Consider the following 144,179-nt stretch of genomic DNA (forward strand, 5'->3'; position numbering starts at 1 on the left):
ATAGAATTCCGTATACGCTAGTGTATCCTTTCAGTGATACAGTGTTTACGTTGCCTGCCCATGCAGTAGATTGAGCTATCAATTTTGTTTGTTTTGACCACTCCAAAAAAAAAAAAAAGGAGAGTGCCCAAAACAAAGACATTTGTCCAGCACAAGGTGATTAATGCACTGAGAAAAGACTAGGTGAGTTGTATTGAGTAGAGTTGAGAGCCATGACTCCACCACTTCAACAAGGTGTAGATATCAGGTTACTCCAACTGACCTGTACAATTGGAGCTATAATAAGTCCCCTCCTGTCACAAGAGAAATAGAGTCATGCCCTATACTCTGTCACAGCCAGAACAGTTGGTATGGCGATTTTTATAAACAGCCATAGTTCAAGGGACGTAGTTTACCTGTTTTTGGGTATCAGTCAAGAATGACAGTTAGACCACAAACTACCGTGTTGGAAACTGTTGTTCAGTCATTGTCTCCTCTTTGCTTTCCTAATAATGGGGGACAAGCAGTTTTGATCTGCTAGTTTCCCCCGGACAAATGATGATGATAGAGTTGTGGGAGATATATACAGATAGTTTTGTTGTCTCCACCAAAAATCACAACACATTACAAATTTCATAACGGTGACCTACTGTACTATACTTTATGAGTGTATGTTGTTTCATATGGTTAGCGCTAACCGTATCTTAGCACCTCCCTACATAGCAGTGTAGTCAGATTCCCCAGAATCAAGGTCGCGTCACGGTTTGATAGACAGACCGCACGGAAAACCAATGCGCGTCCTCCCGTGACCCAACACCAAAAATCCTACCCTAGCCAAATGCTTTGAGGGGGGACTCTTAATTTTGTGTACATTCCAAGCAAGCTATACTAAACAACTTTTGTCTATTCCAAAAGGTCATGCCATGAGACATATGGGCCATGTTTTTGTGTGAGGCGCACAATGCACCCTCTCCATGGGACGCCATGGAAAGAAACCGGTCCTGTCCATGACGCATGACTGGTAGTCATAGCAACCAACGTGAGGTTGACGCTTGTAGTATATTTTCACACAGATGTGACGTTACCGCCCCATGATGGCTATCTAACTAAGACACACCTTTGGGTCAGTTAATGATGTGCTTAGTCTTTAAACTCATGTAAGCCACTGCGGCTGAACTGACCATGATCATTGGTGTTGGTTAAACAATTCCTAGTACCTTTTGGTTTATGCAAGTCTATAAGTCTCCCGGACGGAACTTATAAGTGTTGGAATTGTGTGATATATTTTTGGGCACTGCCTAAAAAAAATAAATAATAATCAATAACTTATGTGGTCTGCTATATTTTGTGCTTGTAAGGCGGGCATATGGTTTGCACGCGTGGTATGAGAACGCACACTTCGAACGTGTAAGAAACCACCCCATACAAACCAATATAGTGGTCACCCAAAACCCATAGGTGTTAATAAGTTAACTGCTTGATTCAACTTCAGGCCCATGCGGTGTTAAAAGGTCTTTCTTTCTTCTTTAGAACGACACAATAAGTTTGGACTGTTGTAAAAGGCTCTCGGCTAATGGAAGGGTTTTTTTTTAATTGCCTGCTCTCCAAGGGAATTTTGCAGACTGATCACGCTTATTCTGTGGTTTCATAATTGATTGAAACACGTTGTAATCCCTATACACCCAAGGTCGTAACACGGCCCATTGACGCCAAAACAGTGTTTCCCACTTTCCTCACAGCGTGAAGGTGGCATTGCTTTTCCAGCCACTTTCTGGCTATCTGTCCCAAAACGCAGCTGTAAGATGTACATTTTGTCTATATTGTTTGCCCCTGGCTGCTTAATCAAAGCTGCTAAGCTGACCATGGTGTTAGTTTAAAACACATGTTTTCTACCTGTTCCTGACTGACAGGGCGAAGGCCACAGTGTGTTTAATCTGAGTGTCTCCCGAACGAAGGGATTGAAACCGAATCTAACAGACAATCTAGTTTAAATAGTACCTCTGCTGCTTGTATAATTTTGATACTGGACTATGATGTGGTGGGAACAGTTTTGAACATTACCTATCATTATTATTATAATCCATTGAATGAAAACATTCAATCAGGTAATACCATGGACCCTGACTATAAATTGAATTTAAGACATTTGTGAATGTCTATTAATGTACTATTTCCGCATGTTGTATAATCCAACCAAATTTATCGTTGACTAAAGTTAATACAAATTTATGTGTACAAAAATACATTTTAAGCAGGATAGAAGTCTATTCTCCTGTTTATTTGTTGTAATCCTAAATGAACAACATCCTTATTGTATACTATATATTATACTTTACCACATATTTATGGTTGGGCTTCCAATTTGAGAATACAATTATGTCAGTCCTAAACAAATTGTCAAAGAATGATCCGGCCAGGATTCATATACGTGCATTCGATTTGTTGGACTTTACATAATTTGATTACAACATTATAGTCAACTATGGTATCTTGGCTTGAGCCAGTATGAATCCTCTATTGTTAGTCAAGTTGAACAATTTATGGAATCCAATTCATACCTTCCCATATGCATCTGTTAATGCAACTGTTCAGTATCAATATTATTCAGATTAGGCGCTGTACGATGATACTGATGACCTATGCTAAGGCTAACAGGTTTAATCAAAGTGTTACTATGTCCAATTAAGATTGAACCCATGCATTAGTGCTATATATACTTTTTTTTTCTTTGTAGCTCCTGTCAATAAAGCTCTTCTCCTTATTGGTCATAAGCTTAATGAATGGTTGAAGCTCAGAATAAATTAAGCACATTTGACATTTTCCACGTGGCATCTTAAGCCCGTGCCATTTGCTATTAGTAACTTAAAATGTGGGCCCTCAGGGGACCCACCACGTCTACACAGACACCCTGACCACTGGTACTCTGTTTCCCGCCCATGTAGTCTACTTAGTGGCTCGCTATGCTAAGCCACTTCACAGACCCCACCCTTTAGGTGATACAAAACTTGGCAATTTCAGGTGTGACATTATAATGCGGCGCTGATAAATCACTCCGTCAGGCCTCCGTGACTCATCAACTCCGCATCAAGGGGGTCAGTCATAAACAATGATATCACCCTAAGATTGCCAACTGTTGACCAAGTCTGTTAGACACAATTCAGGGACAGCAGTGCTGAATGCTGTCACAAGGTGCTCATCTCTGCCTATCTAATGATAGCTTAAGGGACCCCCAGGGTGACCCTAAGACCACGTGTAAGTTGTTTTCTAACTAAACCTATTTGACAATGGACCAAGGCTCAACAGCCATGACAGCATGGTGCCCAAATAGACATATTGACTTTAGGTAACTAATTAGAGGTCGCCATGTTTGTAGTTCTTTACTGTAGTATGGTTGCAGTTAACACACTGAAACAAAATCTCCGATCTCTCCCTAAACGAGTGACAATGTGCTATATAAGTCACAGCTACTTAGTGCCCGTGCCCAGCTAGGCCATTGGTTAAGACAAACCTGACAAAGGTTGCTGAAACCATAACTTAAGACACCAGTGTCTAAATTAAACCATCGCCACATCACTGTTAGTGCTACTCGGGCAGAAATAGCTGAAGGCATGTGTTGATTCAGAAACTGACACGAATCGGATCGGAAACTAACAACATCCTTTAGACATTCAGAGAAGACCACCCTTGCATGGCAAGTCAAGTGTTAGGACTCATTCAATGACTTCAATAATGCTTCGAAGGTTTCTTTTGTTTTGTTTATTTGTTTTGCTTGTCTGTTTTTCTACATAGATCCAAGACAAATGCCAATAGGGTATTAAAAACCAAAACTCTCTCCCACACATATTAGGAATGGGATAAGAGCCGTTATGTTTTTGATGGTTTTAGTTTTATTTTCTTTCAAAGAAAAAAACTCATTGAAGTAGGCCCACTTTCACAAAAGCCACTCTGACTGCATGCTACCCCCTGCCCGTTTTCCATAAAAGTCAGGGAAGGTCATTTAGTCCTCTAGTGTAGAAGTTGATAGGCGTAGACATCTGTTTTGCTTCATCCTTCCACTACAAGGTTAATGTTTCTCTCAGAGGCAACACCATAGACACGAGTACTATGCATGCCCCTTTATATGTGTCCCCCCTAGTATGATGTACCATTATCATGGCCCCACACAAAGAGCAGCCTGTACTCTGAATAAGGAAAGTAGAAAGGTATACAATAGATATTAGGTATAGGTATAGACCCCTAAATTCTAGACATCCTCTTGCTTTTCACCTCTGTGCTTCTCAACCTTGGTATGTGTGACTTTATGTGTGAAGTGTTGCCATAATGACATGTACAGATGATTACGGATCACAGAGGCCGGAAGATCTCTGGGCCGCGTCCCATATTGGGTTTTTGCCCTGCTGCTTTTTCTTTTTCTTTGTCTTCATAGACTGATGAATCCTTGATGATATCACAGATCCAGCAACCATGATGATGGATTTCGGCAGTGATCACAGCAATATCAGACCATCCCAGAATTGGACTTATGCAGAAGGGTGCATGTTTGGATGCTGAAGAGATGTATCGGGCTCCCGCCCCCACACGCTGACACAGCATAAAGACTAGAAGCAAGGCTCAGGACCCCTGTTGACCTCTGATCACAGTGACCGGTTTCACCCCAGCGGTCCCCGGAACACTGAGCCCCCACAGGGCCGTAGAGATAAGGAAGGAATGTCAGCCAGATCTCCTGTTACCAGTCTACTAAAGCTCTCTCCTTCTGCCTCCAGCTTCCCCACTCCTTGGACGTAAATGGGAGGGAGGCCTGTGTTATTCATGACATACAGGAAATGGATGTAAGAGACAGCCATGCCATCTCACACACACCCACACTCTCTCTCTCCCTCTCCTCCCCACTAGGACAATGGGACAAAGACATTGTGAAAATACTATTTCCTTAACCAAATGCCAACAAGCCTAGCCCCAGTTGGGTGAAGAAAGGAACCATTGCATATGTTGTGTGTGTCATCTAGAAATGGGTAATAGAACCCATATCATCATATGTGCTGTGACTTGTCCTCTAACCTTTTATTTTGTGTTATCGAAGGTCGTGACGTCAACGTTTTGTTTCGTCTGAGCTTGATAACAAAGGGGTGTTCTGTAGTAGTATCGGCCAAGGTATGGACATAAGAAAGCTAATTAAAATGATTTTCGGTTGTCATAACCAAATGGACCCCTTGGCTCATCTTCTCCCACCCCCCCCCTTTTCATCCAGAGGGAACACAGATTCCCTGAGGATACAACAGGCTTTGAGATAAGGAGAGACCTTTATTGCTCACTTGAATGTCTGCAAAGACACACTTCCTAGTTGGTTCTCTCTCTCCCTCGCTCTCTGTCCTGAACCTTCAAGATAAGGATGTAACCTGCAACTTTTATGACCTGGAAGAATGTCTTGGCAAGCGCTCACAATATCATACACACAGACCCACGGAACACACAAGTATCAGTGAGCAAAAGAAATGTGAATAAACTGATTACGTGTTATGTTCTGTGACGTTAAAATATATATAATTATTGTCCTGTATTGTGACCACAACAATAATATGTACTTTGGTGTTTTAAAGGGATGCTTTCCTTGTTAATTACACTTTGATGCTTATCCTGCTTTCTATTTGACGTAAAGCCTTCACGTCTAGTACCTAGACAATTCTAAATTCATCGTGATTTCCAATATCCGGCCGAATGTAGTAGTAGAAGGTCCCCAAGAAAGTTAGCAGAGAAATGTAGTTTTCATACTGTAATAAGGGAAGTGGCCACCCGCACAGCTGCCTCTAACACGCCCCCCCAATGGGCCAAGAAGGATGGAGACTCCTCCTTCTAACTATAAGAAGCACTGGTCAGCCAGTTCTCACTCTCTTCCTGCTTCTCATCTCTGCTACTCCTCAACCCAGCCTGACTTGATCCCAAAGGCCCAGGGGGGGGGGAGAAAGGGTGAGGGCCGCAGCGCCCGGACACTCTGGCTCTCCCACCACCCCTGGCAGACATTGACCGCTCACTGGACTCTGGAAAAAAGACTGTCACAAAAGGACTCCCAGGTCGTATGACTCTGAACATGACATTATGGCAAATAATTGACGATAGGCTGTGTGTATGTGTCGGTCTCTTTCTTCCTAAAGGGCCCCATGATAGGTCAGTTTTCCAGGCAGCGTGGTAGTTAATTTCTGTTCAATTCTTTCCTCTCCCACACGATATCCTATGTTACACTTTATCTACTAAACTTAAGCCCTCATTTCAGTGGGTGAACTAATACTTTGCTTTTGGTTCTAAGTTATCTAACTGGTCCTCTAGTTGACATATATTGATGGAGAAGGTGTTACATACCGGCCTCTCTCAAAATATGATCTACAATAGGTCTAAGTCATGACCTTTGATGACAGCACCAGCCTGTCATTAAACGTTGAATGAAAGAACACATAGATCACTTAGTTATGACGTACAAGGAAATGCATTGGCATTTTGGATCAATTTTGTGTAGTTATTTACCTTAATAAATTTGGAGACTACGGTTATTAAGAAGGCGTGTGTCATTTCTTATTTCTCTGTTTACAGTAATACTATTGGGATATTTATTGCAAGTCTGACAAGAATTCACGTTACTATTACAGTGACGTAAGTTTCAATATATTATATATATTGTAATAATTCATAAATGATATTTATATGATTTATGGATTATTACGTCCTGTACCATGCTGAAGTTACGACCAGTAAGTAGGCATATTTGCTACACCCCCTACTCCCCTACCTTCCTACCTACTTCCTGGGCGTGGCCAGGAATAAAGTGGATAGAGAATAATATTACAGGTGTAATATTGAGGGATATGAGGTATGAGGGAAGATATGATTCTTTGAGCATGTTAAAATGTCTGATTCATCTAAACATACGTTTTGTCTGTTGTTGAAAAAGAGAGACAACAAGAGAAACAGCAACAGGAACTGATGTGCAGGATCTTACAGGATCCGGAAAACCAAGTCAAGAAGATGATGGAAATGGAGAGGGAACTGGAAGAGAAAGACCAATTACTTAAGAAAAGAGAGTGTGAACTGGAGAAGGTCAACCAGAAACAGATATTGAGGGAGAAGACGCTAAAAGAGAAACAACAACAACTGGACTTTTTTGATAAAGTAGTGAAAGAAATAAAAAAACAACTGAAGGAAAATAATGAAAAACTGACAGAAAAAGACAAACAACTGAGGCAGAAAGATAAGAAGCTGAGGATAAGGGACAAGAAAATGGTTGCTGCTGTCATTACTGAAAATGCACAGTTTGGTGAGAATTAAATGATTAAAAACCTATTTTCTCTATATGATTGTTCTGTGTATGGCTCATCAAAATATTTCTGTCATTGCAGCTCAGCAGATCTGTGATCTGAAGACTGAATTAGAGAAACTGAGGACTGCATCAGACCAAAACACTGGTCAGTAAGCATAAATATATGTTATCTGTGCTGTGGACATTAGTAAGTTAGTAGCACGTAAATACTTGTATTATCTTTTAGAGAGCGGTGCATAATCTGGGTGGAATATCTTGTGCACCCAGATTGGGGTGGGAGGTGATTCCGATTCTTCTGGGAGTTATCCCTAGAGCCATGTAACCTGAATAATGGCATCAGTAGAATATTGCTGTGTTCCACACGGCAGATCATTTGATAGTAACAATCTGAGGATGAGAGCGAGCCTAGCTGAGACTTTTGTCATGGAAAATTATACTAATGCAGAGTGAAGGAATAAGGTAAAGTTATACAATTATAAGAAGATCATCACAGCAGAGCCCACCAGGCCAGGAATTGCTGGACAAAAATAACTGCCAAGTACTCCTCTCTCCTTCTTTCCCAAGAACACTGTACTAAGTTCTCAGAGACTTCTTTATAGTCTTCCTCACGTGGCTTATAGCCACTTTCTCATATGAACACTGGAAAATGTCCGGGGAATCTGGTCGGACATTGTCCGGTGTTGGCCGTTTACACATGTAGCATGCAACAGGAGAATGTCCATTTCAGATGTGTTCACACATTAAGGTAAATACTCCTTTTGATAAAGTGAGGGGCAGGCTCTGGTTAGTAGACGCACACATTAGTACTCTCACGGGTATGCCCGTGCATGTCCATCCATGCATGTGCGGGCGCACGTGCAGCTCACAACTAGTGGAGCGGCGCACCACCGCGCCCCACCTCCAGTACACACCTGACCAAGGATCTATTTCTTAACACGCTTACAATAGAAATGTGTTACTAGTGTTTAAAAATAGGTATTGTTGTTTAATTATTTGTGACTAGTGCCTTAACAGCACAACGTGACTTTTCCTCTAATTTGTTAGGTTGTTCATCATTGACCCAGGAGGGGCAAGGTGGGTCAACATCCTCTGTCCCCCCTGATGAGAAACTGAAGACAGAGGTAAAAGAATATTACCTGTATATCCATAAAAGACAAAGACTGGGACAATGGACATACTGTATTGACCAATCTAAGTGATTTACAAATGATAAATAATTGGTAAATAATTTGATAAACATTTAGTAGCTGAGCTGGTGAATTGATTGCTGTTCTCTGCTAAGTTCTACACAAAACCTTCAGAGCATCCATTTTGAATGCAAATATAAAATGAATTCTGGCTTTATTGTATAAAAAAGTAATAGAGCTAAGAGTTCTTTCATCTCTCCAATATGTTTCCCACATCTTCCAATGGATATTTTATTTTGTGACTGACTAACTCTCAAGTCCATGCACATAATAATAGACAATCCAATAGCCCCCCCCCCTCCTCCTCTGGAAATGTTTGATGCCTCAGTCTCAGTGAAAAATGGATGGAAGAGGGCCATGAGTTTACATCTTAAATCCTGCTTAATCAATGTATCTTACTTAGGCCTATGAACCATACTGGTATATTGTTTTTTTTAGCGGCGATCTATACCTACCTTTAGGTATAGAGCGGATCCTGCTCTATACCTGACTTTGTCCGTGTTCACCGTCAACGTTCTGATTGGTCAGACCCGTCAACAAAGTGATTTGTCAAGCTTCACGTGATACATGGCTATAAACACATTATAAACACATATCGATGACAAAATGTATCAAAGGCGCCGCTACCTTCACACAGGGTGTGATTTCTTTTATTAAAAAAAGCTATTACATGTTGGTGCTTCTTACTGTACATCTTGGTGAGTGGTCCTACATTTTTGTTGTTGTTCCAAGCTGATATCAAGTTGATATCAAGCCCTGTCTTACGACTGGCTGAATCCAAAATATGGAATTATCCCAGTTATTGTGTCTGTTTTGGGATGATGAACAAGTTTGTCAAAAGTTTAATAATTGTGCCTCATCATTCATAGGTGCTGTCTGTAAATAGCTTATCAGAGGAAGAGGAGGAAGAGGAGGATGAGGATTCTGGTGAGAGCAAAACAAATGTATGCCTGAACAAACTGGAATGCATCAGCATCATGGCCACTTTCACATGATATCATTTGGCATCATTTTGACTCATGTTGCTGCTCATAATCAACCCCTGGCCATGAAGTTGAGCTTTTCAGTGGGAAACATACTGTACTGTACACACTAGTTTGTCTAATATCACCAATTTATTGTATGTGTAACAATTGTTTTGTCCCCCCCAGATGAGGTGTACTTAAGATCATGCTGTGAAAAATGTAAACATGTCCAGCAGGTCAGTTTGCCAGCAGCAGATACTCTTCTTCTTGATGTATGTATGGCTTTTGATGATTATAACGTATATCCTGTGTTTGTTTGCTTGTTAGAGCTACGGCAATGAGAGGATCGTTCCTGAGAAGCTCTCCCGAGGTCGCTTGCAGTGAGTCTGGACATCACCACCATCCATAGATACAGTATGTTCTGGTTTAAATCTGTTCTTACTCCTTATTGATACGTTTTTGATTGTGTGTGTGTGTGTGTGTGTGTGTGTGTGTGTGTGTGTGTGTGTGTGTGTGTGTGTGTGTGTGTGTGTGTGTGTGTGTGTGTGACATTGCGTGTGCGTGTGTACTTTAGGGCTCAGCTGGAAGGAGAGGGGGTATATGAGTGTGCGTTCACAGGCCTGATAATTGAGTCGATGGAGCCAGTTCTGGTGCGTTATTCCATCTTGTCCTGGTCCAAGTTCTGCAATTTCCTCCCGTACCCCTGGAGGATTGCTGGCCCCATATTCAACATGCAGACAGTTGACAAGGATGCATCTTCTGCACTGAAGTCCATCCAGCTCCCCCACTCCCTGTGCCTGGCTTGTGAGAAAATACATAGTCTATTTTCTGCTTCTTGGTTACAATGCATGTTGTCTTGTTGCCTCTACTAATGACATTGTATTTGGTGTCCTACACATCACTGGCAAGCATCCCGTCATTGAGAGAGTCAAGTACTCAGGCAGCCATCTAAAGTGGCCAGTGTCCTCCCTGTCACCTGTTGCTTCCATCGTCATGACGACAGAGGCCAGAAAGCCAGAAGATACCCATGGAGCGGTACTGGTCTACGAGGATCTGTGCAGTAGTGACAACAGTCACATGTTCCGCATCTACCTTACCGTCAACAACTCATCGTATATTAAGGTGAGAAGGGAACCAAGATGGAGACAGAAACATTGCATACCGTAATTGCTTCCAGTTTCCATCGGGTGGCCATAGCTGAGTGGGTAAACAGAAGTGGACTATGTGTCGGAAGTGTCCCTGAGCATGACAATTAACCCCTGTCTGTTCCCCGAGTGCTATACTAGCGCTCACTGCCCCTAATAAATAGGATGGGTAAATGGTGTGTGTACAAATTTCTCATATAGGCCTATGTACAAACATACCCGAAAGGAGTGGGGACCAAATTATTTATAGTTTAGCATTGGGCCATAAATAACAGAGTATGGTGTAATGATAATGATGATCATCATAACAAAGTCTTCATCATAATCATTATAATATTTACGTGCAAAGGAGCTCACCTGAAAATTAACGTAATTATTGTTAATAATGTCAATAATTCGTAACCCAGGTTATTATTTTATACATTCTCTCGGTATCTAATGTCTAAGGCTTTATGGTGTTGTAGTTATAGAATTGACTTAACTTATTTGCTACAACCTACTGCATAAAGGGCTAAAATGTTATCCTTCCTACTCTAGCATCTAGTTGTACACAAACATTAAATTGGCATTTCCAGAAACAGATTAGTACTACCAGCTTCTCATGGCGTTGCTGCTTCAGGACATATTTACCGCTCTCACCGATCTGAGCGCTTTCTCTGCTCTGTCCCAGTCACTCTACTGTATGTATTAACTGCTGTGCTATGTCACCTTATTTTGACTAATACTTTAGTACTTTGGTATTCAGTTTTGAGTATTGATAAGTTTAACCTGACAGGCTTGGAGGATCTGACTGTTCTTTTTGTTTCGTTTTTTGCCTTCCCTACTTTCCTGCCTCTTCTCGTCCCTCCTTTTCTTTTGTCCACCACCTTGTTCATCTGTTGTTCTTGTGTGTGGCAGGACGTATTCATGGAGTTGCGCAACTCAGGGAGGCGTTACAGTAGAGTTGAGAAGAATCCCACCTGTACACTGGTAGAGATGAAGTACCATCTCATGAGTGAGCAAAGAGGGGAAATTGAACCTGAGGTGTGTACATTCAGTTTACCATTATGCATGTTAAAAGTTGTAAATGTGTAGCCAATAACATGTATGTGTATATGTATTTATAATGAATTTGTGAGACAAGTTGATTATTCATATTATATGTCTGTGCAGGACTTGAAATTCACCATGGCAGAAACTATGTTGAAAGGCTACTTTGAAGCATTCTATGAGGTGCAGCAGCCACCTCCCTTCAGATTGCATCTTAAAGCAAGTGGTACTGAAGATACTGCATGGTCTGCAACCATTCGAAAGGGTACCTATGTACAGAGTCACCCGTCTACTTGAATTTGAAGTGTTTATTTGTGCTTGATCATACGTTTGTAACTTTGCAGTGTATTTCTGAATGATGATGCCTATGTTTTTTGCTCATGTCAGGTGACTTGGTGGGCAGGACAAAGAAAAGGCTAATCAAATGGAATATGTGTAAGCATGATTAATTACATTTTCTTTGTGTTGATATAAGCATTATAGAACCAGACAGTAATTTATATCTCTCTTACAGCCAGAAAGTGGCGAATCCTCAGTAAGAGTTGTTCCTTCCATGAGCCAGGTGATTTTCTTTTTCCTTAACCACTTTCAACCTAGCATCCCTTTGACCATTTTTCATAAACTTTCAAATAGTAAAATAGCAAAAATAGTAGACTTACAAGCTCACATTGCAACACTTTTAGATTGGATAGTTTCACTATTTGTCACACGACAAAGTATATACTGGTTAATTATGAAAAATATATTATGTATGATATAATTTCATTTATTGATTAATTTGAGATAACTACAACCTTTAAAACAAGACCAGTCCATGGTCTTGTTTTAAGGGTGCAAATGTCCACATTGTTAAGGTGCTGCAATTGTTGTGATGATTGACTGGTGAAGACACTCGTTGGACCAAAGAATGCTGGCAAAAGATAGCATAGAAATAATTTCCAAGCAGCTCATTTACAAACATAATTTAATCACACATAAGTACACTAAGGTTCAATGTGTTTGCACATACAATACCGCTGGTAGAGGCATTATTGGCAGTACAATTCATGTACTCCCAATATATTAATTATGTTAAAATATGCATGCAATTTTAAAAGGCTCAATTCCGTCTGTTGGTCAGTGTCAGTCAGTCAGTGAGTCAGTCTATTAACCAGAGGCCTGTTCCTCAAAAGAGAATTAAAGCTTAAGCCTGGCTTTAACACCTATCCTGGCTTAATTTAGCCAGGATTAGGGCTGAATCGGTTCCTCAAAAGCTGAATTAGCTTGAAGATTAGTTTAGCCAGTTCACCCGAGCTAAGTTTAGCCATGAGCCGATTCCTCAAAAGAGAATTGAAGCAATCCTACCTTAGTTACCATGGCAATTTAGCTGTGAAGTTAGGAATAAACGAGGCTTATATGGACCCGACTTTGTCAAGTCTGGATTTGGCTTAAGTCCAGGCTTAGTTAATTCACCTTTTGAGGAACAGGCCCCAGGTGGTCTCTCTGTTAGTCAGTTAGCCTGTCAGTCATTTAGTCGGTCAGTTTATGTCATTCAGACAGTTTAATGTTGGATATTAATTGTAACTGAAAACAAGACATACTTTTACCTCCAGAGTACCATGCAGGCAGTGGCCCGAGTCAGCTAAACATGCCAATGATGATGACATCATCACAGGAAGTGGAAAAGTTTAAGACCATGCGGTCAGAGTTCATTAAGCGAGTGACGGAGCCTGTGCTCAATCGTCTGATGGACAACCTGTTGGACGAGAATGTTCTCAACGATGAAGAGATGACCTCTATCAGATCGGAGAAGTACAGGGAAGAGAAAGCACGCCATTTCATCGACATGGTGAAGAAGAAAGGGAACAAAGGATGTTCAAAGACAATTGTCGGACTTTATCAAGAGGATCCCACCCTTTATGAAGAGCTGGGTTTGAGCAAACCTTGATTCGTCCTTAAATAGAACTCTGTGTTGCTGAGGATCCTAATGTTTTATCATGATGAGAAATGTGATCGTCAGGATCTCAAATCTATTGGTCAGGTATAACATATGGCATTCTTCAGATTTCAAATAATAATGTACATCAGTTCAGACACATTTTTGACAAGACCCACTCATAAGGTGACCTTCTTGTGAATGAATACATTCTGTGTTTGTTGATTTTTTATTTGTTGGCTCTTTATTTTTTATATACATATATATTTATTTATTTTTACAACTGAAGCGCTGTACCATTGTTTTATTGTTCACAGATTTTGATAAAACATGCTTATGATTGACGGTGATTAGCTTTTCTTTCTTTCTTTTTTTCTTTCTTTCTTTCATTCATTCTTTCTTTCAGCTTGTTGGTTAACTTAGAGATGCATTGATTTATGGTTAGGCCATACAAAATTTGATTGAAAACATATTCCTGGTTTAATACAGTTAGGCGAGCGGAAAACAAGACTAACAAGTCTAAAATCCCTGCTAGCACTCTTGAGAGGCCGTGCTGTTCCTTACACCAAGTCTCACATGGTCAACCGTCCTTACATTATAAATTCCAGCAACACAGGGTATGAATCACACGTCATCATGTCCTGGTTCAGCCAGAGAAAAGGTTAGGTAAACTACTACAGATTTAATTTACATATATACTCTCTGGATTCATGAGATCAAGATGGATTTTTCAAATTCCATTCCGATTGGCTACGTTAAGTACGTTTGGTAGATAGGAAAAACACAACATTATGCATGCAAAATACATCCTACCCAAATTGGAATCACATGTTGAAAGAGCTTCTATAGAATGTATCAAAACCTCTGGCCATAGGGGTGCCATAAATGCATTCCACCAAGCGGGTACGATCTGGACTATTTGAGGGAAAATTTTACCAATGTGTATTACTTTTCTGAATAGCCCACAACATTAAGGACATATTTAAATTGCAAAAGAACATATTTTCCCATTGCAGGCATTAAATCCATATTTGTATATACAATTATATATTAATGATTAATCATTTATGAATGTATTAAAAACAAAACATGACCAGCAATAAAGCACATATACATCTTTATGTGAATAGCATAATGTATATGGATACAAAATAAAATAATTAGTAGTCATATCTCAAGTCCTCTTTCATCGAGGGCCATGGGGGACAAATTGGTGTCTACTGAAAAAAAGCAAGATCATTTCTGATTCGAAGATTAAGGTAAAAAGCCTTTAAAAATAGATTCTTGTGACCCAAAAGGAATGACTCAATGTTGCCTTTTCATGGTGTTGACTCTACACAGTAGACAGTTTATGAACTGAGCTTATAAGCCTGCAGAGGGCGATGATACCTCATTTAACCACCGTAGCCTAGGGTAGGCTACGTAAGTGCACCATGCTGTCTTTACATCTAATTAATAGTACAGACTTTCGGTGGTAGGGGGCATTTGGGAGGGGAATGGGATGCATTCTCCTATACGTCTTCTCTTCTACAGGCCAAGACACAGAGAGACAGAAACAGTAAATAGATAGATAAATAGTTAACATAATATTCACTATTTTCGAGGGACAAAAGAAAGTAAGAAAGACAGACAGACAGACAGACACCTGAGTTGCTGTATTGATTGTTTCTTTCTACAACCTACAATCTCCACTGAGGTAAGGACAGAACTACTTGTACTGCTAAGACTAATATTGATATATTAGCCTACTACTATTGCTACTCGAGTTATGACTGCTTTTACACAATGTTCCCTTTTGTCAATGATTAAAAGCTCTTTTAATGTGACTTCTATTGAATTTGACCCTTAATTCTATTGTATCAAATTTGACGTTTTTTCAAGTTATGTGGGTCAACATTACTGTAGGGTGCTTTTTGGTGTCCTGTTAATAAATCAAAAAACTGGGTCATTTTATCATCTACTCAGGCTTTTGTGAGCCCCCCAGACAGTTTTTAAGTTGCTTGATTCAGTATTTAGATATTTGATAATATGAATTTTATCAGACACGCCCCCTTCCTATACAAACCCATTATAACTTCAAACTCCATTTTTAGACGCATCACCTCCTAATACGCGAGGGGGCCGTGTTTTTTCAATTACTTTTTTTTAATTTTTTATTTTTTATTGTATTTAATTATTTTCATTTTCAAAAAAATATATAAAAAATGTATCGTTATTGTTATCGAAAAAACACACCCTGACCCTTTACTTGGAGCAAGGTTAATTCTGAGCCTTAAATCACATTTACTTGGAGCAAGGTTAAGTGAGCCTTACAAATCACATCTTTACTTGGAGCAAGGTTAAGTGTGAGCCTTATAAATCACACACATTCCGTTTAAAACATACTGTCCCTTCATTTGTTTTTTTGTAAAATAATTAGATGGATAGAGATGGAGCCTTTGAGCCAACCAGCCAAAATGGGACGGAATTGAATGTTCTTTCGATTTTAACAGAGCCTCATGGACATAGAGCAAAAAGATGTCCAAAGGGTACAGAACCTTGCAAGATCTTGTGTAAACTATTTACACAGCAAGGTTAAATGTGAGCCTTACAAATCACACACATTTCGTTTAACTATTTAGGGCGGGAACACCTATTTGTAACTATACCTTTTTTTAATTTTTGAATAAATATTTGAAGTTTTTCAGAAAACTTAGGTCAGGATTTAGACTTATAGCTCAGGATTTAGAAGGCACTATTAGAATCGGCCTCAGGTCTAAATGGGTTAAAACATTCTCTCCCTGAATTTGTTTTTATTTGTAAAAGAATGACATGCCTTTTGTGTGAATACAAACAAGCACAACTTTGATAGATTTGCGTCACATTGGACAGCATCTGTTAAAATTTTTAAACTGTTAAATCGTCATGCCCATGCACATATGTAACCTGCCCTTGTTCGTTTAAGACCTGGAATGCCCTTAAGAGTCATTTGTCCACAAGCCACCCTCAACTTGCCACTGAAAAGGCTGAACTGACAACTTTTACATGCCTTTTGTGTGCATACAAACAAAGCACAACTTTGAAAGACTATTGGCACCACATTGGACAGCATAGCTGCAAACTTTTGAAACGGTTGAATGTATTTTTCAAGGGTGCCCATATAAGACAAATATTTATGGAGCCTTCAAGACTCATAAGTCCAGAAAACACAAGGCATCTTCTATAAATGATTTAATTTAGAGCCTGGCATTGCTCAGAGTTTAAGGCCAGAACGTAGTCATCCCTCTCAAGATTCAAGCAATGAATTGCAGGAGAATATTTCAGATGATGAGTCAAGTGCTTCTGTCCAAAATGTTGAAGATGTGTCCTGTTCTATAGTGTAAATTTGCCTCAGTTTTATTTAACCCATTTAGACCTGAGGCCGATTCTAAAAACGGCTTCTAAATTATTATAATATTTTTAAGTTTTCTGAAAAACTTCAAACATTACAACAAATGTATGTTGCTATATACTGTACATACAACAAATGTATGTTGATATATACTGTATATAGCAACAGGAACCCCAAAAGGAGTTCCCGTCCTGAAAGGGTATAGTTACAAATAGGGGTTCCCACCCCAAAATGGGTTAAGTTGGAGCATGATTTTCTTGTCTCTGGTGTGGCTGTTGATGACTTCTTGCAGGAGCTACAGTATTTGTTGGGTTCAGTCCAGTTTACAAGCTTTTTTCCCCCCAATATTTTCTGAGACTGCCATTTCATTGATCTTGTATATTGCTGATTTAGTAGAGCCTTACGTATACTGTTAGACTGACTGGTTTACTGACTGTTTACTGTTACAGACTGATAGGATTACTGACTGACTGATTGTGAGACAGACTGGGTTAGACTAATATAGCCTTAAGGCTTTGCTATTTTTAAGGAAGAGGTAACACTCCATTGGCAGCTAGCAAATGGCAAAGATGTGTTCAAAATGGTCCGCCAGTCATGTTATTGGCAGGCAATTTGTGAATGTGTAAAATACCTTTGCCTGGACTTCATGACAATTGTGAATGTTTTCCTTGAAATTTGTTTTTAATATCACTGCAGATATTGTATGTTAAATGTTCCACATGACTGTTACAGACATGTGGATTTTGGTTTTTGCATTGTTGTCTTAATCTGGCACTGTATAAGACTTTGCCCTAGCAAATGTACTGTTGCCATGTTTAGGGCTAATGTTTTACCGTAGCACTTTTGCCTCGAAAAATGTATGCATCTCTTTGCCTCTCTCTCTCTCTCTCTCTCTTCATCTCACCCTGTCTCTCTGACTGCCTCTACCTCACTTCTTTGTGTGCAAGCGTTATTTTATTGGATCTGAGATTTGTTGGGTGTGCCAGACTCAGAAGTGAATGTATATCGTGCACATGCAAGTGGCACTTTGTTAAAATGATTCCGATTTTTTGTATTCATGGTATTTGTTCTCAGGAAGACGCCATAATAAATGTTGAATATAAATTTGTCTCTTCGTAATTTCAAGTGTATTTTTCAACTTGTAGTAAAGTATACAGTTTACTTGTAACAGGTTGACGCAAACGCATTAGTTTTTGTTAAAGAGAAAAGAATACTTTGTTTTATACATCATTTTGCTTTGTAGTTACTTAAGATATAAGCTTAAATAAAAGCGAAAATACAAGTTCATTCAAAGAGAATTCATGATTTGGTTCAAATTTAAAATATTCATTGGTTGTAAGAAGTTTCTTAACTTATGGTAACTTAAGATATAGATATAACCTTAAACAAAAGTGAAAGAATGCATGTAAAGAGAGTACATTGCTTTAAGTAAAAATTGTGATTTAATTATAATAAGAAATATTCATTGGTTGTAATAACTTATCTAATTTAAAGTAAGTGAATATATTTGCTTTGGAGAAGGGTAATTTTCAAGTTGAGAAAAACTCAAATAATAACTTGTATTGTAACAAGTTGAAGCATTTTTTTTACTTTGATCCAAAGTCTCAATTTTTACTGTGTACCTGTTGTCACTTCTTCCTCTGTTTGTAGCCTACCAGGGAGCAACCATGGCAACTTCACAGTCAGTCAACATCAAAACTATTCTGGTTGAGCTGGGAGACGAAGACTTCAAATTGTTCAAGTTTCATCTTTCTGAAGATGAACGGATCCCTAAGCGGATCCTCTATCCCCAGCTGGAGAAACTTGACAGGCTGGACACCAGTGCTAAGATAAATCAGACCTACGGCGCTGACAGTCTGAAGTACATGATGGGGGTTCTGGAGGAGATAGAAAGGAATGATCTAGTGGAGAAATTTTCACATGCTGTGTCAACACCCACCAAAAGAAAAGGTAGATCAACAGAAGTTAAACATGGGTACATGTATGCACATTTTGTAAGATCCATATACTGTATAAAAAAATGAAGCCTTCTTAAGTCAATGAATATTGCAGTTGTATTACAATGATTATTTGCCCCTAACTACTGTACATAAATGCAGAGCATATTTTTTATGAAACTTTGCAGTATGGTAGAGGGTCCTGCCAAAAAGTGTAAAATGTGAAGGGGGGGATGTTTTTTGAGGGGGGGGGGGGGTCAATTACTTTTTCATTTATTGAATTTTTTCCAAAGAGTTATAAAAAATGTATCAAAAAAGCAATTGAAAAAACACGGCCCCTCCAGATTGCAGTCACCACAACCAAGGACGGACAGGTGTTTTCAATTAATCTATCATGGTTAAAATGGCGTTTGAAGTTACAATGGGTTTATATAGGAAGGGGGCGTGTCTGATAAAATGAATGTCAAATATCTAAATACTGAATTAAGCAACATAAAAACTGAGGGGTTCACTAAAGGCAGAGTAGACTTTAAAATGACCCCAAACATGTTTGAAAGTGAAATATCCCTTTAACCACTCAGCAATCGGTGCCCTTGAAAATGTGAACTTTGAACAGGCACATGTCATGCCTCGTTTGACCTGCAACCATGAAACTTGCTTACAGATAATGGCCCTCATTTATCGATGGAGCGTAAAAAACGGCTTATATTTTTCCATAAATTCGGCCGTACACCAACGTCGAAGCGATCCTATACAGCCAATCCTAGCGTACATTTGTTCGGAGCATTGATAAATCTCATGTCTGAAAACAACTCGTCGCGATGCGACCCGTTGTGAGCTTGTAGATATGCTGTGCTTTCAAATAGCCAATGCAGCCAGATCTGCAAGCTTAACCGAATGACTGTTAAAGCGGTTTGTTTAAATGAGTTTATAAATGTTATCTTTTCACAGGGATTATTTATTAGTGTGATATACATTTTGGAGTGGATACATGTGTCCAGATGCCTGTCAGACGGTGAGACAATGCTGCTCCGCAGGTCTACAATTGAACAAACGGGTGTAGCCAAAGTCTACAACTGGACGTAAAAAAAAAATCACACCCTGTGTGAAGGAAGCGGTGCCTTCGGGGCGGGGCTTAACTCATTTCAGTTCGTCCCTATTGGTGGTCTGAGTCCACTTACCAAATTTGTACTTGGTAGCATGCTGCAAACTGGAATAATGGCTGTTTAAAGCCCAGCCAATGGGCAGACAGAGGGGGCGGGGCTTAAGTAATTACAGTTAGTCCCTATTGGTGGTTTTAGTCCATGTCCAAAATTTGTACTCCGTAGCATGCTGCGAACTTGAGTTATGGCTGTTTAAAGGCCAGCCAATGGGAAGACAGAGGGGGCGGGGCTTGAGCAATTCATGCTCGGCCCGTATTGGTGGTCTAAGTCCACATACCAAATTTGGACTTGGTGGCATGCTGCAAACTGGAGTTATAGCTGTTTAAAATCCCGTGCTCATCCCGTGCTCATACGGGCGGACGTCCCTGGGGGTCCCTGGACCCCTCTTTGATAACCGGTGGCACGTGTGGCAAATGAGAGTTGAGATGGCATAGGCAATCTCCAAGTCTGTGTGTGTGTGTGTGTGTGTGTGTGTGTGTGTGTGTGTGTGTGTGTGTGTGTGCGTGTGTGCGTGTGTTTGTATGTGTTGCTTCTTTGCCGTGCTCATCCCGGGCTCATACGGACACCCGGACACACAGACGGACACACAGACACACAGACACACAGACACCGAGTCAAAGCCACGTATAGAGCGGTTGGCACCGCTAAAAATGAAGTGAGCCAATGAATATTGTAATGGAGAGGGTGTAGCTCAGTGCTTAATTTGTAAATGATTAGGTGCCGGAGCTCATGAATCTGACTAAAAGTCATGCCCTCTCATCAAGTTGTAAACATTGACAACTACTTTGACATGAGGCCTTCTGCAACTAACGTAGTGAGCGTAGGAGTCAGATCACTCAGCTCACGGGCGCAACCATTTTTCTAACAGCAAATTAAAGTATTTAATTTGTGATGATTTACAAACTTGGTTTCATTTCATCCATGGTCCTTTTCCATTGCAGAAAGGGACATTGAGGGGAAAATATGAAAGTTCAATTAATTATAAATATCCTAAAATAAAAATATTGTATTGTATTGTATATGTATTTGATAAGACGGCACACCCTCTTGATTTCCCAGAGTGCAGCAATCAGGTTCCGGAGCCGAGCTCCGGCACAAATTAAGCCCTGGTGTAGCTTCATAAAAATGCAAATACTTACAAATGCTTTCACGTGACACCACACAATGGTGTATGCTGGCCCTCCATTATTGGCCCATTAAAACAATATGGGCGCTAGAGAGCACATTTATTGTGGTCATTTTATTTCTTAGTTTTCTTCAGCAGTTTTTGGCAGTTAAAACATCACTTTTCATCTTGGCAGAATGGTAGAGGGGCATGCCACATGGGAAAAATAATTATCGTACACTGATTGGCCAAAGGGGGACGCAATAGCAATAGATTGAAGAATGTTTAAATTGAAAATTCTCAAAGTCATGCCCCGTTTGACGTACTGGCATGAAATTAAACCATGCACTGGAATGAATTTTGCCCACTATAGCTTTAATGACATTGATTGTGACACTGTGGGCCTTATTTTGCATGTCTTAAAGTAATACTAGGTAACTTTTTCAACAAAACTAAAGTTAAATTGTATATCTTTTGTGAGTGGCAAATGTTTCGCAACACCCACTCCATGAATTTCACCCCCAAAGTCTTTTCTATTATAATTTCTATTGAAAAGGTGGCTCGGTGAGCCTTTCCCGCGAAAATGACGTCATCCGTCCGGAAAACGGAAACGGAAATGCACCGGTTTCCTGTTTGGCCAAGAACTACCGCACCGGTTTCCTGTTTGCGCAGGAACTACCACGCTAATAACAAAAAGGAATCTGTTTTTAAGAGATGTAGGATTTGAAGATCAAAAAACAACAGAAAAAGAAAACACAGCTCACGGTAACTAAAGCTCCACTGGCTAAGAGAAACGATCCACAGATAGTATAAAACAATTAAAAGAACGCTTTTTGAAACGCTTCCGTCTTCCGGTGAATTCTGGGTAATGGAGGAATAAACGAACGGCCTGACCTGCATTGTATTACTTTAAGTACCAGGTGACTTAACTTAAGACCTGGAGGGTAATTTTGCCACACCACTGCCAGCGAGTTTCGAGTGTTTTCACTCACCTTTGAGAAATCATAGAATATTTATCTCCAGCATGATCGATCCCCTGATCGCTTTAAAAGACGTATCCGAGTCTCGTAGAATCGGGGGGGTGAGCGAGCCGCCACGATCATCCATTCCATAGTTGTGGCCAGTTGAATGTAGGCTGTTTTCGCCAAAAAGCAACAGACGGGCTGTTTGTTTTGCGATCACGTACCCGCTGATCCTCTCCTTCGCTGGGAGCCAAACGGTGACCCATAGGTGAGCGGACAGCGCCATCTAGTGGAAAACCACAGAAAAAACAAAATCTTGTCATTCTCGTCATTGGGAATGTGGGCCATTGCAAAATATGACTGGCAGCCAAACAGTTAAGACACGCAAAATAGGATCCTGTAAATTCACACACACACACACACACACACACACACACACACACACACACACACACACACACACACACACACACACACACACACACACACACACACACACACACACACACAGACAGACAGACAGACAGACAGACAGACACGCGCGCAATACAGACTGTGTATCAGAACACAATATAGGTTTTATAGTTTTTTACTCAATCATTACTGATAATGATTTTTTTGTATTCCAGAGAAGAAAGAAGAAAGAAGAAAGAAGAATCATCGTAAATTCTGTGGTACAACCCCTTCCTCCAGCAATCCTGTTCCAACCCGCCGCCCCAATCCTTCCAAGGTGCACCATGGCTTAATCTGTGAAGGCTGTGAGGAAAGTATCATCGGGATCAGGTTTAAGTGTACACTGTGTCCTGACTATGACCTGTGCTCTGACTGTCAGTCCACTGGGCGTCATAAGAAACATCCTCTGCTGACCATCCAGGACCCAGCACAGGTCAGAATTTATCCTCCTTCATTTGAAAACTATACTGGTCGAAACTCTAATTACCCACCTCAGGGAATGTAGAAAAGGAGAGAATATTGAAAATAAAAACCATTGTGACAGCATGCGGTCAACAAGCTTCATATTCCTAGAGTGGTCAAAATGTAACATGTTTGAGAAACATCTGCATCTTCATTTGGCCTGAACCGGAAATAAGCTGTCTTGCGCTACTATTTTGAGCCATGGCTTAATATAATTTGCCTACAAGCTGCATTAGCCTAGAGAGCTAGCAGACTGGCTAACAACAACACACGTTACGTTGTGTTGCAGACAACACTAAACACGGTAAATTATATGAACAATACAAACACAAATGATAAACGCAAGTCATTAAATAAATAAAAAGTGACGAGAAAGTACTTTAATTGACGGGATTAAATGGGCTTAATTCAATGTATTGCGGATGGACCGGAAGGAAAGCCACGGGTCGATGCCACAACCGGATGTGGGAGAAGCAGAAATGGAGAATAAATTAGCTCTCTAGCTAAAAACTAAAAACAACTTCAGAATGAAGCAGTCAATTATAAGTAAAAGGTTGAACCTACAACTGCCTCTCCTATTAACTCTTTGACTGCCAGAAATAAAACATAATTTTGCCATGCCACTGCCAGTGATTTTCGAGTGTTTTCACTCACCTCAAAAAACTCAGTGAAATTTGTTTTTGTGTTCTATCCTTTTGTTATTTCCATAGAAAAAAAGGAAAGGGAAGAAGAAGAGGGGGGGAGGGGGAAGAGAGATCAATCAAAGAACACAAACAAATTATATAGGTTATGTCTGTGTCTGAGTCATAGGTCATAGGTCCAATTGCAGAGAAGAAAACTGCCGTATAGAATGACATATAAACCTAATGTATGTTACAATACATGTTTTAGGCCCTATTTGAACTGTCCATACATCGGACTGCAACTTTATTTATGGATACTAGGGTACCTTTGGGCACCGGCCTAGTCAGGGTTCTTCTAACATTGGCTACGTTGTACTTCATTATGTTTACATTTCATGTCACAAAAGAGGGTATAAAGGTAAATGCAAAGGCAAAAAATTGCCTTTGCATTTACCTTTGTTGTAACCTCTATCGACTATACAGCACAAATGTAACGCTTTGCACAAATGTCATGGGAAGCCCTGCGAAGTCTCCACAATAAGCCAAGCAGAGGGTCTGGTCTGTTTGGCCTATATCAGGATGCCCTGCTGATCAGTCAAGCTGAGTCAACGCCTTCAGGAAGCCCAGAATCTTTGTCTCCGCCTCAGACCAGCTGCTTCAAGCTGCTCAGCATCAGGCCTGTAATTTCGTCATTTTAGGGGCAAGGCTACTTGGTGTTGACAGTTTTTTGAGGGCACAAAGGCCAAATGCCAGGGCAGGAAGGCCATTAAATAAAACAATGATTTTTAAATCCACGGACATTTATGAATTTAACTTAAGGATGATTTCATTTTAATATAGTACAAGAATACTTTAACTACTGTAGCTGTGAAATATAACCCATTTATTTCACAAAATAATGTGTTGGCAAATTACCAATATTTGTACAAAGTCATAGCTTATTGGTCTCAATATTTGTCACATTCAGCCCTGGATTTAGGGGTCATATTAATCACATTAGATTCACATTTTATGTAATTTCCCCACAAGTTATTTTCATTCGAATTAAATGTGATTGAACTTGCACTAATAATGACTTGAGTAGATTCTTCACTATTTAGAATATAGTATATAGTATATCTTAATTATTCATAATTATAGCTTGTAGATTGGCTATTTTCACCATTTTAAATTGTTTTTAAACAACAAACAAATTTAAATAATGTATGTTTTTAAATAATATTTATTTTAAAAAGAACAGTTTTTCCACCCGTGACAATATATGGCCTATACATGGTTCTGCATGAGTATATGAGTCAGTTTTAGCAGATGTCATTCTAATTGACTACTATGACTGCCTATGAATTTCATGGTCTTGTGGGGACCTGCCCTGTTGCGCAGCAGCACAACAGGTGAATGCAAGGAACTTAAACGAAAACAATGTCAAACTGTCACATTCTAGCCAGAGGTCATCAACATGTCCGTACACAGACAAACGTGTCCGTGGCAAGACATGTCTATGTCCGTGGCTTTCCCAAACCAGACCACAGAGGTGATTGATGACCTTAGGTGCCAAGTAATGGCTGTCCTCCTTGGAGGAAAGTCTTGAGATTCCAACAACAATGCAATAACACTTTGAGTAAGAAGGTTGTCTCACCCTCGTCTTGTAACGCCTGAATGTCTGAACTGAATCTGCTACCAAATTACACTGTCTTACTGTCAGTACACCTTGGTAAAACAGAATCCATTCTTTGTTTCTCCAAACATTCCCTTAGTAATGTAAATGCAAATGATTTCAAGGTCAGAGTTGACGATATTGTAATCTCAATCAAAGAAGAGGTTACCTATTTGTGCTGTATTCTTGATAACAAACTGACAGGTGAGAAAATGCCATCAAAAGTGATCAAGAAAGTCAACCTCTTGGTTCTCCAACATGTCAATGTCACTAAAAACTAGGCAAAAACAAACTGATTTGACTACTTCTTGGCCTAAAGCCCATGATCCACCTAATTCCAACACACTTTGCTTGTCTGGGATGGCTCAGGGTAGAAGACCGGGTTAAGCAATACAAAATGGGATTGGTATTTATTCTATTTAAGTCAAAAGGGCACTGCCCTCAATACCCTTGCACCTGACTAACTACTACTTCACCAAAGTGAGTGACACAGCCACAATACTAGAGGGCGCAACAATCTGGTACTACCCAAGTATAGAACGAACATGGGAAAATTCTCATTCTACGACTCTACCACCAAAATGTGGAATGCCCTGACACTAGGGTTTAACACCGGGATTCCCGGGATACGGGAATCCCGAAGTTATTTACCGTCCCGGGAACTGACTTCGGTTCCCGGGATCCCGTTGGTTGTTTTTTTCTTGTTAGAAATTACTACTAATTAGTAGTAAGGCCTATCTACAGCGCGGAGGAATTACTATTATAATTAGCCAAGTTACTTGCTGCGTTGCCGACCAGGGCAGGGTCCCATCGTCCCGTTTTGAACCAATATGGGATGCACTGAATTTTACAGTAATGAACAAAATAAAACACAAGGAGAAGGCCAGTAGTTTGTCGTAGGACCCAGGTTGGACCTCCTATGCCATATGTTCAGTCTGCACCGCTCGTGCTGCTACGCAGCGACGGGTGAATGGTAAACGGAAGACTTGCCCCAAAACACGTCACCCCCATTTATTTTTTTTCACTTGTTTAATCTATATCCTGATTGAGTTCTCTATCCTGATTGGATAAAATTGGAAATGAAACTGAAACTAAAATGCATTTTCTGTTTTATAAAGAGCTGGAGAGACAAGGAGACTCCTTTTACTGAACAAACACTCTATAGCAATGAGTACTATCAGAATATAGAGCTATTTAACACTTACTTTTAACCAAAGAAAATCACTGACCCTACCTTTAACTGTCTGTATGTTATCGTATTGGGTTTTAGGTCTTTCTGAAAGTGATTTTATGGGGACTCAGCTGAACTCTCTCTTCACAGGGTCCTGTGATGGTGCACACCTTAGCTGAAAAACTCCGGTCGCTCAAGATGGAAGACCAGGCATCAATGTATCAAGGTAGGGCCATACAGAATTCAAAAGAGCAGTATTCAGGTTTTTACCAAACCACCCCCCAAAAATGTTTAGAGACAACATCATAGACAAATGGCAGGGAAAATCAAAACGCCATTTGACACCCATTGACCCATCAACTCCAGAGAGAGTATCACATTTGGTGAAAAAAAGCAAACAAGGAAAACAAAAAAAATAGATAAAAGAAAAATAAATCATGTTTCTGCAACATGGTTCGAGCTTCAAACTGCATTTTTTGTCAAAGCGCTCTATAGTGGCCCCTCAATATGTAAGTCAAATTTGTGGTCAAATTTACAATGCATTATTTGCGGGGCTTGCTAAGGTGAACACACTAATGTTATCCTTAATATTTATTGTGGGCTCGCTAAATGTTACCCTAACTATGTATTCTTCATAATTCTTCCGCCTGTTATTTGACACCTAGTCCTTCATACTTTTACTTAGAAACTCTGTTCCAACTAAAACGTTTGGTTATCATTTGTATTCTTACAATTTACATTTTGGGCATCAAACTGTATTTGATGAACATGACTGTGATGGAATATTGGCCATAGTGGAACTGAGGTTGTGGGAACTGTGTATTGGAATCTGTGGACTGGATTCTGGGTGTGGGCTGGGACTTTCCATTAACAGAAGTGAATTTAATTAGATATAATTGAAGTTTTTTCTGTGGTCACTGTTGTTTATTCAGTTGAGTTGAAAGTTTATGTTTCTTTCTGGTATCCAATCCCTGGTTAAAGGGTTCATTAGTCATTGGTTCATTTGCAGTGTTCATGTAAATTCATGTGAATAAATCAATTTTGTCTTTAGACTGGTCAATAATCGTGTTAGGAGCTGGCCTAACTGGCACCCCAAACTTTAAAATCAAGTCAAACCGTTACAGTGTGATCAAAAGTGAGTTATACCCAAAGGTTTTGTCTCTTGTACCTGATCAATAAATTCACTAATCTTAATTCATTTTGGCTTAGTGGCATTCATCAGTCTATAATTATATCACAAATTTTACAATTTGTCCCATTTCAAGGTGCTTCCACACCTTTTTCAGAGAAGGGGCTGATGTCTGTGAGGAATGAGTTCATTCAAAGAGTCTCAGAGCCCACCCTGAACACTCTACTGGACCAACTTCTGGATGAGGAAGTTATCACCGTTGATGAAATGGATTCAGCCATGGGGAAACTTCTCAGGGCAGAAAAAGCACGGGAAATTATCGACATGGTGCGGAGAAAGGGAAACAAGGCGAGTTCCACAATGATTGACCTGGTTCATCAGCTGGACCCTATCCTTAGTGAACTACTGTGGTTGTAGCCCTCAGCTCACCAGTAGGAGGCCACAGCAGAGAAGGGTTAATACTGTAGGTACCAATCTTTTCTTAGCTGTGATTTGTTCTTAGGTAAGAGCAGAATCTACACAAACTCAAGAGCTCTCTTACGCACAATTGAGTGCTGTTATGTTTTGCTAAATAATTGGTTCTTCTGTTTTCTTAAATGTTACTGTTGTATAATATAGGATTTAAATTACAATAATATTGTTTATCATTTATAATGTTTTTTTTTTATTTCTTTAGAGTAGTGGTTCTCAAACCCACAGGGATCTTTGAGGGGGTTCCAGGGGTCCCCAGCAAAACGAGGAAAGGTTTAACCACTTTAACCCTATTTTATACTTTTTCCGAAAATAGCCGATCTACAAGGTCACAACGCATTATATTGCGGCCCGTTTTGAGCTTGTAGATCGGCTATTTTCAAAACCTTTTTGATAAATGTTATTAATCGTATTAATCACACATCTCCTCTTATGGGTGTCTCTGGCAGAAAATATTTTCAGATGGGGTCTGGAGCCAAGTAGCCTACATATACATTTAGGGGTCCTTGACAAGAAAATGTTTGAGAACCACTGCTTTAGAGTTTTCTTTAGAAGAAGTTTAAGAAGAAAATTACAAAGAATATTGGTGAATGAGACCCATTGTTCTGATGCCTTATCTTCTGTGTATTTCTCCACAAAATGTCATTGTTTCACAACATCAATATTTGTATGATATACTTGTTAGCAGCTTAAGACTTTTTCTTATAAAAGTCAGGAACCTTGCTTAACATCGTAAAAATTATTCAGTAGCCTAAAGGATAGGCTAGAGTGCTATTCTAATTGTAGATTATAAATTGGGGTTAACTAACTCTCTAACTGACCATAGAAAGTTTTTCACTGATAATATGTCTGCTCTACTCTTAATGTTAGCAGAGTGACCTGCACGGATATATTCTCTCCCCTGCGTTGTTTTCTTTTGTACACAAATTAAACCATAATCCATTACAAACACTTGTTCCCATCAGCAGTTTACTTTTCAATGAAGAGTAACATCATGAACATCATAATTTTATATATTGTGTTAATTGTTTAGGAATGAGTGCTGATAGTGTGGGGGGCTCCTTTCACACTGTTTTACAAATCACACATTAGGACTTGGTCAAACATTTTCAGTCGTGAGATTTTTGTTTGCTTTGATCCATGCATTGATTAGGTAGTTAAGCACAAACACCTGGAAGACTGTAGAAGAAATACGACTTTGTAAATCAATAAAATCTCAAATGCAACATATGTACAGTATTGTCTTTACCGTACATTGTGAATATAAATGTCAGAATCTGTGATCATATTCTTGTTCATTAATTGGATCCCCATTAGCTGATACCGGGTGACAGCTAATCTTCCTGGGGTCCATAGGAGATACATAAATACATGAAAATACATAATATGACATTATACAAAATAAAATACAACATAAGAGTGTTCCAGGCTCTGATCCAGAGAATTCCCAGCTCTAAGTTAGAGCAAACCATACAGTCTTGAACCCTTCCAGACCTGTCTCAACCTATACGTGCTGTAAGACACACTAGAGTGTTCCACGCTCTGAAGCAGAGATTTCCTGGCTCTTATATAGTGTAGAATCATAAACCATTATATGACCATACTAATAGTAATAATAACAATAATAACAGCAATTATAGTAATAATAGCTAATTATATGAGACTGCACAGACTTTGACTACACCTGTTTGTTCCATCTTAGACCTGCGGAGCAGCATTGTCTGACCATCTGACAGGCATCTAAACATATGTATTCACTCCAAAAATGTATAGCTATAAAACGAATAAATACATGTGAAATTTGTGAAGGCATACATCAACAATGTGTCATATGAAAGTGGTCATTTTGTAGGATATTTTGGACGTGAGGTTGGGGGCTCCGAGTGTGGGGGGCTCCAACAAACAAGAACAGACAAGAATGATGAGAGTAATAAGCCACACCCTCGGACCTTAGTGTCATCGGGTTTGAAAGAAAACAGATCTTCAGTTCAGATCTGATCTCCACAGAGCCAGGTGTCCAGGTCAACAACACGCAAGCAGCAAGCAGTAGATACCTTTAACATAAATGCCTTGCCCTCAAGGCCCTCATATCTCATGAACTTTCCCACAACTGCTTATGGAGAGAGGATAATGTTTTTATTACTCCCTTCAGCCAAAAACGAGTCAGTTAATTCTTTCTTACTGGTGGATTTATTGAGCACTCTTACGGCACAAGTTATCCAACGTCGAACTGGGAACATAATGAAAATAAACAAAACACAAAGGTTCAGCATAAACTTAACAAAAACATAACGTAAATATTAAACAATAAATAAAAAGTAACAAAGAAAATACATTAAACACACCTTACTGGCTGCTGCACGTAACCAAAGGGAATAAGTTCCTTGAATGCCCATGAACTTGACCAGAAGCACAGCGACGCACAGACTGAAATACAATTCATTCAAATCGATAAGATGTTCAAACCATACAACATTGTCTTAGAAGTTAGGTTATAAAACACACAAACCTGTTGATCTCGCGGCATGCTGCCAACAAACACCAAACCACCGGCTGTGTAACCACATAATGCGTTGATTTCAGAGGAACCATATATAGCGTTCCGGCATACATGAACCAATTGACACTTCCGGCTCAAAGTGATCTCAAAACAACCAAGTTCCATTGTGCAAATAAACAGCAATAAAGAAACCAAAATAAAATATAATAAACAAAATAATTACAAAAAATGATGTTATAGCTGCAGTTACACTCCCACCAAATCACAATCTTTAAGATTTAATTTCACTTTAAATTCACTTTCAAATAATTCACCATATGGAACTCAATATTCTTGGAAATAAACCACAATACTGCTTCAAGCAGCAACCCCTTTCTTCGCACACAACCTTGAATGTATACAAACAACCTTGCCAACATTGTGGCTTCTTATTTAGTACCAACATTGACCTCTGAAAATCATGTTTGAGACCCTTGACAAATATAGGTTTACCAATCTTTCTGTCTTCGACCTCGACATCTCTTAAGAGCAATTCACTCTCTTTTCGTTCTTTGAACTTTGACCTTTTCTTTGCATTTACACGCTCATTTGAGGAGGAGGACCGTCTCCTCTTTCTTCTGATGGGTTTGGTTTCCTTCTTTGCTTGCACCTGAACATTGAACACCCTTTTTTGACTTTTAGTTTGTTGAACATCTGGAAATGTATTAGAACGTAATTTATGTTGAACAGCTCATTTTAGGATATAGGCTTTAAATTATGTTATCACTTGATTTGCCTAAAGATATGATATTGACTGGTTGAAATGACTGCTGAGGTGCACTCGAAGGCTTGCAGCAGGCAGAGGCCTGCATTTCCTTAATGTGCATTTCCTGTATGTGAGCTGCACTCGCGGCGTACGTGACATACAGCCTGCATCTATGGCTGATCAGTGAGGTCAAAGAGTACCCAAGATTTGATAGTTTTAACCAAATGTTACACACATGCAAGTGTAAATCAGCTGATGTTATTAATGATTTAGTTTAATCACATATAAGTGCTGATAATATGCAGTATAATTGCATTTACTGAATTATGCTCAGGTATAAGACGATGTCGTGCAAGGTGCAAAGTAAGCGTTTTTTGTGTGTGGGTAGCTGTTGGACAAGTCACACATACACCCACATACAGACACACTGACTTCTGAGAATCACCTATAGCGTCTGACTTCTAAGAATAGGCATGCACACCTATGTGCAAGCAAATACACACACACTGACTTTCTTAACTTTCGAAAAGTCACCTACATGCACACACATACACACACTGATGTCTGGAGAGCTTCCTTTAGACCGTACTACCGTATAAAGGGGCGCTCACAAGAGCACCACAGCAGAGGCTGGGGAGACAGAGGCTGAGGAAGACTTGGGAGGTTTTGGACACGGACGGCTGTTGGGGGCCCTTTGGGCCCCCAGGGCTCATAGGTTTTTGGGGCTTCTTCTCTTGCACCTTGCTCAGATGTTAAGCAGTCATGGCTCCACATGGAGGAAGGTAAAGAATTAATTAAATTAAGAAGGTAAATAATTAATTAAATTAAGAATGTAAAATATTACTTAAATAATGAATTAAACCAAAAAGGGTAGATTTCTCTATTTTGAGATTAAACCTATTTAGTGCTACTTTAAGGACATTTTTGGAATTACCAAATTTAGACTAGCCTGTATTTCAGGCTGAATGAGATCTAAATGGAACCTCCTCTTTTTAATCTAAATTCTAAATTAGTTTAGGACAAGCCTAAATTAAGGCATTTGGAAACCAGACAGACATGAAACATTATTGATTTCATTTCTATTGGTATTTTGTATTTGTATTTTGTATTGTTAAATACACATCTGTAATCCCACTATGAACTGAGCAAATAAAGGGAAGCTCTTAATCTTCCAAAAAGCCTAATTTTCTGAGTTAGTGTTATAAAGATAAATAGACTATAGGGGCTTCTTCTGAAGGACACCACCAAGCCCTCGGTGAGTATGAGAATTCCACACTACGGCAACATACATACACATTCAATACACACCCCATACAGGTAGAGATTTGTAACTGATGCAAAGTTTGATGCCAACGTTTGATGCAATGCTGTGCGGAGTAATGTATCGAGTAATGTTTTTGGAGTGCAATGTTTGGTATGCAATGAATTGTGAGCACTGAGTTGTTTTGCAATGACGGTGTGCTATGATGATGTGCTGTGGGTTGGCATGGTGGCGTAAAGAGTGATATGTTTTGCATGTGTTGGCTCATTATCCCTATGTGTGACTGGATTTAAGAGTAACGATAATTCTCTGGGTGGTAGGCCATGGGGATGTAGTGGGTTTATATAACGCATGAGCTTCAGTGCATTTCTCTAGTCAGAGGAGTAGGATAGGTTGTTTCAGTAGAGTCTCTTGATCGAGTGAGTGAAGTTCATCAAGTGGATATTCCTATTGAAGCGGGCCAGTAAGTTTAAGGGGCCCCTCTGCCTCCTGCCTTTCTTATAACGGTGTTATCCTCAGATCCATAGTTTGTCTTAAGTCGGGGACTGGATATTATGGTAGTGGATCAAGTTATTAAAGGGCTTACAGATGGTAACCAGACTTAGACTAAAAATTTGCCGCTAATTCCCTGAAGGCCACGGGCCTGCTAACACGGTCGAATTTGCTCTGAAATCACCATGATGGAGAACAGGTGGTTCTTCCGTCGCCACAAGTAAATATACTGTTTATGCACTTCTGTGTGTTGCTTGTTTAAAAGGTCTGTCCTGAGGACAGGGACCTCCTATCTGTATTGAACGCCGCTCCAGTCGTGGTCTGGAATGGTTAATATGGCGCCCAACGTGGTGGCAGGCAATGAGTAGGCTACTGCATGTCTAACCACTAAACATTTTACTGTTCTATGGTGATGTATTAGATAGGCTGCTTATCCTGTTAAACCTCGAAACCCCTTTGAGATGGAAAGAAGTAGAAGAAGTGAAAGAAGTGTCATAAGTAACCAGCGAAATTCAAGCTGAGGTAACACATTGAAATTTGCCAAAAGGAGTAGCACACTGTTATGTGATTTCACAATCATCTGCGGAGATGACAGTGGCTTAATGGAGAAATGCTACAACTTTTGCTCAGTTCAATTTTTAGGAACCAGTACCTACAAAAACTAAGGCTAGTAGAACTCCTCTAAAAATCCAGCCACTCCTCTTATTGGAGAGGAAATTGCCTGTTTAAAATGGGAGGAAAACGTAGTTTGTAGTGTTCAAACCTGGACCAATTGGACAGAAAATCATACTCAAAACAAGGTTTTGCGTTTGAGTAGAAATAGTGAAAATTAAATGTGTTGCTGCCCATAGGTGTGTCAGATACCTGAGTATAGCCCCAAGAGTTTAATTGCGGCTAACTCCCCCGTCCTGCACCATTGTATCCGCACCGTGACCTGGAACAAGGAGACGATCTAGTTGAATTGATCACTCAGCGCGAAAGAAAGATCTAGGGACCACAGGACGATTGCATACCATTTGCATAAAAGGCATAAACCCTGACCAAAAGGTGTTATTAAGGCAGATATACAGTATATGTGTATATGTAGGCAGACCGCATCTGTATATACTGTAAATATACATATATATTTAGGACGAACCATGCACTTAGTTGTCGGGGAAACCTAGGACATGTATTTATAGAAAATATACATGCATTAAGGAGTATTATGTGTGTATAGAAAACCCTATATATATATATATATATATATATATATATATATATATTTATACATATATAAATAAAATAAGGAAGAACCGTGCACATGGCTGACGGGGAAACCTATGATGGGGCCGAGGAGGTAGAGACCGAATTTGGCTGCATACAAGAAGAAGAGTTAGAACGACCCTCTCCCCACGCCCCTCAGGGAGCAAGGAGCTCGGGAGAGTGGGAGCTGGCTTTCTCCCGTTATAGGGAGGTGCCCGCTTATGCAGAAACCTACAATGACAGAATAGATGGTAGAAACCCCCCTCCGTACCCGGGAGAGGACCGGGAGGGGAGGAATCCATGTCTGTCAAAATAGGTTTGAAGAAGTGTGAAATTGGCAGAAAATAATTGACTCGAAGAAAATGGTAGTTGGTGATTTGTGACCCATTGGTTGAGTTCCAAGTAGAGGGACACTTAACCAAACAACCTAAGAAAGGACATGGTATATTAGAGAAGAAGCAGCCTAAGCCTAGGATAACTTTATTCACAGATGGTAGTGTGCAAGGTGGTGCTAAAGAGGTCGTGTGGGCTTGTATAATGAAAGATGAGGAAGGCAATGTGATTGTAAATAGGAGAGGACATTGCCCTGGAACCGTGCAACAGGCGGAGGTAACGGCCATTTTGGAAAGCCTGATTGTTGAAAAGAAAAGAAATCTCTCTAGTCTAATAGTGACGGATAGCGATTATTGTTATAAAGCTGGCAGACTAGAAAATCAAGATACCAATACCTAACATAAGTTTGTTTTAAGGAATATATATATATATCATATATATATTATAAGTGAGCTGACACACATGGCTGACAGGGAAACCTTTGGTGGAGCAAAGGAAGCACAGACTGACTTTGGCTCCATATATGAAGATGAGATAGACGGAGATGCTCCCCCATGCTCTTCCAGTAGAGAGGGATGAGGGAGGTTGGAAGCTAGCTTTCTCCCAATGTCGGGAGTTACCCATCTAGATGTATGTGTATATTATGACATAGAACAGTGTGTATAGAATGTTCCATGTATATAGAAGTATATTATGGCCCCTGCCAGGCCTAGTATGGCAAAGTTCTCCCGGGTATTCCTACTGGAATATTGACGGGACGAAATGCACTCAACAAGGTGCCCCTAGAGCAAACCTATCTAGTGGTCACCAAGGTGCACAAAGATTTAGGTCAGGTTGGACATAGGATCCATAAGTGTTGGATTTAAGCCTAGTTCACACGCCTATATAGCATATAGCATCCCCTCATCCCATCTCACCTGAAGCTGACACTTGTGAACACCGTTTATATACCTAACAAAGCCGTGTGGATTATTTTTACTTCCTGGGGGTCAAGAATAGGGAGAGGCTAGATGCCTCAATAGGGTTCAAGCAGAGGAATAGTAAGAAACTATTTAGGGAAAAAAACAAAAAAAAACAATGGTGTAATCTGACCCTGTAAACTGGCTTCATATGAGCCAGAGAGGGAGAGATAAATGTAGATGCTTAAGACAACGTCACTCATGTTATCTTAGCTACTGTATATGTATGATTGGTTTCCAGTAGGACTGAGTAACCATACTTGAGGAAAATTATAATAATTGGACGACCTATCTTGTTCTATTGTTGGCTTAGTAAATTCTAAGCCCCTTGAGTTGTTTAGAAATTGTTTATGTGTATGTTATATAAGACGTTGTTCAGGAAGAATATATGATTTATCTTATATATTTAATAGATTTCACAGAGAGATGCTAGAAATTATCAGTGGGGCATAACACAGTTATTTTGGAGACTGAAGTGTCTTTTCGATCCAAGAGCGGGCATCATATTCAGGTTTCCCGGGAAAACAAGTCCGGTCCAAGGGTTTTAAGTCAAGCATATTTGTATTTCCGCCCGACAGGGCAACTGCCAGTGGGTCTGATAAGCAGCGCACAGCCTTCACATTCAACAACGCATTTGTCTGTTGAGTCAATCGACAACACTGTAGGCGGTCATTTTAAAATTTGTCAATAACTCACTTCCTGTTTCAGATTCCTTTGGGCACCCCTTCTAGGATGTCTTAGGATGACCAAAGGGACATGTGTGCCAAATTGTATGCTTTTATGAGATTCTTTAGTTGTCTTGAGTCAATCGACAACACTAGGCGGCCATTTTCAATTTGGTCAATAACTCACTTCCTGTTTCAGATTCCTTTGGGCACCCCTTCTAGGCAGTGGCGTACCCACCATAGAGGCAGGGCAGGCGGCCGCCTGCCCAACTAAAATCTAGCCTCCCCTAGAAAATAAAGTAAAAGACTGAAAAACAGGCAGTGAAAAAAATCAAAAGAGAATAGTGGCCGTCGGACCTCCTCGTCGCAGCCAATCACTACCGTATCCATTCCGCAGAGCGACGTCGCCTATAGTGATGCAAATGTGTGCCTTTATATTTTCATGGGGTGCCAGGAGAGCCAGCTGGGGGTCTGGGCCATCACCTGTAGGCTACTCACCTCGCATAAAAGGGGCTCTGAGTCTGAGAGCAGCTTGAGCCATTAAACTACTGTAACAACATGAAGAGACATGAAGAGACCCCCCCCCTTGGAGGGGGGGGGGGGTAGAGAAAAAAATCTCGCCTGCCCTAAATGTACACTGCTCAAAAAAATAAAGGGAACACATAAACATTACAATGTAACTCCAAGTCAATCACACTTCTGGGATATCAACCTGTCCAGTTAGGAAGCAACACTGATTGTGAATCAATTTCACCTGCTGTTGTGCAAATGGAACAGACAACAGGTGGAAATGAGAAGCAATTTGCAAGCCAACCCCTATAAAGGAATGGTTTTGCAGGTGGTGGCCACAGACCATTTCCCTGTCCTCATCCTTTCTGGCTGATTTTTGGGTACTTTTGCATTTTACCAGTGCCCTCACCACTAGAGGTAGCATGAGGCGGTTTCTGCAACCCACAGAAGTTGCTCAGGTAGTGCAGCTCATCCAGGATGGCACATCAATGCGCGCTGTGGCAAGAAGGTTTGCTGTGTCTCCCAGCACAGTGTCAAGAGCATGGAGGAGATACCAGGAGACAGGCCAGTACACCAGGAGACGTGGTGGGGGCCGTAGGAGGACAACAACACAGCAGCAGGAGCGCTATCTGGTCCTTTGTGCAAGGAGGAACAGGAGGAGCACTGCCAGAGCCCTACAAAACGACCTCCAGCAGGCCACATGTGCATGTTTCTGCTCAAACTGTGAGAAACAGACTCCATGAGGGGGGTATGAGGGCCCGACGTCCACAAGTGGGGCCTGTGTTCACAGCCCAACACCGTGCAGCCCGATTGGCATTTGCCAGAGAACACCAGGACTGGCAGATTCGCCATTGGCACCCTGTGCTCTTCACGGATGAGAGCAGGTTCACACTGAGCACATGTGACAGACGTGACAGAGTCTGGAGACGCCGTGGAGAACGTTCTGCTGCATGCAACATCCTCCAGCATGACCGGTTTGGCGGTGGGTCAGTGATGGTCTGGGGAGGCATATCCTTGGAGGGCCGCACAGACCTCTATGTGCTAGCCAGAGGTACCATGACTGCCATTAGGTACCGGGATGAGATCCTCAGACCATCACTGACCCACCGCCAAACCGGTTTGAGCAGAAACATGCACATGTGGCCTGCTGGAGGTCGTTTTGTAGGGCTCGGGCAGTGCTCCTCCTGTTCCTCCTTGCACAAAGGACCAGATAGTGCTCCTGCTGCTGGGTTGTTGTCCTCCTACGGCCCCCACCACGTCTCCTGGTGTACTGGCCTGTCTCCTGGTATCTCCTCCATGCTCTTGACACTGTGCTGGGACACACAGCAAACCTTCTTGCCACAGCGCGCATTGATGTGCCATCCTGGATGAGCTGCACTACCTGAGCAACTTCTGTGGGTTGCAGAAACCGCCTCATGCTACCTCTAGTGGTGAGGGCACTGGCAAAATGCAAAAGTACCCAAAAATCTGCCAGAAAGGATGAGGACAGGGAAATGGTCTGTGGCCACCACCTGCAAAACCATTCCTTTATAGGGTTGGCTTGCAAATTGCTTCTAATTTCCACCTGTTGTCTGTTCCATTTGCACAACAGCAGGTGAAATTGATTCACAATCAGTGTTGCTTCCTAACTGGACAGGTTGATATCCCAGAAGTGTGATTGACTTGGAGTTACATTGTAATGTTTGTGTTCCCTTTATTTTTTTGAGCAGTGTACTTTCTGGGAACGCCACTGCTTCTAGGATGTCTTAGGATGACCCAAGGGACATATGTGCCAAATGTTATGCTTTTTGGAGATTCTTTTGGTGTCTTTTAAGTCAACGGTCAACAGTTTAGGTGGCCATTTTGAATTTTGTCCATAACTCACTTCCTGTTTAAGATTTTTTTGGGCACCCCTTCTAGGATGTTTTAGGATGACCCAATCTGTATCAAATTTCATGCTTTTATCCGCCGCGTAACGATTTGGCCATTTTTTGTGGTTAGCACCCCCTACTAACACACAATAGTCCCGTGTAGCATTCACTTTGTCTTTACATCATTTCAACTCTCATTTCGAGACCATTTAACATTTTAGTCGTCTTCAGAATGATGCTGTGAACCTGTGTGTCTTTAAACAAACAAACTTGTGTTCGTTGGGCACGTTAGTGGTCGGTCAAGAAGGGGTTAAAAGCAACGCAGCTCCGCTCCGTGTTGAACAGTGGGTGGTGAGTCGATCCTAGGTGGAAAGACTGGTGACACGAGGTTATTAAGTCGATCCAGTCTGTCGGGCCCGGCGGAGGTTCGGCTCCTTCCCTGCAGTTCCGAAGTGGCTGCTGTTTCATAGACTCCATGCAGGTTGAGATGATTGCAGGTTAAGTTCGACTATTACTCCCTTCAGCCAAAAACGAGTCAGTTAATTCTTTCTTACTGGTGGATTTATTGAGCACTCTTACGGCACAAGTTATCCAACGTCGAACTGGGAACATAACGAAAATAAACAAAACACAAAGGTTCAGCATAAACATAACAAAAACATAACGTAAATATTAAACAATAAATAAAAAGTAACAAAGAAAATACATTAAACACACCTTACTGGCTGCTGCACGTAACCAAAGAGAATAAGTTCCTTGAATGCCCATGAACTTGACCAGAAGCACAGCGACGCACAGACTGAAATACAATTCATTCAAATCAATAAGATGTTCAAACCGTACAACATTGTCTTAGAAGTTAGGTTATAAAACACACACACCTGTTGATCTCGCGGCATGCTGCCAACAAACACCAAACCACCGGCTGTGTAACCACATAATGCGTGGATTTCAGAGGAACCATATATAGCGTTCCGGCATACATGAACCAATTGACACTTCCGGCTCAAAGTGATCTCAAAACAACCAAGTTCCATTGGGCAAATAAACAGCAATAAAGAAACCAAAATAAAATATAATCAACAAAATAATTACAAAAAATAATGTTATAGCTGCAGTTACAGTTTTGCATATTTGAGTTAATTTAAATGTTCACATCTCAGAATTATTCGACACTGTTCAGAAATCTGGTCTTGGTCTTTTCTGGTGGTCTTGGTCTTGGTGCCCCTTGGCTACCTAAATGTAAGGGCCCAGAAGGTGATTTAAAATATTCTGAGTGGATTCAGGGTTGCAGGGACTGCCAACCTTGGTAACCGCCTTCCATTCCGACATCTCACTACTCCGACTAGTGGCTTCCGCGTGCGGTTAGGGTTAGGGTTAGGTATAGGGTTCGTTAACGTCGGAAAGGCGACATGTCGGAAAGGTGACATGTAACCGCCAACCTTTCAGTGTGGGGAGATGTGAGCCGGTGGAAAATGTGATTTTGCAGAGGAAATATCTGAAGGGAAGTGAGCAGCTGAGAGAGAGGTTGCTGTACAAAGGAGCTGAGAGCGATGAAAGAAGACAAGCGCTGCGGCCTGGCCTGAGCAAGGGTATACCACGGACTGGGGTTCTGGTGGGCAGGGACACCCCAGTCGGTGGGGGGCCAGTGGGAGCCACAACCCCCTAAACTGCTATGCGGTCGGCGGTGTGTGTGTGTGCGGGAGGACCTTGACCGTGGGAGGCTGCCCGAGGATGGCCAGGTCGCAGACCAGAGAGATGCTCCAAGATGGACAAGAGCAGAGCCAAGGAACGGACGCACGGAGACAGACCAGCCAGTCGGAGACGTGGACAGCCAGAAAGAGAGGCGATATAAGACGGTGACCACCCCTAGATGACACACGGACGGACCACATCGTGCCTGTGGAGGACCGAGAGAAGGAGGACGCGACCCGAGTATTGACGTGCAACAACCGCAGCGGCAGAGCATAGCTCTGGCTCGCCAGTAAGTCTTCTATCAGACAAACAATACTCCTTGTCCCCAGAGAGCTAAGCTAAACAGAACTGTTCAAGTGCCTTGAATCTGTGACTGGCGTCCCTCCTTTGTCTTCCACAGGGACATTGGAGCTACTGGCGTGTGAGGTGGTGCCATCAACGCTGTTGCCCCCCACCCCCTTTCTCCTCTTGCAACTGGCTGGTTTCTCCGTTTTATTGTTTTATTCTATTTCAGTTAGTGGGCCCTTTTTAGTTTGTTTAGGTAGGCATTTTATTGTGTTTTGGCTGTTTTTTAGATACCACTGTATCAGGTTTAATTTAAATAAAAGTCAAAGTTTTAAGTGTTTGCCTTTTAAATCTCAAAGTTGTCAGACAAACCTGTGTTGCTTTTTAAAGTTAACTGAGGACCAGACCTCCTAAAAGATGGCATAGTCGGAAATTTGAGCTTTAAGCACCCTGCACTTTACAAACTTTTCACTTATATTTTATTGTTTAATTTAAGTACATTATTTAAGTATTTGGGTGTTTTTAGCGGTGCCACACGTGCCCTTGTGTAATTTATAAATAGTATTTTTGTTGCTTTATTTTAGTTCTTAAACTTTGGGGCATATTGCTTTCAAAGGACTATTCCATTCATACATTTCCTTATAACTTGTATGCCTAATTAAGAGGAGGCAATATCAATAATAGTCTTAGATTGTGTTTAGATTGTGTTTATTGCACAATCTGTCTTCAGTCTTCATATGCAGATCTATTGTTATAATAATACCAACATTCTCTGTGTCTGTCTGTGTGTCTCTGTCTGTCAAATAAGACAAGAACAGACAACAATGATGAGCTCTGACCTAAGTGTCATCTGATAACGATAACTGATGGCGTTTGAAAGAAAACAGACATGTTGACAATGCAATGTTGGCAGCCCTGCAAAAAGTGTATTTTGGACGAGAGGTGGGGGCTCCGTGTGTGGGGGGCTCCAACAAACAAGAACAGACAAGAATGATGAGAGTAATAAGTAACACCCTCGGAGCTATGGTTTGAAAGAATAACAGATCTACAGCCAGGTGTTCAGGTCAACAACACAAGCAGTAAATACCTTAACATAAATACCTTGCCCTCTTATCTCATGAACTTTCCCACAACTGCTTATGGAGAGAGGATAATGTTTTGCATATTTGAGTAAATTAAATTTAAATGTTCACATCTCAGAATTATTCGACACTGTTCAGAAATCTGGTGGTCTTGCCCTTGATAGTCCACGGTCATAAGTGTGTGAACGCATGCCCTTGTGTAATGTATAAATAGTATTTTTGTTTTATTTTAGTTCTTAAACTTTGGGGCATATTGCTTACAAAGAGGACAATTCAATGTATATATTTCCTCATAACTTGTATGCCTATATTAAGAGGAGGCAATATCAATAGTCTTTGATTGTGTTTATTGCACAATCTGTCTTCAGTCTTCATATGCAGATCTATTTTTATAATACCAACATTCTCTCTGTGTCTCTCTCTCGCTCTCACACACAAGTAAGACACAAAAACAAGACAGACATGTGTGCAGATTCTATAAGCAAAAAGAACGATGAAGGTATATTAAGATGATATTTCACCAGAAGGAAAAAAAACGAGTTACTCCACTGGGCCCTCTACAGATCTGGTCAATGGAATTTTTCTATTGACCAGATTTTTCTAGCCAAAAAGCGTATTTTAGACGTAAGGTGGGGGGCTCTGAGTGTGGAGGGCTCCAGCAAACAAGAACAGACAACAATGATGAGAGTAATAAGCCACACCCTCTGACCAAGTGTCATCTGATAACAGGGCGTTTGAAAGAAAACAGAACAAAACATATGATGAAATGATGTTCTTTTCGGGGGAAAAAACAAAAATATATATGATGAAACGATGTTCTTCCCCTGTCTAATTGTCTGAAAAATGCACATAAAGGTAAAAAATAATAATAATACAATTTCCTGCATGCTTCACTGCCCTGCAGGAGGTGAAATAGTGACATCTGCTGGGCCATTAATTGGAACTGCATGGAAAAGGGCTTAAATTCCAGCATTCCTTGGTCCTTGAATATGACCAATGAATATTCATTTGTTTTAATTCAGTCTCCTGTTTATCCTAGCAAAAACCCATATAAATGCATTCATATCCAAGTTGTTAGTTGTTGACGCTCATCAAATACCACCCAAACCGTCTTTCATATAGGTACCAAGAGTCCAAGATTCTATATATTGCATTGCATGCATTGACAATAATATGGTGAAGCCAAAATACAGCTGTCTTTACTGCAATAAATTCAAGAGTTGTCTGTGACCAGTTTCTGCTGTTAGAGTGAGTGTATAGAACTGTTCCTGAAGAAACGTTGTGGGATCGCTAAGAATGTTGATGGTATTGAGTATTGAGAGTTTTATAAGTGTTAAAGGTGTTATTATTAGTAGTGTTAAAGGTTTAAGGTTCTAAAGGTTGGAAAGGTTGGAAAGGTTTAAGGCTCTGAAGGTTTGAAAGGTTTAAGGTTTGAAATGTTTGAAAGGTTTAGGTTTGAAAGGTTTGAAAGGTCTACGGTTCGAAAGGTTTGAAAGGTGTTAAAGGTTTCAAAGGTGTTAAAGTATTAGTAGTGTTAAATGTTTTGATAGTGTTGACAGCGTTGAATAGTGTAAAATTGAGTTTTTTAGAGTAAAACAGTGATTGCTAGGGTCTAATAGGTGGTTGCTAGGGTAAAACAGGTGGTTGCAAGGGTCTAATAAGCGGTTGCTAGGGTCTAATAGGGGGTTGCTAAGGTCTAATATGCAGTTTATATGGTCTAATATGCGGTTGCTAGGATACAACTGGTGGTTGCTAGCGTAAAACGGTGGTTGCTAGGGTCTAGCGGTTGCTAGGGAATAATAGGTGGTTGCTAGGCTGTAATATGGTGTTGCTAGGGTCTAATAAGCAGTTGCTAGGCTCCACTGTAGCTAAATGGCATTTCCCCATTGAAATGAATGGGATCTTTTAAGCAATTAAAAGTGAAATATCTCTAGCCGATATGTCAGCTACAGATAAGTAGGCCAAACGTAGAGTTGGAACGGAGTTTGTAGCTAAAAGTATGAAGGACTAATTAGGTGTCAAAAAACATGGGGAATATAGTATATAATAAATATAGTGGCAATAACATTAGTGTGATCGCTAAGGCAATCCCACAATTACATTTAGCCAAAGGAAAAATAGCACACACAATATGAATACTGCTCCTATGATGTGATTGGTTGGGGCCGTCTACAGCCCACCCTCAAAGTTCCTATCCACTCACAGTGGGTACAACCCACTGTGAGTGGATAGATAAATAGTAGGATATACAGACAGAGTGACTAAAATAAAGTAAGAAAGAGAGGTCTGTTGAGTTGCTGTAGGCTATTGTTTGTTTCACTACACAAACTAGGTCCTACAACTTCCACTGAGGTAAGGAAACTACTGCTATGACTAATATAACAATTTAGACTATTAATTATGAAATATTTAATAATTCATTCATTATGGATGTTGCGTTTATGATTTATGGCATTTTCGGTTGTTGTAAGAAACAGCCTACATTTTTAAGGCAAAAGGCTATATGGAGAATCAAAACAGTTTTATTTTGAAAAGAGTAATAAGTAACGAGTAATTAATTACTTTTTTGAGTAACGAGCCCAACACTGATAATAACAATATATGAATAGGTATAAATATAGTCAAAGTGTACATAGACAATCTACCCCCAGTAATATGGGTAGAAATGAACAATCTACAAATATCCTTTTCATATAAAAACTGTCATTTACACATTGTTTAACACACATATTCATTTACACAGCATAAAATGAAATACACCTGATCTTGGGTGTAGTTCAAACTGGTGTTTTTCTTTTCTTCTCTTTCATTTTTTTCTTTTTACGTTTAATGGCCTTCTTAGGTTATGGTTACCCTATTTATTTAAGAATCTATTTTGTACATTGGTGGAAGGAATTTGTTTCTTGCTCTGTATGGCTTGGGCTGTTTTGAATTTGACCAGATCAGAGAACTTTAGTAAGTGGAATTTAATTTTGTAGAATGGACAATGAATGAATAGTTGATTTATATATAGGTAGTTCCCCATACTTCTTATACATACATAGTAGGTTAAGTATGGTAATATCATGGTGCAGCACAGTAATGATTTGGTATTGAAGATGTGTCTCGTCTTGCTAATAACGGAAATGCTCTTTGCCATCTTGAATTTGAGATCTGCGGTAATTGTACTGTTACCAAAGACTAGTCTATGAACTTAGTTTTTGTTGGATTTATTGTTGTCGAACCACTGTTTAAATGTACTTAGTTCAGATGTTATGACTTGCAAAAGCTGCTGGATATCTTCCCCGGTACAAAAGATGTTTGTGCTGTCTGCAAAAAGTACACATTTAGATTTGATACCGTACACAGATCATTTATATACATAATAAATCATTTGAGACCCAAGATTGTTCCCTGTGGTACCCCTCACTTGATAGTTTTATGATTTGATTTGTATTCTCCCAATTGTACATATTGTTGTCTGTTGTCAATATAGCTCCTCAGCCATTGAGATGCAACTCCTCTGATTTTGTATCGCTCTTTGTTATAAGTAGGTTGTGGTATCAAAACCTTTATTAAGATCGATGAATACTCCAATTGTGAACTGCTTTTTGTCTATGTAATCTTATATAATACTGGTTTTCAGACAACAGTTTGTGTTTTGTAATGAAATCATCCAGTATGTCCAAGAATATATTTTCTAATATATTTGAGAGTTGTGGTAGCAGAGAGATTGGTCTGTAATTGGTGAATTGATGTTTATTGCCGGATTTGAAAATTGTAATTATTTTAGCAAATTGAATGTGCCAGTGTCTAATGACAAGTTGCATTATATGAGTGAAAGGTTTCACAATATATTCTCTCTCTCTCTCTCTCTCTCTCTCTCTCTCTCTCTCTCTCTCTCTCTCTCTCTCTCTCTCTCTCTCTCTCTCTCTCTCTCTCTCTCTCTCTCTCTCTCTCTCTCTCTCTCTCTCTCTCTCTCTCTCTCTCTCTCTCTCTCTCTCTCTCTCTCTCTCTCTCTCTCTCTCTCTCTCTCTCTCTCTATTAGGGCATTCACCAAAAAGTCGACTTCGACTTAAGTCGACTTATAACAAGTCGACTCCCAGCAGGAGAAGTCGAAAGTAGAACGTTTTTATTATTTTTATTTTATTATTATTATGTTTTAATCATTATATTTGCTCCCTATATGCGTGTGTACATAATTCAAACTGTAGGATTGGCTATTGTCAAGGACAGAGGTGATTCTTTCCTTTTCCATGGCAGTTCTCAGCCAGTGATTAAGGATCTATTTGCACCTGACCTCTTCCTTCGATGTGCTGTCCGCTCAGGTGCATGCGCTCTGTCCCAGTGATTGACAGGCTAAAATGCACTGTGTGAAATGCATCCAGCATTATGTAGGCCTATTTTTGAATCTATAATATTAACATCAAAACAAAAGCCGTACATTAAGGGAGAAGGGACCGTACCTTCTTTTTAATTACCTTGAGCGGAAGGCGGAAGAGACCAGATATTGAATGAAGCTGCAGAAGGGCAATGGCGCCGCCCTGGGGAAGGGCCAAGAATAAGGCAAATAAAGACTGTCCCAGTGTTTCTCATTGCTGGTTTGTAGTTTGTTGTTAGGTTCATCGATTGTTGTAGATTGTCGATTGTTGTCTCCGCCAGGCCGGACGGCCATAGGTTTTCACCCCTGTCCGTCCGTCCATCTGTGTGTCCGTCAGTCCGTCTGTTCGTCCGTCTGTGTGTCTGTCAGCAGATAATCTCCGGCACCATTGGACCGATTTGCACACAAGGCAGAAACTCTGCTCCAAATGTTTCACATCAGTCTGTTATAACGCCACCATGAGACTATTTTTTGCAAAACTAATTTGCACACTATCTCTATGGTCATGTAATCAGGTTTATCTGACCGATTTTTCATATTCCATTCTGATTGGCTACGATTGCCTTCCAAACTTTAAGTTTGCATGAGTGGCCTGTTTTGCACAAAAGGCCAATCATGAGCGCAGCGTCCGATTGCCGTGAAAAAGAAAGAGGCCTAGTACATTTTTGGAACCATTAAATATATGTAGAAATAATGCTTCCTCAAACTTTAGGTTGTGCCCTGCACTTCATCCTTACAGTACTACATGTATATCTTTTCACATCCAAATAGAATGATGATAAGTATATGTTTCCCTCCATGCTCTCATGGAATATTCATTCTTCTTCTGCTTGTTTCAGGGACCAACCATGGCAAGGTCAACGGCGGCAAAAGCCAACATCATCCAAATTCTGAGGGAGTTGTGCGATGAAGACTTCAAAGTGCTCAAGACTTCCCTTGCGGAACATCAACGGCTCCCCAAACATATCCCGTATGTCCAGCTGGAGAAACTTGACAGGGTGGACACCAGTAATAAGATGAAGAAGACCTATGGCGCTGAGAAAGCTTGGAACATGATAATGGTGGTTCTGGAGGATATAGACATGGGTGTATTGGAGAAGTTCCAGAACGTCGAAGGTAGTTAAAGGACAACTTTGTTTTTTTACAACCAAGGTTTATGTTTTAGATTGTAATTAAAGTAACTAAAATATGAGTGTGATTTTTTTTTAATGTACTGCTTTGTATAGTTTTAGCAATTTTCACGACCTTTTTTACAGTGGGCGGGGGCATTCTGTCCGGTGGCTAAATATGTATTTTTTTACACAATAATGCGGCTTTTCTTTTTTATTATTTACAGTAGCTTTTCTAGCCCCCAATAACTCACATCTGGCCATCAAAGACCACAGGACCTTTTTTATTGTGTAAAAAAGGCATATTTAGCCACCGGACAGAATGCCCCCGCCCACTGTAAAAAATATCACGAAAATTGCTAAAACTATAGAAAGCAGTAAATGAAAAAAAAGAACACTCATCTTTTATTTACTTTAATTACAAGCTAAAATATAAACCTTGGTTGTAAAAAAAACAAAGTTGTCCTTTAAAGATAAGTTAAATATGGCTACATGCTTAATACACATGCTATAATATAACAATAAAATGTGTTGAATGCCCCACACACACACACACACACACACACACACACACACACACACACACACACACACACACACACACACACACACACACACACACACACACACACACACACACACACACACGACAGATTCCCCTCAGTAATCAATAAAGCTCTGATTTTGAAAGCCCCACTGATGGGACTTTTCAAAAGAATGGTACAGTCAAATTGTTGTGCTTCTTACCAGATTTGAATGTTTTCTTGGTTAAGATTTTCTAATTAAGTATTCAATCAATCAATCAACCAATGTCAGACATTTGGTTAATGAGGTCCATGGTCCTTTCAAAAAGCTCCTGCGTAAACTGTGACAGTGTTGGTTTCTAGCGTTGTTTAGTACATAGATTCACACCAGGGACTCGGATCCGGACCCGGGCCCGCCTGCTAGAGGCTTGATGAGTGTGAGCACTATATCGTAACCAGGGACGATTCAACATCCATACCTGGGTCCACTTGGGAAAGGTGGTCTGCACTCTGCAGTACACTTTTGTACTTGTGTACTTGGGTACGCATCAGATGTGAAACCCAAGTGTACCGAAACACGTAGCTCACAGCTATTTGATCCCCCCTAAATGTACTCGAGTATGGAAAAACAATATGAACATGAAAGCTGACCGGTGGGGGAGGGGCAATTGTATTCGGGCACGGTTCAAAGCAATTGTATCCTGCCCATCTTTCGCCGCAGGCTGAAAATCCACCTCTTCAGGAAACACTACCCCGAACCTTCCTCTTAGCCTTGCCTACTTGTTGTCAATTAGTTGTACGAGCTCTTGTTTTATTGGATCTTGTTTATTCAATACACTTTGTTTTAGCTCTTGCTCATTTGATTTTCCTATATGGCTATATCTGTTTAAGAAAGTATCTGATATATTGCACTTTTACCTTAGCACTAAGTATACTCTTAGTTGCTTGTTATAGAAGAGAATGCACTTAAGACTTCTGGTGATTAGTAGTTTCCTTGCCTATGTTGAATGCACTTATTGTATGTCGCTTTGGATAAAAACGTCTGCTAAATGACTGTAAAGTAATGTACCAAAACTCTCTCTCTCTCATATCAGATAGTGAAGGTGAACAGACATCGAGGGATAGAAAAACAGGTAATACACCATGGTCACAGCACACCTACATATTTTGGATGTATGTTCTTGCAAATTGTGTGTTTTGATGAAAATTCACATTCAAATCACTTGAGAAATAATCACAATGCACAGGACACTAAATGCTATTTAGTCCGCTTTGGATTGTCCTTTTATAGGTCTTATTTAATGTTGATTACAATGGATACTGAGAAACAACTGTACGATGTGTGCCTGCATACCATACATTGTGCACCTAGCGCACATGCATGCACACACAGTTCAGTGCCACTGCAGCGATCATATCATTTGAAAGCGGTTTTGACTAATGAGCAATGCTGTAATTAGACAAAGTGGCATGGCCTAGCTGAGTTCATCAAGTAGCTTACTCACCAAGGGTACTTGAGTGAGCCTTGAATGCAAATGCGTTTGCATTCGGTGTGCCATACAGTACCTGCGTAATGATATATTATTGCATTATTTGTTTATTAGAACACATCTTATTCCGAATAACAAGCGAAGGCCCAGAACCGAGTTGTGTGCAGCGTGACATGACGCATACTTTTTTCTTTTTTCAGACACAATATAATATAATGCGTTCAACGCTCATCGTGTGCCAGTCCTTCAGCTTTTTATGTAACCTACACTACACTTCACTGTTAATAGACAATGGAATTATGATACAAATAGTTTGTTTGCATATAGAGCAAACTACTGGATAGAAACATTGAATTAAGCACATGCTATTATTGACATGAATGAGATGTTACTCACCACATACGAGCAGGAGAAGTTCCTCCTGCCTTTCCTTGTAACTCTGAGAAACTGTGATCCATGACAAGCAACTTCACAGTTATAACTGCTCCTAAACTGTATTTTTCTGAGGCAGAGTAGACCACGCTCCAACTGATGTTCACAAGGGCTTTTTATTGTAACCCCAATGTAGACAACGTGAAAAACTGTAAATGAAATGACATAAAACAAATAATATTTTTTTAACCACAATGAATTATAAACATGAATTATGTCCTTGTTGACAGCCATGCTGTATTCTTTTTAAATTTCCATGAAATGTCCATATAACACATGAAATGTCCATTTTTAGTTGCATAAACACACACAGACCAACACAATAAACAAGTAACATACCGTGTGCGCCTTCTGCCCAGTTATATTCAGGAGTGTTAGTACTTTTTATCGTTTTATATATTTTCTTCTTGACACAGACACAGAGCTCCTCACAGCTCTGAAACCCTGTTTGTTCTGATTACCAGCACCTAAGCTCACACAGGTGAACCCAATGCTGCCATGATTGCTGTCACGTGATATCTGCTACAGCAGGCCACAACGCAGAGAACAGTGGAAGGCACTATATCACCATACTCAGTCCATACAATACAGTATATTACCCAAAATAAACAATATTCACTTTTCATATTTTCAGAAAAATAATAAAATCAAATACCACAAAATGCAACCACTCTCTGGAACAGCTACAACAGTGATGGAACGTTAAGCCCATTCTTTTAGGAATGGTGTTTCCATTCCACTTCTACCCTCCTCCTCTTCAAAATAAACGTGTTCGGCTCTCTCTCTTGACGATCTGGGACGGTTGTGACCGGGTTTTGTTATGTCATCACGTAGTCTACTAGTATAGCCTACAACATTTTTGGTCTGTGATTGACTATTAATAAATATGATTATGGGATTAACATTTATAAATGTATTAAAGGACAAAAAAATGCCAGCCTGGTGCGAGGCCTCCCAAGTGTGAGCCCCAGTGCGACCACAGTGCGATCACACTGCTTTTCCAGCCCCCACCACCATGGCTCTTCTCAGTCTAATGATAAAGCGTTGTCTTGCATTCTAGAGAAGAAAAAGCAGCGTTCTTCCCAAAAAACTGCTCCAGCCCGCCGCTCCGGTTCTTCCAAGGTGCACCATGACGTGATCTGTGAAGGCTGTGAGGAAAGTATCATTGGGACCAGGTATCAGTGTACACTGTGTCCTGACTACGACCTGTGCTCTGACTGTCATTCCAATGGACGTCATAAGAAACATCCTATGCTGGCCATGCAGGACCCAGTCCAGGTCAGAATTTATCATTCATTTGAAAACAGCACTGGTTGAACCGTTAAATACAAATCTCATGTAATGTAGAAAAGGACAGAATATTGAAAAGACAAATGCAATCAGTGGTTGTTTCATACTGCAATGTGCCTGATGATGATTATGGTGACGATGATGATGTTGATGATGATGATGATGATGATGATGATGTATCTGTACTTGTAGCTTGGCATGGGAAGTGGGGGGTGCTCCTTCCATTCCAACATCTCGCCACTCCGACTAGTGGCTTCCGCGTGCGGTTAGGGTTAGGGTTAGGGTTAGGTATAGGGTTCGCTAAGGTCGGAAAGGCAACATGTCGGAAAGGCGAAATGCACCCGGGAAGTGGCTGAAAATATTTCTCTTTGACTGTGTTTCTGTCAACTCTCTCCACAGGCTGCTGAGATGGAGAAGGCCTTTCGTCAAGGTAGGACCATGCAGATTTCACATGAGTAATATTCAAATTAAGGACCTCCTACCTAGGTTTTACCTGTAAATCCAAAACCCTGTCCCTTAGTTAAAAAATAACCAAAAACATTAGCCAATTTAATGCTCATTGTCACATGATTCCCGAGATCAATAGCCCTATAGGGCATAGCAGTGGCGGCCATTTTCTGGTTCCACTAGAAAATAGTCAATGCATTTTCCCCATTGAGATTTCCAAAAATATTTATATCAATTCATTTAAGCTTGGAATCAAGCCATCCAAGGTCCTGGTGAATCATAACACTTGACCATAAAACTTTTTTTTCTGTGATTAAAAAAAAAAATGTATTATTATATGATATACTATAATATTGAATAAATAACCTTTGTTTTGCCTTTTAAAAAAACAAACGTTTTCACAGAATCAAACGTTTTATGGTCATGATTCACCAGGACCCTGGATGGCTTGATTCTAAGCTTAAAATAATTTATATAAATATTTTTGGAAATCCCAATAGGAAAATGCATTGACTATTTTGGAGTGGAACCAGAAAATGGTTCTGCTATGCCCTATAAAGGCTCCTCAATACGTGAGTAAAATTTTAGGTGACATGCATACATGCATTCATTGCATTCATGCATTCATGCATTCATTTATGACATTTGTTTTGTAAAATCGGCCGGCCCCACAAAATGTGCATGGCCAATTATAACCGAACATGGAATATAAAAAACATTATGACACATTTTATCACATGGCTGCAGAGATCCTGTGTACCAAACTTGCGGTTTGGATAAAACCTGAAAGTAGAGTAACAAAAGGTGTGAATTGAAGACCATTAAAGATGGCAGAAAAGCTATTAAGAAAAGCTATTCACGCCACAACACGTCACATCGCGACGTGTTGTGAACTTGGAGATATTCTATGTGCACTGTTTTTGAAAAAGAAAACATACATATCGGCTACATATCAACATTTCAGAGAAAGACACATGACATGGTCGTTTGTAGAATCTGTTGCAGGCTACAGCATGGCCGTCACACCCGAGGGGGATGCAGGGGATGCGACAGACACATGATTTCATCCCCCTCACATTTGCCTGACTGTTCTGTTTTTTTTCCCACTTTCAATATAGTCACTTTGCATCCAGCGCTGCATCAAAGGAAATTCAGTTCCCCATATATGAAAACCTATTGGCCAATTTAGATTGATTGAACAGCCATCCAGCCAATCACAGCTATTTGACCAGCCCACCAGTCCAAATAGTTTTTTCTCTCTTTTTTGTTTGGTATTTCGGTCTTCTTATTTAGGCCGCTCCAGTTCTTCCAAGGTGCACCATGGCGTGATCTGTGAAGGCTGTGAGGAAAGTATCATTGGAACCAGGTTTCAGTGTACACTGTGTCCTGACTACGACCTGTGCTCTGACTGTCAGTCCGCTGGACGTCACAAGAAACATCCTATGCTGGCCATGCAGGTCAGAATTTATCCTTCCTCATCTTCATTATTCTGTTGCTGCTGCTGCTGTATCCAGGGACGTGCACAGATAGACTCTAGGTGGTGCTAGAGCGCCTGCCCTTTGCCCTCTTGACCAGAAGTGCCCTTTTGAAAAAAAGAAAAAAAATTACAGCAGCGGTCTTCAACAGGGGGTCCGGGACCCCTAGGGGGTCCTCAGAGTTACTACAGGGGGTCCGCCAAATCTTTATGTGATATGATTTTTCTTTTTACCATAACCACTCGAAACCTAGCATCCCTTTTCTGAGGAGAACTTTAGCCAAAAATAGCAGATCTACAAGCTCACAATTGTGGGCTTGTAGATCGGCTATTTTTGGCAAAGAGGTATAGGTGTAGAGGGAAAAAAGAGCAGACCAAGTAAACAAAAAAAAGTATAATTTACTTGAGCACCTGCCCCTCAAAATGTCTGTGCACACCACTGCTCATCTTCATTATTCTGTTGCTGCTGCTGCTGTATCTGTACTTGTAGCTTCCTCGGCTTTGACTGTGGTTCTGCCAACTCTCTCTCTACAGGTTGCGGAGATGGAGGAGGCCTTTCATCAAGGTAGGACCATACAGATTTCAAATGAGAAATATTCAAATAAAGGACCTCCTTCCTTACCAGTAAACCTCAAACCCTCTCCCCAAACCAATTATGGGCAAAAGCTAGCAGGTTCCATATAGAGGACTATTTGGACCCTCCCCCAAGGTAGCACCATTATGCCTGTTTCTGTGTTAGGTAGGCTATTACTGCCTGGTCTTCCAGGGCATCAGATACAGCAGAAAACAAGCTGACTCTGCTGCATACAGAAAACGTGCTCCTGCTTTTTTGAGCAGGAGTGCGTGCTCCTGCTCAAAAAAGGGGGAAAGTGGTTTAGTTGCACGGCGTGTTACCGCGTCTCATGAGTCATGACCAATGCATCCCTGACTATGGAGCCATCTTCTGTATGAAGTCATTTTGGGGGTGAACTACCCCTTAAGTGGTTAATCAGACTAATTGATTTAGTCGATTATAAAAATAATCTATTAGCACTTTTTCCACATTGATTCATTGATATATGAAAAATAAAACAAAAATAAAGCTTGATTATAAGTAATGGAAAAGTGTCAGGAATGACTTCGAAGAACCCAAAAGCAGTACAGGCTTTCAGCCTAAGTGCAGCACTGACATTCACTAACATCAAACGACGACCTGACTAAGGACTGAACAAACAGGGGAATATATATAGACACAGGGTTAACTGCACCCAGGTGAACACAAGACAAATCAGCACAGAGATTGGCTGGGGCACAACAGGACACAGGTGGAGAGCAATTACAAATACATACTGGTCAGACAAGACAGGAAGCGATAACAAGGCAGACAGGAAACAATACTACAAAATAAGAGTGGACAACATCAGGGCAAAAGGCAACAGAGTAACAATACAAATAGAACAGGCAGAAAGCAGAACATACAATATGCAGAATACAGAACATGCAGTATGCACTTTCGGCCTAACCGGCCTAAAGTGTCCACGACCGTATAAGGCCATTCGAGGTCTAAATAATAAAGTCGGCCTCACCGGCCTAAACCACACATTGCATTTTCTGATAGCACTGAAAATGGCACTTTTCCTTAGCTTTTAGAACATTTAACTCATACTATATTGCTGAATATCTTTCCCCATGCATACACAAAGACAACATTCTAAAACACAGGATCACATTATGATTGTTATGTTGCATTAAAGATTAGTCTTGAACTGAAACATATGAATTATGAACATACTTCTGGTCTAGCCCCGTATACTGCTGGTCCTAGTTTCACTACACTACTCCACATTCTTGTCTTACAGAATTAAACACATTTACCTGAAAACAAAAGGAAAAGCTTTATATGAATTGGCTGTATCCCACCGTTTTCCCAGTAGCATTGGTAGAATCTGATTTCCTATTTAGGTATCACAGTGAGTGTATGCTCCCTACAGTGTGGTACCCCCCCTACTGCTGGGAGGTGGATTTAACCTTTATTAATTAACATTACTCTCTCTCTCTCTCTCTCTCTCTCTCTCTCTCTCTCTCTCTCTCTCTCTCTCTCTCTCTCTCTCTCTCTCTCTCTCTCTCTCTCTCTCTCTCTCTCTCTCACACACACACACACACACACACACACACACACACACACACACACACACACACACACACACACACACACACACACACACTCGCTAAATTGTCTGTAAAGTCACAGTGTAATAGTTTTAATCAATCACATTCTGTAGCTGTATTACTAAGTTTTTATTGTTTCCCTTCTTTCATCTTCCAGCCCCTTCAAACCGTGCTTCACCCCGCGGCTCCAGTTCTTCCAAGGTGAACCATGGCGTGATCTGTGAAGGCTGTGAGGAAAGTATCATCGGGACCAGGTTTAAGTGTACACTGTGTCCTGACTACGACCTGTGCTCTGACTGTCAATCCGCTGGACGTCATAAGAAACATCCTTTGCTGGCCATCCAGGACCCAGCCCAGGTCAGAAGATGATGATGATGATGATGATGATGATGATGATGATGATGATGATGATGGTGGTGGTGGTGGTGGTGATGATGTATCTGTACTGGTAACTTCCTTAGAGTTTTCAATTTCTCATGTTGCGGGGTTTAAGACCCACTCCACCCAAAATCATGTTTTTTGAGGGTTTTTTTAAGCCTATCTTTGAAAGTCCTGTTGGTTTTTGGCACTCTACTTTTCTCTATAGCCTTAAAGGGCAAGACCACTTTGGTAGAGGTTTGGGTTGTGTAGTTACCTTGCCATGATGTAACTCCAAAGGTGGGCAAGAAATAAAAAATAATTGCTACATTGATAAGAAATTGATAATTCAAAATATGCTCCTCATTGACTTACATTGTACGGTAAAACTGCTCTCAAAGTCACTCTTTTAGCACAAAAACGAACGCAAACAAAGTTGATTCAGACAATATAGAACATCGCCAAACCCAGTACTGTTTTTTTTTTAAATAAAAATGTCAACTTCCTGTTGATTTTGCCATTTTTGATAAGTAGAAAACCCGGACTGGATCGGCGGATCCGGATCCAGATCTTCAAATAGTAAAATCATCAGGAAGTTGACATTTTTATTAAAAAAACAAACAGTACTGGGTTTGGTGATGTTCTATATTGTCTGAATCAGCTTTGTTTGGGTTCATTTATGTGCTAAAATAGTGACTCTGAGAGCTGTTTTACCGTACAATGTAAGTCAATGAGGAGCATATTTTGAATTATCAATTTCTAATCAATGGAGCAATTTTTTTTTTTCTTGCCCACCTTTGGAGTTACATCATGGCAAGGTAAATACACAACCCAAACCTCTACCAAAGTGGTCTTACCCTTTAAAGGGATAGGTTCACCCTCAAAATGACAGCATGCAATGCGGGTCTACAAAGAGACTGAGCACTAGCCATGCTTAGTTGAGAGTCTTGTAAATCCATGCTTCGCCCCTTTATTAACTACGCACAAGTAGCTAGTGCTCCTAAACGTCACCTAAACTAGGCCTAAAGGCTAAACCTAACTTTATTCCTTCACGTAACCTCAGTGAAACGGTGCCAAACCCTAACCTTATTCCTATATATAACATCAGTAAGATAAGGTAATTTTTTCTAACCTTATCCTCAGTAAAACAAATACAAGAACACAAGAACCGCTGGTCCGCGAAAACAATGGGGTCGCACGTGTTTTGGGGCGAGACTTCTGGTTACCAGAAAATAGTCATACAAACGTGCGTCGTTGAGAATCTTGCCATCCGTCGTTGCGTCTATTGATAAATGGCTTATCAAACCATGACATTTTTTGTGTAAACAGACAGAGTTTTGAAATGTATCTTAAACAGTGGTGGAAGAAGATTTTTTACTTAAAGGGGGAGACCACTCATTTTCAACATTGAACTATGTCTTTAATACACCTTAGAGCTGTTGTGTGGAAATAAGAAAAAAAGTCCCCCCCTTCTGTGTTGCCTAGAAAAGGATAATTGATTGAGGTCATGTGATCAGTGATATACGCAGGGTGTACTTTTGGCTCCGCCCCCTCAGCCAAAAGTGGACTCCTCAGCCAGAGTCCACTTTATATATCATATCATATTTATATAAACACATGAATGAACATATACAGACCATACAGTAGGTGACCAGTGACTTTGGCTATTTTCCTTCCACACCTCCTGCATGGAGCGCGTGACCCGAGATGATATTGGTTCGAATCCAATCCGCACAACACCAATGGTTTTGATAATGTGGATTGTGGAAGTTAAATGGTGGATTTGTGGATAGGACTCTATATGAACAAACTTGTTATATCAACAAAACGCTTCGCATTCTGTTTGTGTGACATGCATGATGCAAAGGTTTTGAAAGTGAAACTGGCCAAAGTCACTGGCCACCTACTGTAGATACAGATGTAAGCTAATAGAGACTCAGACTTCAAAATAAAACCTGCACTGACTATTCATAATACTCCCATGGTTTCCCATGGTCTTATTTTGAGCTCGAGGAAGTAGTTAGTTACAGAAGCTGTGTTAACCGTTCTCAATGGTCTTGACGCTGTTGGGGAGCAAACCGATCAAAACACTGGATTCAAAGTTTATGACCTAACATGGGCCTTTAGTGACACACGGACCAGGTTTTTTTTAACCCGCTCCCGCCCTCCCCGCTATAAATGCCCAACCTCCCCACCCAGCCCGCAATATATAGATCAACGACCCTCACCTGTCCAGCAAAAAAAAAGAAGCTATTAAGTGCCTGCTTTTCATAATTTCAATTGCATCTTAACCCAGTTCCGCAGGACCCACGGGCAATGGGCTGTCCTGTGCATCACTAGCGGCCACTGACTGATCACATGACCCTCCAAAACGTATTCTCCGGTTCTAGGCAACACTGAAGGGGGGGGGGGCATTTTTTCTTATTTCAGGTATAAAGGTATAGTAATCACATATTGTTATGTTGAAAATGAGTGGTATTTCCCTTTAATTTAATTATTCAATGTTTTGTTCGTTCTCGGGTAGAGCTCGGGCTTCAACTCACTCGGGTTAGTTCGGCGTCGGGTTAAAATGATCAACTTCCTCAGTGGATATCTCATGGGAAGTGTCTGAACATATTTCTTTCTGTCAACTCTCTCTCCACAGGCTGCTGAGATGGAGAAGGCCTTTCATCAAGGTAGGACCGGGATTTCAAATTAGCAATATTCAAATGAAGGACCTCCTACCCAAAACCCTCTCCCAAAAGTTTTGAAAGTCAATTTAATGCTCATTGTAAATGGTAAATGGTGCATTTATATAGCGCTTTTATCCAAATCGTTTTACATAGTTCACTAGGCGAAGAAACACACCTTTATGGAAAGTTTAAAGTTTTATTGAATGAATAGAATGTAATGGAGGGAGGGGAAGAGGGTTCCGGGGAGGGTCGCCGACCCTGGAGTATTTGGGGAGAGAGAAGTGGGAGAGAGAGAGAGAAGGAGGGAGAGGGAGAGACAGGGAGAGAGAGAGACAGGGAGGGACATAGAAGGAGAAAAGTGGAAAGCACAACCTGTGGAGGTGAAAGGGGTGGTGGAGGGATGCTGAAAACGTTATGAGCTTGACTACGGATGTACAAAAGCGAATAAGGGGTTTCTGGGTAGTTCTGACAGGGTATAAATAGCGCCAGGTAGATTGGTGTGTGGGCGGAGTAAAGTTGTGTTTCTCCGCCTCTTGAACATCTGTCGTTCCAACGCCATATTGTGCATTACATTCACACACACATTCATACACCGATGGTGGAGGAAACCATGCAAGGCACCAACCTGCTCATCGGGAGCAATTAGGGGTTCAGCGTCTTGCTCAAGGACATTTTGACACTAACTCTGGGGGAGCCCCCCAGCCCGGGATCGAACTGGGAACATTGCGGTTTTCCAGTTCACTCTACCCGGCCACTCTACCCCTGAGCCATTGCCGCCCCAGTGCCAGGGCATTGTCACATGACTCCCAAGATCATGTATACCATATTTGGTGAAGTTTAAAAAATCTAGTTTCTAAAACGGGTATATAACTTTTTGTTCCATTTTGACACTACCTATGGATCGAAGTCAAAACACTTTGGTGCTATGCTCTATAAAGTAAAATATGGGTAGAATTGTATGTGACCAGGCCATGGGCGGCCATAGCTGAATGGGTAGAGAGTGGAGGCTGTGGAAGTTTAAGTATTGGAATTTGGCTAGAGACTTCTTCATGTGCCTTTGGACAAACGCACTTACAGTACTGCACTTTACACACTCAAGCACTCATCTCACTACATGACTTCATACACATCTTATACTAAGGGCCGCAATGGAAACAGGCTGTCACCTGTTTTGTGTTTATCTTTTTGATTATGGTGGGCCATGTAAATGTTATGTCACATATATAATTGTTTTTCATGATCAATAAAGATATAGATGTCAACAGCCCTTGTTACATCTCATATATGAGTACAGGAGTAATTTATTTTGTTTCGGTTACTTAACAATGTAGCACAAATAACAATAACAAGACATAATTAAAAAATAACGACTAAGTAGAAGGTAAGGAAAAATGACATAGTATGGACATTGATCATAACAGGTGCTTGAAGGTGCTGTGTGCAAGGATCCTACTTCTAAATATGTGTGTGTGCACTGCACTGTGTACAAACATCTACATGTATGTGTGCATATGTTTCTGTATGCAGTCTTACTGTAATATTTATATTAGTATCATTATTAAATATTACACTGCTAAGGTAATAGCATGTTATATTCAGTTACAATGACAACATGTTGTTTTGTATTCTAGAGAAGAAAGAGAAGAAAGAAGAAAGTCCCAAACCCGCCGTCAAACCTGCTCCACCCTGCCGCCCCGATCCTTCCAAGGTCCACCAAGGTGTGGTTTGTGACGGCTGTGAAGGAAATATCATTGGGACCAGGTATAAGTGCACAGTGTGTCCTGACTACGACCTGTGCACTGACTGTCAGGCCACTGGGCTTCATGAGGAGCATCCTCTCCTGGCGACCCGTCCTCCACCCAAGGTCAGAGTACTGTATATATCCTTCATTTGAAAACTACTGTACACTGGTCGAACCTTTAAATACCTCAGAGAAAAAAAGGAATAAATGTTATAATAGTGATGTATCTCTATTTGTACCTTCCTCAGTGAAGTACAGAATTTATACTTACAATCTAGGCATTTAGCAGACACTGTTATCCAGAGCAACTTAATAAGCAAGGTAATCCAGATATGTATATTATTGGCTGAAGATATTTCTCTATGACTGAATTCGATGGTCTCACCCCCTTTGTCAACCCTTCTCCACCCTGCCGCCCTGATCCTTAGAAGGTCCACCGTGGTGTGTTTTGTGACGGCTGTGGAGGAAGTATTAGTGGGACCAGGTTTAAGTGCACGGTGTGTCCTGACTACGACCTGTGCACTGACTGTCAGGCCACTGGGCTTCATGAGGAACATCCTCTCCTGGCCACACGGCCTCCAACCAAGGTCAGAACATGTCCTTCTTCATTTCTTCTTCATAAAACTGCACTGGTCAAACCTTTAAATACCTTAGAGCAGTGGTTCTCAACCAGTGGTCCTGGGACCACCAGTGGTCCTTGAGGGGGTTCCAGGGGGTCCCCAGCTAAATGATAGATATTTAGGAACCAAATGGACCCTTATCATAAGGGTCTTATGGGTCTGTAACTCAGGGGTCCATTTGGTTCCATTTGTTCACTCTTAAATTAACATTGATTTTACAATATAAATATTGGGGTCCCAGAGATATAAATGCCATTAAATGGGGGTCCGTAGCCCTAATGCATGTCAAACTGGGGGTCCTTGAAATTAAAATGTTTGAGAATCCCTGCTAGAGCTAGAGCGTTCGACACTGTAAACCATTCAATTTTACTTGATAAGCTGAGGGCGATTGGTTTTGACTGCACATCATTAAACTGGATGAGATCCTACTTGGAGGGTAGAGAGCAAGTGGTTGACATCAACGGAACCATGTCCTCTTCCCTCCCGGTGAGCTGTGGGGTTCCTCAGGGCAGCATTCTTGGGCCGTTACTGTTCCTTTTATACATTAACGACATGAATGCTGCCTGTAACTGCAAATTGTTCCTGTTCGCTGATGACTCGGCACTCCTGATCTCGGGAGAGGACAAGTTGCAAGTTGAGGAGGCGCTCAGCTCTGAACTCTCAAAAATCCGTACTTGGCTTACCGATAACAAACTGTCACTACACCTTGGGAAAACTGAATCCATTCTCTTTGGGACCAAACATTCCCTCAGACAGATGGAGGTAAATGATTTCAAGGTCAAAGTCGATGACACAATTATCGCTAGCAAAGAAGAGATTACCTATTTGGGTTGTATTCTCGACAAATACCTGTCGGGTGAAAGCATGGGGACAAAGGTGGTCAAAATAGTAAACCAGAGAACCAAATTTATGGGCAGAGTTTCCTCTTTTGTCAACCCACAGGCCCTCAGGACCCTCTCAGGGGCCCTGATTCAACCACATTTTGACTATGCTAGCACCTCCTGGTACTCCAACACCTCAGTGTCACTGAAGACTAAGCTTCAAACCTCCCAAAACAAACTGATTCGGCTACTCCTCGGATTGGGGCCCATGACCCACCTTTCTCCCGCCCATTTTGCCAGCCTAGGCTGGCTCAGGGTGGAAGACAGGGTTAAACAACTAAAAATGGGACTGGCCTTCAAAATTGTAAACGAAAATTTGCCCGATATGCCCCCTATTCCCGCATATCTGAGTAAATACCTCCAAAAGGTTAGTGACACCCACAGTCACAATACCAGAGGGAGCGTTAACAACAATTTGGTACCACCCACCCATAAAACAAACATGGGCAAATTCTCCTTCTACAGCACTGCCACCCAGGATTGGAATGGGCTAACCCCATCCCTCAAAAAATGCAGTTCGCTGGGCTCATTTAAAAGAGCCTTAAAAAATCACCTTTCAGGAGGCCAAAAGAGGAGGTAGTACCATTTTCCTATTAGATAGCCGACCCCCCCCCCTGTTCTTGTACATATCTCCCCCCCCCTTTTTTATTTTTTTATTTTCTTTTGTTGTACATAGTATTACATGTATGTATATATGTATGTATATATATATATATATATATATGTGTGTGTATAGATATATATATAGATATATAGATATATATATATTCTTGCTGCTTTTTTTATTTTCTTTGTGTAATGATATTCGAACTGTGATGCCACTATATATGTCTATGAATTGAATACCAAGGCCCTCATTGGAAACAAGTCCGCAAGGACTTTTATGAACGGACCTGTTAGACAAAGTATTTTAAATGTAAATGTGTTGTTTTACATTTTTTTGCCTAATAAAATATTCAATCAATCAATCAATCAGCCGTAAAGATCTTGTCTTATGGGGGTCCCTGAGGCATATCTTTTCAAATGGGGGTCCGCGGGCTAATAAGTGTCAATTTTGGGGTCCTTGACATGAAAAGGGTTGAAATCCACTGCCTTAGAGGAAAAAAAGGAAAGAATGTTGAAAAGAAAAATGCAGTCAGTGGTTGTCTCAACCTGCAAATTGCTTGATGATGCTTATAATTATGTATCTGTAAGGGGAAAAAAAGCAGGTGCGTTTCTTGGAACTCTGTTTACTTGTTAGTCATTAGTCAATAACACACATTGACTAATGACTGACTGACTGACTGACTGACTGACTGACTGACTAGAGATCATGCTGTTTAGTCCAGTCTGGCATTTTGCTCAGAGTAAGAGCATCTGCTAAAAGACAAGATTGTAACTCTCTTGATTATTCTATTGTATTTTAACTGTGTGTAGGTTATTGAATTGTGTTTAGGTCTTTCTGAAAGTTATTTCGTGGCGACTCAGCAGAACTTTGTCTTCACAGGAGGAGGAGGAGGAGAAGGAGCGCAAATTTGAACTCCAGTTGAAGTTGCTCATGCTGGAAGAACAGGCTTTAATGAATCCAGGTAAGGGCCATACAGAATCCAAAAGAGCAGTATTGAAGGGCCTCCCTCCTAGGTTTTACTATAGAGTATAGTAAAGTATAGTAGGGGCTAAACTACAAAGAAAAAATCCATAAACAAACCTACAGCTACTGCTTGAAAACCAATCCTGATACCGACCACCCTAAAGTATTTCTGAGTATATCTGAAATGCAGTTTGTTTTTGAATTTCAGAATTGTTTCAGAATGAATACATTGAATTTACATGTAGCCATAGTGGGGCGGCATAGCTAACCTACTGTATCATTCATGTTGTGATAAAAGCACCATATTTGGCAAATGTGTTAGATAAACAGGTAAACTGTTTATCTAACACTGTGTGTGATGCCGTGATATTGCGGCATCACACATTTACATCCTATATTGAAATTGGCTTCAGGGAGATTGCTCTCTGACGTCACGTCACGCTCATGTCACCATGACTCAACCATAACCATAAAGAGTTCCCAATGCAGCTACGCTCAAATCTGGAGTGTGTTGTCTAATGAACCTCAATGTGTCGTCATGGCATCCGGCGCAAACAAATCAGTCAGCTCCATATATGGGCACAAAAGGGGGCATGCCCATATATGGCCATATACTGATGACATCAGGGATCTCCATATATGGGCATAAAACGTACAAGGACTGACAGATACAGTTATCCATACGTACGCACGCACGCACGCACGCACGCACACTCACACTCACACTCACACAGAGTCAGAGGTGATGCGCAACCTCTCAGCCATTGAGCAGGCTAGTTAGCTGTATTACTTACCTGTCATTCCAGAGCTGAGGCAGTGCAAGGCATTGTTTGAGTACCTGCCAAAGGTCAGTGACGAGGATGAACTGGAGTTCAACGCAGGAGACATCATAAACATCATTGCAAAGGTGTGTGTGTGTGTGTGTGTGTGTGTGTGTGTGTGTGTGTGTGTGTGTGTGTGTGTGTGTGTGTGTGTGTGTGTGTTTTATAAAATAATAGCATTGAAAATATTTTTCCTGTGTTGCACTGAATGACATGTGTTTTTGTTCCAAAGCTTAAGAAACGGTGAAATCATAAAATATAGAGAGATTTTGTCAACTCAAAACAGGAGGACTTCAGTAGGTCCTCTTTGTTATGACAAATATAGACATATGATTAACATCCTGAAATATGCTTTAAAATTGCTTTTTACCTGTGTTGCACTGAATGACATTGATAAAGTACAAAATTCCGTACAAAAGTGAATGAAGTTTTTAGAACTTGGATGGTGCAAGTAGCTGCCCACCACCATGGCGGTCATGGGTTCAAATCCGCCATGGTGCATCCGGCTTTGTTGAGCGTCTACACAAACACAATTGGCCCATGTTCGGGGGAGGGTGATAATAATTGAGCGGGGAGGGTGATAATTGGCACTGCATGTAACCCCCTGGGCTGGGCGGCACCTGTCAGCAGGGAGTGTTGGGCGGGAGGAGTGCGACAAAGGCTGTACGTCCTCCCGTTGGGGGCTCCTCACTGGTGAGAGAAACGAAACACCTCCCGGCCTCTGGGGCAAAACTTTATTTTCAACTCTATGGGCGAAACGCGTCCTAGGGGCCGGGCGGCGATTAGCGGCGGCATAACTTCCCAGTAGATCCAGATTTGGACAACATTTTGTGGAGTGGTTGGTTATGACTCAAAGAACTGCTGAGTAACAGTTTGTGCCATTGGCAAAAAGGGGTGTGGGGGGTGGGGCAGCATAGCTCAATATATCAAAACAATCATTCATTTTGTGATAAAGGGACCAAATGTTATGTTTGGTATATTTGGGAACAAAACAGGTGGCTTAATAATGCCCGGCTTGTGCCTGCAGATTGACGATGAATGGTGGCTCGGCAGTGTGAATGGCAAGACTGGGATTTTCCCTTCCATCTATGTCAAAGAGCTGGACCCATCCGGAAAAGATGTACGGCTCAGTGACGCACCAGGAGACAAGGAAGGTGAGTCGTATGAACTGGAAGGGCTTCACTAATGCAAATATACAATGCCAGATCAGAAGTTTCATAATAATATACACTTGAATAGTCATTAGTGCCAGCCGCTTCTTCAAGTGACTTTTGTGTTAAAACATGTTTTATAATTGGTTACACATCAGAACAGGAGCAGTTGCTGGTAAGTCCATGGTAATCCTTTTAAAACTCCTTAGAAGAATCAGGAAAGCCAATTTGAGTCTCGTCTGCAAGTTGTTCCATGACCATGGCCCAAAATAAGAAAGACTTCTCTTACAGTACCTGCCTCAGATTTTGATGAAGGCACGACATAGCTTAGCCAAGTTTGGATCTGAGGTTAAGAGTGTTCTGAACTAAGACAAATTTGTATTAGTAGGGAGGCAGTAATGAGGCAGCATAAGGCAGCAGGGAGTCATTAATAAGGGAGCATAAAGTAGTAGGGAGTCAGTCGGGAGTCAGTAATTAGGCAGCATAAGGTAACATGGAGTCAGCAATAAGGAGCATAAGTCAGCAGGGAGTCAGTAATAAGGGAGCATAAAGTAGTAGGGAGTCAGCAGGGAGTCAATAATTAGGCAGCATAAGGTAACATGGAGTCAGAAATAAGGCAGTGCAAGGCAGTAGCGAGTCAGTAATAAGGGAGCATAAGTAGGGAGTCACAGAGTCAGTAATATGGCATCATAATGTCACGGTGCGAGACAGGTGAAGACCCAGAAGCAGAACAATGCAGGCAAGGAAGGTCTAATGCAAAGTATTTATTCTGTGTTGAGACAGGACTGGACTGGAACAGAACATCATGACAACATTTATAATCTGATAAGGCAACACTCACAAACACAGGGCTTAAATCAGCGGTGTCAAACTCGCGGCCCGCGGGCGTTTTGCGGCCCACGGAAAGGTCCGTGGCGGCCCAGGAAATACTTTTAAAGATAGTAAATTGATACTACATCTAACAGACAGAGTCGCATTTTGCACTCACTTGCTGTGCGCGGCCAAGCAGCTCTCCCCCACACGCTGCTACTTGGCTGAGTACCTCTGATGGCCCTGCCATTGTCTCCCCAGCTGTGGAATGTTGTGGCTGATTGGCTCGTTAAGAGTCTATTCAACTACTAGTCGAGTAGTAATGGCTATAGGCTACTCTTTGATCCTCACACAGGAGTCAGCACAGCACGGACATGTATTCTCACACTCACACTCACACTCACACTCACACTCACACACTCACACACACACACACACACACACACACACACACACACACACACACACACACACACACACACACACACACACACACACACACACACACACACACACACACACACACACACACACACACACACACACACACACACACACACACACACACACAGTGCAGTGTTATGAAAACTGAGTTTGTTCAAGCAAAGAGATGTCAGGTGTCTGGGAGCAGCAAGTGATTTAGATGAATTTTCATGCTGGCTACACCATGTAAATTTGATATTTTTGAAAATATAATAATGGTAATATCCTAGGTAGTTTAAATGTATCAAAGCTGCTTCTTTTATTTCTCAGGAGCTTGCCCAGTGAAATCCTCATCAGTATTAATTGAACTCAGAGCGTATTTAAATTCAATCTGGGAAAGCATCTGTGTCATTTTAAGATTTATTTGGCTATTCAAAAATAGCAGATATACAAGCTCATAGTGCGGCACTATGAGCTTGTAGATCTGCTATTTTTGTAAATGTAAATAATTAAAGTAGCTAATCTTCATAAAACATTTTTTAAAGTGATATACTGTTGATAGCAGTGACTGAGATGTAGTGGAGTAGAAAGTTCTGGAAATTGGAAATACTCTAGTAAAGTAAAACTACATCAAATCTGTACTTAGGTACAGTACTTGAGTAAATGTAATTAGTTACTTTACACCACTGTTCTATAAATGTAATTATTTAACCACCCACACACATTACCAGGTATTGTTTAACTTCAAATTTAATTATTCTACTTAAAATGGTTTATAATAATAATAATAATAATAATAATAATAATAATAAGGGTAATTATTATTATTATTACCCTTATTATTATTATTATTGTTGTTACAAATTGCATTGTTTGTTTTCTGAGACAAGACAACAGATTGAAAAACAATGCTGTATAACTGAATGCGTGTGAGCGCGCATGTGCATCCGCAACTGGTTCCTGCCCACCTCAAGTCACCATTTGACCAATCTTGCCCGGACACCAAAATGAGTTTGACACCCCTGGCTTAAATTGACACAGGACTAACAAAACACAGGTGAACTCAAAGACAAATCAACACAGGGATTGGCTGGGGCACAACAGGACACAGGTGGAGAACATAACTAATCAGAGGGAGGTGAGACAAGACAGGAAACACTAACTAGGCTAAACAGGAAACACTAGGACATCACTACATAATAAAAGTACAAGGAGAACAATACTACACAATACGATTCAGAGACACAGATCCTGACACATAAGGCAATAGGGAGTCATTGATAAGGGAGCAAAATAAGCGAATCAAAGGTACCGCTTAAAGTTCTTGAATGAATCCACATCAATTCTTTAACTCCAGAGACGGTTTATTTAACTTCTTAACTTGGTCACATCAAAGTAATGAATTTACATCTTTCACTGACAAAACAACATCACATAGTAACATCTGGGGCTCTCTCATTCTGTGGTGTTTCTAGCATCATGGAATACCAAGCACCCCCTTGTGGATCAAATGAAATACTGTCAGATCATTAACATTACACTGCCTACTTCACACTAGGTGTGATTTTTTTGAAGCCACGGTATGAAGACAATGCTTAAAGTCTTTCGGTGTAAGATGTATTTGTCTTGTCAACATGAAAACAAACTGAATTAATTGACCAAAACCAAAATCTTTTCCCTTCCAACTATGTCAAAGAGCTGGAGGATTCCGGAAAAGATGTAGGGCTCAGTGACGCCCCAGGAGACAAGGAAGGTGAGTCGTATGAACTGGCAGGGCTTCACTAATGCAAAGATACAATGCCAGATCAGAAGTTTCAGAATAATATACACTTGAATAGACATTAGTGCCACTTCGCTTCTTCAAGTGACTTTTGTGTTAAAACATGTTTTATAATTGGTTACATATCAGAACAGGAGCAGTTACTGGTAAGTCCATGGTAATCCTTGTAAAACTCCTTAGAAGAATCAGGAAAGCCAATTTGAGTCTGGTCTGCAAGTTGTATGACCATGGCCCAAAATAAGAAATACTTCTCTTACCTGCCTCAGATTTTGATGAAGGCACGACATAGCTTAGCCAAGTATTGGATCTGAGGTTAAGAGTGTTCTGAACTAAGACAAATTTGTATTAGTAGGGAGGCAGTAATGAGGCAGCATAAGGCAGTACGGAGTCAGTAATAAGGAGCATAAGGCAGCAGGGAGTGTAAGATTAATTTGTCTTGTCAACATGAAAACAAGCTGAATTAATTGACCAAAACCAAAATCTTATTTTTAGAAATCGCTCCCTGCTGCCCACCACCGCAGATAATGGGCTTCCAAAATTTGGTTGATTTTACAAAAAGATATATTTGGTAATTTTACTGACATTCCGTATAAAATATCTGTCTTTGCATTTGGGGTGTATAGAGAAAATGCAGTTTTCCATTTTGTAAAATCATGTTGCACAACAAGCCTACATAAGAATCAGGGGTCAATTTAATTATTTTCGAGGACCACATGTTACGCTCGACCGGTGCTGCGTAGCCAAAAGTGCCGGGGACCCAAAGGCAAAGACACAGAGACAGGAATAGGGGTAAAAGGAATTGTATTAAACAATAACGTTACGGTGGGAGGAAAAGTCCTGGGGAGGTGAGGGTTTTGTAATCCAGGGAGCAAGGAAGTGGAGCGCTGGTGGAGAAGGCTGAGGAGCGTGGATGGAGCTGGGAGACACTGGGTTTTAGCTGGAGGGAGCCTGGAACAAAAAGAGACAAAGGTTAGCATCAAACAAAAGTAGCTTTAGAGATTCACTCAGGAACACTAGTAAATTAACAGCCGGCAACGCTAACCACAGTAGTTAATATCCAAGCATCAGGCGTCGGTTCTCAGCAGCTTATATTGGCCAGCTCCTGATGATGGTGATGTGGAGCAGCCGGGCTGATTAGGACCAGCCACACCTGTGCTGGCTGCTGGCTGAGGGAGACGCCCGGCCCTTGCCCTTGCCCTTATATGGCGTGCAGGGGAGGGACCAGGGACGTGTGGCACAACACCACACCTGGTTAAAATGTTATTTGCTTGCTTATTTGTGCAGTATAGATTATTCTGAGCATCAAGCTGCTAATTGCTATTTTTATTTTCTTTTCTTTTCTTGTGATGGGTGTACGTTGTCCTGCACCAGCGTTTAAATGGATGTCCATAACATTACCTTTTGAAATAGATTTGTCAAAAAACACCATAAAACCCCCACCATAAATCATGAATGCCATGTCTAATCAACTCCAAACTCTAATCACATGTTGAGGGGCATCTACAGACCACATGTCAAAATCACATTCACTTTCGCCTATTAGTAGTATCCTTTATGCGAAAAATACCACAGATTACTATTTCTTGAAATTGTCTTTTTTCATTCAGGTGAAGATTCTGATTCTGGAGATGGTAGGTAACCATGCTTTTCTTCCCATAACATTTCTACTATATTGCATCAGAAATAGCTGAACACATCAAGTACTTGTATGAGCATGTATTTGCAATATATTACCTATGCAACTACATAACTACTGAAACTATACAAATTACATTCAAATCCAAAGGTTTATGTATGTACTTTATGTATGTATGTATCACTTTGTGGGGCAATGAATATACGTATATTAAATTAACCAATTTAATGTACCAAGATGTTGAAATGTACATGTAATGTAATAGCGTTTCTGTGTGGATTTTGTTTTTGTGTCTGTCTCAAAGATGATGACACTTCTGATGATGACAATTCTGAAGATTCCTCTGAAGAAGAACCAGAAATTCCAGGAGAAGGTAATACATTTTCATCTTTTACAATTCATCCCATGTATAAACCTGATTATTACCTGTCTTGTTACATGTAGATGCATGTTGAATTGTGAATTGTGTCTAGAGAGTACCAAACAAGCTGCAACCATCACATTTTGCAATTCCTTATTTCAGTCGGAATGGTCAGTGTGTGTTCTGGCTGTTCTGGGAGCACAGTACTGAATTTTTGTTCTGAAGTGCCAGAAGGCATTATATTACTATATGCACTACTTATATTACTTGGAATTAAAACATCTATTCTAGAGAGTGCTATCATGTCGGCTGGAAAAATAAGGTATAATTTCTAGAAGTATTCTCTCCAACTTCCTCAAATAAACCAAAGGGTTATGGAAGATTTTGATCTCATTGCTGTGGGTGGTGTGTTGGCCATGGGATCCATGACAAAATTGTGTCGGCAGTGGCTCAGGAGGTAGAGCGGCCGCTCTACCTGTATGTGAATGTAATGCACATTGTAAAACGCCTTGAATAAAGGCGCTATATAAATACACCATACAATGAATCACCTGCTTTCAGACCAAGACATGCAATCCCTATTACATTTAAATGAGGAGGAGAAGCTGCCTAACCAAGTCCTATTTAAGTTTGAAGTGACCTGATGAAGTCCTTTGTGTTTCTTGTAGTAAATCTATGGAAGCTTTTTTTAGGTAACACTGTCCTGCGCAATAGAATGACCCAAACCTCTGACATTCCATGATGCTATGTTTAGATTAGACATGCACTAATATTCATAGTTTGAATTGTTGCTCCCTACTGCCTCTCTGGTGCAGGCCAGTGCAAAAATAAATAAAAGCCTTCTGCAAATAGCCGCCTGGTTCCTTTTGAACGCCCGATATTCCATCCTGATTGGCCAATTCCGAACATTGCTGCCCCACAATAACCTACCTGACCTGTGCTCCGAGGAGCACTTTTTCTAGTTGTGTAATATTTTGCCCTTGTGCACAGACTGGATCCCCTCACAGTGGCTGGACATCTTTGACGACATGGTGGGTAAACTGGACAGCAAAGACCATTGGAGTCTTAGCTTTGACGAGAGACTGAAGCTCAAAGTCTCCAAAGAGGAAGAGAAGAAAGGTTGGACTATCTACGGAAGGCATTCCTCTGCAATGTATGTATAATGTATTTGTGTACCAATAACACATGTGACTGATTATCAGAATCAGGATCATTTTAAGCGTGCAAGTGTGTTCCCCAATTTCTTTCAAAACAACGATTTTAATTATATGCCACTAAAAATGGCTTGTAGGCAGGAAGGATCCTTTTACAGAATGTTTTTACACATTCTACATTCTAACACAGGTATGTTTAAAAAGATTTGTAAACCTAAAAGTTTTTTTAAAAAATGTGTGAGACCTGCCTCAACTAGACGTGTGTGTAGTAGTTTTCTTGCCCTACCTATGTTGAATGCACTTATTGTAAGTCGCTTTGGATAAAAGCGTCTGCTAAATGACCGTAATGTAATGTAATGTAAAGTAATGTAATGTAATAACCATAAACAAACCACGGCCACATCACTATGACAACATAAACAAACCATGACCACATAAACAAACAATGGCTACGTCACTATGACAACATAACCATAAACCAACCTCGAGGGAAACGAAACACCCCCAACCGCCAGGGTAAAACCTGTCCTCGAGGCCAGGGATTAGCAGGGCTTCCCATTTGTTGTCATTATCGTTGTTGTTTTTTTGGCCGGGGCCGCCGACGCACTCGCTCGGCACCCCGGTCCCATCCCTTCCCTTCCCGTTACAGTGTGTGTGTGTGTGTGTACACATACATACATACATACATACATACATACATACATACATACATACATACATACATACATACATACATACATACATACATACATACATATTATACAGTATATTTAATGTTGAAGGCAGGTTAACATTTTGATTTATTTTTTTGTTTTGTTTGGGGGGGTAATCATCCCTGAGTATGATTGACTGGTGTTGTATAACTGACATCTTTTACTTGAGTTCATTGACTGATGTGAAAGTTGTATCTGATGCCTTCCTTCAACCTCTCCACCACCTGCCAGGTTTCACTGTTGCAGCTGCTCTAAGAAATGGAACCCAGGGAAGGTGGTGGTCGTGTTCAAGTACAGGCTGCTGAGCGACACGCGACGCGGGACTGCTGTCATGCGGTGCTTCGGCCAGGCATGTGAATGTAGCCCTGATGAGTTAATACGCCCGGGTTTTTCAGATGAGGAAGTGAAAAAAAACCTGTGCAGGTTGTTTGAGTCTATTCAGAATGATGATGATGATGATGATGATGATGACTTTGATGAGGAAGCAGTGACACCTCACAAGAAAACGTTGTGTGAGGCCTGCCAAGAGCACATCTGTATCAACTAGACGGGTGTGCTTGTCTTGTTGGTCCTCACAAGAGAAATGGTCGTTTTCATGTTTGTTTGTTTGTATGTTTCGTTTTTTGTTTTTTTAATGTTGGGGTTAGGGTTAGGATTAGGCATATAGGGTTTATGGGTTAGGTGTGGGGTTTAAAGACGTCACAAATGCTTTTTTGCTAATTTTATTTTGACGTTTCAGTCTGAAACCACAGCCCCTCAGGCTATGGGATCGATAGTACTGCAGGCCAGAGATAATGTACCCTGCACCCTGACCAACCTGCAGGAGCTGTTGGCACAACAACAAGCCTCCCTGTCCAGCTTCCCACCGGTGAGCATGGCGCCACATAGTCGGAGAAAAGGTCTGTCGGATTAACGCATGCCTCCCGGAGCCCCCAGCCAAGCCGGGTGGCCTGCAGAGGAAAAACTCTGCTTTGGTGGGCAGGAGCTTCTGGTCTGGAGTCTGGTATGATCACCAACAAGATCAAATCAAATCAAATTAAAGTGCATTTATATAGCACATTTAACATGTCAAAGTCAACCAAAAGTTGCCACTGTCGCAAAATTGCTTGCTCAGGGTGGGACTGTCGGGTCTCTGCTCTACATGTAAGTGTCTTGAGACAACTTGTTGTGATTTGACACTTTAATAAAATGTAATTGAATTGAATTGCTGTACACGTAAAAAAAAAAAACACAACAAAGTGCAAACAATGCAATATAAACAGACAATAGCATACAACAAATAAGTGCAAATAAAACAAACAAACATTAGCACCAGTAGGGGAAAAGACAGGGCTAGTCAGCTATCACTGAAGGCCAGGGAGAAAAAAATAGTCTTTAGTAAGGATTTAAAAGTAGCTATCGACTGGGCTGCTTTGATGCGTATGGGCAAACTATTCCAGAGCCTGGGGGCAGCCAACGCAAAGGCCCAGTCACCCCTGGCTGGTTGTTTTCGTGTGTGTTGCCGGCACCTCCAGGAGCAGCTGGTCGGCCGACCTCAAGGCTCTAGGAAGTGAAGATGGTGGTGATTAGAAAGAAATAGAGGCCCAAATGTGTCACAGGTACAGTCATATTCAAATCAACATGGACATCCTCAAGGCAAAAAAAGAAAAAAGTTAATGGGAAATACAGGGTAAAAATTATATAAAGGCAATAAAACATCCACAGTTGGCCATTTTTCATTTGAGCACTAGGTGTGCATCATGCTGATTTGATCACGTTCTAAATGTCTAGTTGACCAGTCAGATTGCTTGTTGGAACTACCTGTTGTAGCAAATTACGTAGAGAATGAATGGAGAGTATGTAAATAAGAAAAGGTTTAAAAAAGGAAAATAAATTGCGAAAATCTGCATAAAATCTTTCAAATAATATCTGCGAGCTCAATGGAGATTAATGGATTAAATGTTTTACTTTTTACATTATGTCCAAAAATATAAAAGAAATAAGAAAGTTATCTTTGCATAGTTTCCTACTTAATTAATATGATGAAATGCTTTTTAATCTACACATTTTGCTTCATTGAATCACCTTTAGGCATATTTGTGAAATGTTTCTTAATCAATGTGATGTCCTGATCTGTGATAACATAGCCTAGCCTACATGATATATTACTTTCAAATAAACGTACATTTATTTTCAAAATGAAAATAAATGTAAGATGTCTGTGTGATTTTTTTTACTATAACCTTGTATTTACATTAAAATGTTGATATTTATTGCTTATTAAATGTAAATTAACTTATAAATAAAAACGTATAACGTATAAATGATACAGAATATATAACATGTAAAAAAATAGCCCATGTGTGGCCCCCTGGGACCACACATGGTCCCTGGTGTGACTGTCGTCATGGCAGACCCCTGAACAGTCTTTGTGCCAGTTTGGTGTGGATCGGACCAACACGGACTAAAGCCTTGCAAGTCCACGTTGCGTTTGTGACTGTGACTTCCACCATCAGTCCACCCGCCCACGCACCCACAATCTAGGCAATTTTTATTAAGGATTTTAATATAGGATATGTATACGGGTCAAAGACTTGTCAAGGTGTCCAAAAATGTAAGCAGCAATTAAAATACCCTAAAAAGTTTTTTTTTATGTTCAATGGGCCTCATGCAGCAACCGTTCTTAAAGACGGGGTCCCGTGATTTTCAATTATTTTTTCTCCCCCTAAAACATGATCATCATTATTATGGTTATACTAAGAGGAAGATCTTTTTCAAAAAAGTGTACAGAAAGTGTTAAAATTATGTTTTTATGTGGACACAGGTTGCCAGTTCACCTCCCACCTCCTACGAGACCACCCACATGTCCTAGTCCCTCCTCCTCCTCATGCCCACACCTATTGTGTTATGATAATGAGGGGGAGGGTATATTTCTACTGTGTCATTAAAGCGCTCTTTTTCTATTGGCACGTTTGACCCTCAAGGTTTCAGCCTCCAGGAAGAAACTCAAAATAGTCAGAGAAGACATAAAACACCATAAAAACACCACCAGGGGGCTTAATGAAGTTCTATCAACCTCATACACATGAAAAACAGAAAAAGTGCAAAACCATGGCACCACCTCTTTAAGAGGACATTTCTTCTTAAACCCACTTAAGACGTTTCTAAGAAGTTTTTGGTATACTCCAATGTTTTCTTAGCTGTGATCTGTTTTTAGGTAAGAACAGAATCTACGCACACCTTCTTAAGAGGACATTTTTTCTTAGACCCACTTAAGAAGTTTTTAAGAAGATTTTGGTATACTCCAATGTTTTCTTAGCTGTGATCTACACACACTGAAGAGCACTCTCAGGGTGTGTAGATCACAGGTTCTTAAGTGTGACATGTTTGTGCAAAAATAATTAATTCTCGAAGTTTTCTCAATTCTACAGTTGTATAATATAGGATTTAAATTACAATAATATTTTTATCATATCTTTAGAGCAAAAAAGGTTCTCAAAAGTGTGGTCTGGGGACCCCCAGGGGTCCTTGAGGGAGTTCCAGGGGGTCCACAGCAAACGAGGAACAGTTTTATTACTTTAACCCTATTTCATACTTTGTTTGAAAATAGCCGATCTACAAGCTCACAAGTGTCCCATTACTGGACATTTGAGCTTGTAGATCGGCTATTTTCGAAACATTTTGATACATCTTGTGTTCAACCATCTTTAGACTTTAGTTTAGGTATTCTTTACTTCATTCTCTCAACTTTATTTCGTGCGTGCGTGCAAAGAGATAAATACACACACGCACGACAGAGGGAGTTACCTCACTATAATGTGCGCGTACGAAAAGTAAAGGTTAATCTCTGCTCCCATGATCGAGTCCCGACTCTGTAATGCACACAAAACACAAGACCGGGAGAATAGACGGTCACACGCACCAACCATAAATCATTCATTATTTTGAGCAAATATACAGTATTATGTCCATCTTTTTGAGCCCCTCTCGGTTTTGTGTGTGCATGTCCGTACACGCACATGCACCTTCTTCATGCATCTTTCTTTCTCTCTGTCTCTTGGCCCAAGAGACAGAGAGAAAGAAACAGTAAATAGTGTAGCGGTCCCGGCTGGCCATTAAAAGGGTGAAGTCTGACTGATGATTTTGTGGTGGTTCTTTATTAAATCAACGTAGAAACTACAGAAGAAAACATAAAATACATAACATTAATCAATACAATAATCCATAAACATCTCAAGCTCAAAATGGCACAATACATTTTCCCCATAAAACTCATGGGCCTATATCAAAATTAACTTACAGAATGCATAAACCATCTTAATAGAAACATACATGAAAAAGGTACAAACTATAGCAATAACCCTCAGACAATAAAAGCCAACAATAAGATCACTCGTATAACAATAAGACCATATAAACAGTACAACAAATCCATCAAACAGAGACATACACCTTGTTCCCCTTCCAGCTAGGTGCTAATTGTGGTAGACAGTGGCATGGTGTGAGGCTTCCATTCGTTCCATAGTTTGTCATTTTAACCTTCCGTCCGTCCGTCACCCATCCTTCCAGGGTCCATTGGCGTCCGTCCTTAACCCATCCTTCCAGGGTCTATTAGTTTACAAACATTTGCAACACTGTGCAGTCCTTCCTTCTCCTCTACCACCGAGCTTATGTTAATGTTTGCTGCCAGGCACCTGTAGCCCCATACTGGCCATCAGCACCAGGTGAACATGATTATTGTAATTGCAGCTGGCATGTCCCTGTGGGCAGGAAACACTACAAATAAAAGCCTTGCAGACCTGATGTTTGGGCAGGAAGCCCTTCAAAATAAAAGTCTCAGGGACAACACATTTTTGCTCAAGAAACCCCCCTTCGGGTCCGTTACACTCCCACCAAATCATAAGTGAATTTAAAAACTTGGCATAAATCACAATGATTTCTTTTTCCAAATTACGTGACCCCATACTCATTTAAAATTCTAAATATAATATGTAGGGAGGGGCTGTGCAATCTGTCTCCCACCTTGAGTCCTCCCTCCTTGAGTACTCCATCTTCAATGGTCACATGCTCAGCATTGTCCTCCATGACCTTAGCGCCCTGGGCCTTGAACCTTCCAGCCTTGCCTGGTTTCTTTTTGGTTTGTTTGGCAAGTTGCACAGTATCCAGCCAATTGCCTGGAAAACTGGGTCCATCCATGGGCAGAGGTATTTTCTCATGTCCTTCACTGGTCTCAACAGGGGTGGTTAGAGGCAGTTCCTTGACAGGAGCATTGTGGCACAGACCTTCAGCTTTTGCTTCTCCTAAAATTACCTGTGTGAGGAAAGGGACCTCTGGGTGTGAATTTGACGTGACCTTTGAATTGTGAATTACTGTTGTTGGAGACACGTCCTCTTCAGACATGTGGGTTTTGGCCAGATAGAAGTCGTCAGTCTGGATGACGGCTTCCTCCAACTTGGCTCTAGCTACCACTACTTCCTCCTCTGCTTGTAGCAGTTCTAACTCGACCTTCTGAGCCTCCAGGGCATTCCTTTGCTGCTCTTCCAGCTCCCATGTCCTTTCCTTCCGTTTCTCTTCAATCCGCACCTTGTGTTCAGCTTCCTTCATGGCAAGCTCTGCTGCTGCTGCCCCAGATGCAGAGTGATTGCTACACTTGGTATCCAGTTGTGATGAAGTACAAAAAAATGCAGTGAAAAGGGTCATAGCCAAGCAGTTCATTAAAACGATCCTGCACTTCTGTTCCATCAAATTCATTATCAAGAATCCTTTCATAAGCAATTTTAAAAATGTCCTTTGAGATAAATTCACATGCATCTACTCTTACAAACTTATTTGGAGTGCCGTGTTTTTGGATTTCAGAGTAAAGTTTCAAGATATCCTTACACTTGACCAAGGTGTCCAGGAGAAGTCCTGGGTCGCTTTCTGCAATGTTGAACTTTAACTGTTTTCTTGTGATGCGTACAATAGCCTTCCACTGGTCATACATGGAGAGAAGCCCCTTTACCAGATCCTCCACCTCTCCTAAATCTGCATCGTTTGCCATAATACTTATATCTGGCATTTTGCGTTAGATTTCAAAATGTACAACAGGCTATGGGAGTAACTAAATAAAGCCCTTGCGTAAATAAATGTAACACAAAACAAATATGTACCTTAAATCACTGTATTACAAACTCAACACCGTAAAACAATAAACAACTTGACATGTAAACCATGAACTGAAATTAAATTCAAAAACCTTTGTATGTCCATAGATGTGTTCACATTTCACTTTCCGTATAGTCCTTATTCTTTGTGACCGTGTGTATACTGTTGTTCTGTCATGTAGCTGTAGTGTTTGTGTTAATGTGACTGTTCACCAGACTAATTAGACCTTGCACTGTCCGATGCAAAACAGGCTTGTTGATGTAGTTTGAGCTCCGGTGTTGTAGATGCAGACAGAGGATGAGTAGTGAAGAGTTGTAGAAGGCAGCAGGCCCCTTGGGTCAAGTTTCTACTGTAGCGGTCCCGGCTGGCCATTAAAAGGGTGAAGTCTGACTGATGATTTTGTGGTGGTTCTTTATTAAATCAACGTAGAAACTACAAAAGAAAACATAAAATACATAACATTAATCAATACAATAATCCATAAACATCTCAAGCTCAAAATGGCACAATACATTTTCCCATAAAACTCATGGGCCTATATCAAAATTATCTAAATTAACTTACAGAATGCATAAACCATCTTAATAGAAACATACATGAAAAAGGTACAAACTATAGCAATAACCCTCAGACAATAAGATCACTCGGATAACAATAAGACCATATAAACAGTGCAACAAATCCATCAAACAGAGACATATACCTTGTTCCCCTTCCAGCTAGGTGCTAATTGTGGTAGACAGTGGCATGGTGTGAGGCTTCCATTCGTTCCATAGTTTGTCATTTTAACCTTCCGTCCGTCCGTCACCCATCCTTCCAGGGTCCATTGGCGTCCGTCCTTAACCCATCCTTCCAGGGTCTATTAGTTTACAAACATTTGCAACACTGTGCAGTCCTTCCTGCTCCTCTACCACCGAGCCTATGTTAATGTTTGCTGCCAGGCACCTGTAGCCCCATACTGGCCATCAGCACCAGGTGAACATGATTATTGTAATTGCAGCTGGCATGTCCCTGTGGGCAGGAAACACTACAAATAAAAGCCTTGCAGACCTGATGTTTGGGCAGGAAGCCCTTCAAAAAAAAGTCTCAGGGACAACACATTTTTGCTCAAGAAACCCCCCTTCGGGTCCGTTACAAATAGATAGATAAATAGAAAACATAAAAAAATGAACCAAAACAAATATGATAATTCTTAATAATTTCGCCCAAAAGGTTTGTAGCAATATATGACTATTGGCATATAACGCTGTCTGTCAGTTATAGCGGAGCAGATAAGTGCTACGATCTTTCAATTTATGATACAAGCGTGAAAATTGAAAATGTTTCAAGATGGCCGACACCTTAGTGGGCAGTTAAGTGATATGATGGTTTATTTGGTGATACAAGCATGAAAATTGCCATGAATACTCTTTGTGGGTCACTTGACAATAGGCCACCCACAGCTACTTGAAATTTCAAGATGGCGGCCATTTTTCAAGATTGCCGACACCTTAGTGGGCAGTTAAGTGATATGATGGTTCATTTGGTGATACAAGCATGAAAATTGGCATGAATACTCTTTGTGGGTCACTTGACAATAGGCCACCCACAGCTACTTGAAATGTCAAGATGCCGGCCATTTTTCAAGATGGCCGACACTTTAGTAGAGCAGTTAAGTTATAAAATGGTTTATTTGGTGATACAAGCATGAAAATTGGCATGATCAGTCTCTGTGGGTCACTTGACAATAAGCCACCCACAGCTACTTGAAATTTCATGATGGCGGACATTTTTCAAGATGGCCACCACCTTAATGGAGCAGTTAAGCTTAATAAATCATTTAGTTGGTGATACAAGCATGAAAATTGGCATGAGCAGTCTCTAAGGGTTGCTTGACAAGAAAACACTCCCCGCCACTGGAAATTTCTATTCTCAAGATGGCCGCCCCCTGGATCCTCAAAAGATGCATTTTCTCATAGAAATGTATTTATGCTAAAGAACAACTTTTAACACATCGCAATACAGTTGTGTTGATTTGATCATAGATAGATTAGATAAGAGTGAATATCTGCACTACCAGGGCACACTGGTGATATATCACTGCTGTTAAACTCAGAGTGGGGTTCAATGTCAGCTAATTGAAAGTTAGTATCCCAAATGCTGTCTAATTTACCCCAAAACAGTTAGATAGCCGCACCTGAATTGACAGGTTGTGCCAGCGCGGGAGAGCCGAGCCAAGGTTAATGGGGTTTTAGTTAACCGGATGGTGTACAGATCGCACGGGATTTAAATGGCATTGGATGAACGATCGGACTGTAGGGTTAAGGCACGAACTTAGTTGTATCCCATACACCAAAGTGCTTCGTAGAAGGTGGTAAAAGGATAAACCCTCGGCCTCTGCCTATGCTGCAGACATGGCAGAAGCCATCATAACAGTTGTGAAAACTAACTGGGACAGATGTTTCATTTGTCAGCAGGTCACCAAGGAAAAACTCATTCAGCCGAGTTTATTCAACAGAGAGCACGATCGTACTGGCTATGATACCATTGCAAGAAATGTTCCATTATTTCATAAGATCAATGCTCTGCCTATTTTACTTAGTCCAACCCGACTAGATGAAGGTGATGGCATAGAAAGCACTTTGACAAGAAACAGAGCAAAATACCATTCAAGCTGTAAACTTAGGTTCAACAATACAGAGCTGGAAAGGGCCCAAAAGAGAGCATCTACATCTGCTGAGGACACCGAAGATACCAAAGATAGCCATGTCAAGAGGTCAAGAAGATCCCAGCCCTTGAAAGCTTTGTGCTTTATCTGTGAAGATGAGAGTGCAACATCCTCCTTAAGAGACGCAATGACAATGAAACTTAATGAAAGGGTTAATGAATGTGCCAGGAATCTAAGCGACACGAAGCTTCTCGCAAAGCTTATTGCTGGTGATGTTGTTGCACAGGAATTTAAATACCATCCTGCCTGTCTTGTTGGACTGTACAACAGAGAGCGAGACCATCTCAATGCCCTCAAGCATGAGCAGAGCCTCAAAAGCTCAGCTAGCCATAACTGGTATCCCTCAATTTTTTCAGAACTTGTCATCTACATCACGGACATGAAGATCACAAGTGACGGCACAGATCCAATTATATTCAAGCTTGCAGATCTAGTCTCTCTGTACAAGCAACGACTGCAGCAACTTGGTGTCGAATCACCAAGTGTGAATTCAACCAGACTGAAGGAGCAGCTGCTTTCTAGCATACCTGAGCTAAAAGAACACAAGGCAGGACGTGATGTACTGCTGGCATTCAAGAAGGACATCAGCTCTGTTCTTTCAAATGTAAACAAATACAGTGAAGCTGAAGCCATTCACTTAGCTAAGGCTGCCAGCATCATACGTAGAGAGATGCTTAATCACAAGACAAAGTTTGACAACCAATTCCATGAGGGATTTGTTGAAGAATCCGTTCCACCAACGCTTCTTCAGTTCATCTGCAATATTGAACATGGTGTAGATATCAAGTCACATTTGAATCATGGGGTATTCAAATCAGACATTGCAATCACAGTTATTGCAATACAATTGCTTCTCTAAGTGCAAAGATGGTGCAGCAACCCACAGACACTCAAAAGACCCCGAAACTCCATTTGCTGTATACATCGGGATGACGGTGTATGCGAAGACACGAAAGCGACAACTTATCGATATGCTTCATGAGAATGGAATTAGCATCTCCTATGACAGGGTGTTGGAAGTTTCCGCACTGCTAGGAGAATCTGTGGTGAACCAATATGTGGTAGATGGGGTTGTCTGCCCACCGATTCTGCGAAAGGGACTCTTCACCACATCTGCTATGGATAACATTGATCATAATCCCACAGCAACAACAGCAAATACCTCCTTTCATGGTACAAGTATTTCGATGTTCCAACATCCAACCCTTAACAATGACGGCCAAATAAGGCCACCACTCCACCTTTCAGATAACAGACCAAAGAAGGTTCCTGAGATTCCTGAATCCTTCTCTAACATCCAACCAGCTTTCTTCAATAAGAAAAACCCAGAGCCCCGTCCTGTAGTCAACCTACCATTGCCAGACCCTATTGTATTCAGCAGAAACTTTGCACCTGAGTATGAATGGCTGGAGAAGGTTAGCCTAACCCAAGAAGTCGATGCTTCTTCCACTATAACATGGTCAGCCAACCATGCATCCCAAAGGAGGAGCCAGGGTTTTAATATCAGCATTACATCACTGCTTCCCCTCTTCCGAGACCAGGCCCACTCTGTCGCAACAATAAAGCATGTTATGGACAAAGTTAGGGATACAGTAGCCTTCCTGAATCCAGGACAAACGCCAGTCATAGCTGCTGACCAGCCACTATATGCTCTTGCAAAGCAGATCCAATGGCACTGGCCAGAGCAATATGGAGAAGACAAATATGTGATCATGTTTGGAGGTCTACATATTGAAATGACAGCGTTTAAATCTATCGGAACGCTAATCAAGGACAGTGGATGGACTAGTGCCCTCGTTGAGGCTGGGGTAGCCTCACCTGGTACAGCAGATTCGTTTCTTTCAGCATCAAGTGTAACTAGAACACGGAACGCACATCAGATAACAGTATGCAGTCTGTACGAGCTCATGAAAGATGCATACAATGCGTACAAGGAAGAGGCACCTGACAACACTAACACCTCTTTTGAAGTGTGGTGCATGGAGCAGAAGAGTCCACAGTTCAAGTTCTGGTTTCTCATTTATAGGATGGAGCTGACCATTCTCATTTTGATCCGATCATTTCGAGAAGGTAACTTCAGACTGTACCGTGAGTCATTGTTTGAACTTATCCCATACTTTTTTGCCAACAACAATGTGAATTACGCTCGATGGCTTCCAATACACCTTCGAGACATGATGTGCATTGAGGAGCAACATCCAGAAGTTGCTGCAGAGTTCCACAAGGGGAACTTTGTAGTACATAAGTCAGCCAGGGCTTTCTCTGCAGTGGCAATTGATCAGGCTCATGAATGGCTCAATGCTGTGATCAAAGGTGATGGGGGAGCAGTCGGGCTGACAGAGAACCCATCAGCACTGCGACGATGGATGTTAGCAGGTCCAGAGGTGAGCCGTCTAGTTAAGAACTATGAAGCTGTGTCAGGAGCTAAAGATGTGAAGAAAGGTAATCATCACCATGAACAAACAGAGGCTGCTCAAAAAGCATTTTTTGAGAAAGTGAAACGACTCACATCAGTCATGAGGGAAATGGGTAACCCTTTCATGGAAGAATCAGATGATCTGCTTGTGTTGGACACAAAGGACATTGTTGATGCCAGTTCAGCTGAGCTGATAGCAGTGCATCACCAACAAGGCAAAGAACAGTTCAAGTCTTTCATGACAGATTTACAGAACCTTGACAGTCCATGCTCTTTCTACAAGCCTATCAAGAAGAATATGGTAACTTTCTTCAAGCACAAGCCAGTTGTCAGTGGAACAAACTCCAAGATGAAGGAACTTAAGGATGACTACCAACTTTTCTCACGACTATTTATCTCTTGCCAGAACAGGCAGTGTGACTTACTAGAGTTCTTCAATCATGAGAACCAATCAGCTCCCGCCGCTCTCAGTGATGGAGGGAAACTCTGCACGTGTACCAAATCACACCTGGCTGAGATACTACAAGCGAAAGTGACATTGCCTGAAAAAAAGCCAGAATCAGATGTTCTTATAGTGGATGGATCAGCTATGGTGAATACACTGCCACCACGTTCAAGCAAGACGTTTGATGAATATGCAATAAATGACATACTTCCAAGAATAGATACATACAGCCATACATACAGGCGGACGGACATCGTGTTCGATGTTTACTGGAAGTCCAGTCTGAAGTCTGAGGCAAGGTCAAAACGGGGAAAAGCAATAAGGAGGAGAGTAACAGGCACAGGCAAAACTCCGTCAAACTGGCAAAGCTTCCTACGGGATGAAAACAACAAGCAGGAATTGTTCCATTTCATTGCTGATAAAGTTAAGGAAATGAAAACAGCCAATATAGTCATTGTGACAAAGGGGAAGATGCTGTTAGCAAACAAGCTGCTAACCTGGATGCAGTAGCCCCGTGTAGTCAGGAAGAGGCAGACACGCGTATTTTCCTTCATGCCCAACATGCAGTGAAACAAGGACACAAATCCCTGATGATCGATGCCAATGACACAGACATTGTAATCATAGCCACTTCTGTTATGCCCTCTTTGATGCAACTTGGCCTTGAAAAAATGTGGGTGACTTTTGGCAAAGGAGAGAAGACAAGATGGATCCCAATACATGAGGTGGTTTCAGCCATAGGACCAGAGAAAACACGTGGTATCCTCTTCTTCCATGCCTTCAGTGGTTGTGACATTGTGTCATCCTTCCATGGCAAATCAAAGAAGTCTGCCTGGAACACATGGGACGTGTGTGATGAGGTGTCAAACACATTTGCAACACTCAGCGAATGTCCCTCTGCAGTGGAGGATAGTGACCTGCAAGCTTTGGAGAGATTTGTTGTGCTCATGTATGACAGGTCCAGCGATGTCACAACTGTGAACGAGGCCAGGCTTGATCTCTTTGCCAGAAAGCAAAGACATTATGACTTGATCCCACCAACTCAAGCAGCACTCAAAGAGCATGCCAAACGTGCTTCTTATGAGGCTGGATACGTGTGGGGACAGGCATTGAAGCGACATCCACAAATGCCGAGCCCATCTGACTGGGGATGGGTGGAACAGGACGAGAAGTGGAAGGTCTTCTGGACTCCACTTCCACCTATTGCGGAGAGTTGTTGGGAGTTGACCAAATGTGGGTGCACCAAGGCATGTACTGGAAGGTGTAAGTGCTTCAGATATGGACTCAGTTGCACATGCCTATGTAGTTGTCCCTGCTAGGTATTTGCATGTTTATTTTGCCAGAGTTATTCCCTGTTGTCCTCTGTGTTTTCAAGTGTAGGCCGATGGCTCGGCTTCCCCTCGCCACATCGGCGCATCAAGTTTTACTTTGTCACCAGCCTATTACTGTCTAATTTTCAGTTGTTACTTTGTAACATTGCTTCCACTGCATTCCACTGCCATATCTAACAGTGAAGCACATTTTCATTTAGTTCCTTAGTATTGTTTTTCATGGTTCCGTGGCTATTGCCATTCAGTATTAGCCATTGCTCAATTATAATTTTGGAACACTGTCCGTTCAGCACCGTTCAGCAACTGTGCTAATCAGCACCACAACTGTGCTCATTTATTAATCTTATTTTTTGTTTCCCCACCCCTTAGTATTTATTTGACACATGTAATGGCTGTTAGTTAAAAAAAAAAAAATCCTCCCTTGTGACTGTTACCGTGTCGTGGTAAGGGAGCTTGTGTACCTCAGTGAACCCTGAGAGCTATGCCAGTGGGAGGCAACTCCTGACAGGTTTTACCAAACTGGACAGGTCGTGGGCGAGGAGTCAGACTAAACACAGTCAAACAACCTCTCTTGACAAAGCTTTTTGAGGAACCCAATACATGAAAAAAGTTATCATTTAAAGATCCACATGGCGGACGGCAGTCATCTTGAAATTTCAAGTGACTGTGGGTGGTTTCTTGTCAAATTACCTTTTGAGATGGCTCATGGCAATTTTCATGCTTGTATCACCAACTAAATGATTTATTAAGATCAACTGCTCCGCTAAGGTGGTGGCCATCTTGAAAAATGGCCGCCATCTTAAAATTTCAAGTAGCTGTGGTAACCCTAACCCTAACCCTGTGCTTATTGTCAAGTGACCCACAGAGACTGATCATGCCAATTTTCATGCTTGTATCACCAAATAAACCATTTTATAACTTAACTGCTCTACTAAAGTGTCGGCCATCTTGAAAAATGGCCGCCATCTTGAAATTTCAAGTAGCTGTGGGTGGCCTATTGTCAAGTGACCCACAAAGAGTATTCATGCCAATTTTCATGCTTGTATCACCAAATAAACCATCATATCACTTAACTGCCCACTAAGGTGTCGGCCATCTTGAAAAATGGCCGCCATCTTGAAATTACAAATGCCTCAGACAATTTTCTTGTCAAGTGACCCATGGAGACTGCTCACGCCAATTTTCACGCTTGTATCATCAACTGAAAGATTCTGCCAGAAAAAAGCATTTAGCCGCTCCACTATTATGTAACATAAGAAGATTAAATGACGTAGGCCAATTTGGGTTTCCATTTCATAAAAGCATGTGTAGCCTACTACACATGCCTACATAAATACACATGGAATTGTATAGGCTAACTTTGCCTCTATCATTATTGAGTCATCAGCTATCTGGCACCATATTATGTGCTTCCATTTCACCTCTAGGCGTCTTAAACTAATCAGACGTTATGTTGGTCTCCCAACTGCATTACCTGTACATCTGGTGAAGGCATGTTAGTCCCTCCTGACCAGAAGGTGGCGGTAAAGCACCACAACCCCGTTGAATGACAACAACCGTAAAACTACAAAGAGAAGAAGGTCGCCCATGGATGACGTCAGGTCTGCGCGACGCTAAACGTATCGCATACAACAGCGGCCTGTGGAAGCACTGAAAAGCGCCGTAATTTTTGTGTGTTTGGTGGAGGATTAATATTAAACGTCCATCACCAACATGAAACTAGTCAGGTAAGATTAATTAAATACTTATCAGAGTGCTGGACGTATCTTTACTTTAGCCTAAAACGAGCTGCCGACCGCGGATGTATGTAGATAAGGAAGGATGGCCAGTGCAGCTCTTTGGGGGAATTTGCGGGAAGCAGTGTTTGTAAATGAATGGATTCCACAATGAATGAATGAACCAATGAGTTCCTTGGAGGATAAACTGACTGCAATTCGTTCAAACTGTACATTATACGTTTATGTTGCATAATTGCGTAGTAATAATTGTGTCGTTTTACAGGTATATTGTTGTAACGTTGATTTGTCTTACCCTGCGGTCGCTGGTGTTTGTTGTTAGGCCATGTTTTGCTTTCTGTCTATTAACTTGAAATAATAGACATAATTAAACTGTTTAATGTGGTTAACATCCAGATTAAACACTTGATATTTGCCGTTAATGCGGCATCGTGGCTTTTGTTGTAGTGACTTCTCCCCTTTGTTTTGGAAGTGGATGCTAAGTGGCTAACAACTGCTAACGTGACCATATTTTCAAACCCTCAAACCGGGAAATAGTGTTGGTGTATGTATGCTTTTATGCACATGTACCATAGGTCAGTGATTCTCAGCCCTTTTACTGTCAAGGACCACCAGTTTGAAGTGCATTAGGAGCCTATTTGATTAGATGTTATATATGTGGAGTGGGACCTTAACTACACTGTAAAACCCTTTTCTTAGCTCATTGAGTTAACGTTACAGACCCACAAGGGTCCATTTGTTTGTTTGGTTCTTAACTTTAAATCATTTAGCTGAGACCCCCTCAAGACCTCAGGTTAAGAACCAATGCCTTAGGTGTTTTCATCAGGATAAATAATTTCAGTGTTTAGCACCTCAACCGACCACACTGGAAACAAGCCCTTTTGTGTTATCCTTTTAGCACAATTGTATAATCGTACCACTGTACTATTTGCAAACTGGTAATAAAGTATTAAATCAATCAAACATCACACCATTCAACACTTTCTGAAACTACTGTAGGTCTCTCCCTTGTGGGTTCAATAAATATATTTACAAAATGTGTCTTTCTCACAGTTGTATGGTGCATACATAGGAGAGGAACAGGCATTGAATCAAAAGTCCTGCACATTACACTTAGGCTACTAATTCAATCTCTTATGCCAGACTGCATAGGTATCGTCTTGATCGATTTTAAGTACAGGATTAAATAAAATGAGTTGGTGGATTGAAGGATCCAGTATACCCACACTACGGTACTTTTGGTGCAACTTGCTTAAAAGATCATTTGTTACTGTCCAGCAAGCATGGAGGATGCATACGTACCCAATGTGATAGATTATACCTTCAAATCATGTTATAACGTTTTTTTGTTGCTCTCACTTGCAGATTTTTGATGAAACTCAGCCATGAGACAGTCACTATTGAACTGAAAAATGGCACCCAGGTCCATGGAACCATCACAGGTATGTTCTCCAATGCTTTTGCACTGTGGCCTGTCAGGACTCTGTATAAGACCTGAGGCTGATTCTACAAATGCCTTCTAAATCAGTAGTTCTCACACTTCAAAGAGTTTTTTAAATTGTTCAAAAATAGCAGATGTAGAAGCTTGCAGCATGGCATGAAGTGACACCTCTGTGTGCTTGTATATCTACTATTTTTGAATAACCAACAGAAAAATCTAAAATGACACAGATGCTTTCCCGGTTTTAATGGGTTAAGTATGAGATGTATAAAATACATGTCCACACAAGCCACAATAGTTTCTCACGGGCTCTTATAGATGTATATATCCATAACACTTTAATCACACACACGGTCGCTCTCTTAGGTGTGGATGTGAGTATGAACACCCACCTGAAAGCTGTGAAGATGACACTGAAGAACCGCGAGCCCACTCAGCTGGAGTCGCTCAGCATCCGCGGCAACAACATCCGCTACTTCATCCTGCCCGACAGCCTGCCACTGGACACCTTGCTGGTGGACATCGAGCCCAAGGTCAAGTCCAAGAAGAGAGAAGCAGGTGAGGAGAGTAGAAGGGCTCAGTGGGGGGGGGTAGTGGGGGGTCTTCAACAGGTTGCATGTAGGTTGGGATCCAGAACCGGGTTCAACATTGAGGAACTGTTTCCGGGACTGGTTTTATCACACTGTCAGAGCTGGTATGTGGACTTAACGTCTGCTATACAATTACAATACCGGTGGTCCTCAAAGGTTAAATTTCAAGGAACACCATAATTCTGAGTGTACAAGTGGAACCAAATGGACCTGTAAGGGTCCATTTGGTCCCATTTGTATACTCTCAGAGTTACAGACCTGTAAGGGGCCATTTGGAAACCCCTATTGGAACGTTGAAGGGAACCGTTAAGAGGGAATCGTTAAAATCCTAAAGGATCCCAGCCCTAGTTGCATATCAAGCACCAATTGTGTATTTAATTCCAATGAGTGTTTTTTTCCACAACCATGTTGTAAGGTCTGGCAATGCAATGACCAATAAAATAGTTCCCTGCTGCAGTTTGAAGCACAGGAGCATATCATTATGTGTGGAGCTAACTGTCCCTCACTGTTTAGTAACTCTGAGTCACTGCTTGTGCGGCCCCTTCTAACAAGTACCTAAGTAGTTAGAACCCGCTAGGTCTGTGTGACGGGGAGACCTTTATGAAGCCACCTTTTGGAAAATCACAAGATCACTTCCCAGGTTCCCATAACTGATGTCTCCTGGGGAGTCAGGATTTATTTGGGTGATGCCATATCTGTCCAAACATGTTTGGTTACACATACTACTCACTGTGCTTACTGATGCCCATGTATTTGTCTGGGTTAGTGGCATATGTCTGGATGCTGAAGTAAACGCATAAACAGTGACCACGGGAAGAGAGCCTTTTGGGCGTTGCTTGGACTGGTTGAAATTTTACTTGTAAATGGAAAGATGTACATATTGTGAAGGCAAAAGAATGTTGAGTTCCTCCTCTATGTTAGTGTCCACCACTACAGAGTTAGACCACTGGTCCTGTTTCTACAATGTGTCTAGTGAAACTGTAATGTGCAGGAGTTGGCCTCCATTAATGTAAAATATATTGGGAGTCTAGGCTTAACATTTTAAAATTTGGAAAACGCCATCATACAGAACAGTGTGCAAGAGGATTTGCCTAAGAATTATGAAACCTGGGGACCCAATGCCTATAAATAAACTGATAGCACATCTATGAAGGGACAAGCCCATTGTCTCTCTTACCATATACTAATGAAATGTATGTTCTTCAGAATAACAGGATATAGTTTCAGTTAGGTGGATTATGGATTTCTGCAAATTGCATGCAGTTGGCCCAACCAAAAGACTAATTTGGTTACTTTATCTCTTGTATTGGCTTGTTAACCATCTTACCATTTCTGATATCAGTGTTAATTGTGTTGTTGGTGTTTTTTTCTAGAGGCAGATTGATCATACCAGTATCGAGCACTCCAATGGGTTGTCACTCAATATCAGGTTGTAGGCGACTTGATATGGTCACAGATAAACAAGGTTGAGTAAGCCTTGCCGAGCCATAAGGCCCATAGGGCAGGAGTCTTTCTAACGCGAGGCAGCTTGATGTACGGGCACATCCCCTGGACATGACGTTAGTATGTCGCTAGGATTTACTGCCAATCCAACCCTTGATGCTGAGTGCTAAGCATGGAGGCATTGGGTCCCATTTTCAGTCTTTGGTATGACCTGGCCGGGGATCGAACCCTCAATCTCAATGCGGACACTCTAACGGCAAGAGCTGGTTGGTTTTGTTATCTAGCATATTGTATCTTCTCTTGACGGCCAGACTCTACCCTGTTGGCCTCTGTTAACCTGTACAGTTTGCAACATTATTTCACATTTCTTCGGCTTCACAAGAAGTGAGGAAGGCAGGCATGAATAAAACCTGCTATTCCTATGAATCAATGTTTTGACTTGGACATGGTTTTGTTCTTTAAAGCCAAGCTGTAGCAGAACTAGTCTTGGTGCTGGATCCAGTCTGGCAGAGTTGTGGGTTGAGGGCTGTCCTGAAGGAACACAACTGTAAAGTTTATGCCTGTTAACCACTTGAGTTCTGTTTTGTACTTTGTCTTACGCCGGTGTCACGTTGCAGCGCATTGCGATACGTGCAGCCAGTAATTGTCTGCTATTGTCGCCTATAACGACATGCCCAATATAGGGATACCAGGTTGAAAGTGGGTTTTAAGCTGTACAATTTCCATGCACACAATACTCCAGTTGCACATTTTCACCCACTAGCCCAGTCATACACAACTGTATTATGTACTTGATCATGTAAAATTGTAAAAGTATTTAACCATTTATCATTTTTCACTCTAGTGGCTGGTCGTGGGCGGGGCAGAGGACGGGGACGTGGCCGAGGAAGAGGCAGGGGCCGAGGCGGGCCTAGGAGATGATCGCCATGCCAACGGAGCTGTCAGTCTTGTCTCACTGTTTTGTACAGGTTTTTGTTTTTCTTTTACCTTCCCCAAGGAAACGCGGAAACTCATTTTTTTTTCGTTTTTATTTTGTACATTAAAATGTTCCAACATGGACAGAAACACTGTCTGCTCTGCGTTTTATTGAACCCTGTGAGTGACTGTTCAGTGCAGACTGGTTTGATTTGTGGTATAATTTGAGTTTTCAGAACTATGGTTGAATAAAGATCTGTTGTGTTTTTTTCTCATTTTAATGTGTATCATTGAGTAGTCATGAACACATACTGTGTGTGTGTGGTGTTGTACCAACTTTATTCAACTGGACAACACATACCACACTGGCAAGTGTTTCTGCACTATGCCTGTTAACAGGAGTTCTCATGCATCAGTGTTTCATTTTAGGAAAAGTAACATGATGCAAGGAGGGAGTGCTTATTTGATGTCTGAAAATGTAATAAAAAAAGCTACATAGATGGATATGTATAGTTGGTATAACGTCTCTTGGATCTGGGTAGTAGTGGGTACACTTTTTAAGTACATCCAATTGTAGACCAGTAGAGGGTGCAGTAAGTATTTTGTAATGTACAAATGAGGTTAAGAATGATGGGCTTATGATATTGCCTATAAATTAATTTAAATATTGAAAAATAAATGGTTTAATCAGCTATTTTCATTTTACGATGATATCGCACGCCGACAAGCTTAAAACGTGAGCTTAAATAGACAACTATTTTCACCGTCCTACGACGAAGTATGTGAACCGGAAGTGTATGAACCATAGGACCAGAGGAGGCACAGCCGAACGCCTGATGTTGATGAGCCACCAAATGAGTTCTCGTTTTAAATATATTAATGACACAGTATAATTCATATTATTATACAACATGTCGAGCGCTCGTCACTTCATGTATTTTGCGTTTGGAAGCAACTTGTTGAAAGAGAGACTGCAGCTGGCGAACCCCTCAGCGCTGTTTCACTGTACTGGAAAACTCAAGGTAACCGTTATCAGTGTAACCACATGTTGAATAGTGTCATGTCAATATAATGGATAACTGAAGGTAACCGCTTTCAGTGTAACTATACATGAATAACTGAACGTAACCGCTTTCAGTGTAACTATACATGAATAGTGTCACGTTAATATAATGGAAAACTTAAGGTAACTGTTTCCAGTGTAACTCCTATGGACTGCACATGCAATTTGTGTCTTGGTTAATATAATGGAAAACTGAAGGTAGCTGTTTTCAGTGTAACACCTAAACTGCACATGAAATAGTGTCCTGTCAATGGAGGTATAAAATACACTAACTACACATTAAATGGTGTCACATAGGGACTGGACTGAAGGTAACCATTTCAGTGTTACTGCACATGAAATGGTGTCCTGTCAATGGACTGGGAGACTGAAAGTATAAAATACACTAACTACACATGGAATAGTGAGTGTCAATGTATTGGTCGATCACTACATTGAAGATAGTAGACTAGACTGGCTATACTACTGCATACATATTTCTGTTGTGTACATTTACATGGGTGGATTTAGGATTTTTTTTTATCCATGCTTTTCAAACTGCTGATTGACTGTAGGCTACATAGGCTTATATTCATTTATATATTCACTGATTGACAGTAGGCTACACATTAATTCACATTCAAAGAATCTGCAGATATCTAGTGCTAGAATCTAATTAAGCTCATTATACTATTTTTCATTCTAGCTCATTCTTACAGTTATGCTATGACACCTACATTTCAAATCCAGGGATAAATAAATGTTTATCTTAGTTGATTAAACAAATTGCTGAATGACCACTGTTGGGCGTTCTCTAAAACCATCCCTCTGTACATGAACACAAAGGTCCCTCATTTAATTTGTATCATGTGTACCATGTCTGTTACTTCTTCACTAACCTGTGTTGCCAGATTTTGCGAGAGAATACGCAACCAGGTCTATGAAAACAAGCCCAAAAGAAGCGACTAATCTAGGCCACATGAGCACATTAAACATAATACATTGGCTATTTGAAAATAGCCGATCTACAATCTCACGGTGATACGTTGTGAGCTTGCAGATCTGCTATTTTCAAACAAACCTTGAAGAATCCGTGGAGAACCACTGGTTTAAACAACATATAGGAAGCGAGGCCAATTCTTTTTAAATAAGCAACTACACTTTAGAAACAATCCCAAAAAACAGCAACCCACAACTACCAATATTTACAAGCGACTTTACAGAAAACCCCAAAGTCGTTTATAATAAGCGGTACATGGCAACACTGTCACTAACCCCCCTCCCTGTCCCTCATATAGGACTATGTACTGAATTTTGGCCTTTGGGGTGAGCATGTGGACTGCAGGTGGCATGGTGGAACGGCCACCATCCAACCGTGTCCCGGTGGAGAGGTGTGGGGAGTCGTCTGGACTATGAACAATGACAACCTCACAAGTCTGGATGAGTGAGTGACACACACCACACACACACACACACACACATAATGTGTGTGTTAATGAAACTAATTGATTTAACACGGCACTATGTAACTTTTTTTTATGAATATAATGTCATTTTGTCCAATCTGAATGGTAGAGTTTGTTAATACAATATCATTTATACATTTGGGGTGGTTGTATTTTGTCTAACTACTCTTCTATTGAGACATTTAGAACGTGTCAAAGGTCATGTCTCACTTTGACAAAAGTTCGGACACAAATTTTGACCTGAAGGTCAAGATTTAAACCGGTTTAAAATCCGGGGTAGAAGAAAGTTACATAGTGCAGCTTTAATCAATTATATAATAAAATAATTGATACGTATTTTTGGGCATGGAATAGGCGAAAAGTTGTTTAAAACAAAATTCAAAAATACTGTAAGTAAACGATCTACAAGCGATGCGTTGGGAGTTTGTAGATCGTTTATCTTCACTAAGTTGGCACAACATTGTACTAGTGCGACAAAGTGTAAAATAGGGCTTAAGTGGTTAATTAATTAGTTAATATAATTATTATTTTTTCATCTTTTTCGATTCATTCGAAAAAGTTATAATAAGATAGAGTAATTGCTAAGAAACAAATTGATAGTTGCAGTCTTCACACGCACACAGCATGATGGCCCGTGTCGCTGTCTGAGCTGCTGGTTGAACTCCAGCTGTCCTGTATTGTGCATGTTTTCAGGCAGGAAGGGGTGGAGCAGGGACTGTACTCTCCATTGGAGGTGACCGTTGAGACAGACAGTGGACCGGAGCTCTGCAGGACCTATCAGATGAACCACTTCCACGCCTGCCCTCCCTCCCCTCAGTACAAACAGGTGCAACCCACTTAGTTAAACACTTACAGATTAACCACCTATTTTATACTTCGAAAGGGAGGAAATAGCCGATCTACAAGCTCGCGACACATTGTGAGCTTGCAGATTGGCTATTTCCGCTGCCCATAAATACATGAATGACTTGCCTTTTGTTGTGTTCTTCTGGACAGTTGAACCATATTCTGCTTCCTGCACAATTAACTGTAATGAAGGGAACAAATCATTATCAACTGTAACACAACAGATCTGGCTGAACTAATCATAAATCCATGCACACATACAGATCACAAATGTATTTATCAGCATGAAACTTCTCACTGCATTTGTTCACAAATGGATAGATAAAACACATCCCTTATTTTATTAACCCCCTCCCTCTAGACATATTCCATCTCCAAATGACACCTTACAAAAGTACTGCTTTGAGAACCATTTCTAGACCTTTTTAATGCTTCTAGTATTTTTTATTATATTTGCTTTATTTGCTCTGTGTGCTGTTGAAAGTGTAGTTACTGGTTTGTTTTATCAGGTGGTGTGTCTGGGAGCAGAACAGAACGGTCTTCCAGCAGAGTACTTGCAGAAGCTGGAGGCTGTGAAAACCAACAACTACAGTGGTCCCTCTGTTCTGGACCAAATTGCAATGGCCAAAAAGTAGGACCAGCACCGCTTGGTGGACAGAAGGAGTTACTACACTCACTATGGCCAGGAGACTTTGGGCTGGCACTTTTCGAATTCATATCGAATTATTTCAATATGTCCAGGGTGACCTGATAGCTAAATGGTTAGGGCGCATACCACCTGAGCGCAGACTCAGTGAGTCCCCGGTTTGATTCCCGGGCCAGCCAGACAATTTGTTGAATGTCATTCCACGGCCTAATCTCTCTCTCTCTCTCTGCATTTGCTTAGCTTAAAATGCCCCCCAAAATGACTGGGAATAAAGGTTTTTGGGGGGCAAGTGTTGAAAATGCAATGATATCTGTATTTTAATAAACCAATTGTTTTTTTCATAGATACATGCCCTACTTTTATAGTGTTCCATGAAAATAGCTGATTTGCAACACAAGCTCACAACGCATCACGATTATATCGCCTATATTTGCCCAAATATAGGGACGCCAGGTTGTAAGTGGTTAAGTGTGTGTGTCTGGGTTTTATAAATATTTAAGCAATGAATTGAGTTAAAAATGTATATATATATTCAAAGATTTGCACAACTTTTCATGATTCTTCAAAAAAATTGCAGATCTACAAGCTCACAGCGCGGCAGGCTAAAAATACCACATCAAGGTTGTATCCTCCGCCAACCACTTGCAGTTTACAGCCATGTCTGTCTAGACTCATAGTACACTGTAGTGCAGGTTCTCAACCTTTTCACGCCATGACCCCCAAAAATAATCATATTTAAACTGGGGACCCCCAAAATAATCATATTTAAACTGGGGACCCCCAAAATAATCATATTTAAACTGGGGACCCCCAAAATAATCATATTTGAACTGGGGACACCCAACCCTGACATGCACTTGGAATTGTAGGAGTTGAAGAATTACATTTAGTTTGACTCGGTTCCACAGATAAATATTGTGAAAATAGCAGATCTATAAGCTTGTAGATCTGCTATTTTCAAAATTATTGGACAATTTGGCCCATGTTTGAACAGTTTTTGTAGAATAGTTTGTAGATTACTTTTGATGTACAGTAGTCATGGTCTTTTTTCTGGGGGCACCGACAGTTAACCTTGAAGAGGCATTGTAGTATAGCAGGATAATATTTAAAGAATAAATAAATGTAATGAACAATAACCCATTGCTCAATAATAAACCTTTTTATTTATACCACATAATAGCCCCTGACAGAACTAGAGACTCTACCATGTTCAACCCTTTTCTGTTCCTTGAGAGCCATAGAAAACGCAACAGGTACAGTTAAAAAACAAAACAAACAAAAGAAAGCAATCATCAGGAAGTTATAAACACGGCATCCACAGGGGGACCCACTAACAGGATGAAATAATCTTATAATAATCAACAACAGAACTCTGTAAATATGTTATAACCGTTGGGGACAAACTAGCGCAGGTTAAAGTCTGACTTCAAAGTAACATTGAACCAAAATCACATGCAAACACCATGGTCTGTGACTTCAGCCCGAATTCATACGTCCATCGCGCGACGTAACATAAATTAGGCTTTAGAAGCAAGTGTTCACTGTATCTAGGAACAAATTCAACAATCACATTTTAGTAGGATTATTGAAGATTTACAGTTTAAGCTCTAAGGCTGGAAGAAACATTCTCCTAAGAGGTGTGTTACTGAGAGAGAACACAGTGAAGAGGTGAGAAAACACAAGGTATAACAGCCAAGAAACATAGCCCTAAAAAGTCACACATCATCGTGGGAACTGAACTTTCAACGTAAATAGTGAACATCACTACAAATAATATGAGACAAATAATTTTGGCAAAACAAACAAAAGCAGAAATGGCACACATATGTTAAACCCTATATACTTAGTTGACTGGGGTCCCCCAGAGCTCCTGTTTTCACTCTACACTAAATATCTTCACCTAAGAAAAGCTGATCTACAAGCTCACAGCGCATCACGCTGCGACACGTTGTGAACTTGTAGATCTGCTATTTATGGCGAAAGTTTGCCCCAGAATAGGGTTTAAGAACATCCATCCATCCTTGCCAGAAACAATATATGTGAGGATTGGGGAATGTATCATCTTAATTGTATGTTGAAGCAAAGTGTGCAAATGTCACATTACCAGCTGGATGAGCTAATTTTAATGGTTTAAACAACTGTTTCCCAAACATTGGGTCGGGTCCCATTTGTGGGTCGCAGACCCATTTTTATGGGTCGTGACTCGTGAGTAAATATCCCTTTTTCGTTTTCCTAATTCTTTTTTCAAATTATTTCAGAAGAAGGAAATCATTTTTTTTCTGAAATAAAACATCATTTTTCAAAACAAATGTATGAAGAAAATCCATAAATTGATTTTTTTGAATCAATCAAGCATGAGCTTGTAGATCGGCTATTTTCACTAGTTTGGGGGTCCCGGGGAGACATGCAATTTATCTTTTGGGTCGCAAGCTAAAAAGTTTGGGAACCACTGGTTTAAACCTTGAAAACGAGCGTTCCTTGGATCGGCTGTGTGTTTGTATTGTACAGCACATGAGGTATATTCACTTCGGTAACAAAAGCAATTGTTGAGCGAGTTTGTCTGACGGCCTATAGTAATTTGTGTTCCGGGCTAAAGAGTTACACTGTCTTATTTTAGACCTACCCAACAATCAGCATTGCTCATGACATGTGCCATCAAAGTGCTTCAAAATCAGCCGTATGGTTATGAGAAGATTTCGATTATTTAGATAAAAGACCACTGAAATTAAACGACTCCAGCAGGACAATGTCAATGACGGCTACATCAGGAAACTGCTTTCCCTTTACAGTTGACTTACATACAGTACTGGAAAATACATTGTATGTACAACATAGTTGACAATGCGAAAACACTGGGCCGAATTAAGCTTCTCCCCTTTCTTCTGCTTTGTCAGAGGCATCTACATTTGCATTGATTACAGTGTCCTCCATTTCCCCCGATTCATCAGCTGGCACAGAATCAGCCGTTCTCTCAGGATCTGTGGACTCTTCCATTGGTTCTGGTTCATTGCCCTTGTCCGTCTGCTCCGCCGGCTCGGCGACCTGCACCTCGGGGATGAACAGGTTGTGCTTGACTTTGCTCAGCTCCACCATGTTGAAGCCCATGAAAACCACGGCCTTATTCCTCTTGAGGTACTTCATGCAGCGGCTGCGTCTATTAGTGAAGTGGGGGACCACTTCGGATTTGGTCATGTCCAGTCTCTTACACAGCTCGTCGGTCTCGACTCTGGACATGTAGGGGCTGATGTGGAAGTATCTGTACATGAATTCTTTGAGCGTGTCGGGGGTACGCGTATCATTGGGGCTGGGCTCCAGCGCCAGCTTGACCAGCGAGTCGCCCGACATCTCGGGTAAGATTGGGGACAGCTGCTTCTCCTGCTCCCTCTTCTCCTGCTCTCTCTTCTCCTGCTCTCGCCTCTTGCGCATCATGGTTGACCTCTCCTCTCTCTCCCGCCGGTTGGCCTCAAGCACCTCTTTCCATGCCGCCTCCAGCCTCCTTTTGCTCTCAAGCTCAGCTTCCGTTTCTACAGGTCCGACGGGAGGCTTCGGAATCGGCACAGAGGGAGCCTGGAGGATAAGGGACGGAGATGATCCCTGTATCAGAGGAGACATCCGTGGCATTTGGAGGAAATACAGGCTGTGTGACTGTGGCTGTGGCTGTGATTGTGGCTGTGGTTGTGGCTGTGGTTGTGGCTGACTGATCTGTTCCAGTGGCTTTGGCTTTGTTGACCCTGGCGGTCTTCCCCGTCTGGGCGGAGTGGGCGCCGCCTCAACAGTTTCCTGGACCTTGGGTGGTTCCGGTTGCTTCTTCGGTGAACACCGGCAGCGCTGGATGTGCAGCATCACTGCCTGCTGCGTGACCTTTCCCGTGTACACCCCGTTGCAGTATATGCATTTCAGCGCCTCGGTCTTTAGGATGGCGTGAATGGTGGGTGCCACGAAATGCTTCTGTTTCAAATGCTGCAGGTGCTCTAGTGCATTCAAGAACTTCTCGTCGCAGAAGGGGCAATATAAGCTGCTGCTTTTCAAAGCCGAGTGGCAGACTTCCGGGTGGGTGCTGGGCTGCATCTTCAAGAAGATCAGATCGAAGGAGCTGGTGATCAAGGCTAAGTGGAACTCTGTGTCTCCTATGACTTGCATCGGCGCACTGGTGTTGATGTCAAAGTAAGGGAACACAATTTTCCCAGTGCTATTCGTGTACACCCTGAACTCCTGTCTGAGGAAGTCACAATTGGCCTTGTTTGTAGGATTGTGCTCCTTCACGTGCTCAACAAGTTGTTTGATCGAGAAGAACAAAGCCGAGCAGTAAACACAATTCAAGCCATGCAGTAGGTGCTCAAACACCCCCTTTTCCGACAGGAGGATTTTGCACACTAAGCACTTGACCGTTTTGTCGGGCATTTTCTTCAAGAACAGCGCCCGGGCAGCGAGGCTTTCACACTTCGACGTAACAGGTTTAGTCTTGTGAGCTACTTCTGTGTGTATGTCATATACGTTGGAGGGGAAAAGCTCATTGCAAAGTGGGCAGGTGATCCATTTCTTAGCTTGCACAGGAGCATTGCTCCCTGATCCGATTGGAGCCAGAGGCGTCCCTTTGCTCTGAGAGCTGGCGGCCGATACTGGAGCGAAAGTATATATGGGCAGGCCATTCACCTTGTTGCCAGTGGGGATGAGGTGATTTAACAGTGACTGTGAAGTCATCATGGTACCTTGGGGAGTTTGGAGGTTTGTGGAGGCTTTCTGGGGCTGAGATGGAGAAGCAGCCCCCCTTGAAATGTTGACTCCAGGTGGGAGAACGCCCGGCTGGGTTGGAGGATTGTGCATAAGTGGTCGAGGGACTGGAGCTGCGGCCGACATGGCCTGTTTTAGAGAGGTGCTGGGTGTTGTCGTGGGAAACTGGATCATGGTCCTTGCGCCTTGAAGGGCTAAAGTGGCGCCGGGCTGCAGCAGACCTTTAGCCTCGGCACTAGCTAGCTGCACTAAGGCTGAAGCCTGAGGCGGCAGGAGTGTTTGGTTAGGCCCTGGGGCGCAAATCAAGTTGGTCGGAGCTCCTTGCAGCTGTTGCAGCGTCATCAGTGTCCCAGGTTGTTGCTGGTTGTGTTGCAAAACCAAGGACCCATTACTGAGGACATGAGGTTGCTGTGGCTTAGGAGCGATGAATGAGAACGTTGAATATCCACCGAATCCGTTAGGTGTCGCTGAGACGTAAAACTTTCTCTCCGTGATCAGCATCTGCACCTGAGTGCTGACCAAAGTGTGAGCCGGTTCTATCAACATATGATGGATCACGTGATCTAGAGACCCAGTTTGTAGCTTGCACACCCTACAGCAGTAGATCCTTAATTTTGTACGGTTATCCGTTTTATAGCCAATAAACTGTTGTGCCAAAGTCGGGAGGTGCTTCAGAATTATATGCTTCTTTAAAGGGAAGATGGAGGCTGACGGGTATCCGCATCTTCGACATTGGTATCTCTCGTTTGGACGATGGGTAGCCACAGGCACCTTGTGCCTTGCGGGATCTATGGGAGCGGCCGGCAGAGGGGCATTGTGGAAGAGCAGCGCGTGCCTCTTGATGTTTTTGGCAGGGCCCACATACGGGCAATGACTGCAGGCTGCGAGACTGCAGTCCTTCTTCTCATACTGATGTTGGCGGCTGATGTGACTCTCGAAGCAGTAGGAATTCTTGGTGGAATACTTGCACAGGCTGCAGCACAGTGCCTGGGTCCGGTACGGCCACTAGAAAAACACACAAAACACGTCATATGAAGGCTGAACTATGGACAGTTTATCAAATTCTCCAATATTCTAGATATATTTTAACCTTTTAAGCATGATTCATACTTCATACGATGCTGTCGCACGGTAAAGATAGCTGATCTACAAGCTAGCTCACATGTGACGTGTAGTGAGCTTGTAGATCGGCTATTTTCAAAACAATTTTCACCTATAATGACATATAGGGATGCCATGTTCAAAGTGGTTAAACATTAAATAAACCCATTACTGAACAAACAATCAGAATAGAGAGCTTCAACACTTATTTTAACCAAAACATATACCTACCACAACCATGCTATGCCTTTAATTGCTGACAGACCTCTGAATAGCAAAAGATAATCCAGAATGAAACGATAAACACCCCCTGACTCAATGAGAAAATATATACAAAAGGAATAAATTATATTCTTTCGTTATTATGGACGTACAAATGCTGTCATTATCATGACATTGCGATAACAAAAACGTCCCAATATTATGGTGGGCCTGTGACAGCATATATGATAGGAATTCAGAACAAATTTGTTTTTGTTTGAACAGCAGCAGAGAATATGAGTGAAAGCAGCGGAGGGAACATGTGTTCACAGCGATCATATGTGCACATCAATTGCGCAGATTCACTGATCTTTACAACATCCCTCCAGTAAGAAACCTTAACCCATTGAGACCTGAAGCCGATTCTACAGTACATGTCTCCTAAATCTCAATAGTATTCGTATGTGTGTGTGTATGTATTTGGCCGCGGACCCCCATCAAAATATGTTGTTCCAGGGACCCCCCAGAAGCAAAGATTTGAGTTAAAAATGTTTGCTTTAAAAATATATATATTCAAAGATTTGCACACATTTTCACCGAGTGCCGCGCCATGAGCTTGTATATCTGCTATTTTTGAATAGCCCAAAGTGTAAAATAATGCTTTTTAGCTCAAATCTAAAAATGACACAGTTCCAGGTCTTAATGGGTTAACAAATGTTGTAAAGATCAGCGAAAACGCACAGATGATCCTTGTGTAAGTGTATGCAATGGTATGCAATAGAAGACCGAAAATAATATAATTTAAAATATAATTTATATAATTCAAAAATACATAAATTCATTATTCTTTCAAGACATTGTAAAACATGGAGACACATTGTTGAATTCTGTATTTACGGAAGCTGTAAATTAAGGAAATCAAGTAAAACTAAGGTCAAGTGATTCTGTACAGTAACACTTTCAACCTGGCATCCCTATTTTGTGCATGTCATTATAGGCTGATTATTTTCTCCACAATTGTTAAAATACAAATAGTAGATGGTTGAATATCACCGCGCGACACCAACGTATGACGACGAGATATAAAACAGGGCTCAGTTCATCTATTCTCACCTCACACACACACATCTCAGATGCGTATGGAAACTTAATATTTACCTTTTTCTTCATTTTACTGGCGAAGCCATCCGTAAAGTCAGTCCACTCCGTCTCCTCAAAGTTGTCATCTTCATCTGAATTTACCTCCGAGTCTTTATGGAGCTCCTGTAAAGAAGTGACACAAACACAATTATTATTATTATTAATAATAATCCTTTCACACAAAACATCGAACACAACCCCCAAAATTGTGAGAAAGGCCAAAGTGCAGCAGCCAATCATAGAATGAGACCAGTGTTGATTTAAAGACGTCTCAGCTAATCTAAATTTGTTTTGTCAAATAGTACTACAGCCAACATGCAGGTTAGCTAATAGTTTTGTCTTATTTTAGGTACTCTTGACTGAAAATGAATGACACAATACAAAATAGCTGGCATTGCACTAACTGGTAGTTAAATTGGGGGCAGCAGTGACTCAGGGGGTAGAGCTGCCGTCTTGAATTTGGAAGGTTCCCGGTTCGATCCCTCGGCTTGAGCAAAATAATCCTCTAGTCTAAAGAATAGGCAGTCTACCAATCTATCATTTTTTTCTAATTTGGATTTTCTATGAGAGCTAAGACGGTGTACCTTACCATCTTGCCTTGGACGGCTCTGCAATTAAGACGTTACATGGGAATATAAGGAGGAATGGGCGGAGCAAACGTGCAGATAGGAGCAAACAGGCATGTCTGGTTTGGTTTAGATAAGGAAACTAATAAACTAACTAACATTGGCCATCGTCATTGGTGGTTTCCCTTTGCCCATGCTGCACAAGGGGAGTGGCCTGCAAAAACTTGCGGGCATGACCAACTAGGTACGTAGTCCTTAAAGTGTTAGAGGTAGGCTACCCGGCTGAAGCCCGTCGGTACCTGATGGGCCGGGTCAGACTTATGTTTATAATTGTTGGTCGGGGTTCGGGTCGGGCTCAGTCATGTTGTTCACAAGTGTAAAAATAGGCTACTACTATGTCTGTGTTACTTCCTGATGTATGTGACGTTGTCCTGACAATGACGCAGTGTGTTCACGGGGGAACACACTCCATCTCACGCAACAGGCGAGATACTTTCAGATGTAAACACACTACAGCTGTAGTGAATACATCTAAATACATTGTAAAGCGCTTTGTAGAAAGGCGCTATATAAATGCAGTGCCCTTATATAAATGCAGTCCATTTAAACATTTTGAATGTTTACTGTGTATATTATGGCTTTTGTATCGCAGATATGAGTGAGTAGCCTTGGAAATTGGAACGAGTGGTTCTCGAGCCATGTAGCCCATAGGGCAGGAGCCTGTCTCCTGTTTCTGTAGCGTGAGGCGGCTTGATCCCCCAGCCATGATGTACAGTACAAGTACACCCCCTGGACATGACGCTAGTATGTCGCAGGGAGCCCCAATGCAACCCTTGATGTTCAGTGCCAAGCAGGGAGGCACTGGGTCCCATTTTGTATGACCCGGCCAGGAGATTGAATCCCGACCTCCTAATCTTATCTGCACTCCAACCACAAGGCCACTGAGCTGGTAGGATCGCATATGTTCAGTTGTTGATCTTCAGTTGTTTTTAGCAACCAGCCAGGGAAAAGGAGTGGAGTCTACTTCTAAGCTATCTACTGAGAAGTACAGAGAGAACGATTGGAGAATGGGAACAACATAGCTGGAGAATGGGAATAGGTCTGCAACTATCGATGATTTTCGTAGCCATTATTCAATCAATGAATCGATTAACCAGTGCAGTAGTGCTATTTTCACAGTTTTTGATTTTTTTTAGATCAAAAGTGTCCACTAACGTATAATGACATGCCCAAAATAGGGATTATTAATCGATTGTTATTCAATTATCGGTTATTTTTTATAATCGATTAAATCGATTAGTTCGATTAATTGTTGCACCTCAAAATGGGAACAATCTCAACTGACTGATCTGGAGGCAGAGGAAACACCAAATGGCTGGTCTGGAGGCGGAGAAAATGCTGATTGGCTGGTCCGGAGGTGGAGAGGCCCTAGACAGAGACAGAGCTCCCCTCTTGGACTGTCTTGGCAATTTCACTGTGACCTAGCCTCCTTTATTTTGGAACACCTAGTGTCAAAGAACTGACATTGCACCATAAGCTCCTAAACCCCAGAAAAGGAATTCAGCTTTCCTTTTATTCATGACAACATCTTTTATCCAACAGCACTTGAAGGCATGCCATGGTCACAAGATTGAGGTCATTTTGACCGTCATTATGGATATTGCCTATTCACACTATATATCCCAACATTAAGCCTATACCTCAATGAATTACACAAACGTATCAACTTGTGTAATGCTTTCTTCTTTTCTTTCTTACTCATTTTAACTTTTGTCTAAATTAAACACCAGTGAATTAACTGTTGCTGCTTGGATTTATAGTTGATTTATAGGGATAGTCTATGTAACTACTGTTGTTTAATGTAGCAGGCCTGCAAGGATTCTGACAGCAACTCTTGATTGGTGAGTAGGACCAATTTCTCTATGGTGATAATTATAAAACTAACCTAACCTATTCAAACTGCCTGTGAAAACTGAAATTTAATTGAGCACAGAATGTGCATTTATGCTAGAATACACCAAGCCCCCCCCCTCCTAGCTTACATAGTTTATAGATTTTCTGCCTCCACCTACCCCTTCATGTGATTTGCTGATAAAAGCAATAGTTGTGCACATGCAAGTTAAGTAATTTCAGCTTATCCAAAGTAGCAATCCAAATGACCAGATTGTGTATTGCCATAACAACGTTTCAGCTTACCTTCAGTAGGTTCTGGCATTCCTCGAGGCCAAATTCGCTCAGCACCGTTTTCACTTTCCTCCGCGTTTTCCGGATCTTCTCAACGCTTGGAACTGGAATCTGATACATCGTGTCTCGGAGGCCTAACACATTTGAAAACAAATACATACTTGTTATATACCTGTAGTAGCACATTATTAACTCTTAGGACTATATGTGGACTACTCTGAATTATTATCATCAGCTATGAATGATAATTCAGTGTTATGGACATAATATATATCTGCTAATCAGATCAGAGATGTAGTTACTGTATAGGTAAGTTATAGGGAATACACTGCCCTAGTTTTGCCTCAGAGGAATAGCCTGTATATACTTCATCACACGGTGCCGTCGCACAATGAACAAAGCCTATCTATCTACAAGCTCACAACACGTTGTGAGCTTGCCTTGTAGATCTGCTATTTTCTTTGTGCAACACTGCTGTACAAGAAGTTATAAATTAAGCAGTCAGTGCTGCTGATGAATAAATACATAAAACCAAGGCACCATGTGCACATCAGCAAAGGCAACCAATTTCATCTGAAATATGATATATCAATATATGAGTGTAACAAATGATGGAAAAACAGACCCTTTTTACCACTTAAGCTCTATATACTTCATCTTATGGCAAAAATAGCTTAAATGAAATTTCCGCCTATAATGATAATGACATGTGCAAAGTAGGGTTGTCAGGTTGGAAGTGGTTGCTGTCTATTGAGCTGATTTGATTGTTGGTAGGCATTTAAAAGCACAATCACTCAAAAGAGGAGTGTGACATAAAAATAAATAAAGGACAGCATTATTGAAAGGACTTATTTCCAAAGCTGTTTCGAGGACTGGGTTGGTAACAACAATAATAATAATAATAATAATAATAATAATAATAATAGTTGTTTAACGATACATGATATTTAGGTCAGAATTGATCTTGAGAGGATAGCCCCTTGAGATGCAGCATCTAATTTTCAAGCCCCTATACACACAAACAAAGCATTGTTACATACAATACAAATACACACACATAGGCTACACATAGCTGGCTCATCCTCTTCCATCCACACTCCTAAACTGTTTTAAACACAAATGGAAACCAATGTATTGTACATGACATTAGGTAATCTCCCATGCATGCTCATCACGTGTGTATGCTGGTTAAAGAGAGAAGTTGTGTTTTAAAAGCTGCAATCCGAAACTTATTTCCATGTTGTGTAGGGCAGGACACCTACTAGTTTGACAGGTAGCAGTAATGCCTGAAGCTCATAACATGCAATATATCTAGTTAGAGCGGTAGGAATTTACCCACTCAGGGGCAGGGCCACCTGAGACTAGGGTTCGAATCTCGGGGCAGGCATTAAAAGTTATGGATCATTGCAGCTTTCATGGGAACAGACAGCCAGTGGGCAGCTGCCTGGAGGATGCTCTGTGTGTGTGTGTGTGTGTGTGTGTGTGTGTGTGTGTGTGTGTGTGTGTGTGTGTGTGTGTGTGTGTGTCACTCTCACCTCTTTCTCTCACACACACACACACACACACACACACACACACACACACATAGTGTCTATCTATCTCACACAATCTCTCACACAGACAGACAGACAGATAGACAGACATATTACCTGAACGCTAGTTGACGGCCACAATGTGTGAGTGTGTGTTTGTGTTGTTGTGTGTTGTTCAGTGTGTACTTCCAGGCAGCGGAGCAGCACCGTGGTGGTAGAGCGACGCCCACGGGGAGGGAGAGAGAGAGACGTCCTGGGTCCGCGTGCCGCGCGGTGCAATGATCCGTGCCGGCCTTTGTTTAGATCGTGAACATAAACGGTGAATTTCACGCAGATCTATTATTTTATTTTATTTTTTCCCCTAAACGCTGCTTTTGTCTTTTCTCTCCTGCAGCTGAGGAGGGAAAAAATGGCGCTCGAATCCAGGAACTGACGTCTGAGGTGGCTTATTTGCATACGGCGCGGGGGAGCCAATCAGATTCTTCTCAGCCTGAAACAGGCTAAAACAAATGTTTTTGTGTTTTTTTTTATAACACTTTTAACATGTTGCTCCAAAATACCACTGGGTTGTAAAAAAGTACCTGATTTTCCAGATAAATGTGATAAAAGGCGCATTCATTTGGATGCTTAGCTACCCAGCTGTACCTGACAGCTTGGTCTGAGGCAGGGGGTGTGGCTCTCACGGGCCAAAAATAGTCACGTGTTGAGGCTGACCAATCAGATGTCGAGAAATTGAGCTAAATGGGCGGTCTTGCTGATTTTTTGTGGTGGTGACGTCATATCAGGCCATTTGACGTGTGAATAGGGGAGGGGCGGTGAAATCATGCGCCCTCTAGTGGTTGCGTAGAACTACATTACTCCACTGTACAATTTTCGAAAAAGAATTCGAAATTGAAATTCATAACAGCATAGGTGGATTCACAGACTTTTTCGGATATATACAACTATGAATTACGAACTATTTAAAAAAAAGATTTGTTATGTGCCATTTTTGTAAAGTGACAGATCCGGATGATAGCCCAAAGCCATGCTTCGATTATGTCACCAGGCAGTACACAGGCTTCTCGGCCTTTTAGATAACTTTGGTCAGGTTCAATGCTTTTTTTTTGGACACAATCGTGTAATCTTTACGAAATATGTTTTTTTTTATGTAGCTTTTATGTAGCTAGGAGAGGTCTTCGGGAGAAGCTTAAGGGTGTTTTCACACTTGGACCCTTTCAGCCCCTGCAGTGGACTCAGACCATGACTCAGCTGTTCTTTGTGCGTAATGTGAATACGCGAAAATAACTCACCCCCCTCAGTCTGAACTCTGAAGTGAACCGTACGGTTGGTTTACTTCTAGTACGCATTGCAGTTCGCTCAATCTAGGTGGGAACCTATTCGGTAAAAGAAAAAAGGATTTTTTCCCCTTTTGGTTTTGCCTCTGGGGAAACCATCTCCTTTTTTGTGTAGAGATAGGAACTCGGTTTGGCTCCTCCCCATTCTTAGTCCACTTCCTCCCGGGTGCTTTTGTGTTTATTCCTTCTAACAACAACACTACATGTTTAAGGCAGTGGTGCTGCTGATTACAGTTCAGAGATTACAATTCGCTTAACCTGTGCATTGTGAACACGAAGTGCTCCAGGTTCAGTTCACCTTCTGCCGCTGGATTTTATAACTCTAGGCTTGCCGTAGGCGTAGAGCCGTAGACAGATCACCTGCTGTCCCTGCCAACCCTAAAAATAACTTCAAGTGTGAACTGTTAACAGAAAGAGGACTAAGGCCCCATCAGAGCCGAAGTTGACCAGAAAGAGAACCGAATAGGCTACTCTTTCAAATGAAATGACAATCTGAACGCAAAAATAACTCCTTTTTCTGTTGGTCCACTTCTTGGTCCACTTGAAGAGGAGTCAGTTCGGTTCATTTAATAGGGTCTATGTGAAAAGGCCTGTGTGTGTGCGTGCCTGGCTGCCTGCCTGCCTGCCTGCCTGCCTGCCTGCCTGCCTGCGTGCGTGCGTGCGTGCGTTATAAAGTTATGGGTACACGCAAGGTCACAAATCTGCGTGCTGTGGGGCAGAAACCAGCTAACCTTTTACGCTTTTTAAATTTTTTCATGAATCAGTGCTATTGAATTTCCTTTATGTCTGTGTGTTGGTTAAAACATATTGTTATATTATATAATTATTATTATATTGCACCAATGAAAATTATTAAAAAGCGCTTCTGACAAAACCAGCTAACTCCATTGGATCCTCAAACTTTCTGCTAAACCAGCTAATTCCACCCAAGGGGGTTGGAGTTACCTGGTTTTGCTCCAGGCTCCACACCCTTTTGACCTCCAACCTCATTGTGAGCTTGGAGGTCCATTCAGCTGTTCTTATCAATGATGAACAAAACCTCCTAACCCCACTTTTTGTTTTGTTTTTTCATTTCCTGAAAAATGAACATTTTGGAGTTAACTGGTTTCTGCCCGACAGCAGAGATATCATAAAAGGCAAGACAATAAAATAAGAAATACTGCAAAAATACTAAAACTACCTAATGACAGTCGAATGTCAGTCTTCAAACAGGCATAGGCCTAGTGAGTGTTGAAAAGGTCTGTTTGTTACAGTTTAATGAATAAGCTGGCGGACCCTGATGGTGGAAAATGGAGGTGAGAAATTGACCATACATGGATCCTATTGGGACGTTCAGAAAGATGTCACCCCATACGAAAAAGAACATAATTGACAAGATTATTTTTTCATGGCACTGGGTCCCGACCTTGTTAATACAAAATACTGACCCTATCTTGTTCATCCCCCGTCTTGATCTTGTTCGGATCTTGTTCTTTTTCATTTCTCTCCGCAATTCAGTAATTCCCAATTCCCATGTGTAATGTATTGCAGACCCAATCACTGTTGAGTGTTGACCCCCACTATTTGACCTGTCTTCTCGCGAACGTGATTAGGTGTCTATGGGTTTTATAAATATTGAACCAATGAAAAGTATTCAAGAGTTTGTGACTAAATAATAACTACATTGAATCAATTGGAACATTATGTTCTTTCCATTTTCTGAAAAGTAACAGTTTTGGACATATCCCCGACAGCAACGACATAGCAAAAAATTGCAGGCACGGCTTTGGGTGCTTGGGCACCTTCCCCTTTGCCTCTGATGCCTTATCAAGAACAACATTTGACAAATCATTTTGTCAAAAGTTTTTTACTGCCATCAGTCAGCCATCAGTCAGTTTTAGTTTCACGTTTCACCTATGCAGCGATGTCAAGTGCCCTCCCACCTCGTTAATCTCGCAGCTGCATTGCAAACAACTTGAGACAGGCACTCAACAAACAAAATAAGTTCACTCCCCCATCAATAAATTGTTGCTTTTACACTTCACATTTTGTGCAGATTAGTTACAAAACTGAGATGTGTTAATTTCATGAGCTTTTGTTAGCTTGGTTTGTACAGAGTCAGGCTAATTGTTTCCCCTATTTCCAATCAATGTGATAATTTAGTAAATAGCTCCTGGCTTTAGTTTGCCCTGTCTTAAAGTGAACATGTTAGGTCAGGCTGTTTGTGGTAGAGATGCAAGAGGTAGAGGAGATAGCACAGGGTAATAGCAGGAATGACGTGGGCCAAGTTATTGTGGAACATCTTGCTTCCATTATGTATTATTTCTGGTGTGAAATGGCACGAGGGACCCCAAAAAAAAATCCCCTCCCAAAATTGTCATATTGTGCCCTTTTATGATCTTTGAGCAGTGGTCTGCACGGCCCTGAAAAATAGCAATGCCCCCTCCCCGTCTCCAGATAGACAGGAACAAAGGGTACAACTCATTCCGACCTCCGAAGCTTCATAGGTTTTTCATCCAATCTAAGTTATTTCCTTTTGGTTCAGATGGATGTGCAGGAACATGTGGCATGTTTCCATCATCTCTCACAGGGACTGGGTAATTGTATGGGGTAGCAGCATTCATCATTCCGCTGTACTTTGTCCAGGGACTGACCAATGGAAGGGCCATGCCTAGAAGCCCAAGAGTGCAGGAGACAAATATCACTGGCTCTTTATTCCACACATTCTTTAGAAAGGCTGCAACCCCCACCATGGTGTCTTCTGGCCACGTTTGAATAGGCTACTTGAAGATGGATTCAACAGACTGTCGCAAATAGCAAAAGGAAAAGGTAACAATGAACAAGTAGGCCGTAAAGTGACAAAGTTACAGTGAACAAGAGGTGGGCCTATATACCCCTTCAGTTGCTATGACATTGAGCTATTATGTTTCACGCACAAGACCCACAGATCAGCGAAGTCCTTATATGGTAGCCTGTGTACCTTTTATGCCCATATGGAGATATCTGTACTTGTCTGTCTGTGTCCCTTTTATGCCCATATATGGAGTTCAGTGTCAGCCATGCCCAAATATGGAGTCTAGGCCAGTCTATGATGTCGGTACCATCACTATTTGTGAATGTATTAATCATTTGTGGAACAACCGCTGATCCGACCGACTTCCCACATGGCGGGTGCTCGGCGATACCGATACACACACCGGCGGTACTCAAGTAATGCAGGGGACTCACTCACTCGCTCGCTCGCTCGCACGCACGCACGCACGCACGCACGCACACACACACACACAGGCAGAGATTTTGTGCATTTATTGAAGGATTTATGTATTTATTGGTGTTGTTTCTACTTTATGAGCGCCAGCCAAGGATATGAACAGTGTTGTTAGGCTAGGCTACTATAATAACAATAATAATGATAATAATAACAATATTTATTTGGACTGCAAATAGTACTATGTTGACATGTCAAGGCTGGGGTCACTTCAAGCACATATTATGTGCTGGAAGCATTATTAAAATAATTTGTTGCTTACCTAAAAATGATTATTATCACATCCTATATCAAATTGGCTTAAGGGAGGGCCGGCCGGCTATCCGGTGGACCTCTGATGTCACACTCATGTCACCATGACTCAGCCATAACCATATAAGGAGTGCAGCTACGCCCAAATATGGAGTGTGTTGTCTAACCTCAATCTGTCATCATGGCTCCACATATGGGCACAAAAGGGGGCATGCCCATATATGGGCATATCCTGATGACATCATGGATCTCCATGGGCATAAAAGGGACAAGGACTGACAGATACAGAGATCTCCATATATGGGCATATCAGCCCACTTTTGTAGTAGATCATTTATTGACGTTTGGTGAAGTATACACATGGAAATGTTTTCTGATACGTTATATTACAAAAAGGTATGACACTATTATAAAATGTTTGGCGCAGAACTGATAAGGTGGAAAGAAACCAATGTGGATGCAAGTCACAAGTGAGCTACAATGTCCACACATACTGCAGAGTCGGAGAAATCAATGTGTCCTGTGCCTCCCATCTCCCTTTTGTGTCCACATTTACGTATAATTGATAATAGATTAAAGGTAGAACTATGGTGGGGAGATGCATTGGTCAGAACTAGCCTACTTAACCTATCTGCTTCACCATCATCAGGTCTGTTCAAATATGATTATAGTGAGCTAAAAAGCTAAATAGAGTACAAACCTTTGACTCTTATAAGATGCGATTTGAAGTAAGTGGGAGATGTTTTAGTGCAGTGGTTCAAAAACATTTTCTAATTTCAAGGACCCCCATAACTCTGTTACAGACCTGTAAGGGTCCATTTCGACTTGGGTCCCACTTTACAAACCACCATTGTAGTGATCTGGGCATTGATCCATCTTGGAAAATCAACTAATTTTGAACGTTTCACAACCTTTGACCTCGACCTAATTAACCCCAAAATGTAATCAGGTGGGCCAGTGGGGTCAGTTAAGCAAAAGCTAAGGTATGGCAAGGTTAGGGTTGCCAACTCCCAGAGATTAAAATAAGGGACACATATCCTGGGCAGATATTTTTTTGGGGGGTTCAAACCCCCTAAAACCCCTGAAATGCATAGAAAACAAGGGGTAAAACATACTCTCTCGCCAGGCCGAAACAACTATGCATTATAACTATAACACAATAGAAACACAATGGTCTTACACCTGCATTAGGCAACTATTCATGATTTTTTTTTTTGAGCCATACCTTGCCATACCCAATTGACGCCCCTGAGGTGGGCTAAGGACCACCATCCATCTTTCCTTAAAGGAATATCACTCCATGGAGCTGCTTTCCTGTAAAGTTGCTCACAGACAAAACAAATCAGAGCAGCACCCCCAGCTGGTGGGGCGTGGTAATTACATCCATATTAGAAACAATCAGTCACAATCTTTCCTCCAAAATGTAAACCACAAAAATAAATAAACAGAGGTAAGTGCATCAACTCAGGTACTGTACTTAAGTACAATTTTGAGGTATGTTTACTTATGTATCTTAATTTTTGATACTTCTACTCCACTGCATCTCAGTGGCAAATATTCCTACTTTATGTACAGCAGCACATAAATTAAAATCACCCCCACCTTTACCAGCTGGTAAAGTGAAGAGCAAATTAAGTACGTATATTTTGATGTTGTCAATACCTCTGTCTCACGTGGGAGTACCACTGAACAAAATGAAAAAACAGATCCCACAGAATGATTTCAGTCAGAGTTGTATTAAATTAATCACTTTCATTACTTTAACAAGCACAATTTACAGTCAAAACAGGCTATGGTCCATTAGTGCTTTTGCAAGTAATTACCAAATACATTACTTGTTTGGAACACGCCGGGGCAGGATTATTTGTCAGGTCAGTTAACTCGTGTCACCTTTACCAATATTAGACATTTAGCTGTACAAGACACTCCATGTTACGTTCCTCACTCTTACTTTAGACAGGCATGAGGAAGAGTTGCTGCCTACATCCACACAGACACTTGGTTTTTAAACTGCTTCAGAATGGCTTATTGTTGACAACTGGCAGGTGTCCCATTTTATAGGCAACCTGTCGCATACAGAGTGTTTTCATTTTTAATGTACTCCACTGCTCGGTTTCCTGAATGGGGCTCCTTGTCTGCGGGTGGTTAAAAGCTAGTGTTTGGGAGTGATGCTGAATAAGGGTAATAAGGATCAGGGCCAATACTGATCCTTATTATTATCAGGGCCAATACCTCTTTAAGTTCCATTCATATCTCGCCGTACGACGGCGTTACATGCTGAAAATAGCTGGTATACAAGTTATTGTGAAAGGTTATTATAATTATAAATTATAAATTATAAAATAAACACATTTCATATTTATTGTAGATATTCACCCTGTACCCACATGTTGTGTCATGTTACGCGTCGCTACCGACTTGCAACTACAGTTATTGTGGGCTTGTAGATCAGCTATTTTCGGCTTGCGACGTAGCATAAATTAAGCATCACGCAAGCAACCGTGGCACATCCCCTTGCTCTGAAATTATTTGGGCTCTATCTTCTTAAAAACATTACCACTGCTACACCCCACTACATCACAGACTAGGAAGAAAAATATATCTCGTCAAGTTTAGTTCAGTTCAGAGAGGAGTGCCTTTTTGGAGGGCTGGGTTTTACTGGGTTGGGGGGGGGCGATGGCTCACAGCGTAGACGTGATCATATACTACAACGGTTCCTTCATGCCTTTCCAACGAAGTGAGAACACTGAGGTTACAAATGGCAAATCACAACACACTTAATCCATGTAGCGTTCAGGAAAAGACAAAAAACCTCAACAAAGACATAAATTAAATACATCGATATCTTATCAGGGAATACTGTTGGATGGTTCACAGCATAAACCTGGGAAAGGGAAAAGCACACAAACATTAACCACTTGAACCCTATAATATAATTAGTTGACCGGGGTCCCACAGGGGTCTATCCTTGGGCCTATCTACAAGCTCACAACATGTCGCGACCAGTTGTGAGCTTGTACATTGTAGCAATTTTTGATGCATGTTTGCCAAATTATGACATGCCCAGTATAGCGATGCTCGGGTTAAAGTGGTTAAAGATGGAGCCTATTAACGCATGTGTTCTTCAAATCCAATAAATAATAAACAGAAGAATATATATAATAATTGCAATAAAAGAAAACAGGTTATGTCGGTGTCACAAATTCATCTGTTGGGGTCTCGAAAGCACCGATTCTCTTTAAATACCGCAAGGGGAAGGAAAAGAAATTCATCTATAGACATTAAAATGTACTGATGTTGAACAGACAAAAAGTGATTTACAAAAGACACGTAAATCAGCACAGACAGAGCAAGATTAAAATCAATTGTACATATATGTAAACTGGATTTGATTTTCGTTTTTTTAAGGACATAAAACGTACCCCCCGCCCCCTAAGTGGTGGGGGCGGGGGGCTCCATCTCGGCAAGAGTCGTCCATTTTGTTGCATAACGTTTAGCCTGGTGTTCTTCCGGCTTGACAGGTTGTTTGGGGAAGCAGCGAAAGGGACGGGGGGGGGTTATGATTCCATACCTGCCAATTACTATAAAGGTGAGTTATTGGGAGGTATGGAACATTTAAACATTTCTTTATTTCCCAAAGAGAGAGAGAGAAAAAAGGGGGGGAACTAATTTGAATGGAGGACACTGCATTTTCCAAGTCGGCTGGAATGTTGACCGCGTTTAGGTCCTGCCTCCCATGTGTGTGATGGATTGCGGGGGAGGAGGAGGAGGCAGGGAGGAGAGAGGGTGTGCTGAGCCACAGAGGACGGAGTCACATGCTGTACTGGACCAGGGTGCTGTTGTCCAGGGACACTCCAGCCTCTTGCATCTCAAACCTGAGGGGCACAAAGCAAAAGCACAACGGATCAACATCGTGTCATTCTCAAACACTTTCTTTGTTACTTGTGCTTAAATTGGATATGGTGATTTATGTTCCACATGTTGGCATTTACCCACATTAACCTTGGCGTCCCTATTGTGGGAATATCATCATAGGCAAACGAAATAGGGCTTAATATTAGTTTTTCTAAATGTCCTGAATAACAATTCAACATCTTTATGATTTTTGAAATCAGACTTCTGAGTAACAGATTAATGGGGAAGCACCAAAGCGGTAGATGATTTTAGTCTAGTTTCCTTGCGTTGATAGCCCAAAACAGTTTATCTACAACGTCACAACGCATCACAGATCGGCCATTTTACTGCAGGTTTCGGTTTTCTCAAAAAGTAACAGTTTTGGACATTTCCACCCGACAGCGAACGGCTTAAAACCTCTGGAAACTCACCAGTCGGATGTGGAGATGGTGTAGTAGATGGGAGGCTGGGGGGCGGCACTGAGGGAGCTGAGATCCTGCAGGCCAGACGCCCCCATGTTGGGGAAGAGCAGCCAGTCTCCCACGCTGAGCTCTGGCAGCAGGCAGCGCTCCACCACCTGGTCCAGCTGGTCCAGAGACGGGCCCCACAGGCTGCTGGGGTGCACCGCTTCATCAGCCCGCAGCACACGCTGGGAGGGAGAGAGAGCCAGTCAAATTAGTTAAACCAGCAATTCCCAAACTTTTTTCCATCTCAAGGACCCCCAGTTCACCATGCTTTAGGCTACGGATCCCCCATGTGTTACCGATCATTTAGTTGGGGACCCGCCTGGAATCCCCCTCGGGGACCCCTGGGGGTGGGGACCACACTTGAAGAACCACTGTTGTGTTCTGCATTAAAACAACCCGCAAGGCTTGCAGTGTCGTTTCTGCTTTTCGCTACCACGTTGTGATTGTGAATCCCTACGCTGCCCTGATGCCAGATATCCAACCACTTGAGTAAATTGTCGAAAAATAACTGATCTATAAGCTCGCAATGTCGTATTGTGTCATGTTGTGAGCTTGTAGATCTGTTATTTTCCCTTTTTTATGTTTATCTATAATGACCTGCCCAAAGCTTTTCAAAATGTTTCATACGTTTTCCAAAATACTGAAAATATTTGTATTCATTTAAAATAACAATTTCTTTATTTTATTTCTACTTTGGCTGTGCTACACCGTCTCAGAATAAAGTATGGAATATGGACTAAGTGGTTCATATGATTTTGCACAGCTACTACAATGGCCAGGACTCGCATGGTAAACAAGATGCTCGATCTCTTCCTGGTAAAACAAAATAGTATCCGTTTCATGGGCACAATTTGTGCCCATGAATCCGGGTGACTCCAGTTATCCCCTGATCGTCGGCCTCATTTCGTGGCCTCTTTTCTCCATTCAGCTTGGAGTTGCTATCAGATGGCTGGAACGGGAGCAGTAGGTCTTCGCTTGCTGCTTACCTTGTGCGCGGCCGGGGTGGGGATGGCGCTCCCTAGCAGCTTGTGGCTGAATGAGCTGTACACGCCCTCGCTCATGTAATACAGGAACTCAGGTTCACCGCCGGGACTCGGGTCTCCTGTACAAAATACACAGAAGTACTTCAGCAATGCAGGATGTGAAATATCAGCCCGCCCTCCCTCAAGTGAATACCTCCACACGTGGGGAATTCAATCTGTGCCGTTTTTTCTTGCGACACACTGTTATGCAACGGCCACGTAACGGTCGGGGTTTTATTGCGCAAACCGTGGCGCGCTTAGATTAGATGTGAATGGTAATCTCAAAAGCTCGGAGGCGATTTGGACATGTACGGGCAACCGTGCTGCGTTTTCACTGCAAGGGGAAAGCACGGTGCAGGGAGAAAGGGGAAAAAATAGAGTCTGAGGGTGTGTTGGACTTTAAGTACTTTAACTCCGGCATCCCTATTTTGAGCAAATTTTGAAAATGTGTGATCACATGTTTTTACCCATTTACTGTTTTTTCTACAGCGAAAAAAGCAGATCTGCAAGCTCACAACGCGTCGTGAGCTTGTAGATCTGCTATATGTCGTACAATCACCCACCTGGAGTCAGGCTGTCCCAGTGCTGGCTCACTGCCTTCTTGCTGATGACGTTGACGGCCAGGCAGAAGGCTGAGGCCACATAGAAGCTGCCAGGCTGGGCGAGTACCTGCACCCCGGAGAGCGGGGGGAAGTAGGCATCCAGCAGCGGACTGACCGCGCACTCAACCTGCACGCGCACACCCACACACACAAAGCAGATACAGCAAATTAGCTTTGTAGAGCTACACAATTAAACACAAAAATGAATTTAACTGATTAATGTTAAGAATATTATTTAGAAGGATGCTAGCTTTGATGTTTACGTAGTTCACTTCTTTGAGGCACTACACTTCTCTTTGCACTTGTACCTTCTCGTTTGTTGACTAGGGTTCATGCTTACTCTGATCACACACACACTGGTAAGTCACTCTGGATACAAGCTAAATGCCTACATTGTACTTGAAATATATGCAGAATGTGTGCAGGATCAGCACACTTCATTTCAATGCTCAAATGTAATAAAAAAAATAATTCAATTTCACTGGTAAGGGACTAATTACTTGGCTGAAGGCAGTTGTTTGGTTACCTGTTTGAGCTGATAGTCTGAGCCAGAGAATCCACCACCGATGTCCAAGATGTTCATGCTAAAACCCAGCTCCGCCTGCACAGAGTGACAACCAACAATCACACTCGGTTATTACAGTACACAGTAAAATCCTCAATGCTCATTTAAAGAGGGTGTGAGTATCTCAATATTGGGTTAAAAAGTGTGAAAGAGCCATTTTCTGATATTAATCATTGCTATAGTGTTTGCTCAGTAACAGGGGTTTCCCTCTCTCTCCAGCTCTTTGGTAAACAGAAAATACATTTTCAGGTCGGGATATCAATTGTACCCAATCAGGAGAGAGAACTCATACAGGGATACAGCATAAACAAGTGAAATTGGAAGTGATGAAGCAAAAAACTATTGAATTTAGAAGTGTTTTTTTTTCCTTGATACTTCTTTCTTTGCTAAGCTCGTCTGTTGAGCTCAGATACGGTTTACCCCCCCCCCCCCCACCTCCTTGTGAACATGTCTGGACATGAAACTGAGCACGAGCTGAAAACACTGCTCTGAGCGGCCGCTCTAGCTGCGCTGTCCCTGCCACTATGTGTAGCCCAGTGATTCTTATGTTCATGTCAAGGACCCCTAAAAGATGTACTATGTGGCCACAGGCCACAGACACCTGTTAGAAACGATTTTGTGCAGGGAAACCCAAAAAGGATTTGTCAACAAGCTCACAAAACACACTGTGAGCTATTAGAAAATAAAATGGGCTTGAGTGTTTAAACTGTTCCTCATTTAGTTGGGGACTCCCTGGAATCCCCTCAAGGACACCTGGGGGTCCCCAGCAAAATGAGGAACAGTGTAGCCTACTTAAAATAACAATAGTAGGCCTAATACCTCCTCACAGTGACTCCTGTGATTTCCTCACTATCAATCATGTGGCATGACGTGGAAATAAAAACACAAGGAAGATTTTATAAATGTTGCCTTCACCAAGGCTATTGGAAATTCAGAAGAGAGGTGTCAATGTTTTTTATTTGGGGACGAGCAGAGCAAATATTGACTTGTGGGGGTCCGTGGCCTTATGTATATCAAACTGGGGGTCCTTGAAATAAGAAGGTTTGAGAACCACCGTCTTAAAACCTTTGAAAATGTCATCATAGGTGTGCTCACCCCCATGTCGAAGACACAGCGGGCGTCCGACAGCGCGTGGGCGTAGGCCTTCTGGAGGTCCGGGCAGGACGTGGGGACATGGAAGGTGACCCCGGCCACCTGGACGCCCAGCTCCTTCGCCAACTCCAGGAGGTGGCGGCAGCTCTTCAGGGACAGGCCGAACGCCATGCTGGTCTCGGCCGCGTGGGCCTCGGTGCTCAGCTGCAGCAGCAACCTGTAGTGAAGACGGAACAAAACGTCAAGTACAGGATAACCACAACGCTGATGGAAGGTTTACATGTACTTCAAAGAAAACATAATAATGATAACTAACAAAAAACTAAAAGGTCAAAACCAGGCATTAAATATAATGTGAATGATTTTTTTTTAATCATTCACATTATTATCTCACAAATAAATAGAAACGGGGAAAAAACTAAATGATTTTAAAGAAATTATTTTATAATAAAAAATAAAAAAAACAATTAAATCAATTTGTTAGATTTACGAGATCCAAGAAATAAAAACTACAGTTGATCCAAAACTAATCCAAAAACGACATGGATTGACTCCCATGTCAACTGCAATTACGTAGCCTTGTATCATGTTCTTTTCAGATCTGCTGAGCACACAGAGAATCAAAACAAGAGATAAGCAGGCCTGCTTTTACAGCTCGTTGTGGTCACCTACTTGGCGCACGGGTGAGCGCGGGCGATCTTGCACAGCTCGGCCTGGTTGTCACAGACCAGGTGTCGGACGTTGTTCTTGGCGGCATGTTTGATGTGGGCCAGCTGCTTGCAGACACCCGACAGGATGATGTTGTCTGGGGGTACGCCGTGTTCCAGCGCCATGTTCACCTCAGCCTGGGGTGATAACAGGACACATTATTACACTTTTGGCTTGTTTGAATTGCAAATAACCCACAAATCATACATGTTGGCTAAAAAGTATTCGAGGATAGAACACTATAAAGTCCAGGACTTATTTCCATTGTGGTCCTCTCATAAACAACAGAATAGTGTCAATCCACGACTGGCAAGTCAGCTATATTAAATAAAACCAATTTACATAACAAAACATCACACAATAACAAAATACAACAATAGAAGTTAAAATGAAATAAATACAAACTACTTTATTCATTCAAATATAAACTGCTTGATTCACACTAGGAATATTAAACCACTTTCACCCTGGTGTCCCTATATTGAAAATGTCATACTGTAAGTGAAAATAGCATGCAAGCTCATCAAATTGCAGTTCGGCTATTTTCGCTGTGCGACACTTTCGTACGCCTAAGAAAAAAATAAGGCTTAACCACATGAGCCCCAGCAAACTACAAGCTCACAATGCATCACGGCGCGTTGTGAGCTTGTAGATTGGCTATTTTCAACGACGAGAGGTAAAAAATTAGGGGACCAACGACCAAGTACAGACCCTTGGGGGAGACCGGTCAAGTCAGGTTAAAATGGTTAAAGTGTTTGTGAGCACTGCAAAAAAAAAGAAAAGTGGTAAAATGGCATATGGCAAGTGTGTTGCATAATCTGAGAGGACAGCTGTCTTTAGATGACAAACAATCAATTGATGACATAACTGGACCACAAGGTCAAGTGCTTTCATACGAGCCATTTGACCAGCACAGCTTGTGGTTCCTACATGACAAATCGAGCATGAACAACTGTGCTGAAAATACCCATGACCACACTACACACTGCTTTCACTACTGTACGAGATGAGCACATACATTTCAATGATGTGTCATAATCTTGGTATGAGCTATCAGGACAATTTTCAGGTCAATACCATTATTATATTAGATGATGAACAATGATATATCGTGCATCCCTACTTGTGGTAAATGGTAGCGATCTGAACTCTTATATGGAGCCTGCTCACCTTGTTGGCACAGACGAATCCAAGTCCCAGGGAGGAGAGCACCTCGATGACCACCGGACTGCTGTTGCACTTGACTGGGAAATATGGCCGCAGTTGGGGCGCCACGCTCTGCCAGCGCACGTGCTGCCGCATCAGGGCGCCCAGGTCACCAACTACAAACGGGCTCTTCTCCGCCTGGGGACAAATCGGGGATAAAGAATACACTGAGTGAGCACAATGAGTTATGGCCATTATGGTCAAAGGCTGCTTTGTTACTGTGACCTGTAACATGACCAGCACCCCATTGATGACCGAGTCGCGACTTATCACATCAGTTAAAAAGAAACTAAGAATGACACTGAAAAACTTGCTAGAGAATGGGATTCTTTAAAGACAGGGCAAATGGCTCATTTTAAAACGCTCGGAATTCAAATTACGTATGTTAAGAACAGTATTCTCATGAACAATAAATATTATATTTATTTTGGAAATTGGTGTTTGAACAGCTAAATCCGCCAGCCCCCAACATTCAGAAAACATTCAGTAATGGTTTCGTGGAAGTGGAAGAACTCACCCAAGCTCTGTATTAATGAAGGATACCTACCGTATATCATCAATATACATTAATTTCACAGTTAACAATAGAGAGGCTTCTTCCAGAGCATTGCAAATAGAGCTAGCTTAGAATGAGATACACATAATGTACATTTATAGGCCAATATTATACACAGTGAATAAACTATGGAAAAACTAGCAACTTCCTCTACTTATGTCATGATTCTTTATACCCGCACAGCTGCATTTTCAGCAGTTATAGAGAACTTCTCACTGCAGGTCATTTCCATATAATTATTTTTTAAAAGCAACTGATATTGTTGTCCAGATATAGACTAGTACTACTTTTACCCTACCTTTAAAAGCCACTTAACCCCTATATACTTAGTTGACCGCGGCCCCCCAGGGCGCTATACTAGGTCCACATGCATTTCTCTCTACACCACATGCATTTCTCTCTACAAGCTCACAACGCGTTGTGAGCTTGTAGATGTGCTATTTTCGCCAAATGTTTGCCCTAGAATAGGGATGCTAGAGTTCATGTGGTAATGTTTGTGTAGCAAACAGGTGTAAACGCACAAAGTAGAGCTATGGGGGGGTCAGGATTACATGGCTTATACCTATCCAATCCATTTAGCCTGACAGAGAGGGTCAAGAGGATTAGTGTGTCTGATAAAATCGACAGAGGGGGCAAAATAAGAATCAGGTGAATGTTCCTGATGGACTTATGTGAAATGAGCTCCAAAGCAGTTAATTAAGCACATTAAACCTGGTGTCCTGAAACGTTTCAATACTTAACAGCAACAACAACGTCTAAAAGCTAATAACATTCAAGTTCACATGTTGTGACAATGTGAAATTATATAACATGGGCACTGTTTTTCACATTATTAGATTTTCCAGGATTTAAAAAGATATGTTACCCTGTCTTTATGAGGTTTAAAAAGAACAATCAACAGGTGTATTGTGAACTGACCAGAGCCTGTTCACAGATGTGTCCGTCGATGACATCTTCAATGGTCACTCCTCCCTCCAGGAGGTCAATGACATAGCTGGGGTCGTCAGCAAGTCCTTTCATCTCTCAACCGTAGTCCAGTAAGCTTACAATCATAAAGAGGAGTTCAGCGAGTCAAGGGGAGACTGAGCCGATGGGGTCCTGCCGGTATGCAACAAACTAACACAAGAAAACAAACAACAATCAGGTCAAAAGCTTGCTCCGTTGAGTAAAGGAGACAAGACGAAACACACAGACAACACATTAGTGAACTTTTACCCAGATCTAGAATAAACAGATGCACATGCACGGTACGTCACAATTCTTTCAGTTCCACAGTGGTCATTCTCACCCACAAAGACCGACATATCAATCTGATCAATATATCAGTCATTATTGATTTGCCTTCTTTTTTTTTGCATCAATATCTGCAATTCTGCTGCCGATATTACAGATTTTTCACCACTTTCGAACTGGCGGCCCTGTTTTGATTATGCCATCATAAGGAAAAATGAATGAAATCAAATAGGGCTTAAGTGGTCAATTTCAAGTATACATTAAGTGGTTAATCAGACTAATCAATTGTCGATTATATAAACTATGAATTATTCAATTAATCAAAGAAAAGTAATCGATTGAATAATAATCGCTGAGAAGATCATCGACAGTTGCTGCCCTAGTACATTTTCTAGCGGGACTTGAAAGAGATGGACTCTGTGTGACATGTCAGATTTGTTACACGTCAGCAGCACACGTGACTTCCTCATGCATGACAGACGGTCAGAGACTACATGACTCTACTCTCACATCAACCCACTGTCAAATGAAATCAGACCAGCGAGTTAGTGCACACACTGCAAACATTTCACTGAACACCTGACAGCCACATTCCCCTCAGAAGACACTGAATGAATGGCTGATTCTGGATTTGCCTGGTTCTCAACTGATAGCCTGTTATGATAACATTGTGTGTGTGTGTGTGTGTGTGTGTGTGTGTGTGTGTGTGTGTGTGTGTGTGTGTGTGTGTGTGTGTGTGTGTGTGTGTGTGTGTGTGTGTGTGTGTGTGTGTGTGTGTGTGTGAGTGAGAGAGTGTACTTGTATTACTATACTTGTGAGGGCAAATGTCCCCACAAGTATATCAGAATTTGAGAAATGGACATTGTGAGAACAACTTTCCTGGTCCTCTCACTAGAGTTTTATGGTTTTAAAAAAACATATAAATTAGGAAAAGATTCAGGTTGGGGTTAGGCATTTGGAGACGAATTATGCCTGATATATACTTGGTTGCACATCGGTGTCATGCACCGAAAATAGCAGATCTACTGAAATCTTGACATTTTCATGTTCTACTCACTACTAAAAATGTGTGTGTGCTCAGCTACTCACATGGACAAGTCAGGAGATGGACGTGTCCCACTATCAGCTAGGATCCCAAGGCGGCTCTGCGTTAAAGTCAAAGTGCTCCCGGTAGAGAGCCGCCCCTAGGCCTTCTGGGTAGCGCCTATACAACTGTGCAGAGACGGGGGAGCCCTGCAGGATGAAGAGCACGCAAAGTTTGTTACATAGAGAAGGCATAGAAAAGAATGTGTGCCAAAGTCAAACCTGACACGGTTTTATGTCACAGTTTCTCAACCAGAGTGCCAGGATCCAAAAGTGGGTTGCAAGGCGTTCCCACAGGGTTGTGGACAAGGAACAAATTCAATAAAAGAACACTGTACTGCTAAGCAACATGAGGTCTAGCATCTCTATTCTTGGCAGGTCATCATAATAAGCGAACATTTGGCAAAAGTTGTCAAATTGCAGGGTCTCCTGCAGGGAAAAAACGTAGTCTAGGTGCTACTGGAGGGCGTGCATGTGCCTGCGCACGCTGGGGCTTCACAATATGGACAAAATGTCATACCTCAATAGTTATGCCAAATATCTCAATAGCGATACAATACACAATAATATGACTATGAGTCACAAATATGTTCAAGTGTAGCAAGCAACAGTGAAAACCAAACATTCTTCAAATAACAGCATATTAGAGGTTAATTACACTCTTCCAACGTTTAGTCTGACATTTAGTCTCTGTGCTGACCAATTCAGTCTTGGTGGTGTTCCTAGACTGAACTGGTCTGAAAGAAATCCTGCATTATTTGCAGATATTATAGTTATTATTTAATATTTCAGCCAAGAGGTTTGGTGTAGAGAGGGGAAAAGGAGGGGGCCAGGTATAGAGCCCTAGGGGAAACAATTGAGTCACTGACATGTACAACCATGCAGGCATACACGTGTGTTCACGTTAGGTAAAGAACATTGTTGTCACAGGCTAGTGTGGGTGGCTTACAGCTACAGTGGGTGGCTTACAGTAACAGTAGTGCTCTCGCTGTCTTGAGGTTAAAAGAGTTAACCAACAACCTTGAGTCATATTTGCTCTCTGCCCCTCTGTTCTAAACGTAACCGACACAATCAATACATTAGGTAACTTTCTCTTTAGGGTAACTGTGATGTGGCTGGGCTTAATGGCTTACATTCCAACCTTGTAAAAACATCCATTATAACTAGTTAAAAATAAACCAAATGACTAAGACAGGTGCTGATACAATGTCAACACATATGTCACTATTAAATGCTTGATAACAACAATACAAGCACTCTGGTGCCCAGTTAGAAAACTTTGCAGCCAGGGACACATTTTTCCCTCTCTCCTAATACCAGAGACATTGAACAAAATATGGAGGTATTAACATGATTTAATTTAAGGATCTAACTTCAGTGTTGTAATAGTGTTGTAATAACATGCCCACCATGTGATAAAACTACAAACTAGTACCTAAGTGACAAGATAGATCATGAGCAGCTTAAGTTATCAACTTGTAACTCTGAGTGGGTACAAATGTACCCTTGCGGGTCCATTTGGTTCCATTTTGTACCCTCTCAGAGTGCTAAAACCCTGAGGATTGGACCGTGTGTATACAGATGACACTTGTATTTTCCCTCTGTCGTTAATATCAGGGACATCTGAAGGTATAAACGTGATTTAAGCACAAGATATTTTAAGGATCTAACTTCAGTGTTGTAATAGTGTTGTAATAACATGTCCACCATGTGACGAAACTACAAACTAGTACCTATGTGACAGATAGATCTTGAACAGCTTCAGTTATCAATTTGTAACTCTGAGAGGGTGCTACAAATGGAACCAAATGGACCCTTGCGGATTTGAGAACCATTGGTGTATACAGCTGAACATGACACTTGTATTTGAATGGCTGTGTATAGAGAACGCTAGTGGCGCTGTTAACAGCTTCCATACATTTATACACGTCGCTACATAACATTCCAGTTCATTCAGAAAGAACCCAATCTCAAAACGGCAAGCATATTAAAAATCTAAAAAAATCTACAGTACAGTGTGACAAAAGAAACGCTCTGATCCACGACATAATCCGACGTAACGGTGAGAATAAACAGGCTGAATCGGCCGTGGCGGTGTGTCATGTGCGGCCGAGCAGAAAAGAGCAGCCCGCCGCCTAGCATTGCCTCGGCCGCCATGGTGGCTCCGCTTCTGCTCGGTGTTGCCAGGTTTTGTGAGAGAAATAAGCAACAAGGTCTAGGAAACAAGTCCAAAAGAAGCGACACATAACACTTTAAACCACAGAAAATAACCTACAAGCTCACAACACAAGCACTGTGAGCTTGTAGATCTGCTATTTGTTTTTTAAATCTTGAAAATAAAATGTGGAATAACAACACAAATCTGGCACAAAACATTTTCAGATGGGGGTTAAGGGGACACATACATATTCAATTTGAGTGTTCATCATTCATGACATGAAAATATTTGAGAACCACTGGTTTAAATATTAATTAGGCCAAATAAGCCCTACACTTTAGAAATAAGCCCCAAAAGAATCGCAAACACCAATATTTACAAGCGACTTTACAGCAAAATAAGCCCAAAGTGGGTTATAATCAGGTTATAATAAGCCGAGTGGCCGACATGGCAACACTGCTTCTGCTGCTCAACCCGCGGGGCTCATCATGGAAGTCACTCACAACGGAGAAACAAACAGAAACAAGTCACATATGATACTAAACGGCGTTACTTACGTGGGATAACGGCCAGAATGTCTTGGAAAATCGTCTTCTCTTTTTCGGCGGAATTTTTAAAGAGTAGTGGGCACAACGTTGTAAGAAAGAAAGCGGCCTGTTGGTGCCATATGCTTAGTGTGTGTGTGCGGGGAGGGACGGAGCAGTGGAGCGGTAGTGTGTGTGTGCGTCTCTCTCTATCGGCTGCTGGGAGGAGAATGAATACGGACAGGAAGTAGTGCGACCACCGTAGTCAACCGCCCGGGGGCGGGGCCTTCGTCGTTCAAGTTCGACCAATCACGTCCCGCCGCTCTCCAACCACCACCAAATATGTATTTCCGAATTATTTATCGTTATTATTACCGTAACTAGTACAAGTACATTTACCCAAGTAATGTAGGCCTACTGTCCAATGTTGAGGTATTTTAACTTCCTTCATTACAATTTTCAATACTTTTACTTCTACCCCACTACATCTCAGACCACTACTTTTTCCACCACTGGGATTTGTTATTTTGGGTTATGCAACCTCCCCAAAACCTTCCATATATATGCTGTAGATGACGGTTCCATAGCACTCAATTGTTCCTAATGCTGTTGTTTTTGAGGTTTTTCTGCATGAGCTGAATGAAACTATTTTCCTTCGTGGTCTATTTGGTTCTCAATCTGGGGTCCAGGGACCATCAAGGTCCCTTGATTGGGTTAGCAGCCAAGTCAATATTTACTTTTCACTGTGATTCAATTTACTTACTCTTATACTTATACTTACTTACTCTGCCTTATCTTAGTTTCTTTTTTCCTTAAAAGTTGTTTGTTTTTTCGCCCTCTCCCCCTGGCCCCCACACACGTAAAGCGACTTTGAGTACTTAGAAAAGTGCATTCCAGGTATTATTATTATTATTACTTGAAATTATAATATACATACAAAAAGAGTGATTATTTCAATAATATTTTTCAGTACTATACACCACTATGAATGTATTTCTTATGTACAAATATGACATTAAGACATTCGTATTTAGTTACATTTCATGTAAATCAAACCATCTTTTCCTACCAGGGTCCCTCTGTGCCTAGAAACTGATCAATTGCAAAGGCGCATTAACAACCACCACGTAACCAAAAAATAAATAAATAAATGGATCTAGTCACAACACCTGTATAAGTGTACAGGATTCTTGTCAGAAAAAGTGTGCCGTTCACCACTTGGTTTCATATTATTCTCATCGCAAAGCAGAGATAAAGCAGGGATTTTAACTCAATCGATCTTTTCAACAAATCCGAATAACAACGTTTACTTTAACGTTCTACTACTTACATTTAGTGTTTAGCAGAATGCTGAAATACTGAATTGTCACCGTCCACAATGAATACACACCTCACCATGTCAACTTACTCTTTGAAATGTTTTAATTGCATTTCCAAAGTTCATCAAACATAATCACTGAGGGTGTGACTGAAACTTTGTACCCTTGGCTTAAAGCTGACATTATATTAGTATTACTGTAGCCATTTGAACCGTGTAGTAGTCAGTAGTGTCTCTATATTCTGGGGTAAACATTCTGCGAAAACATCCATTCTACAAGCTCTGCTCACAAGGTGTCACAATGCGACACGTTGTGAGCTTGTAGATCAAATATTTTCTGCAAAGATATTTGGTGTTGGGGGAAAAGGAAGGGAGTCCATGAGTAGCTACTCTGGTGGAGATGGGTTTAAATGTGCATGTAGGTATGTATGTACAGTATGTGAACTTGGTGTTTATGTATGTGTATGTGTACGTACATAAATGTATAAATACATGTATGTATGTGTATACATATGTATTATGTGTTTATGTATTCTCTTTGCCTTTGTCAGTGTTTTTTGTCTATTGTTATTGTGTTTTGTCGCCTGTTTAATGTTTTCTGTGGGGACTACGGATGAAAATGAGCATTCTTTCTAAATCCGGTGTATTTACATTGCATTTTTGTGGGGTGTTCATTAATATGCTCTGTCCCGTCTAAATAAACAAATAAAGTAAAGTAAAGTAAATGGTTAAGAAGCACTGATCATCTTTGCTACAGTCACAACTCACAAAGAATTGTTCATTTGACCCTTTTTCAAATATTAATAGAGAAAAGTTAAATATAAACATGAGAGGTCAAGACAAAGACAAGGCAAAGTCTTTTTTTGGGGGGCTGGGATTAGATTTCACAAGAAGTGAGGCTTGTCTGTACGGAAAGTGACATGCTATCATGCATAAAAAGTGCAAAACACAGTCATTCCATGAACAGGTGTTTATTTGGACAGGCATTATGCTAGACATATTCAGAAAGTCTTTCTAGATTAGATTATTTAAATTACACAGGAATTTCTGTACAGTTCTGGATTAAAAAGGCATTCAATTGTCACTTTACTGTCATGTGGGAACCCCCCTGGGGGGTGCTGTGCACTGATTTAGTGCACAACACAAATAGTAGGGGGCCTATAGTATATAACCCTACGGGTCAACTGACTGCTTTAAGTGGTTAAAGAGAAAAGAGGTTTGGGAACATTTTGTGCATGAAATGTGCTAGACAAATAAACTTGCCTTACCTTGTCTTGAGGATTCAAAGAAGCTGCCCCAAATAAAAGCAAAAGTCTTACATAACTAACCCGCTCTGCAGCACAGAGAGATTGTTGAATGAATTACATAAAAAATGTGTCAATGAGTACTCAGCCAAATCTTTGATTTGTCTCTGGCAAAAACCCATGAGCCCCAAAGACATTTGTCTGACTGCCAAAAGAACAACTCTGTTGAACTCCAGTTGAGTCGGATGAGAAGGATACAGAAGGTTTACTGGTACAAAAAGGCTATAAATCAGCCAAGCAAAGAAAAGCCTGCATGAATAACATAAAATGAGTGAATCTGTTCACATCCTGACTGAACTTGACTTTCTGTACTGTATGCCCTATTGTTGAGTTCAAATTATCATCAAGGTTTGAGGCTATGAGCCTATATCAGAGGGTAGAGAGAGAGAGAGAGAGAGAGAGAGAGAGAGAGAGAGAGAGAGAGAGAGAGAGAGAGATGAAGGGAATGATACTTCAAGAATAATTTTCACCAATGTACTAATTATATAAGTGTATTTATACTTACGTCACACTCTATAAAACCAGATACTAAATCCCCATTAATGTCTCCGCCAGGAGAGTTTGTTTTCACTTTCTGAAACTGGGACTAACATTGGTCAAGCCTCACGTGACACGTGACAATACGGTGAAATAGTGTGATCTGATTGGCTAGTGACGTATAGCGGCCTATAAATACATGTGTCACTTTGAAAGAGGCTGTGCCTCTTTCAAAGTGAGGTAAGACAGGAATAATCACGAAATGGCTGAGAAATGGCGGATACTGTAACAATTGGATAGGACACTTACACAGACAGGACGGATAGGACACTTACATAGACAGGGCGGATAGGACACTTATACAGACAGGACGGATAGGACACTTATACAGACAGGACGGATAGGACACTTATACAGACAGGACGGATAGGACACTTATACAGACAGGACGGATAGGACACTTATACAGACGGATAGGACACTTGTGTCATGTTACTATGACACAGTAACATGTTCTATTTTTTGTAAGAATTAGAACATAAGAATTAGAACATTCCCAACATTCCCAACACAAGTCTGCTGGCGGAGACTTGTGCTCCGAGGAGCACTTTTTCTAGTTATTATTGTTATTATTATCTTGTTGTTATATTGTATTGTTGCTAGTCTTGTATACCTGTATGAGAGAGTGACAAATTAAACCGTCTTGAATCTTGAAATAAGTGGTGACACAAATCATGAGTCAAATTAATTGTATCCCCTGACATCATCTGCAGTTAATTTCATTACTGTATGTGCCCTGAACCCCTGATTGGCTGAGCAACCAGCTCGTCCCTACTATCCAGATTTAATCTCAGCCTATTTCTTGTGATGCATGAGGAGTCAGTATAGTGATCTCGCACTATTGAACCCCTAACTCCATAGTGGGCTCCAGGAACCCCCAGTGATCCTTGAGGGGGTTCCAGGGGGTCCCCCAGCAAAATGAGGAACAGTTTAATTTACCAAATATACCAAATCAAATCTTACAACAAAAAAAATCCCTGGCACAAAATCCTTTCAAATGGGGGTCAGCTTAATACGGTGGTCCTTGAGATGAAAATGTTTGAGAACCACTGCAATACACTACTGAACACACTGTTTGGTTTGAGCACAAATTAATGGAATTAGAATTTAGGACTTCAGAGGTGGAATGCCCAAAACACGCCTTTGGCCCAGTATTTGAGCCCATGCCAACATTTCATGGAATGCAGGGGATTGTTTAGATTTAAGGGCTTATTGGGTACCTTTAGAGTTGATTTGTCAACAATTCCTCATCACATCATTTAACATCTCACACTCTTGCTACAAGTGTAATTTTATGAACTCCAATCCATTATATTAGATGAACCCGTCTTGCTTCAGTGAGCGTGGTCGTCGGTCAGGAGTTCAGTGAATGAATGACACAGGGAAGTGGTTTTCAAGCATAACATCGCTTTTTAGGGAATGTCATTATAGGTCGGAAAAAACGAAATACATTAAAATAACAGATCTACAAGCTAACAAATCGTAGCTTGTAGAATGTCTATTTACACTGTGCGACACCGTTGTATGATGAATGATAAAATAGGGCATACGTTGATAATAGTCAAGCCATTCTAGCCATGATGACCTTTTAAGAAAGTCTCAACAGGGGACTTTGTGTTCTCACTGTGGCCCAGAAAACATTGGCATCGTAAACAACGAGGAAAAGCCAGTACTTCACTCAAGCACAAGACGTTGATAGTCTGAAGGCTGGCTTTCTTTACTGGAAACCCAAACAACGGCACTCAGGTGGTGCAGGGGTAAAGTACCTGCCCACCACGTGGAGTCTAGGGGTTCGAATCCATGCACCCACACCGTGGTGCTTCCGGCTTGGCAGGGGGTTTCAACTGGTGGTCTGTGAAGGTATTGCATGTGGTCCCTGACCATACATTCCCAATGGAGGAAAGTGAAGTTTTTATTTTGGAGAAACTTCGTAACATTATCATCATTATCAGTGGTCATTTGAGGAGGCTTATGCTTAAATTCCAAAAGTACTTCAAGCTTAACTACAAAAGAGGATCAGCTCATTGACATGTTCTGGATGTTCTGGACGAGTTGTCAGAATTCCCAGAGCTTACAGCAAAAACCTAATGTATTTTACCTTTTGTAACTACATATCACTCACTGTGAGAGTGTTTTTTCTTCACTGGCAGAAGAATATGTACAGGGCCAGGTTGACTCTGTCCCTGTCCACCACGCCAAGACGAGACAGACATGGACCACCTGTAATCATGGACCAGTGGTCCATGGGCCACTAGTTGAGAAACAGTGCACTAAATGACCTGGTGACCTAAGATGACAATGTTGTCATTTACTGCGAAGTCGGAGGTCAGCTGAACAACCTCCTTTCGGCTTTTGTTGTTCAGCGTCATCCTTGTCTGGGGAGGGACACCCTCCACTTCCAAACCTTGCTGAATGTTTTTTATAAATCTTTCTGTAATCATGTTTATCCACTTAACGGGTGATTGGAATTGGAATGTACTGGCCTAATGCCATCACAACTGAAGAGCTCTGGTAAACCTTTGAACAAGAACAAATTGAAACCCAAATTAAATGCAGGAAATGGGGCTGGGTTGGGCACACCTTGAGGAAACCACCCTCAAACACAACCAGGCAGGCCTTAACCTGGAATCCTCAGGGGAAAAGAAAACCAGGAGGACACAAACAGCTGTCTGTCGAGGCGAAACTCAGGAGAAAAATGACGTCTTGGAAGGAAGCAGAGAAGATCGGCCGTCACCGAACAAGCTGGAAGAAGTTCATAAATGACCTATGCTCCCCAAAGAGCAAAATGGTTTAAGTCAAGTAAGTCAAGTATGAGTGTGTAATTCTGTTCTGATTGTATGAGACAAAGACCACCAACAGAGTGTGGTCTTTGTTTATTAATGTTTAGTATGTTTATACACAGGTTTATACACAGGTTATTGTGGTCTTTGTTTTTTGTCCAAAACTGGAGTATAACAACTACAAAAACATAATTTGGACACAAAAAGGTAGATAGTGTCTATGATTTGAATTATTAGATAGACCGTAAAGGTCTAATCTGAAAGACAGAACTCTTAAATTAAACTTTATTTTTCTTTCAATGTCAAGTCATTAAGAATACATTCGTATTTACAACTGCGGCCTGGGAAAAGGCAAGGCCTCTTGAAGATAGACATAGCAATTTGATGGACCTCAATACAATGTATATCACTGTTTCTAGAAATAAAGCCTTAGTGACGTTGCTACATCGCCATCTAGTGACGTTATTAGGTAGTGCAGTGCAGTAAGCACCGCCAGGATTCGGCACATGATATCCCAACCATATACCATCATAAGATAGCTCATAGCTCAATGTCAAAGAAAGCCAAGCCATTACAACAAACACGAGTTTCTTATCCCCCGGACAAAATACTATGCTGTTTAAATAAGTAGTGCAGGATGCCATGGTATTATTCTTTCATGTTTTCTGTGTCGGTTGCGTTGACGGTTGACAACAACTGACTAGCCAATCACAATCCGTGTCCGCACGGGCTATGTGACCTAAAGCTTTTTAGCTCGAGACCAAATTAAGCTCGAGACCCAAAAGACTTAATTCTTAAACATTTGTTTGTATGGGATTTATTAGATGTATTTGTATTTATTAAAAGAAACATTGAATTTGTTTTTAATTCATGCATATGTATTTCTTTAAATGATAATAATTAAATAAAAAATGTGGACATTTAGGAAAATAAAGGGATATTTACTTGCGACCCATAAAAATGTGTCCGCGACCCACATATGGGTCCCGACCCACTGTTTGGGAAACAGTGTTCTAAACGGCTCTAAACAAACGGTTGTACGCATGCGCACGGTTCAGATCAGCTGACTGGAGTGTGATGTTCTATTGAAGGACCTGCAGGGCTCATCATCATCATCATCATCATAATATTCATAATACTCTTTATCAGAGATATAATGCGTCCACATATCTGAGTTTTTAAACATTATTCTATTGTCCTGCGTTGTGGATCAGTACGGAATCCTTTTGAACGCCTTGGTAAGTGCAATAATTAAATGAATACCGTGTGTCGTGACAACCTGAGAGACTGCATTGCTAGCAGGCTAATGCCAGCAGTTTCTAATGCTGTGTGACCATAATGTTCCAATGTCACAGAAACATGTATTTATTCAACATACTCTCTCAATTGGTATAATGGTTAATGTTAGTGTAGTGATCTAACGCTGTGTTACCATAATAACAGTACCTTCCAATGTCACAGAAACATGTCTTTATTCAACATGCTCTCAATGAGTAGTAATATAATGGTTGATATTAGTGATCTACTGCTGTGTGACCATAATAACAGTACCTTCACAATGTCACAGAGACACATGTATGTATTCAACACACTCTCAATGAGTATAATGGTTCATATTCTGAAGTGTTATTGAGCACACACACATCATCACATGTCACATGATATCCAATCACTAGATTGCAGTGGTGGAAAAAGTACTACATTTGTTTTACTTAAGTGAAAGTAGCAATACTGCAATGCAGAAGTAATCTGTTACAAGTAAAAGTCTGGAATTCAAAATGTACTTGATTGATTGAATTGATTGAATATTTTATTAGACAGAAATGTAAAAACAGCACAAATACAGTCTAACACTTTGTCTAAAAGTAAAAGACTTGACTAAAAGTATAAAAGTATTGGTATCAAAATGTACTTTAAGTACCAAAAGTAGAAAGTCTTATCTTATAATAGCAGATCTACAAGCTCAGAATGTTTTCAAATGTATAAAATGTATAAAAATCTTATAATATCAGATCTTCAAGCTGACAATGCGTCGCATCGCGACACATTGTGAGCTTGTATACCGGCTATTTTCAAATGGCCTAAATGTATATAGGGCTGAAGTGGGTGATGTATGTTTTGTAATAATAATGAACGTCATCTACAGTAACTAGTAACTTGAGTTCTCAAATAATTGTAGGGGAGCAAAAGCACAATATTTGCCTTTTGAGATGTAGTGGAGTAAGGTAAAAGTATTGAAAATTGGAAATACTCCAGTAAAGTAAAAGTACCTAAAATTGTATTTAAGTACAGTACTTTAGTACATGTGCTTAGTTACTTTACAGTACACCACTGCTTCCAATGTCACAGAACATTTTATTTATTCAACATACTCTCAATGAGTATAATGGCTAATATTCTGAAGTGTTTTTGAGCACACACGATATCAGCATCACATGATAATCAATCATTGATCTCCTCTGATCACATCAAGTACAGTGAATAACTCGACACTCGTGACTGTTGGGGTTGATTGGAACACAATCTGAATTTAGACCAAAAAGAGGAAGGTTTTTTTGCAACGTGACACTGATTCTTCCAGGGGTGTAATAATGGTACTTTCCTCTATGCCTTAAGTTTTGTTGTCAATGACAATGTTTTTGTTTGGCAAGTTTACAAATGGTTAAGTTTAGGTATATGGTTAATAGTTGTTGTGTTTGGACATTAGGTTATAGATGCTATGTTTAGGTATAATGTTATAAATGGTTATGTTTAGACATTAGACTTATTACAATTAGCAGTTTTTGCAAACTAAAGCTAATAAAGTATTCAATCAATCAATCAGATGGTTAAGTTAAGTTATAAGTTTTGATGTTACTATCTTGGAGGGCAGTGCCAGTTACACAATGTTAGTACAGTATAGAGAGGAAGTGGAAAGCAGTAAGATAGCGGAGGTCAGTTTTAACTAAGCTAATTAAAGGTGGGGTAAGTGATTTCTTTATTTATTATGTCAAAATAAGATTAGAATAATTTAAAAAGAACATTATGGATTTTTGTACTCACTGCTGCCCTAGCCTCGGAAACCCATCTGCTCCCCAGACTGGTGGTGCCAACGTATTCCAGCAACTGAGGGCACAGAGTGACAGACCTGATCTTCCATAATAATGCATTGATTCAAAGGAGTTAGAGATCACACTATCCCTGTACTGAAGGAGATGAATGAATGTCTCCTAGAATCTTTATTTGAAAGGTTACTGTACATTCTTTACGAAGGTCATTCTTTACAAATTGGTTGAGCAGTGACAAATGCTCAGTAGTATTTTTGTGTGATTTCTGTCCTCCTCAGTTGACCTCGTCACCTAGAATAGATTAGAATATAGATAATCTATATTGATAGTACTCATTGCTATAGTGTTTGTTCAGTAACCGGAGTCTCCCTGTCTCTCTAGCAGCTAGCTCTTTAGTTAACAGAAAATGCATTTTCAGGTCGGGATACCGATTTTATCCATTCAGGAGAGAAAACTTGCACAGGATGCAGGATAAACAAGTGAAATTAGCAGTGATGAGTGATGACACAAAGAAGTGTGCAGACACAATTGGAACTGGAACACTATAAAATGGGTACTCTCTCCTAATTGACTGAAATTGCCAACCCCACATGAAAATAAGACGGGGAGACTCCTGTTACTGAACAAACACTCTATAGCAAAGATTACTATCGGAATATAGAGCTTTGACCTTTTAACAAAACTCTTTTTGTTTTAACCCCAAAAATATCACTTGCACTATTAAGTGGTATATTGGTTCAAACTACAAGCGTGCCTCAGTAGCATTCTATCAAATAAATGATCCTCTTCTCTCCTTGTCTAAGTGAATTCTCTGTATCCGTGAGCCGGTGGACTACTGTACTGTACCTTTCTGGCAGCAGCCATGGCTGAATTCTGGTTGATCTCGGCGCCGGGAGAGAAGACGTGCCAGCAGACCTGGGACAAGATGATGGTGGCCACCACGCGTACCAACAACATCTCCAACAACAGCAAGTTCAACATCCCGGATCTCAAGGTCATCAGCTGCATCCATGTGTTTGTGTCTGACAAAAAATATTTTCTGTCTAAAGCTCCTTACACACCGGGGGCGATTTTTTTCATGCGAATAATACGTTTTTTTAAAAAAACCTTATAAAGTCAATGCAAGCTTCCATGGAGCGAAAAAGCGAAAAGGCGAAGCGAAAAGCGTCTTTTAATTATTCGGAACGAGTCCGAATTGTGCGTATATTCGCATAATCGCCGTTGTGTAATGACCTTAAGCCTTGTCTTTCATTTAGCCGACAGGTTTTATGCAGAGCAGCTGAAGCCTGATGTATTTGTTTATTTGACTATACGCCTTGGCTTAAAATCAGGTTTTACAGTGCTTGGGAAGATTTGACAGGACTTGTAGTGGTTGAAGTGACCCTTCAGGTATTTAGCCTAGATGATAAAGTACGTACAAAATCACACCCAGCATTCAGTGTTATTCTGAGGAGCAGGGTTTGAGTTGTGCTACAAGAGCTCCAATTAGGGCTGTCGACTGAGTTCAAAATGTCACATTTTGGTCTTAGAAATTGGCTGATCATATTCCATTCAACGCTCAAGGCTGGTTGAAAAGGCCAGAATAAAAACAATACAAAGTCAAACATGAGCTGAGTTTTCAGTTCAGTGTGGGAAGGGCATTGGCAAACACTGCAGGTAACATCATGAGGTGTTGTACTTTCAATACTTTGTACTTTTGTTTGTATTGAAATATTCTATGTTCTGTCTGACAACAGGTTGGAACGCTAGATGTCTTGGTGGGCCTGTCTGACGAGCTGGCGAAATTGGACACTTTTGTGGAGGGGTAACGTGTATTGCTATAACTACTGTAGGACCAACCCCATATTAGTATATATTTCATTTTCAATGAAATATCTTTATTATGAAGTAACACTGACTTCTGTGTCCACTGCATGTTGGGAACCACAGCAGTATGGTTTAGTGGTGACAGCAAAGAGGCTCCCTAGCTCAGTTATGTGAGGAATGCATATCACATTCTAGCACTTGTATCATAAAGGCTGCTGCTGTCACCATGTGCCTCTTCTCCTCATCACTTGGCCATTAACCACTTCCTGTTTCATGCGGTGTCGCATGGTGAAAATAGCTGATCCACAACCTCACAATGTGTTGCATCACGACATGACGTGAGCTTGTAGATTTACTGTTTTTGCTATTTTTCAAAATACGATATTCCGATAATGACATGCCCAAAATAAGTACGCCAGGTTGAAAGTGGTCTCGGCATTCCTCTGAACTGTAATTATTTTGGGGCTTTCTAGTGTTGTGAAGAAGGTGGCCCAGTACATGGCTGATGTTCTGGAAGACAGCAGAGACAAAGTCCAGGAGAACCTACTGGCCAACGGAGGTAATAATGTTATGAATAATAAATGATTACATTTATTTGTATTGCACTTTTTTGTGTGTGTGTGCAAAAAGCAATGTTCCCAAAAGTACATCACATGTTGTTAATAGAAGCTATAAAAAAGTAACACAATTAGAGAGTGACCCATAACTAGAATAATAAAAAACATTGACATTCACTCCAGTCTGCTAATTTGATTTAAAAAAAACATTCTGGATTTTGCTACTCACTGCTCCCCAGATACAGTAGGTGGTGCAAAACGTATTGCAGCAACTGAGGGCTCAGACCTGATCTTCCATAAGAAAGCATTACTCCTTTGATTTAAAAGGAGTAAGAGATCATACTGTCCCGTTGTACTGAAAGGGATGAATGAATGTCTCCTAGAATCTAGATCTTGAAACAGTACATTCTTTACAAGGGTCACAAGAAATATCACAACGGGGGACAACTGAAACTATATATAGTTGTAATAAATTGGTTGAGCAGTGAGAAATGCTTAAAGTATTTTTGTGTGGTTTCTGTCTTTCCCAGTTGACCTTGTCACCTATGTCACAAGATTCCAGTGGGACATGGCCAAGTACCCCATCAAACAGTCTCTGAAAAACATCTCGGAGATCATTTCCAAGGTAGTCTATAGTGACATGTGAACAGGTTGAATAATTTATATGGATTTACGTATAGCCCCTCCATCCAAAGCATGCCACTTAACAATGTGCATTACGTTCACTCACTGCGGCACTGGATCAGGAGGTAGAGTGGCCGTCTTGGAATCATAAGGTTCACGGTTTGATCCCCGGCTCCTCCTGGCCTCGTGTCGAAATGTTCTTGAACAACACAATGAAAACCTAACTGCTTCCGATGAGCAGGTTGGTGCCTTGAATGGTTTCCTCCTGTCGGTGTGTGAATATATTGTAATTCACATTACAAAACCACTTTGGATTGAATTCACCATTTACCATTCGCCCCTTCACATACTGATGGAGGTGTGTGAAAGATGGCTTGAAGTCTGTACACACCAGCCGGCTCGTTGGGGTGCAGTTAGGAGTTCAGTGTCTACTGTCTTGCTCAAGGATACTTTAACATTGTGATGCCTGGAGGAACAGAGATCGAACCGGGAACCTTTTGATTCCCAGTCAACCGCTCTAGCCACTGCCACATTATATGACATCTTAAGCTTTGAGATAAATAGAGATTATTCTATTTCTTAGAGGTCCTTTACTGTCGTTGCATCTCTATTGACCCATAATGTCAGATCCAGTGATGGTTTCAGGAAACACAGACGTTAATTCAGTGTAGTAAATTCCTTTGTAAATTTGTGAGAGCGGTGGAGACACATTTCACTTATATTATTTAGTTTTGAGACACTTATAATAGTCCTCATTACCTGAAATTATGTTCCATTATCTCTATTTTATTTGATATTATATTTCCAGGAGTTACTCCAGAAAGTGCAGTTTAATCATTAGACATGACCCAGGCTTGTAAAATGTTACATAATCTCAGCAGAAGATATGCCCCGGTATATTTCAGAAGCTGGGGGTCTTTAGAATGTTTTTGCCTGTAAAAGTGCTCCGTGGTAGCCAACCCTGAGCACTTATTGCCCAGCATCCCTTTTGTGTTATAGCAAGTGTCTCAGATAGACAACGACCTGAAGGCGAGAGCGTCCGCCTACAACAACCTGAAGGGCAACCTGCAAAACCTGGAGAGGAAGAATGCGTGAGTAAAGCTTCATTTGTAGTCCGTAGTATGACGGTGTAGCATGACGGTGTTGCTTGCCTAAAAAACAAAACAGATTTTCAAGCTAACAAAGCATTGCGACGGGAGTGATGTATGCATGTATCAACTGAAGTACGGTTGGTTGGTATGGTTCATTCTTCCAATTACCATATATACAGTAGTTCTTGAATGGCCATTCAATAGCTAACCTGTAACGCATTGGCACCAGCTTCTATAGGTATTGACATACTGTAACTGTCAGACGTTTTGTCTGAAGGTGAAAATTGTGCCCTTGAGTTTTAGTTTAAACCCAACTGAAAGACAGCATTGTTGCCTAACATCTTATTATGCTTTTCCTGTTGTTTTGTGAATCCGGATGCTGTATGGTCGTTTAAATCACAAATAACTTTGTATTGCTCATATGTGTTTTGTTTAAGATGATATTTTATTCATCATCCAAGAGATATATTTTGTATGTCAAAGTTCTGAATGTGTGTGATATTACTGTATATGCATTGTGGTGTAGGGGGAGCCTGCTGACCAGGAGTCTTGCTGACATAGTGAAGAAAGACGATTTTGTTCTCGACTCTGAGTACCTGATTACTATGATTGTGGTCGTCCCAAAGTAAGTGCTCCACATCGGCCTCTGCAGGTCAACTTCAATCATACTTTTATTCTGTTTGGCACATTTCATAATATAGGAAGAAAACCCCCAATACAGTACAAAAATAACATTTAAGAAATAGCGCACTTTGCCATGTAAAAAATAATACATTAAAAAATAACGATATCATACAAATGGTAAGCTACATTCAGTAGACATAGCATAGCATACATAGCACATAGGACCTACAGTAGGGGAGAGTGTCTGTCTGAGATGATTGAGTTGATTAAGACTCAACACATTTCTTATTTTCTCTATAAAAACAACTGACTGAAAATCAAGCTACTAGACGAAGCATGAATTAGGGTAGATTGAAAACTTTACACTGGCTGACCTGAACAGGCTGCAATTCAAAAATGGCCCCTGTCCAAGTCCTAACCTACCCCATGTCCTAACCTAACCTACCCCCCCCCCCCCCTCTCTTTCTTTTTTGTACATATTTTTCACCCTTCATACTTCATACCAGTAACCTGTAAACTGATTGTATGACATTCTGTATAGTAGTGTGTATATCTGTCTGTCTCTTATATGTCAACATGATTTGTGTGCATGGGGATCTCATCTTAAACAAGCTACGTGCTTAACTGAGCTATCCAGTTTAGTAGACCTTGTATTGCGAATTTGTACTTCCATGTACTGTTATGTACTGCCATGTACTGTTCTCATGTCTTACTAAATAAAGTACATCAATCAATCAATCAATCAAACCTTCATACAACACGTTACACATCTACCTGTTACCTTTATTTGAAGTCATTGGGATTTATCAATATAATCTCTTCCAAATTATCGTATGTTTCTCTAAATGTAGTTAACATATTTTTCTTTACTGTGAACAGGATAGGCTACACTGACTGGCAGAAGACCTATGAAACCCTGTCTGAGATGGTGGTACCGCGCTCTACTACGTACGTTTTAGCACCTACATTCAATAGATGAGATTCGATTTCTAGGGTTGTGCCGATGATATATAATTATTTTTAAATAATCAGCAAAGGAAACGCTACTCAATTATTCGACTGATCGAAAAAGACCAAATATGATCTCAAACACTAGAATGCCTTGTTTAGAGGTCCATTTCGGACCAGCCCCCTCTCTTGTAATTAATTGCAGCCTCTCACTGGCAGGCACGGTGTGATGCGGTAACCTAGCAACCTTTGTTGGCAGAAAATATACGATGCCCTTCACTGAAGTGACCTGGAGGGGGAAAATGCACATCCGCTGTTCCAAAACAGAGATTGTTGACAAGAGAGGACTTTGTTTTGGATCATGGGATTTTAAGTGGTTCCACTCAGTTATTTTTGTTATTCAAAGATCTGCTTTTATGATAATTGGAGGACATCCTGTTCATTGAGGAGATATGGAAATGTAGATTCTTTCATAAATTATAGTGCTAGTGCTATTTTCTCGACATTTCTGGTTGATCAAACAGGACAGTAGTGAAAGAGGTAGATATGGGTGATTGCATACTGTAGGGCCGCACAATTAAGTGAAACTAATCGGAAATTGAAATGTTATGTTTCACAATGATGTAGTTGTGGAACTTGAATGTACAATGAATTCAATCATTACGCCACCGATAAGCTATTGTCCTTCCTGCAGCTGTAAAATCAGGCCCTTTGCCGCATGTCATCCTCTATCTCTCCCCTGCCATTCCTGTCCCTCTCTCGATCACTGTCACTGTTATATGTATTTTGCCGCCATAAATAGCAGATCTACAAGCTCATAGCACGGCACGAAGTGATGCGCTATGAGCTTGTGTATCTGATATTTTTGAATAGCCAAAGCATAAAATATGGCAAAACATGTAAAATGACACAGATGCTTTCCCGGTTTTATTGGGTTAATAAACCCACCTCTTCACACATGCAGAGCTTGCTTTTTTTTGTTTTGTTTTTAATCATATTTTGTAGCCCCTATTTTCTTTTTGTTTTCTTTTTTGATTTAATAAAGTTACTTTGTTTTGTTTTTAAAAGCATCTAGTACCTACACTGTAGAAAGGTGCTACGGTATATAAGTGATTTATTATTATTATTATTATTTCTATATTTTAAAAACCTGTGTTCCAACTCTCCTGCTGATGTCCTTGTGTGTCCTCCTGCATAGCCTCCTGTTTGAGGACAACGACAGTGGCCTGTTCAGCGTCACCCTCTTCAGGAAGGCCATCGACGACTTCAAGCACAAAGCCAGGGAAAACAAGTAAACCAGCACGCTTTCCCTTGAGCCATTCATGTGTTCATGTGTAGATTCCACCTCTAAAGGGACCCCCCCCCCCGCCCGCGTGTTGTGTTTTATTTGCTCTCTGTCCCCATTCAATGACAGGCTTGTTTTGGCCTAACAATTGAACCAGCCAATCATTATCATGCTTAACAGCCACTCCAGTCAGCATGTGTGTGTGTGTGTGTGTGTGTGTGTGTGCGCGCATGCGCGAGTGTGTGTACGCGCGCCTGGTGACTCATGGCCAGCCTCTCTCTTGTGCCGTGTTTGCCAGGTTTACGGTGCGTGACTTTCAGTACAATGAGGAAGAGATGAAGGCAGACAAAGAAGAGATGACGCGTCTGTCCACAGACAAGAAGAAACAGTTTGTATGTCTTTTCAAACCACAACTAATATTAGGGTGACCAGATGTCCCGGTTTGGCCGGTATTGTCCCGATTTCAAGCTGCGTCTCCCGATTCCCGACAGATATCTCTAAAACTCCCGGTTTTCAACTACAAAATTGTGCATGAATGGCAGTGCGCATGCATGACGAACATGCACATTGATTTAAGGGTCCCAGTTTGAGGGGATAAATATTTGCTCACCCTAACTAATGTATTTTTTTATTACAAAGAAAATGTGTAAATGCAGCAGACCTTATACATGTCGAGCTGAACAGGGTTTGGTTTTGCATATTTAATTGCAACAATTGCCTCCTCTTTCAAAAGGACTTAATCTTTAGAATATCTAAAATAGCCAATCTATAAGCTCACAAGCAATGAGTTATAGATATGCTATTGACTCATTTTTAAAAAATATTTTTTTGGGGCCCTTTTCAGCCCTTATTTTGATAGTACAGTGAAGATTGACAGGAAACGGGGAGAGAGAGAGACCGGGAGTGACACGCAGCAAAGGTCATCAGGCTCGGGAATAGAAACTACGACTCGCTGCCAGGCTGCAGCGAGCCAATACGTATGCGCTTTAACCACTAGGCCATCGGAGCACCTATGTTTTTTTTTTTCTTTCTTTTTACATTTTCTGTAATCTCACCAATAATGACATGCCTAATATAGGGCCCAGGTTGAAAGTGGTTAACTCTTTGGTGTCATGCTAATTTAAAACGTGTCTCCTTAAAATGCAAATTTCGTTCATATAGGGGCCCTTGGTACGATGGCTGAAAGTGAACTTCAGCGAGGCCTTCATCGCATGGATCCACATCAAAGCCCTGCGAGTATTTGTGGAGTCGGTCTTAAGGTGAGGAAGACCTCCTTCTCACTTGTTTTACATACTGTACATAACCTAATGCCTTGCAACAGTTAGCCTCCATATCTGTTTGCTGTTTAATGCTACATAAAAAATACATTGAAAGAAAGTGTTATCACCAAGCAAAGGTGACAAAATCATCTTCTGTAGCATCTTGTGAACGTGCACTACATGTATCACATGTAGGAAAATATGTTTTGTTAAGTAATTAATGGGTTAAGCCTAATTTATTCACCTTTGTAAGACGGTGATCGAGTCTAGCCATTTAAGAATGTATGTCTCTCTGCCACTGTGTCTGAAGAAAACCGCCCCACGTTTTTTGTGCAAGCTGCCAGTAGGCCACAGAAGTAACTCCACTTATTGGTTTCCACTTACACTATGTTTTATATTTTTTGAAATATTTAACTTAAATTTCATAATGGAAGTCAACGGGGGCACTGATCAGGCTGAAACGATGCTGTAATATGGAGTCATAAGTCATAGATAACTGAACACATGAAGTCCTACATCCATATTGGAGCCACGTGGTTCCTATGTTGACCCTGAGATCCACATGATTCCATTTTTCTTCATATTCCTCTATCGTAGATATGGTCTTCCGGTCAACTTCCAGGCCATGTTGTGTCAGCCCAACAAGAAGAACATGAAGAAGTTGCGGGAGGTTCTGTATGACCTCTACAAACACCTGGACAGCAGTGCTAACATCATCGACGTGAGTCTCCTCCTTGCACTTCTCACTCCCTGCAGCTCTGTGCCACTTCACGTTGATCACAACGTGAAGTGCACAAGTCACGATCACAACGATCACAACGCGTCACAATACCACTTCA

At 41.2% G+C, this 144,179-nt stretch overlaps 9 protein-coding genes across 10 annotated transcripts in view; 6 read left to right on the forward strand and 3 right to left on the reverse strand.

The window, feature by feature from the left end:
• Nucleotides 1-10,313: 10,313 nt before the first annotated feature.
• Nucleotides 10,314-13,812, forward strand: LOC311062471 (uncharacterized protein). The gene is made up of 6 exons (XM_084081528.1): nt 10,314-10,559; nt 11,480-11,605; nt 11,735-11,876; nt 11,999-12,046; nt 12,126-12,173; nt 13,204-13,812. The coding sequence occupies exons 1-6, from the start codon at nt 10,431-10,433 to the stop codon at nt 13,536-13,538; spliced, it is 828 nt and encodes a 275-aa protein (XP_083937654.1). The 5' UTR covers nt 10,314-10,430; the 3' UTR covers nt 13,539-13,812.
• A 5,055-nt stretch (nt 13,813-18,867) lies between these two features.
• LOC311061741 (uncharacterized protein) lies at nt 18,868-28,018 on the forward strand (the record flags this gene model as incomplete). Its single annotated transcript, XM_084080433.1, has 4 exons — nt 18,868-18,871; nt 22,693-22,949; nt 26,577-26,652; nt 27,713-28,018. The coding sequence occupies 4 exons, from the start codon at nt 18,868-18,870 to the stop codon at nt 27,970-27,972; spliced, it is 597 nt and encodes a 198-aa protein (XP_083936559.1). The 3' UTR covers nt 27,973-28,018.
• A 3,652-nt stretch (nt 28,019-31,670) lies between these two features.
• Nucleotides 31,671-72,485, forward strand: LOC311062470 (uncharacterized protein). 2 transcript variants are annotated; one of them, XM_084081526.1, is made up of 19 exons: nt 31,671-32,526; nt 46,848-47,127; nt 48,736-48,774; nt 50,624-50,841; nt 51,253-51,283; nt 52,594-52,757; nt 53,309-53,339; nt 55,080-55,279; nt 57,924-57,954; nt 59,583-59,815; nt 60,121-60,279; nt 62,680-62,761; nt 63,570-63,670; nt 64,612-64,738; nt 67,665-67,721; nt 69,356-69,379; nt 69,689-69,757; nt 70,736-70,898; nt 71,844-72,485. In XM_084081526.1, the coding sequence occupies exons 2-19, from the start codon at nt 46,857-46,859 to the stop codon at nt 72,157-72,159; spliced, it is 2,316 nt and encodes a 771-aa protein (XP_083937652.1). In that variant the 5' UTR covers nt 31,671-32,526; nt 46,848-46,856; the 3' UTR covers nt 72,160-72,485. The 2 variants fall into 2 exon arrangements, with proteins under 2 accessions (XP_083937652.1, XP_083937653.1); XM_084081527.1 differs by having other exon boundaries at nt 46,848-47,124.
• A 13,734-nt stretch (nt 72,486-86,219) lies between these two features.
• On the forward strand, nt 86,220-90,914 carry snrpd1 (small nuclear ribonucleoprotein D1 polypeptide). The gene is made up of 4 exons (XM_084080780.1): nt 86,220-86,361; nt 87,736-87,812; nt 88,178-88,369; nt 90,689-90,914. The coding sequence occupies exons 1-4, from the start codon at nt 86,348-86,350 to the stop codon at nt 90,763-90,765; spliced, it is 360 nt and encodes a 119-aa protein (XP_083936906.1). The 5' UTR covers nt 86,220-86,347; the 3' UTR covers nt 90,766-90,914.
• A 659-nt stretch (nt 90,915-91,573) lies between these two features.
• On the forward strand, nt 91,574-95,104 carry ggcta (gamma-glutamylcyclotransferase a). The gene is made up of 4 exons (XM_084080728.1): nt 91,574-91,781; nt 93,100-93,245; nt 93,961-94,093; nt 94,623-95,104. The coding sequence occupies exons 1-4, from the start codon at nt 91,671-91,673 to the stop codon at nt 94,746-94,748; spliced, it is 516 nt and encodes a 171-aa protein (XP_083936854.1). The 5' UTR covers nt 91,574-91,670; the 3' UTR covers nt 94,749-95,104.
• A 799-nt stretch (nt 95,105-95,903) lies between these two features.
• adnp2b (ADNP homeobox 2b) lies at nt 95,904-106,594 on the reverse strand. The gene is made up of 4 exons (XM_084079572.1): nt 106,332-106,594; nt 104,695-104,816; nt 101,951-102,055; nt 95,904-100,495 (listed from the first exon to the last, which is right to left on the reverse strand). The coding sequence occupies exons 2-4, from the start codon at nt 104,800-104,802 to the stop codon at nt 97,622-97,624; spliced, it is 3,087 nt and encodes a 1,028-aa protein (XP_083935698.1). The 5' UTR covers nt 104,803-104,816; nt 106,332-106,594; the 3' UTR covers nt 95,904-97,621.
• A 3,437-nt stretch (nt 106,595-110,031) lies between these two features.
• On the reverse strand, nt 110,032-110,283 carry LOC311062031 (NADH dehydrogenase [ubiquinone] 1 alpha subcomplex subunit 3-like; the record flags this gene model as incomplete). Its single annotated transcript, XM_084080788.1, has 1 exon — nt 110,032-110,283. One exon carries the CDS (start codon nt 110,281-110,283, stop codon nt 110,032-110,034), a length of 252 nt encoding a protein of 83 aa, XP_083936914.1.
• A 2,487-nt stretch (nt 110,284-112,770) lies between these two features.
• Nucleotides 112,771-126,376, reverse strand: azin1b (antizyme inhibitor 1b). The gene is made up of 11 exons (XM_084079685.1): nt 126,194-126,376; nt 123,485-123,628; nt 122,081-122,278; nt 120,571-120,744; nt 119,365-119,537; nt 118,696-118,909; nt 117,562-117,636; nt 116,997-117,162; nt 116,398-116,513; nt 115,376-115,593; nt 112,771-114,925 (listed from the first exon to the last, which is right to left on the reverse strand). The coding sequence occupies exons 3-11, from the start codon at nt 122,180-122,182 to the stop codon at nt 114,862-114,864; spliced, it is 1,302 nt and encodes a 433-aa protein (XP_083935811.1). The 5' UTR covers nt 122,183-122,278; nt 123,485-123,628; nt 126,194-126,376; the 3' UTR covers nt 112,771-114,861.
• Nucleotides 126,377-133,172: 6,796 nt separating this feature from the next.
• The window catches only part of atp6v1c1b (ATPase H+ transporting V1 subunit C1b), a 14,151-nt gene continuing 3,144 nt past the window's right edge, over nt 133,173-144,179 (forward strand). Inside the window, exons 1-12 of the mRNA XM_084081395.1 lie at nt 133,173-133,337; nt 135,950-136,140; nt 136,883-136,950; nt 137,426-137,511; nt 138,040-138,134; nt 139,133-139,224; nt 139,751-139,849; nt 140,728-140,796; nt 141,995-142,087; nt 142,380-142,473; nt 143,243-143,340; nt 143,938-144,061. Of these exons, the coding sequence (XP_083937521.1) occupies nt 136,009-136,140; nt 136,883-136,950; nt 137,426-137,511; nt 138,040-138,134; nt 139,133-139,224; nt 139,751-139,849; nt 140,728-140,796; nt 141,995-142,087; nt 142,380-142,473; nt 143,243-143,340; nt 143,938-144,061 (1,050 nt within the window). The 5' untranslated portion in view covers nt 133,173-133,337; nt 135,950-136,008. The remainder of the gene's footprint in view (nt 133,338-135,949; nt 136,141-136,882; nt 136,951-137,425; nt 137,512-138,039; nt 138,135-139,132; nt 139,225-139,750; nt 139,850-140,727; nt 140,797-141,994; nt 142,088-142,379; nt 142,474-143,242; nt 143,341-143,937; nt 144,062-144,179) is intronic.

Source organism: Gymnoscopelus microlampas (assembly GCF_963454915.1).
Source record: "Gymnoscopelus microlampas genome assembly, chromosome: 15".
In the NCBI taxonomy this organism is placed as follows: Eukaryota; Metazoa; Chordata; class Actinopteri; order Myctophiformes; family Myctophidae; genus Gymnoscopelus; species Gymnoscopelus microlampas.

Bases quoted from the DNA above. Each gene is read 5' to 3' on its own strand.
- LOC311062471 (XM_084081528.1), top strand. From the start codon at position 10,431: ATGACGACAGAGGCCAGAAAGCCAGAAGATACCCATGGAGCGGTACTG. The intron at 11,606-11,734 runs GTGTGTACATTC...ATGTCTGTGCAG, and splicing joins GAGGGGAAATTGAACCTGAG to GACTTGAAATTCACCATGGC. The intron at 12,174-13,203 runs GTGATTTTCTTT...TTTTACCTCCAG, and splicing joins TTGTTCCTTCCATGAGCCAG to AGTACCATGCAGGCAGTGGC.
- ggcta (XM_084080728.1), top strand. From the start codon at position 91,671: ATGTCGAGCGCTCGTCACTTCATGTATTTTGCGTTTGGAAGCAACTTG. The intron at 93,246-93,960 runs GTGAGTGACACA...GCATGTTTTCAG, and splicing joins AACCTCACAAGTCTGGATGA to GCAGGAAGGGGTGGAGCAGG. The intron at 94,094-94,622 runs GTGCAACCCACT...TTGTTTTATCAG, and splicing joins CCTCCCCTCAGTACAAACAG to GTGGTGTGTCTGGGAGCAGA.
- adnp2b (XM_084079572.1), bottom strand. From the start codon at position 104,802: ATGTATCAGATTCCAGTTCCAAGCGTTGAGAAGATCCGGAAAACGCGG. The intron at 102,056-104,694 runs GTAAGCTGAAAC...ACTTCTTTACAG, and splicing joins AATGCCAGAACCTACTGAAG to GAGCTCCATAAAGACTCGGA. The intron at 100,496-101,950 runs GTAAATATTAAG...GTGTTTTTCTAG, and splicing joins CCAGTAAAATGAAGAAAAAG to TGGCCGTACCGGACCCAGGC.
- azin1b (XM_084079685.1), bottom strand. From the start codon at position 122,182: ATGAAAGGACTTGCTGACGACCCCAGCTATGTCATTGACCTCCTGGAG. The intron at 119,538-120,570 runs GTGAGCAGGCTC...TTATCACCCCAG, and splicing joins GATTCGTCTGTGCCAACAAG to GCTGAGGTGAACATGGCGCT. The intron at 118,910-119,364 runs GTAGGTGACCAC...TCTTCACTACAG, and splicing joins CGCGCTCACCCGTGCGCCAA to GTTGCTGCTGCAGCTGAGCA.
- LOC311062470 (XM_084081526.1), top strand. From the start codon at position 46,857: ATGGCAAGGTCAACGGCGGCAAAAGCCAACATCATCCAAATTCTGAGG. The intron at 55,280-57,923 runs GTCAGAAGATGA...CTCTCTCCACAG, and splicing joins CCATCCAGGACCCAGCCCAG to GCTGCTGAGATGGAGAAGGC. The intron at 57,955-59,582 runs GTAGGACCGGGA...TTTGTATTCTAG, and splicing joins GGAGAAGGCCTTTCATCAAG to AGAAGAAAGAGAAGAAAGAA.
- snrpd1 (XM_084080780.1), top strand. The intron at 87,813-88,177 runs GTATGTTCTCCA...TCGCTCTCTTAG, and splicing joins GGTCCATGGAACCATCACAG to GTGTGGATGTGAGTATGAAC. The intron at 88,370-90,688 runs GTGAGGAGAGTA...TTTTCACTCTAG, and splicing joins GTCCAAGAAGAGAGAAGCAG to TGGCTGGTCGTGGGCGGGGC.